This window comes from Erinaceus europaeus, chromosome 2 (genome assembly GCF_950295315.1).
Source record: "Erinaceus europaeus chromosome 2, mEriEur2.1, whole genome shotgun sequence".
Taxonomy (NCBI): Eukaryota; Metazoa; Chordata; class Mammalia; order Eulipotyphla; family Erinaceidae; genus Erinaceus; species Erinaceus europaeus.
In genome coordinates, this window is record NC_080163.1 from 3884570 (window position 1) to 4013224 (window position 128655).

Below are 128655 nucleotides of genomic sequence, written 5' to 3' on the forward strand. Positions count from 1 at the left end.
ATGGACCTACCCTATGACCCTGCAATTCCCCTCCTTGGGATATATCCTAAGGAACCCAACACACCCATCCAAAAAGATCTGTGTACACATATGTTCTTGGCAGCACAATTTCTAATAGCCAAAACCTGGAAGCAACCCAGGTGTCCAACAACAGACGAGTGGCTGAGCAAGTTGTGGCCTATATACACAATGGAATACTACTCAGCTGTAAAAAATGGTGACTTCACCGTTTTCAGCCGATCTTGGATGGACCTTGAAAAAATCATGTTGAGTGAAATAAGTCAGAAACAGAAGGATAAATATGGGATGATCTCACTCTCAGGCAGAAGTTGAAAAACAAGATTTTGAAAAGAAAACACAAGTCGAACCTGAAATGGAATTGGAGTATTACACCAAAGTAAAAGACTCTGGGGTGGGTGGCTGGGTGGGGAGAATACAGGTCCATGAAGGATGATAAATGACATAGTGGGGGTTGTATTGTTAAATGGGAATCTGGGGAATGTTATGCATGTACAAACTATTGTATTTACTGTTGAATGTAAAACATTAATTCCCCAATAAAGAAATAAATTATTAAATAAAAAATAAATAAAAATAAATAAATGGCTGCCAGGAGCAGGGTTCACAGTGCCGGCACAGAATCCTAGTAATAACCCCGGAGGGGAAAAAAAAAAAAGTGGGTCGGGCGGTAGGCAGCGGGTTAAGCCCACATGGCACAAAGTGCAAGGACCGACTGGGGAAATATCACAGTAGTTATGACAAAGACTTTCATGCCTAAGTCTTCTAAATGCCAGGTTCAGTCCCTGTCACCAACAGAAACCAGAGCTGAGCAGTGCACGCTGGAAAAAAAAATACTGCCACCCGATGACCATTGATGGTAGTGCAGCCGCCCCATGACGACGGCTGGCGCCCTCCAGAGGCTGTGCTTCCAGCCGGAGACGGAGGAATCTGCATGGGATCCAGGTGTGGGGTACCGAGCCCCCAGCTCCGCCCCTGCAGGGGAGTCGCTTCACAGGCGGTGAAGCAGGTCTGCAGGTGTCTGTCTTTCTCTCCCCCTCTGTCTTCCCCTCCTCTCTCTATTTCTCTCTGTCCTATCCAAAAACGACATCAATAACAACGATAATAATAACCACAACAATGGTAAACAGTCAGGGCAACAAAAAGGGAAAAAATAGCCTCCAGGAGCAGTGGATTAGTGATGCAGGCACCGAACCCCGGGAAATAAAAAGGGTGGGTCCTTCCAATGCCAAGTACAATGCTAAAACAGCCTTATTAGGACCCAGTAAACACCTTGCAAAGAAGTCAAATCAAACTGGACAATATGTAAAAAGCATAATGCTTTCCCATATATTGAATGGGGAGGAAGTCATCTCAACAGATCGAGAATGAGCGGCTGAAGAAAAACAACACCCAGATCTGACAAGACAGCTTACTGGGGGCCGGAGGAGGCACCTGCTTTGTCATGTGACACTCAAGTTCCACCCCAAGTACAATGTAGGGAATAGGGTGGCACCAGGGAGGGGAAGGGTCAGGGCTATGATGCACAAGGATATGGGTTCAGGCTTCTGGCTCCCCACCTGCAGGGGAGTCGCTTCACAGGCGGTGAAGCAGGTCTACAGGTGTCTGTCTTTCTCTCCCCCTCTCTGTCTTCCCCTCCTCTCTCCATTTCTCTCTGTCCTATCCAACAACAACATCAATGGCAACAATAGGAATAAGGACAACAGCAAGGGCAACAAAAAGGGGGAAAATGGCCTCCAGGAGCCGTGGATTTGTGGTGCAGGCACCGAGCCCCAGCAATAACCCTGGAGAAGAAAAAAAAAAAGTCAGCTCAGAGCAGTAAAGCCTCACCAAAGAAAAACAAATCAACATCCAGTTATGATTATAAAAATACTCTTGGGGCCGGTGGTGGCTCACCAGGTTGAGCGCACATGTTACAGTGCACAAGGACCCAGGTACGAGCCCCCAGTCCCCACCTGCAGGGGGAAGGCTTTGTGAGTGGTGAAGCAGGGCTGCAGGTGTCTCTCTGTCTCTCTCCCTCTCTATCTCCCCCTTCCTCTCAATTTCTGGCTCTCTCTATCCAATAAATAAAGATAATTAATTTTTTTTTAAATACTCTTTTTCCCAGATAGAGACCCAGGTCTGCTTCACCACTTGTGAAGGGACCCCGAGCCCGCCACCCCCCCCCCGGCAGGTGGGGAGCCTGAGGCTGGAACCCAGATCCTTGTGCGGGTCCTTGAGCTGTGTGCGCTTAGCCCTGTGCACTACTGTCCTGCCCCCATATATGTTTTTTTTTTAATTGCCACCAGGGTTATCGCTGGGGCTCAGTGCATGCACTATGAATCCCCTGCTCTGGGAGGCCATTTTTCCCTTTTTTTGTTTTTTAAATATTTATTTATTCCCTTTTGTTGCCCTTGTTGTTTTATTGTTGTAGTTATTATTGATGATGTCGTTGTTGGATAGGACAGAGAGAAATGGAGAGAGGAGGGGAAGACAGAGAGGGGGAGAGAAAGACAGACACCTGCAGACCTGCTTCACCGCCTGTGAAGCGACTCTCCTGCAGGTGGGGGGGGGGCTCGAACCAGGATCCTCACCAGATCCTTACGCTTTGTGCCACATACGCTTAACCCACTGAGCTACTGCCAGACTCTCCCTCACTTATGATTTTTAAGAAGCCTCTCAGTGGGTTCTGGAGACGGTGAACTGGGTGGGTGGAGCACTCACTTTAAAATGGAGAGGACCTAGATTTGAGCCCTGACCCCACAAGGAAGCACGTGAAGAGGAAGATTCACAAACGGTGAAGCAGCTCTGTGGTGTCTCTCGTCTCTGTCTCTCCCTCTGTTTCTTTCTTTTTTTTTTTTCCACCAGGGCGCTTGCTGGGGCTCAGTGCTGACATTCCGAATCCACTGCTCTCAGTGACCCTTTTCCCTTTTCTATTGTATTTGACAGGATAGAGAGAACTTAAGAGGGGACGTGGAGCTAGAGAGGGAGAGAGACAGAGAGACACCTGCAGACCTGTTGGTATGCTTCTAAAAGCCCCTTCTGTTTCATTAGTTTAATACCCCCTGCTTAACACTGCATTCTATTTACATAACCACTGTATTCTATTTACATAACCACTGTATTCTATTTACATAACCACTGCTGCGGTCTATTTACATAAATCACTTTTACATTTACATAAAGCACCACCCTCCCTCCAGGGCATTGGTGGTTCAGTGGTAGAATTCTTGCCTGCTCCGCCCCCTCTCCTTGTCACACCCTGATCTTCACCAGTCACTTTTCTCTCCACCCTCTGTATGTCACATCTTGTTTACACCCTACTTGGAAAGTGTGTAAGGACAACATTGTTTGTTTTAGTTAGTTGGTAGTTGTGGTAGTTTTAGTCTAGCTCGGCTTAGATTGCGCTGCGTCCTGCATGAATAAAAAGATACTGCGTACAGCTCAACCGTGAGTCCCTGGTCGTCTGTCTCCTCTCGCGAAGCCAGCCCGACACAGCCCTGCTTCATCCCGTGTGAAATGCCCCCATCACAGGTGGAGATGGCCAGAGGCTTGAACCTGGGTCTTTGCATGTGTACACTCAACTAGGCGTGCCACCGCCTTTGCAGACCTCACCTCCGATTTCTATTTGTAGTTGAAAGAAAGAAAAAGAGGAAGAGAGAACTAGCGAGTCCATTGGGTGTAGTGGAAGTGGGCAGGTTTCCCTGGAAACACCAGCAGCAAAATGAATAAATGGTTAATTAAAAATTAAAGTGAGATCAGATCAGCCAGAAAGACACGGAAGAATATGGGATGACCTCACTCATAGAAGTTGAAAAATAAGGGAGTCAGGCGGTAGCGCAGCGGGTTAAGTGCATGTGGCGCAAAGCGCAAGGACCGGCTTAAGGATCCCGGCTCCCCTTCTGCAAAGGAGTCGCTTTCACAGGCGGTGAAGCAGGTCTGCAGGTGTCTGTCTTTCTCTCCCCCCTCCCTGTCTGCCCCTCCTCTCTCCATTTCTCTCTGTCCTATCCAACAACGACATCATCAATAACAACAATAATAACTACAACAACAATAAAACAAGGGCAACAAAAAGGAAATAAATAAATATTAAAAAAATAAAGAAGTTGAAAAATAAGAACAGATGGGAAAACACAAAGCAGAACTTGGCCTGGAGTTGGTGTATTGCACAAAGTAAAGGACTCTGGAGTGGGCAAGGAGGATTCAGGTCCTGGGACATGATGGCAGAGGTAGACTTATTGGGGAGTTAGAATCTTATGTGGAAAACTGAGAAATGCTACACGTGTACAAACTATTGTATTTTACTGTTGACTGTAAACCATTAATCTTCCAACAAATAATTTTTTTTAAAGGGGGTTAGGCAGTAGTGAAGTGGGTTAAGCACAAGGACCGGCGTAAGGATCCTGGTTCAAGCCTGCAGGGGAGTTACTTCACAGGCAGTGAAGCAGGTCTGCAGGTGTCTGTTTTTCTCTCGACCTCTGATTTCTCTCTGTCCTATCCTACAACAACAACAGCAATGACAACAATACTAATGACAACAACATGGGCAAGAAAATGGGAAATGGTCTCCAGGAGCAGTGGATTCATAGTGTAGGCACTGAGGCTCAGCAATAACCTTGAAGGCAACAAAAGAAAGAAAAAGAAAAAAAATAAATTTAAAAAAATAATAAAAAACTAAGTCAGGAGCAGGAGTAGCCAGCATAATGGTTATGCAAAGAGACTCTTGTGCCTAGGGCTCTGAAGTCCCAGGTTCAATCCCTGTACCACAATAAGCCAGAGCTTGTTGGATAGTATGCCAGCTCCCCCTGGCTTCTGCTTAACCATATGCCTATATAGGGATAGATTTAATCCCATTCAAAGCTTTGGTCTATTTACATAAATCACTTTTACATTTACATAAAGCACTCCCTCTAGGGCATTGGTGGTTCAGTGATAGGATTCTCGCCTGTTCCACCCCCTCCTTGTGACACTCTGATTTTCGCCAGTCACTTTTCTCTCCACCCTCTCTATGTCACATCCTGTTTCCACCCTACTTGGCAAGTATATATAAAGACAGCATTGTGAGTTTTAGGGTACTTTACCTTGAGTTTAGCTTAGCTCGGCTTAGATTGTGCTGCGTCCTGCATGAATAAAGAGATACTGCCTACAGCTCAACCATGAGTCCCTGGTCGTCTGTTACCCGCCCATGAAGCCAGCCCGGCGAAAACAACATAACCTGCGCAAAACAACAAGAGCTGTGCAGTGCTCTGGTGTTTCTCTGTGTCTTTCTCTCTCTGCATCTCTCTAAAAATTAAATACTTAAAAAAAAAATTAAGTCAGGTAGGTGGGGGGGGGTAGACAGCATAATGGTTATGCAAAGAGACTCTCACGCCTGAGGCTCCGGAAGTCCCAGGTTCAATCCCCTGCACCACCCTAAACCAGAGTTGAGCAGTGCTTTGGTAAAAAGAAAAAAGGGGAAAAAATTAAGTCAGGCTGGAGAGACAGCATAATGGTTATGCAAAAAGACTTTCATACCAAGAGGTTGGGCAGTGGTGCAGTAGGTTAAGTGCACATAGTACAAAGCACAAGGACCTGCTCAAGGTTCCTGGTTCGAGCCCCTGGCTCCCCACCTGCGGGGGGGGGGGAGTCACTTCACAAATGCTGAAGCAGGTCTGCAGGTGTCTGTCTTTCTCTCCTCTCTGTCTTCTCTTCCTCTCTCCATTTCTCTCTGTCCTATCCAACAACAACAATGGAAAACAGATGGCCATCAAGAATAGTGGATTCGTAGCATTGGCATCAAGTGATAACCCTGGAGACAAAAAAAAAAAAAAAAAAGACTTTTATTCCTGAAGCTCCTAGGGTCTCCAATTCAGTCCCCAGCACCACAAAAGCCAGAGCAGTACAATTGTCTGGGGAAAAAAAAAGAAGAACTCAGCAAAAATGTATCTAAAAGGAGTTTCTTGTGGTCCGGGAGATAGTGCAATGGGTAAAACATTGGACTCTCAAGCATGAGGTCTTGAGTTCAAGCCCCAGCAGCACATGTACCAGTGATGTCTGGTTCTTTCTCTTTCCTCCTATATTTCTCATAAATAAGTTTTAAAAATGTAAGGCCCTTCTTTAATGTGCTCAAGACTATCGCCACAGTTAGAGGTGCACCACTAAGACACAGTTTCAGACCCACTGCTAACCTGCGGCAAGGCCTTGGCAGACACTCACACGAACTTTCCAAAGAGCCAAGGAGGAAAGTGCCATTTGCCTTCAGTTTAGAGAAACTGCCCAGCACCACCACAGATGGCTCTCAGTTTGACTGATCCTGCGTCTCCCCCTCTGACCCTCTGGCCACAAGACCTGCCAAACTGGTTCTTTCCCTGGCCCTTACAACAAGCCCTCACCTAAAAGGCAAAATAATGACTATCAATTAACAAGGATTACCACTCAGGCATCCAGGTAAACCAAGCAGCAATTATCTCCATTTCTGGGAGGAAAGCTGAGGCTTGGGCAGGAGAAGCCTTTGTTCTAATCACCCAGCAATGTCTGACTGCTGGAGCTCAGAAGGAGCTCCCCTGATAGATGAACAACACACTCATCTGGCTGAGGGCCTGGCTTCCAGCCCCAGTACCACCTGAGAGCACTACAGATTCTACTAGGCCGAGTCAGGGCTAGCATAGTGGTGCCGTGGTATCTCTCTCCCTAAACAAAAAGAGGGACAAGTTGGGCACAATGCCACTCAGCAGTGCTGTAGGGTTGTGACACCCTGAGTTCATTTTCACGTAAAAGCTATAAAAGAGCAGGCTGGGGGCACTCAGCGCACGTGGTGCAAAGCGCAAGGATCCCGGTTTGAGCCCCGGCTCCCCACCTTCAGGGGAGTCGCTTCACAGGCGGCAAAGCAGGTCTGCAGGTGTCTGTCTTTCTCTCCTCCTCTCTGTCTTCCCCTCCTCTCTCCAATTCTCTGTCCTACCCAACAATGATGATATCAATAACAACAATAATAACTACAGCAACAGTAAAAAAAAAAAAAAAAAAAAAAAACCAAGGGGAAATAAAAGACCAGGCTGGGGAGAAAGCATGATTCCTTTTCTACAAAAGGACTTTCATGCCTGAGGCAACAAAGGCCCAATTCCCAGCACTGTCATAAGCCAGAGCTGAGCAGTGTTCCGGTAAAATAAAGTAAATAAATAAGATTTTCCAAAGATGACTATTAAAAATAAAGAAGAGGACCCTGCCCCACCTCAAGTCATCTGGTCCTCACCCCACACAGGCCCACACACCATAATCCCAACTCCCCCCCATTGGGTCAGCCCTCTCCCTACTCCCCTCTCAGACCCCTCCCCTCTTGCCCCACCACACAAAAAAATCATAAAATAAAATTAAAATAAATAAAAAAGAGGGTCTGGTGGTTTGGGAGGTGGCGCAATGGATGAAGTGTTGGACTCTCAAGCATGAGGTCCTAAATTCTGGCACATGTACCAGAATGAGATCTGGTTCTTTCTCTCTCCTCCTATCCCTCTCATTAATACATAAACTTTAATAAAAAGAGGGTCTGGATAAAAACGCTGGCCTGGTGCCTGGCCCCCAGCAAGCCGGAGGACGCTTTGGTGTTGTGGTGCTTTCTCCCCATCTGTTTCTGTCTCTCTTTTTCTATTTGGAAAAGAAAAAGGCCTGGAGTTGGGAGCTGGGCGGGAGCGCAGCAGGTTAAGCGCACGTGGCGCAAAGCGCAAGGACCGGCATAAGGATCCCTCCCGGTTAGAGGCCCGGCTCCCCACCTGCAGGGGAGTCGCTTCACAGGCGGTGAAGCAGGTCTGCAGGTGTCTGTCTTTCTCTCCCCCTCTCTGTCTGCCCCTCCTCTCCCCATTTCTCTCTGTCCTGTCCAACAACGACGACATCAACAACAACAACAACAATAAAAACAACAAGGGCAACTAAAGGGAAAATAAATAAATATATCTATATATAAAAGAAAAAGGCCTGGAGTAATGAAAGCCCTATCATCAAGAGGGGGGGGGACAGGTCTGACTCCAAGCCCAGTCTTATCACTCTACACTGCCTAGTAATTTCATTTATTTGAAAATGTCCAACCCAGGGGAGGTCACCACCACATGCCATGTGAGACACATGAGGGCTGATTTCTGGAACAGGGAGCATCTGGTTAAGCGCACACATTGCCGTGTGTGAGGGCCAGGGTTCAAATCCCCGTTTCCCACCTGCGGAGAGACCTTAGCAGCAGTGAAGCAAATACATCTCTCCCTCTTTATCTCCCTCCTCTTAATTTTTCTCTGTGCTGTCAAATAAAGAAGAAAAAAAAAAAGGAAAAAAAAAGGTTCTCGAGAGTGGTAGATTTATCCTGCAGGTATGGAGTCCCAGTCATAAGCCTGGTGGCAATAAAGGAAAAAAAAGGGGGGGCCGGGGGTAGATAGCATAATAGTTATGCAAAGAGACTTTCATACCCAAGGCTCCAAAATCCCAGGTTCAATCCCCTGCACCACCATAAACCAGAGTTGAGCAGTGCTCTGGTAAAAATAAAAATATTTTTTTTAAAAAAAGAGTGAAACAGAGGGTTGATGGTGGTCCGGGAGGTGGCGCAGTGGTAAAGCTTTGGACTCTCAAGTATGAGGTCGAGAGTTTGATCCCCAGCAGCACATGTGCTAGAGTGATGTCTGGTTCTTTCTCTCTCCTCCCATCTTTCTCATAAATAAAATCTTTAAAAAAAAAAAAAGAAAGAAACAGAGGGTTGATTGATGGAGAGAAGGCTTCGTAGTATTTTTTTTTTTTTTTTACCAGAGCACTGCTCAACTCTGGCTTTCTAGTATTTCATAAATAAACAGAGAGAGAGAGAGAGACAGAGAGAGAGATAAAGAGAGAGATATGCCAAAGTACTGCTCAGTTCTGGTTTATGGTGATGCTGGGAATTGAACCTGGGACTTTGGAGCCTCAAGCAAGGTAACTATTTTTTTGCATAACCATTAGGCTGTCTCCCCAGCCCTGTAGTATTTCTTTTTGTATTTTATTTTTTATTAATGAGAGGGATAGGAGGAGAGAGAGAAAGAACCAGACATCACTCTGGTACATGTGCTGCTGGGGATTGAACTCAGGACCTCATAGCTTGAGAGTCCAGCACTTTATTTACTGCGCCACCTCCCGGACCACTGTGGTATTTTCTTTGATTTATTTTCCAGATTTGTTTATTAGTAAGAGAAGAACCACAGCAGTGCTTGAGGCCGATGGCCCGCCCGTGATTCCAGTGCTTTATTCTCTGTGCCACACCCCAGGCTACAGCTTTGTAGAATTAAGAGGCTGATGTCCCCTGGCTCCCGAGAAAGGACTCGATAGCTGTTTGAATCATTCTGCTGACTGATGGGGAAATGAAACTCCCAAGGAGCAGTAATCAGAAATAATGCTGGTCCTTTTTATTTTATTTTCCCTTTTGTTGCTCTTGTTTTTTAGTGTCGTCATTATTGTTTTTGATGTCTTCATTGGATAGGACAGAGAGAAATGAAGACAGAGAGGGGGAGAGAAAGACAGACACCTGCAGACCTGCTTCACCACCTGTGAAGCGACTTCTCTGCAGGTGGGGAGCCCGGGGCTCGAACCGGATCCTTTTGCCAGTCCTTGCGCGTCGTTCACTGGCCCTTAACCCGCTGCGCTACCTACCGCCTGACTCCCTATGCTGGTCCTTTTGATAAGGTTATTTGACCAGGAGACCCTCTCTGGCAGCACAAAGTGAGGACAGGAAGACTTTTGGCCACCGGGGTTATTATCGCTGGGTTCCCAGCTGGCACAGCTTCACGGCTCCTCCTCGTGGTTAATTCCTCTCACCGCCCCCTCCCATGTTTCAGTCGCGGGGAGGAGACAGTAAGACAGGAGAGAAGCCAGAAGCACTGACCCACCACTTCTGAAACTTCCCCCTGCAGGTAGAGGCGACTACAGAAGCCAGAACTCCCACCTTATGCACCCCAAAAGACTTTGGAGAAATGTTAGGGGAAGATGACCAGAGGGCTCTGAACTCCAACCGCATCAGGACGCGGAGAGAGAAAAAGGAAAAAGAGAAAGACATTCGGAAGTAGCAGTAGGTGTAGGTGCGACTTAGACAGGAAAAGAAAGAAAGAAAAAGAAAAAGAAAAAAAAAGAACAAATAGGTAGGAAGTTATAGAAATAATAGTCAAGGGTTCAGGCGGTGGTGCACCTGGTAAAGCGCAAACGTTACAGAGCACAAAGTCCCAGGTTCAAGCCTCTGATCCCCGCCTGTAGGGAGAAAGCTTTACAAGTGGTGAAGCAGGGCTGCAGGTGTCTATCTTCCTGTCCATCTCCCCCACTCGTCCCAATTTCTTTCTATCTCTTCTATCCAATAATAAATAAAGATATTTTAAAAAAAGAAGTAATAGTCAAGCCACATCTGTGACCTTGGGAGAACCACTGCAGTTTCCAGTGGAGGATACGGAGACACAGAACTCTGGTGGTTGTAAACGGTGTGGCTTGTACCCGCTATCTGAGAATTTTGTAAGTCAATATCAAATCACTAATTCTTTTTTTAAAAAAGTGTTTAATGGGGAGTCAGGCTGTAGCGCAGTGGCTAAGCACAGGTGGCACAAAGCACAAGGACTGGAGTAAGGATCCCGGTTTGAGCCCCGGCTCCCCACCTGCAGGGGGAGTCGCTTCACAGGTGGTGAAGCAGGTCTGCAGGTGTCTATCTGTCTCTCCTGTGGTAAATAGTGCAAAACGCACTCTGTCTATGCCTTAAAACAAGGACTAAGACATCGAGAGTCATGAGCAAAGCAAAAGTTTTACATATATGTGTGTGTGTGTGTGTGTGTGTGTGTGTGTGTAAACCAGCAAGCACACCAAAGGCAATCTTCAGAGCCTTTTGAAAAATATACTTATTCCCTTTTGTTGCCCTTGTTTTATTGTTGTTATTATTGATGTCGTCGTTGTTGGATAGGACAGAGAGAAATGGAGAGAGGAGGGGAAGACAGAGAGGGGGAGAGAAAGACAGACACCTGCAGACCTGCTTCACCGCCTGTGAAGCGACCCCCCTGCAGGTGGGGAGCCGGGGGCTTGAACCAGGATCCTTACACTGGTCCTTGTGCTTTGTGCCACCTGCGCTTAACCCGCTGTGCTACGGCCCGACTCCCCTTCAGAGCCTTTTTATACATTCCTGGACATGGGAACAACCTGTCCTCTTCCCCTTTGGTGGGAGGGAATTGGCTCGCACTCTAACCACGCTCCGAAAGGGGATGGGAGCGGCTCCTAGGAGGGAGCCCGGGGGTCTACTAAGCGGGACAGGAAGTGCGGGGAAGGGGCTTCTGGCCAGGGCAATGTGGCTACACTGGGAAAGACAGATTGGGGAAGGGGCTTTTGGCCAGGAAGTGTGAGTTTACAATGCGGCTATAATGGGGACGGGAGATTTAGGAAGGGGCTGGGAATTCTAAGCTAATTATGAAGAAAAACAAGGCATGGCTGTCGTCAGGTCGCCATGGGAAAGTCAGGGGTCTGTAGTGAGACTAGTGCACTTCTTCTAGCGTTTGCCCTTCTTCCGTAGCCAGTCAACAGCGTCAGGTTGAAAGCTGTCAGGAGCTGCTTGTTGCTGGCTTTGAAAGTGACTGGGATCCACGTGGATTCAGTCGGCTGGGAAGGATCCTCAGTTTCCCCAATGAATGGGTGCTCACGGGATGCACCACGAGAAGGTCGATCCAATGCGACCCACTAGTGCACTGACACACAGCAATGAAAAGGCTACAACCAACGGGGCTATTTCTCACAGCTCCCCCTCTCAATTTCTCTCTGTCCTGTCCAACAACATCAATGACAACAATAATAATGACAACAAGGGCAACAACAACAACAAAAAAAATGGGAGAAAACGGCCGCCAGGAGCAGTGGATTCATAGTGCAGGCGCTGAGCCCCAGCGATCACCCTGGAGGCAGAAGAAAAAGGAGAAGGAGAAGGAGGAGAGAGAAGAAGGGAAACAGAGACACCTGATGCGCACTGCTGAAGCTTTGCCTGCGGGCGGGGATCGGGGGCTTGAACCCGGGTCCCCGAGCATCGTCCTATGTGCGCTCGACCAGGTGCGTCACCACCTGATTCCTATTTGTCTTATTATTATTATTATTATTTCCTGAATGGAACGCAAACGGTTCGGGAAAGAAACACCCGGGTCCTCCAGCTCCCCCTGCTGGCGGGGCTCCACTGTGACGCAGGGCAGAGGCGGCCGGGCGCGGCGGCTGAGCCCAAGCGGAGTGGAGCGGGAGGGGGATGGACAACGAGCCCTTCTGTCCCGCTGCCCTGTGCTTGGGCCGCAGTGGCCGCAGGCTGAAGCCGCAGAGGAGAGTCCAGCCCTCAGGACGCGGGGACGACCGGCTGCACCCAGCCGCCATCCTGGCTCCAGCCCGCCAGGCCAGTGCGCATGCGCACGCTCGCCCCGGCCGCACGCGCCCCTGCGCAGCCCTACTGTGCGCGCGCGACCTCGTTTCCGCCGCAGGTAGGCGACGACGCCTCCCGCGCGCCAGCTGCCCAGTGCGCCTGCGTCGAGGGGCGGTGCCGACCGGCTGCGCATGCGCACGCGCCCTCCTTCGATCCCGCCCTCGCCATCTTCGCTTTTCTGGCGGGAAAGGCGTCGGTGTGAGTGGTTCCCGGCGCAACTGCCGTTCGGCGGCGGCGGCGGCGGCGGCCCTCGACTTGAGTCCCGAGGCTGGGACGTGACCCAAGATGCGCCCTGGCCGCGGTGAGGTTCCCCAGAGGAGTCCTGGCAGCCCCCTTTCTATCGAAATCCTCGCAGAGCGCCCGCCGCACCCCGAATCGTAGGAGAGACTCCGCAAAGGGTCGGGGCCTGGCCGAACCCCCAGCCCCTCCGGAGCCCGGGGGAGATCCCGCAGGGAGCCCCGACCCGGCAGTCCGCCGCGACCGGTCAGATCCCCGAGTCTGTCAGCCACGAGCCTCCCTCAGACCAGGAGCCCCGAATCCTGCAAGAGCCCCTCAGACCGGGCGGGACCCCAGCGCCCCGAAAATGGCCCCCAAGTCGCGCCCTCCTGCGGGTCCCCAGGGCCCCGAGAACCGGGGGGGTCGCTCCCCTCACCCAGTGAGAACCGGGGGTCTCTCCCCTCACCCAGTGAGAACGGGGGTCTCTCCCCTCACCCAGTGAGAACCGCGGGGGTCTCTCCCCGCACCCAGTGAGAACCGGGGGTCTCTCCCCTCACCCAGTGAGAACCGGTGGTCTCTCCCCTCACCCAGTGAGAACCGGGGGGGTCTCTCCCCTCACCCAGTGAGAACCGGGGGTCTCTCCCCTCACCCAGTGAGAACCGGGGGGGTCTCTCCCCTCACCCAGTGAGAACCGGGGGGTCTCTCCCCTCACCCAGTGAGAACCGGGGGGTCTCTCCCCTCACCCAGTGAGAACCGGGGGGGGTCTCTCCCCTCACCCAGTGAGAACCGGGGGGTCTCTCCCCTCACCCAGTAAGAACCGGGGGGTCTCTCCCCTCACCCAGTGAGAACCGGTGGTCTCTCCCCTCACCCAGTGAGAACCGGGGGGGGGTCTCTCCCCTCACCCAGTGAGAACCGGGGGTCTCTCCCCTCACCCAGTGAGAACCGGGGGGGTCTCTCCCCTCACCCAGTGAGAACCGGTGGTCTCTCCCCTCACCCAGTGAGAACCGGGGGGGGTCTCTCCCCTCACCCAGTGAGAACCGGGGGGGGGTCTCTCCCCTCACCCAGTGAGAACCGGGGGGGTCTCTCCCCGCACCCAGTGAGAACCGGGGGTCTCTCCCCTCACCCAGTGAGAACCGGGGGGTCTCTCCCCTCAGCCAGTGAGAACCGGGGGGGTCTCTCCCCTCAGCCAGTGAGAACCGGGGGGGGTCTCTCCCCTCAGCCAGTGAGAACCGGGGGGGGGTCTCTCCCCTCACCCAGTAAGAACCGGGGGGGGTCTCTCCCCTCACCCAGTAAGAACCAGGGGGGTCTCTCCCCTCACCCAGTGAGAACCGGGGGGTCTCTCCCCTCACCCAGTGAGAACCGGGGGGGTCTCTCCCCTCAGCCAGTGAGAACCGCGGGGGTCTCTCCCCTCAGCCAGTGAGAACCGGGGGGGGGGGTCTCTCCCCTCAGCCAGTGAGAACCGGGGGGGGGGGTCTCTCCCCTCACCCAGTGAGAACCGGGGCGGTCTCTCCCCTCACCCAGTGAGAACCGGGGGGGGGGTCTCTCCCCTCACCCAGTGAGAACCGGGGGGGTCTCTCCCCTCACCCAGTGAGAACCGGGGGGGTCTCTCCCCTCACCCAGTGAGAACCGGGGGGGGGTCTCTCCCCTCACCCAGTGAGAACCGCGGGGGTCTCTCCCCTCACCCAGTGAGAACCACGGGGGTCTCTCCCCTCAGCCAGTGAGAACCGGGGGGGGTCTCTCCCCTCAGCCAGTGAGAACCGGGGGGTCTCTCCCCTCACCCAGTGAGAACCGCGGGGGTCTCTCCTCTCAGCCAGTGAGAACCGCGGGGGTCTCTCCCCTCACCCAGTGAGAACCGGGGGGGGGGGTCTCTCCCCTCAGCCAGTGAGAACCGCGGGGGTCTCTCCCCTCAGCCAGTGAGAACCGGGGGGGGGTCTCTCCCCTCAGCCAGTGAGAACCGGGGGGGGTCTCTCCCCTCACCCAGTGAGAACCGGGGGGGTCTCTCCCCTCACCCAGTGAGAACCGGGGGGGTCTCTCCCCTCACCCAGTGAGAACCGGGGGGGGGTCTCTCCCCTCACCCAGTGAGAACCGCGGGGGTCTCTCCCCTCACCCAGTGAGAACCGCGGGGGTCTCTCCCCTCACCCAGTGAGAACCGCGGGGGTCTCTCCCCTCACCCAGTGAGAACCGCGGGGGTCTCTCCCCTCACCCAGTGAGAACCGCGGGGGTCTCTCCCCTCACCCAGTGAGAACCGGGGGGGTCTCTCCCCTCACCCAGTGAGAACCGGGGGGGTCTCTCCCCTCACCCAGTGAGAACCGGGGGGGTCTCTCCCCTCACCCAGTGAGAACCGCGGGGGTCTCTCCCCTCACCCAGTGAGAACCACGGGGGTCTCTCCCCTCAGCCAGTGAGAACCGCGGGGGTCTCTCCCCTCACCCAGTGAGAACGGGGGGAGGTCTCTCCCCTCACCCAGTGAGAACCGGGGGGGTCTCTCCCCTCACCCAGTAAGAACCGCGGGGGTCTCTCTCCTCACCCAGTAAGAACCGGGGAGGTCCCCCTCTCCTAAGAAACCCCAGTTCCCGCGCGCCCTCGAGTGGAAGCTACCAGGGAGCATGAGGCCCGGGCCGTCTGTCCCCTTGAAAGGCCCAGGGACAGGCCATCACCGCGCACTGAGCACTGAGCACTGCAGGCTGAGCACTGGCTTTGCAGCTGGGTGTGTCCTCCTGCTGGGGCCGGATATTTTGATCGATTCTTTAAATCGTGGTGCTGGGGGGCTTAAACCTGGGACTTCGGAGCCTCAGGCGGGAGAGTCTCTTTGCACAACCCTCATGCTGTCTACCCCGTGGGTATTGTCAGCCCTCCGTTATTTTCAGAGAGTGAGGCACTGCAACCCTGTCTTTCTTTTTTTTACCATTTATTGATTCCCTTTTGTTGCCTTTTTTGTGGTTATTGTTGTTGTTGTTGTCATTGTTGGCTAGGACAGAGAGAAATGGAGAGAGGAGGGGAGACAGAGAGGGGGAGAGAAAAACAGACACCTGCAGACCTGCTTCACCGCCTGTGAAGTGACTCCCCTGCAGGCTGGGAGCCGGGGGCTCGAACCGGGATCCTTATGCTGTTCCTTGTGCTTTGCTTTGCACCATATGCGCTTAACCTGCTGCGCTCCCACGGGACTCCCTGCATCCCAGTCTTGTTGGCTCACCCAACATAGAGCTTCTCCTTGTGACATGGTGCTCCCAAGGTGGTGCTGGGGCTCAGACCTCATGCCCGGTAAGGCGTGCCCTCTACCGAGTGGACGTGTCACCGCGTGATTATTGAGAGAGGCCCTTTTGCGCTGGCAGGGGCGGGAATGGTCCTGGACTTGAGGGGCTCACTCCCTGCGGCCCGGGCGGGGCGGGGTGGGACCCCAGGAGTCTGGTTACGGGGCCCCTTTGATCTGGGGGCTCCCTCCCAGCCCCGCCTCCAGCCGGAACAGGTCTGGGCGGCCCCAGTGGGCCGACAGGTTCTGACCGTCGCCGCCTTGCTGGTCTTCGCAGGGGCTCTGGGGGCGCCCGGGGATGCGCGGAGCCTGCCAGCTGCTGTGCCCGCGGCCACAGAGAGCCAGGGGAGGCCCATGGACCTGCCCAGCAGCCGGCCGGGTGGCTCTGCCACCAAAGGTGAGAGATGCCCACCCCCTCGGTGCCTGCTGTCTGGCGGTCTGTCTGTCTGTCCACGGCGCTTTGCTCTGGTCACTGGACTCGCAGTCCTCGCCTCTCACCCTGACATCTGTCTCTTGCCAGCTCCCTCCCTCTCCCTTCCTCCCTTCTTCCTTCTCCCCTCCCTCCCTCCCTCCCCCTTGTCCCCTCTCCCTTCCTCTCTCCCTTCCTCTCTCTGTACCAGCCTTTCTCCTTCTCCTACCCTTTCTCCCTCTCCCTCTCTCTCTCCCTTCCTCTATCTCTCCCTCTCCCTCATCTCTCAATTTCTATTTTTTTATTTTTTTTTAACTCCAGGGTTATCTGCTCCTGGAGGCTATTTTTTCCCCTTTTATTGCCCTGTCGTTTATCACTGTTATTATTTTGTTATTGCTGTCGTCGTTGTTGGGTAGGACAGAGAGAAATGGAGAGAGGAGGGGAAGACAGAGGGGGAGAGAAAGACAGACACCTGCAGACCTGCTTCACCGCCTGGGAAGCGACTCCCCTGCAGGTGGGGAGCCGGGGGGCTTGAACTGGGATCCTTCTGCTGGTTGCTCTTTGTGCCACGCACACTTAACCCGCTGCGCTACCGCCCAGCTACCTTTTTAAAATTTGTTATGTTTTGTTTATTGTTATGTTTTGTTTATTGAGACAGAGAGAAATTGAGAGGGGAGGAGGAGAGAGAGAGGGAGAGAGACCCTGCAGCCCTGCTTCACCACTCATGAAGCTTTCCCTCTTTGGGTGGGGACCAGGGACTTGAACCTAGGTCCTTGCTCACTGTAACGTGCACTCAGTGAGGTGCGCCACTCTGTGTTTGTCTAATAAAATGGAAGACGTGGCCCCAGGATCAGTGGGTTCCCAGTACTGGCACCAAGCACCGGCGATCATCCTGGAGGCAGAACATTTATTTAGGGGCCAGGAGATGGCTCACCAGCTTTGTCATGCTGAACCAGCTCAAGGGCCTGGGTCCGAGCCCCTGCTCACCTCAGAGGCGCGCCATGCGAGGTGGAAGCATCAAGCGCTGAGCTGTCTCCCCTTGTCTCTGTCTCCCTGCCGCTCACTTTCTCTGGAAGAGGAAACCCACCCAGATCTGCAGAGCCGCTTCGGCGAGGAGCCCGGCCGAGCCCAGGAGCGCGCACACGCGTGTGTTCATGGCAAGAAGCAGCTGGGGCTCCCGCTGTCGTGGGCTCAGGTGCGGGGCTGGCGACCGCAGCTGTCCGCAGGCCATGAGCACCACTGGGCGGGTCACCCTCACTCTGTCTTCCCAGCCACATGTGGAGTCTTACATTTCTTTAAAATTTTTTTTTCCTCCAGGGTTATTGCTAGGCTTGGTGCCTGCACCATGAATCCTCTGCTCCTGGAGGCCATTTTCCCCCCTTTTTGATGTCCTTGTTGTTGTAGCCTCGTTGTGGTTATTATTATTGCCATCGTTGATGTCGTCGTTGTTGGATAGGACAGAGAGAAATGGAGAGAGGAGGGGAAGACAGAGGGGGGAGAGAAAGACAGACACCTGCAGACCTGCTTCACCGCCTGTGAAGCAACTCCCCTGCAGGTGGGAAGCCGGGGGCTCGAACCGGGGTCCTTACGCCGGTCCCTGCGCTTTGCGCCACATGCGCTTAACCCACTGCGCCCCCGCCCGACCCCCACATTTCTTTAAATTTTAAATGTCTTTCTTCATTTATAAAGTGGAAACGCTGATAAGACCGTAGGATAGGAGGGGTACAGTTCCCACCACCGGAACTATGTATCTCATCTCCTCCCTGATAGCTTTCCTATTCTTTTGTTTGGTTGGTTGGTTGGTTTTGCCTCCAGGGTTATCGCTGGGGCTCGGTGCCTGCACCAGGAATCCACTGCTCCTGGAGACTTTTTTCCCCTTTTGTTGCCCTTGTTTTATCGTTGTGGTTATTACTATTGTTGTTATTGATGTCGTTGGCTAGGACAGAGAGAAATCAAGAGAGGAGAGGAAAATAGAGAAGGGTGTCCTGCCCTCCTGCTGGTCTCCCGCCCCCCCAAGAACCAGGGGGTCACCCCTTACCATGTAAGAATCAGGGGTTTCGGGAGTCGGGCTGTAGCGCAGCGGGTTAAGCGCAGGTGGCGCAAAGCGCAAGAACCGGCATAAGGATCCCAGTTCAAACCCCAGCTCCCCACCTGCAGGGGAGTCGCTTCACAGGCGGTGAAGCAGGTCTGCAGGTGTCTGTCTTTCTCTCCCCCTCTGTCTTCCCCTCCTCTCTCTATTTCTCTCTGTCCTATCCAACAATAACAACAACAATAATAACTACAACAATAAAACAACAAGTGCAACAAAAGGGAATAAATAAATAAAATAAATATTAAAAAAAAAAAGAATCAGGGGTTTCCCCCTCACCCTATAAGAACCAGTGCGTCTTACGAGAAAGACAGACACCTGCAGACCTGCTTCACCGCCTGTGAAGTGACCCCCCTGCTGGTGGGGAGCCGGGGGCTCGAACCGGGATCCTTACGCCGGTCCTTGCGCTTTGCACCATGTGCACTTAACCTGCTGCACTACCCACGACCCCCAGCTTTCCTATTCTTTAACCCCATGGGAGTATGGGCCCAAGGTCATTATGGAAGGTCTGGCTTCTGTAACTGCTTCCCCACTGAACATGGGCGTTGGCAGGTCGATCCATACTCCCAGCCTGTCTCTCTTTCTCTAGTGGGGCAGGGATCTGGGGAAGCGGGGTGCCAGGACACATGGTGGGGTCGTCTGTCCAGGGAGGTCTGGTTGGTTGAAAAAGAGCTAACATATAAAGCCACACAAATTGTTGACGAACCATGAATCTAAAGGCTGGAGTATTGCAGATGAAGTTTTGGGGTCTCTGTTTTGGAAATAGCTAGTAGATCTATTTTAAGTATATTCCAAAGGGCCCATGACTTTATTAGTTTTTGCCTGAGCCTGACCTCTGATATGCAGGTGGACCCAGGTTATCGTCTGGGGAGATGATGTCATGGCTGGAAAATGGCTGTTTAAAATGTCTTATCGCTGGGGCTCCGTGCCTGCACTACAAGTCCACTGCTCCTGGAGGCCATTCTTTCCAGTTTGTTGCCTTTGTTATTGTTATTGTTTCTGTTGTTGGATAGGACAGAGAAAAATTGAGAGAGGAGGGGAGACGGGGGGAGGAAGATAGACACCTGCAGACCTGCTTTACCGCCTGTGAAACGACCCCCTTGCAGGTGAGGAGCCGGGGGCTTGAAACAGGATCCTTGCTGGGGTCCTTGCATTTCACACCATGTGCGCTTAACCCACTATGCTACCACCCGGCTCCCGAATTTTAAATTACTTTAATGGTCACATTTGAGAAAGGACAGAGCTAATCAAAGGAACCACAGTGACAGGTTCTGTTTGTCACCTCGTGTGTCTAAAACAGCGCCCCTTGTGTGTGGCGCCTGACTGAGGCGCTGGAGCTGCCACTCCTGTTTGCCGCCTAAACCTTTCCTAGCTGGCCTGCACTTGGCACATCCGCCTCACATTCAGTATTAGGCGCCAAGGTGTGCGGTGGGGGAGACAGCATACTGGGTCTGCAAAATGACTCTCATGCCTGAGGCACCAGAGGGCCCAGGTTCGGTCCCCAGCACCGCCAGGAGCCAGAGCTGAGCAGGGCTCTGCTTGTACACACCCCAGGCGCACCTGAGCACTGTGCTGGCTGGCTGCCTAGCACCACCGGGCAGGCAGTCGGGATGCAGCCTCTGAGCTCCGGGGACTGGGTGCGCGCACACCAGAGCGACACACATCAGCAGTGGGAAAGTCTCGGGCTGTCAAGCGTGCCGTCCGAGCTTGATCCCTGGCACCACACATGTCGGGGTGATGCTCTGGTTCTCTGTCCTTCGCTCTCTCTCATTAATTTATAAATAGGTCTTTTTAAAAAAGTGAGTCTGAGTGAGCGGGCTTCCAGTGCCGGGTGGCTCCCCATCATGCCTCTGCTCAGTGGAGAGAGAGCCCCCCGTGTCAGGGGGCTCCCTCGCTAGGAGGGCCGCAGGCTTCTTTCTGCAGCAGGGCCCTGCCGTCTCTCCAGAGCCCAGGCTGGACCCCGGCAGGAATCCGGGACATCTTAGCTCCCTCAGCACCAGCAGAGGGCGTATGGTCACCGAGAAGACGTGGGCTGGGCGGGAGGGGGGGGGGGCGGGGGGGCTGCTTCCAGATGCTCCTGAAGAAATGAATGGAGGAACCAGGAGACATGAGAATGAGGGGGGAAAGGCGGGGAGACCCCAGGAGACGTGAGAATGAGGGGGGAAAGGCGGGGAGACCCCAGGAGATGTGAGAATGAGGGGGGAAAGGCGGGGAGATCCCAGGAGACGTGAGAATGGGGGGAAAGGCGGGGAGACCCCAGGAGACGTGAGAATGAGGGGGGAAAGGCGGGGAGACCCCAGGAGACATGAGAATGAGGGGGGAAAGGCGGGGAGACCCCAGGGGTGGAAGCAGCTGAGTCATGGGGAGAGAAGCACAGAGGCAGAGGGGTGACGTACTCGGTAGAGGCCACATCACCATGCAAAAGGACCCTGGGCCCCACCTGCAGGGGCAAAATTCAGTGCCACAGGAACCTCTCTCCTCTCTTCCTCCACTCTAGTAACAAGAAAAAACAAGGAAGCAAAGCCACAAACAGCTGAAAAGCAGGGAATCCCTCGGGCCACATGGCCCTGGGCTTGACTGGGCTCTGCCCTCCTGGTCAGAGACCCCCACCCCCACCCCGGGCCTCAGGTGTTTCCTAGGGACCATGGAGAAGACCCTGAAACAGGAAAGGGCACAGGCCTGGCACCTCCCTAACTGTGGGTCCCCACCCCCCCGTGCCAGGAAACTAGGGCACAAACCAGAGGGGCCAGTTTTCAGCTCACTACAGAAAGCCCAGGAAACTTGGAGGGATGAGAGGACAGGACTTGCTCTCGGCAAGTTCCCGGCGGCCAGGCTGCAGACAGGGTGGGTGACAGAGCCCTCAGAAGACGGGCGCCTGGGCGCCTCACCGGGGACCCCTTCTACTACTGAGCTTCTGCACGTGGCAGCACCTGTCCAGATCCCCCCCCTCCCCAGTCCTGCTCTGCCCTGGCCGACGGTGGTGCTGGGGACTGGACCTGTGCTGTCTCCCCAGTCCTCCAGACTACTTTTTAAAAATTACCTTTATTTACCTATTGGATAGAAACAGCCAGAAATTGAGAGGGAAGGGTGATAGAGAAGGAGAGAGAGAGAGACCTGCAGCCCTGCTTCACCACTTGCAAAGCTTCCCCCATGCAGGTGGGAACTGGGGACTCGAACCAGGGTCCTTGTGCACTGTAACGTGCATTTAACTAGCTGCGGCTGTCACCCCCCCCCCAGCTCCTTTTTAAGATTTCAGTTTTCGCTACGTGAGAAAGACCGGAACACCATTGAGTTCTGGCACCTGGTAGTGCCGGAGTTCAAACCTGGGGCCACAGGGGCTCTCGGACTTGTAGTCCTGTCCTCCAATGGACACTGAGCTAGCTGCCTCCCTCTCTTTCTGCTCTCTCTCTCGTCCTCTCTATGAGGGGGGTAATGCCCCTACCCCCATATCTAGAGGAAGGAATGGAGGTGCAGAGTGGCGGGGCACCTGGGGAAGGGGAGCTGCGGCTGGTCACTGCCTGCTCTTTGTGGGCGCTGTGGCCGTGGTGGGTCACAGACAGACAGACAGACAGCCCCTGGGACGTCATACTGTGGGTCTGTGTCCACACACACAGAACTGACCCGGCCTGGTAAAGGGGCTCTCGGTGCCCACCACAGCCATGTCACCGGGCGCCAGGCCTGCCCTTCGCCTGGTGCCAGCCCCTGGTGTGGGCTCCGGTGACGTCAGCCTCCTGTGTAGGGCCGCGGGGAGGAGAGAGGCCCGGAGATGCGGCCAGCGGGATCGATCCAGGCTGCCCACGCTTTATCGGATTGTTCCTGGCTCCCGGGCCCCCTTCACACTCAGCTGCTCCCACAGTCCTCTCTGGTTTGCCCTCCCTGCCCCTCTCCCCCCCCAGCCCAGGAGGCAGCATGAAAGGGAGCAGTCCTTCATTTCTCTGTGGATGGACAAGATTGGGCAGCAGCCATAGGACAGCAGGGAGACCTCCTGGCCCCCGGAGCGAGGCGGGGTGGGGCGGGGCAGCTCCCAGAGTCTGCTGTCACCCACAGCTTGCTGCTGGTCCAGGCTGCTGAGGGAATCCCTGCTCTGCAGCCCCAGAGCGAGGGCCTGGGGTGACCTCCTCTCCTCCCGTGTCTCCTCAGTGTGCCTCTGGGACCAGCCCGAGGAGGGCAGCCTGGGGACGCCGCTCAGCTTGGAGGAGCAGATTCTCAACTCCACATTCGAAGCCTGTGACCCTCAGAGGACAGGTGGGGGTGCGGGAGGGGGCGCGACCAGGGAGCTGCAGGCTGGGCTCAGGTCATTTGGGGACATTCGCAGAAGGCGGTGCTTTGGCGCCTGGTGGGGGGACAGCCAGTGTGAGTGTGGGGTGGGGTTGGGGGACCCAGCTGGTCTTTTTCCCTCTTGAGGTGGGCATGGCCCAGCCCCGTGTCCAGGTGCGAAAGCAGACTGGCACTGACCTAGAGACTGTGCCCTGTCTCTGTCCTGTCCCCATCCACCACCTGACCCAGACCCCCTCACCGCACTGTGTCCCCAGGCACCGTGACTGTATCCCACCTGCTGGCCTACCTGGAGGCTGTGACCGGGCGGGGCCCCCAGGATGCTCGCCTCCAAACGCTGGCCTGCAGCCTGGATCCCAACGGGGAGGGCCCCCGGGCCACTGTGGACTTGGACACCTTCCTGGTGGTCATGCGGGACTGGATCGCGGCCTGTCAGCTGGACGGGTAAGCTCCCCGACCCCCCCCACCTCATCCCTGGTCCAGCCCAGTGCCCACCCCTCCTGCTTTCCCCACCTGGCCCCGGTGCTTCCCATCTGGCCTCCCTCCCTCCCCAGAGCAAGCCCTCACCTGACCCAGCCCCCACCACTGCCACCACTGTCCCCTGCCAGGTTCTGGGCTGGGGGTGGGTGGCTGCAGGGGGCCCTGAGCCTCGGCCCTTTGATACAGGGGATTAGAGCTGGAAGAAGAGGCTGCCTTGCAGGGGAACCTGGCCACCCAGCAGCTGCCATCTGGTGAGATTGCTGTTTATAGAGACAAGCAGGCGGGCCCAGGGTCAGACCAGCGGGGACTGCCCACCGGGGACAGAGCAGGGGCTGGGGGCCTCCCTGGCCTCCCACCTTCTTCATCTCCTCCTGCCAACACCACCTCACCACCCTGTCACTGAGGCCCACCCACCTGCTCTGTCAGGGGCAGAAGGTCTGGGCCTGCTCGTGTCTACCTTGGTGTTTTTTTTTTTTCTTTGTCTCCAGGGTTATCTGGGGCTTGGTAATGAATCCACTGCTCCTGGAGGCTATTTTTCCCCATTTTGTTGCCCTTGTTATCGTTACTGTTATTGTTGCAATTGATGTTGTTATTGAATAGGACAGAGAGGAATCAAGAGAGGAGGGGAGACAGAGAGGGGAAGAGAAAGACAGACACCCACAGATTTACTTCACCGCTTGTGAAGCGTCCCCCCTGCAGGTGGGGAGCCGGGGGTCGAACTGGGATCCTTAGCTGGTCCTTGTGCTTCACGCCATGTGCACTTAACCGCCCATCCCACCGTGGTTTTTTTGTTTTGTTTTTGCCTAATGTTTGAGTCCCTTGCTCTGCAGGGGCCTCTGGCCAGCCCTGGAGTGTCCCTTGCCAAGGGTCCCTGCACTTCTCGCTCCTGTCAGTTACCCACCGGCTCTTTATCTTGGGTTCGCTCCCTGTGGAGCCCTGGACCCTCACGCTGGAGCCGCTCTGAAACAAGTGTTTCTGACCCATTTCTCCAACTGTAGGAAAAACTAAGCCAAAGAAAGACAGCATTGGAGACACTGTCTTAAACCTCCGCCAGCTGTCATGGGGCTATGGGGGGGGGCGGGCAGGCTGGTGAACAAAGACCCCTCTGGGCTAGGGGTGGGGCTCGGTGAAGGCCGGGCAGTGGTGGCCGAGGACTGAGGAGGAGCAGAAGGGCTTGGGCTCTGGTAGGCTGGGGTGGGAGGACGGGGGCAGGAGAGCCCAGTGGCTGGGGCTCGGGAGGAGGAGGAGGAGGAGGAGGACTTGAGGTGAGCTGAGAGGCTGCCCAGTGTGACAAACAAATGTGAGGCTTTGGGAACAGCTCCCCACCCCCCCCCCCGTGGGAGGCCTCCCCACCCAGCTGGAGGCAGAGCCACAGTAGGTGGGTCCCAGCGCCATGTGAGGGGGACCCAGCCTGGAGTCTGGGGACACCTCAGCATCTAAGCAGCCTTGGTCATCTGTCCCCTCCAGGATGCCTGGAAGCTGAGGAGCCAGCCAACCTGGAGAGCTTCGGAGGGGAAGACCCCCGAGCTGAGCTGTACCTATCCTTACCCCCCAGCCCCTAGGCCTCGGGGTCCCTGGGGAAGTGGGTGAGGGAGGGCTCCGCTCACAGCCCAGGGCCCACAGGCAGGCTCTCGTGCTTGGTTTTCTCCAGTAGAGCCTCTCCCCACCACCACCCACCCCAGGGAGGCGGGCTGGCGAGGCGGGTGACCCAGCCCCATCCTGTCCCTTTCTGTCCCAGGCCGGCGGCCGCTGAGCTGCTGAGCAGCCTGGAGGACCTGGAGCTCAGCAACCGGCGGCTGGCGGGGGAGAACGCCAAGCTGCGGCGCAGCGTGGAGAGGGCGGAGGAGGGCTCGGCGTGCCTGGGCGAGGAGATCGCGGCCCTGCGCAAGCAGCTCCGCAGGTGGGCCCCTCTCCTCGACCCCCTGCCCAGGTCCAGGCCGTCCATCCGTCCTCTGCGCGCCTGCTCCCTGTCTGACTGCCCCTGTCCTTCCCTTGCTGCTTTTTGGCTTCCGGTCTTAGTTTCTCAGCCTGTGCAGTTCAGACCCCCCACCCCACACCGCTGCCTGTTCCTTCTCCTCGGCCCTGTCGCATGTCTGTCTTGTCCCCTTCTGCTAGTCTCTCGCTCTTTTTTTTTTAATATTTTATTTATTGATTGATGAGAAAGATAGGAGGAGAGAAAGAATCAGACATGCCTGGTACATGTGCTGCTGGGGATTGAACTCAGGACCTCATACCTGAGAGTCCAACGCTCTATCCACTGTGCCACCTCCCAATCCACGTCTCTCACTCTTTCTAGGTCCGAGTGCCACCGTTCTAGGCTTTTATTTTTTTTAAGTTTTATTCATTTATTTATGCATTTGTTATATATTATTAAAGTACTATAAATATGTTTACATATTTATTCATTTGCTTATGAGGGAGAGAGATTGGAGGGAGAGAGATTGAAGGTGAGAGAGAACCAGACATCACTACTCTGGTACATGTGCTACCAGGGATTGAACTCTGGGCCTCACACTGGAAAGCTTTGTTCACCGCGCCACCTCCTGGACCACACACCCTTGATCTGTGAAGGTAGCAGCTGGGTGGAAGTGGTCTCCCCAACACTGTCTCCTTCCCTCCCTTTTTGTCTAGGCGTTTGTGTTTGTGTACACACACACACACACACACACACACACACACACACGGTGTCTCTCTGGTCTCTGGTTTCTGTCTCTCCAAGTGGCTCTGTCCCTTTAGTCCTGGCCTTCTTCACACAGCCCTTCTGCCCCGCGCCCCTCAGTACCCAGCAGGCCCTGCAGTTTGCCAAGTCGGTGGACGAGGAACTTGAGGACTTGAAGACTCTGGCCAAGAGCCTGGAGGAGCAGAACCGCAGCCTGCTGGCCCAGGCCCGGCAGACGGTGGGTGTGGGCACAGGGCACCTGGACTCCTCTGCCCTCCTCAGCAGAGTCTTGAGCACAGCCTGGGGTGGGGGTCCTCACCTGGCCTCACCTGACCCCAGGGACTGCTCACCCCAGACCTTGGGGTCACATCTGCCTGCGTCCCTTCTGTGACCGAAGGGCCAGCAGGAGCCAGCAGGGCCCCCCAGCCCCACTCCTCAATGACCCAGGCTTGAGGGGTGGTCCCAGGGGCAGCAGGGGGCTGTGTGGGCGTTACGAGGCAGGAAGAAGCCTTCAACCTCTCTGGGCCCCTCAGGAGAAGGAGCAGCAGCATCTGGTGGCTGAAATAGAGACGCTGCAGGAAGAGGTGAGCCGAGGTCTGGGCCCACCATGCCCGCCACGCCTCACGACCCCCAGAACTTTCGACCAAACACCCTTCTGTCTGGTTCCCGTGTATGACTTTCTCTGAAGGTCACAGCATTGGTGGGGGAGCTGCAGTGGCTGGGGGGCCGAGGTAGGCTGCCCACACAGTCGGCCCAGTCCTTCCCCTGCCTCAGTGTCCTCATTTGTAAAGGTGAGCAGAGCAGTTCATCCGGTAGAGTACATGCTCCCCCGTGCACGAGGATCCGGTTAGAGCCCCTGGCGCCACATGGGAGCCCTGTGCATGAGAGGTTCTGTAGAGCCTCTTCCTCTCTGTCAGTCTCACCCCCCCCCTATAAATTTGTATTTTAAGGGTTTTTTTTAAGTTATTAGCATAAGAGAGAGTGAGGGAGTCGCAGGGGGTTTAGTGCAGGTGGTGCAAAGTGCAAGGACCAATGTAATGATCCCGGTTCGAGCTCCCGGCTGTGAAGCAACTCCCCTGCAGGTGTCTGTCTTTCTCTCCCCCTCTCTATCTTCCCCTCCTCTATTTCTCTCTGTCCTATCCAACAACAGCTATGACAACAATAACAATTAACAAGGGCAACAGAAATGGAAAAAATAGCCTCCAGGAGCAGTGGATTCGTAGTGCAGGCACCGAGCCCCCAAAATAACCTTGAAGGAAAAAAAAAAAAAAAGAGAGAGAACCAGAGCATCACTCTGGAACTTGTGACTTTATGCTTGAGAGGTCAGTTCTCTAGCCACCTCCTGAGCCGTGCTAGCTTATACAGAGAGAGAGAGAGGGAGAGTTAGGAAGGAGGGATGAAGCGAAGAAAAGTAACATAGTCGCAGTGAGACCTCACAGGTGTCAAAATGCCAAACAGGTTGGGGGTAATCAGGTCTCCCTGGTGTGTGTGAGAGAAGGAGGAGTAGGGGAAAGAGAGAGATCTAGCCTAGGATGCAGCTGAGACACATCAGTTGGCAGGAGCCACCCCCCCACGCACACGCACACAAGGTGGCATCTGAGTGGCCGGAGAACCACGCCGTGCACCAGGGCTGAGGAGTCGGCAGTCTCGCTCGGTGCTCTTTCTCACTTGGGAGATCGATGTTTGTCATCCCATCTGGTCCTTGGCCTTAGTCGCCACTGTGCGCTGGTGCCTGTGAGGAAGCTGGCACTGCCCTCTGGTCTCTGGAGAGTTGGTCCTCCCTCCACCTGCCGGGGCGGCCCTCCTCTGGACCCCATATCCATCCACTTCGGCATCCTTCTGGGGCATGGAGGAGCTGGGACGCGTCCCTGTGGCTTGGTTCACAGCTGTCTCGCATGTCTGTCACGCGTGTCTGCTGGCATGTCTGCTGGTGCTGAGAGTGGCCGGGAACCGCCGTGAGACTCCAGATGTCCCAGAGCCCGTGGTCCTGCCACTCCCATCCCCCCCACACACACACCGCCGCAGCTCAGCCCAGGGCTCAGCTGGCTCAGCCCAGGCCTCTCTGCTCTTGGACTTCCTGAGTCTTCCCTGGCTCCCGGTCCTCTTCCCATCCAGGCAGTGGCACTCACACTGCCTGTCCCCTCCGCAAACCTCGCCTCTTGCTCTCTAGTCCAGCAGTTTATCAGGTGCTCCATTTCCCAGGCCAGCCCTTCCCCCAATCTCTCGTCCCACACCTGTCCTGGCTTTTGTGTTTAGATCCAAACGTCCTCTGCTCTTGGGGCAGGCTGTGACTCAGCTGGCAGAGCGCACACCTCGGCGTGTACAGCTGATACCACACGGGAGCACTGGGGGAGGCCCCACAGCTGGGGGAGCAGTGCTGTAGGATCCCTTTCTTGACGTCTCTGGTTGACCTCTGGGCTGGTACAACAGGAAAACCACAAAGTGACCTCTGCTGTCTGCGGATTCTTCTGAACATCTCCCCCGGGACCAGGACGGGGGACCTTGCAGCTGGATGACCACCCCACCGTGGTGGGAGGCTGGCAGGGCAGACGGGATGTGGCCACTTCTCCCCGGACATGTCTTTCCCAGCACCAGAAGAGACTCCTTCTGACACCTTGTGTGTGAAGTTAGCATCAGCCAAGCCTCTCGGGGACCTGGGTGACGTCTGCCTCTGGAGAACTGCTAGCCTGAGGCTGAAGTCTCATATGGTGAGCGGGTGGCTCACTGGCTTCTGGCCGTGACCTCGTGCTCTCAGATGGCTGCAAGTTCCCTGACCTCCTCGTGCAAAGCAGAGACAGACAGGGAGCCCCAGAGAACTCTTTCGTGGCTCTTCAGCACAAAGCAAAGCTTTTCTGCCAGTCCCTGCCCCCTGTGCCCACCCCCCTGGCAGGCCTCTGCTCTCAGGCTGGGCCCAGACCTGGACCGAGGCCAGCTCACCTGCCTCGACCTCTGGAGGTGAGGAGCAGTGAGGGGCTCGCTGACCAGCCAGGTCTCACTCCCTGGCCTGACGCCTGGCCCCACCTGCCCCATGGAGAGTGGACCCCCCAAGGAAGACACGAGCCGACCCTGCTTCCACCCAGCTGGAAGGCCTGCTGGCAGGTCCAGTAGCACCACCGGGCACCCCAGGCGCTCCCCCGCTCAATAAGCCAAAGCTATTCTTGGCTGCCAGGCAGCTCCCTCCCCAGACTGCCTACAGAGCATCTCCAGACCCTGCTCTGCTCGGGTTGCAGGATAATGCTGGGGTCCGAGATGCTCAGACACCCCCCTCAGCACCTGCAGAGCACTGGCTCGGGTTACTGCAGAGGCAGGAGAGGCTGTAACCGCCTGCAAACCCCAACCAGGTGGACAGATGTTGACACAGCATTCCCGCCAGCAGGCTGTCCTTCCACCGCCCTTCACCAGGCAGGGCAGACCCGGCCCCACTGAGACAGACTGATGGAGGACTCGGAGCCAAGCCCAGCTGGACCGGAGAGGGCGGCAGAGCTGGTCTTGGCATCCCCCGGGGTTTGAGGCGGGGAAGCTGGATGGTCAGCCTGAAGGCCCCAAAGCGCTCTCACCCCGCGGCCTCCTCAGACGGCAGGCAGCCTGCCAGGTCTTGCTGCCCCTGAACTTTGGGCTACTTTTTTCTCAGGCCCTGTCTCTTGCCCCTTTTGCTTTCCTAGATAACTTCTCACCCGGCAGGCTTCAGACCTAGTGTGGACTCTAGGGAATGCTGACTTTCTCTCGGCTTCCAGTATGTACAACCCCTAGGCTTCACTTCTGGTCCAGGCCGGGGTGGTGAGGCAGCTTTCCTAGTCAGTGTCTGTCTGTCTGTCTGTCTGTCTCTCTCTCTCTGCCAGTCTTACTCCCTGACTCTTCCGGGGGTGAGAAACAGGATGTGACGTCAGATTTGGGTTTGAATCCACTTGCCCTAGTGGGACATTGGCCGGCGTTTGTTCCTTCACCACTCCCCTCTGGTGCTTTGTAAAATAGTCGAGAACGGTACTGCAAACACTGCTAGCTGGGACAGACAAACGTCACAGAGCTGGAAGGCCAGGAGATGACTCCTCTGCAGAGCACATGTCGAGTCAGCAAGGACCCAGGCTCCAGGCCCAGATGCCCGTGGATGGGAGCAACATGCAGCACGGCATGGGCAGCGGGCAGCAGGCAGCGCTGTGTTGTCAGCCCTTGCTTGGGCTTCCCCCTCAGCCCACTCTGCCTTTCTGCCTGAAAATAAAAGGGAAAAATAACCTGGAGACGGTGGAACTACATTCGTGAGGCCCTGGTGTAAAAGCAAAAAGCCAGCATCTCGTGGCAGAGCAGAGCTCCACCCACACTCTGCGAATAAGTAGATGAGATCTCAAAAGAAAGGGACCAGGCAGACATGCCATGCTCATCAAGGACCCCGGTTCAAGCCCCTGGTCCCCACCTATGGGGGAGGCTTCACAGTCGGCGAAGCAGGTCTGCAGGTCTCCATCTGCCCATACCCTCTCGATTTCTGTTCCTATCCAACAAATAAACGAAGTTACTTGAAAAGGAAACAAATGAGTTCACACAGGCAAAGGCCCATGAAACACGAGCAGTTGTCACTGTTAGCTCCCTTAAGCCTCGCAGTACCCCCCAGAAAGCGGGTCCTGGCTTGTCTTTATTTTTGCAGTTGGGGAAACTGAGGCCCAGAGCAAGCCAAACCATCCTGTAGAGTGGTTGGGCTCCAGGCTCGGAGCACCAACCTGGGTGGCCATTTGCAAAAGTGAACATGACCCCCCCCAGTCCCCTCCCGCCAACCCCCTTCCTTCTTCCAGAACGGGAAGCTGCTGGCCGAGCGGGATGGCGTGAAGAGGAGGAGTGAGGAGCTGGCCGTGGAGAAGGATGCCTTGAAGGTGCCACCCCTCCCCAGTCTGCTTTTTCACCCCGGGCGGCCTGGTGGCAGCTGGGTTCCCATCAGCCCAGGCCATCATGCCGCCGGTGCCGCCAGGCGGCTCATGGGACTCCCCCACCTCTCTGTTGCTGACGTCCAGAGGCCTCGCAGGGGGTGAGGGCTGGGAGATAGAAGGTGTGGCACCCCCACTTGGCAGCAAAGGGAAAGAGCTTCAGGAGGGGCTGTGCTGTGGTGTGGCCCCTTCCCTCTCCCCCTCGATCTAAAGCAAAAAGAGAAGTCTGCTGGGAGCAGTGAGGCCCCAGCAAATGCCCGGTGCCCAGAATAAAAGGCCAAGGGCAGGGTGGGGGCAGGCAGGTCGTGGGAGGCCAGACAGACGGACGGGCTCCTTCCTTGGCAGCGGCAGCTCTGTGAGTGTGAACAACTCATTTGCCAGCGAGACGCCATCCTCTCTGAGGTGAGGGGCTGGGGGAGCTTTGCTTTCTCATATGTGCCTGCCCATCCCCTCCCGAATAGCTCTGCCAGTTCCCTACCCCTCAGGCCTCGGTGCCCGTGGGACCCAGCCTGATCTGTCTGCTTTGGGGCTTCCCAGCGCACCCACGATGCGGAGAATCTGGCCAGGACTCTGGAGGAATACAGAGCCACCACCCAGGTAGCCCGGCCCCTGCAGCCCACTCTGGCCACCTCTGGGGTTGGCTGCCTCTGTGTTTCTGCTCACCTTTCTCCTCAGCTGGTTTCTTCCATCTGCTCTGTGGCACTCGTGTCTCCCTCCCTCTGAGGCCGTCTCTCTGCCTTCTGCGTACACCATTCTCTGCGGGTGTCTTCCCTCGGGCTGAGCCCAGGTCATCCAGCCTCTCAGCCTCACCTGTTCTGGGGCTGATCTGTCTCCCCTGGCGGTTCTTCTCTGCCCCTCAGCCAGGAGGGAGTCTGTGTGTCTCCCCCTTGTCTCTCCTGCCCTCTGTCTCTGCCTTCCTTTGCTGGCCTTGCTGATCCTTGGCCTTTGGGCTCCAGCCGCTCACGCTCTTGGGTGCCCGTTTCTGTCGCGGCTTCCTTCCCCTGGGCCCTGGGCAGTGTGCTTGGAAGAACCCCACGAGTCAGGCTGGTGGGGCCGAGTGGAGGAGAGCCAAGCGGGCGAGCGGCGGGGCTGAGACCCAGGGCCTCCCTGGTCCCCCTGCAGGAGCTGAGGCAGGAAATCTCTCACCTGGAAGAGCAGCTGAGTCAGACCCTCGTGGACCCGGAGGAGTGAGTAGACTGGGGCGGGGCGGGGTGGGGGGCGTGCAAGGCACGGGGACCCCGGTTTCAGACCCAGCGTGGGCCGGCTGACAGGTGGCGGGCAGGCCCGGAACCTCCTCCCTTCCTCTGTGTGGCCAGGCTGCCCCAGGGAGCCCAGGCGAGAAGAGTGGACTGGACCACGCTGCCGCCCCAGTCGCTGGGCGTGGAGATCCAGGCCATCCGGCAGGTGGGCCTCGCACCTCCCACACTGCAGGCCACAGAGCAGACGCCCAGTGCCTTCCCACCGCCCTCAGCCCCTGACCCCAACCCTGACCGAGGGTCCCCCAACTCCCACTGCTGGCGTAGGAACCCCTCCTCCCCCAGCCCCCAGCCCGGTCTGATGTCGGCCTCAGACTCCAGCCCCAGCTGTCCCCTGCGCCACCTCCACAGCCTGGGCCTTACCTCTGTTGCCAGAGCCCCCCCCCCACACTCCCCAGCCCAGCCCCGCCCCATACCTGCTTCTTCCCCAACTGTCTGTAGTGGCTCCCTGAGCCCCGCTTCTGCCATAACCTGGCCCTCCCGGATTCTCTCCCAGAGTCAGGACGCAGCCGCCAACCTCAGCAGCCCGCTGTGTGGGGTGTGGCAGTGGGCCGAGGTGGTCAGCGAGGCCGAGGCCGAGGGAGGAGCTGAGCTTCCGTCTGAGGCCCTTGCTGCGGGACAGGTGAGCAGCCGGGAGGCCAGACCCTCAGCAAGCCTTTCCCACCTCCCGGCCGGCTGCCACCCTCATCCACCCTCTCCTGGATGTGACCAGAAAGGGGCGGGAACCTGGAGCTCAGGGTGGCCAGGCCAGGCCAGGCCGATGAGAGGGAGGAGACTCACCCCGAGCCCAGGGGGCTGCCGGAGGCCATGGGGGTGCAGGGCTGCGGCTCAGAGCTGTATGTAGGAGAGTGTCCGGGTGATGGATAGTATCACACGTAAGGATGGGTGTTTGAGAAATGGGTCCTGAAGAGGAGGTGGGGCCCAGACTGAGAACCTGGGAGGAGGAGGAGCCCTTTGGGCCCAGGTGGATGTGTGAGGCCTGTGGGGTCTCCCAGAGGTTCAGGGGAGTCCTGAGTCGAAGGAGAGGCTCCATGGGGTCGCAGACAGGGTGGTTACCAGGTGTCACAGCTAGGGAGAGTGACCCTCTCTGTCTCCCGCAGGGTAGCTTCCGGGGAGACTCAGCCCCTCCTGGATGGGGGTGGAAGGAGCCAGCCATGTGGTGAGGAAGCCCCCCTCCTAGGGACAGAGCAGGGGGGCAGGAAGAGCCCTGGGGTGGCCCCCCTAGACCTGCCCCAGCCGTTTCCAGAAGAGGGAGGCCAAGGCCTGGTGGGGTCCCGGGGAGCCCTCGAGACAGCTCGTCACTCGGCCCTCCCCTGGACGCTCCGCTCAGGCCCCTCCTGAGGGGTGGGCAGGCAGCTGGAAGCCCTCAAACACAGGGGCTGTGGCCTCCATCAGCCCGGCCTCCCAGCCCTGCCGAAGGGCGGGTGTGGGTGGCTGAGGGGAGACAGCACTGCATGCCTGGCCGCCACCTCCTGCCTGGGACTTCTGGATTCCTGTGCAGCCTCCCCCTCCCCACTCACCCCTGCAGGCCCGCAGGCTGGGCAGCTAATGAGGCTGCCTGCCTCAGCCTCTAATTGGACTCGGAGGGGAAGCTGAGAAGGGGCGGGATGGGGGCTCAGAGCTCTGAGCTCTGACACACACTCCCGGAAACCAGGAAACAAGGGAAGGGCTGAGCGAAAGCAGGGAGGGTGCTGCACACGGAGATGGGGGGGGGAGGGCTGGGACTAGTGTGAGTCACAGATCAGGGAGCTGGGACTGAAGGAGGCAGGAGACCCTGTAACCCCAAAGATGGCCTGGAGTGAGGGCGCAGACCTTGAAAGGGTCTGTGAGCCAGCCCCCCGGTGGGTCCCAAGGAGAAGCCCCCTAGAGACCAGACAGCTGGTCCTTCAGGCCAGGGGTCTGCCCAGCGGAGGTGGCAGCTGAGTGTGGGCGTCTGGAGCCTCTGAGGGCTTGTGGGACAGAGCCAGCAGTGGGGCTCGGGGAAGCCTTGGGAGCGGGAGGACACCCCCAGTAGATTGTGGCACGGGGGGGGGGGCAGTCTCACGCAAGTCCTGGGCCGGGAGAAGACAGTCTGGGGTACTTTGAGTTGAGGACAGGAGTCAGTTAAATGAAGAGCCCCCCCCACCCCACCCCTTGTGGAGCTCACAACAAGATGTCTTGAAAACATGGTGAGAATTCTTAAAAAAATGAATAAATCCAGAGGCCAGGCTACAGCCCTTGCTCAAAGGTCTCCAGGGTCGTCTCCCCCCCCCCCCCAGACCCATCTGCGTCCCGTCTTCACACCCCAGCTGTAAAGGCCATCCCACAGGGCCACAAAGCAGCTTGGATGGTGCACCGCTTTGCCCCATGACCCGGGTTCAAGCCCACCCCCTAACGCCTCCATGCTGTGGTCTCTCTATTTTTGCCTCGATCTAGGGGCAGCCCCACAGCCCAGCACCGGGTGGACGGGCCGGGGGGAGAGGGGTGCTTGAGGTGACGATGTCCCCCCAGGTTGCCCAGGAGAGAGGACGAGGCTGAAGCGGAGAGCCAGGTCATGGTAGGCACCCCGGGCCCCGAAGAGGCAGGAGGCAGATGCAGCGGCCCAGCCCACACCCCCACTGCTCCGCAGACGGAAAATCACTCAGCTGAGAGATAACAAGGCCTCGCTGTGGCTAATGAGCCCACAGGGCGGCCAGAGCGCTCCCGGGGGACCCCTGCAGCACGCCGGGCTGCAGCCTCCACGCACGGGCCTCTCAGGTGGCAAAGACGTGCCCACGCTGCCCACACACAGGATTGACTTGGCCCCACGCCTGGCCCTCTGCTCCTCAGCTGGTGCCCACCCCCTCAGACACGTGTCCTTGCGTAAGGACACGAGGAAACTCGGCCAGTGGGGCCAAGGACCGGGAGAGCCCCACTGTATGCCCGGCTCTGTTCCCTCAGGTGGTCTGAGCCCACCGCCTCCCTACCACGGAGACGGGGGCTCTGTCCTCAGGCCTGTGGGGCTGCCACCTTGCCCCGCTGTCGGGGGAGGGGGCTCCGGCCCAGCACAGTGGAGGAAGTCGGGGCTGGGTGGGCGCCCGGTTAAGCTCTGGCTGCTGCTGGTGCCGGGCTGGAACCTGGGGCCTTCGAGCCTCACACATGAGGCATTTACAGAACCACAGTGCTGTCTGCCCAGTCCTGGGCCTTTTTTTTTAGAGAGAGAGAGACAGAAAGGGGAGATAGAGAAGAGACCTGCAGCCCTGCTTCACCACGTGTAAGGCTGCCGGCAGGACAGCCGGGGACCTGAACCCAGGTCCTTGGTCACAGTCCAGTGTGCGCTCAGCCAGGTGTGCACTGTCGCCCCAAACCGTTCTCTCCTCTTAGCCCGGCAAGCCATGCCCTCACAGCGGGGCGGGACACTGGCCGGGCAGGGGGCTGGCGGTGTGGGGGGTCGGCACCCTGGTCTCCAAGCAGCAGCTGCACTGCTCCCCGCAGATCTCTTCACCCCCTTTCCTCTACACGGGGCTGCCGTGGCACTGCTCTCCCTGTGGCCCAGGGCTCAGCCCAGCGAGCCAGCAGCTGGCCCACAGCTGCCGTATCTAGTGCAGGCAAGAGATAGCCCGCGAACTAGAGCCGGCACAGGGGCGGGCTCCCGGGGAGACGGGCACAACCCGTGGGTGCCAGGTGCCCACAGGGTGACAGGCTCTGCTCCGAGCGCCTCCGGCATCCACTCAGGCCCCCACTCAGGCCCCACTCCCACCCCATGAGGTGGGTACTCTGTCCAGCAGAGACAGAAGACAGGGCCTATAGAGAAAGTGGGTGACATGCCAGGGAACACGCTGGCAGAATTGGGAGCCGCACCCCACAGGGTGTTGGGGAGGTCGGCACCCCCTTCTGTGTGGCTGCCATAGCCGGTCAGAACCCCTTGCCTCACGTTCTCTGTCCTTCCAGGCCGATCTCTCAGACCCTCCTATTGGAGACGACCCAGGAAGCCCCCCCGAGAGGTGAGCACCCCCCCAGAGGCTGGGTGGGGGCCTGGGGGCAGAGAAAGCCCGGCTCCAGCTGCCCTGGTCCCCTTTCCACAGTCCCACCCCGCAACGAGCCCTGGTGCCTGTAGAGACGGAGCTGGTTCCTGTTGCCCGGCCGGTCTGGGGCTGCCCCTGCCTCCTGTGCCCTCTGCACCCCCAGCAGCTCAGGTGCACCCCGGGGGGTGTCCGGACAGAGGGTGGCGGTCAGACTGGGGGCCTCACCCGCCACTGGGATGCCGTGGGCTCCCCAGGGCACCCCCTAAGCTCTGCCACACTGTTCACCAGCGTCACTCGGCACCCCCTGATCCCCCGCCCGGCGCTGGGCCTGCTGCTGCTGCTGCTGCTGCTGCTCTGGGCGCTGCTGGGCCAGTCCCCACCCCCCACCTGGCCCCACCTCCAGCTCTACCACCTCCAGCCGCCCCCCGTATGACACCACCCCTGCCCGGTGGGCTCCACACCCTTCAGCTGTTGCTCCCCTTGCTGTCTCCTGGGACCCCCGTGCCAGGACCCCAGAAACGGCCCGGGGGCACACCCTGCTCTGGGTTTTACCTGCAGCCTCTCGGTGTTTTGAAACATGTGCGGCCGATTACTTAGTCGCAGAACATGCTTCCTGACGGACTGAGCACTCACAGGGTCGGGCTTCCACTCAGGAGGAGCGTGGCGAGGGCGGCCGGGGCCGGGGGCTCGTTCTTTCTCCTAGAAGAGGCTAGGCTCTGGCTTCAGGCGCCGAGGAGGAGGAGGAGGAGGAGAGGGGTGCCAGTGTGTCCTGTGTTCCCTCGGGAGGCACTGAGACCTCAGGAGACAAAGCCACACACACACGGCCCTCTGCCGGGCTGAGGCTCTGCCCTCAGAGAGGAGTCGAGACTCACTGCTGGTTTCTGGTTCTTTTTAATTGAATCGTAACTTATGTAATAAACGGACAAACCTCAAGTGCCAGCTGCAAGAGTCTTTGCCTCTAAACACCCTGAAAACCCAAGCTGTGTCCACTCACAGAACGATGGCAGCGTCAGAGAGACCTTTCTGGGAGGCTTGTGCGCCACGGAGGGACAAAGTGACACGTGTTTGAAGACAGATGGGGGCTGGGTGGTGGCACACACTCTCACCGTACACAAAGACCTGGGTTCAAGCCCCCAGTTCCCATCCTTGGGAAAGGCTTCACAGACAGTAGAGGACTGCAGATCTCCATCTGCCTCTCTCTCTCTCTCTCTCTCTCTGCCTCCCCCACCCCTCTCAATTCCTCTGTCTGTATCCAAAATAAATGTGCTGCTGGTGAGTGAACTCATAGCCTGAAGATGGAGAGTCCAATGTGTGATCCCCCTGCACCACTGTTTGTGTATTTTAAATATTTATGTATTATTGTATGGAGACAAATTGAGGGGGGAGGAGAAATTGAGAGGGTAGGGGATGGGAGACACCACCGCCCTGTTTCACCACTCGTGAAGCTTTCCCCCTGCAGGTGTGGACTGGGGCCTCAGTTGTAATATGAGCACTGAACCGGGAGCGCCACTGCCTCCCCCATGCCCTCCAATAAGTATTTTTAAACCGATGAGGAAAGGGCAACATCTGGGTCTGACTGGCCAGTGGCAGTGACAGTGGACACGTTCCCAGGGTGAGGTGAGCGCTGAGGAAGGAATGGCTCACTGGGGGTAGGTGAGGGCCAGGATTCCAGGAGGGGGCTGGAGCCCTGAGCTCTAAATCCAGAGCTGGGTGCTGTTGGTCGTGAGAGATGGAATTGTGAGCCGTTGCCGGAGAGGAGAGGATAGGCTGGGAGGTGAGAACATCTTTGAAAGCTGGACAAGAAGTGTGGACAGGGAAGCAAGCGGGGCAGGGAAGCAAGCGGGGCGGGCAAGCAGCATGGACGGGAAGCAGCTGCGGGGGAGCGGGCGAGGTCCGTCCTGAGGGTGGAGGTGGGTGCTGACACCTTCACCCTACTTGGAGAGAGCAGGAGACCAGTCTGGACTTTTTTTTTTATCAGAGCACTGCCCAGCTCTGGCTTATGGTGGTGCAGGGGATTGAACCTGGGACTTCAGAGCCTCAGGCATGGGAGTCTCTTTGTGTAACCATTATGCTATCTACCCCCACCCCAGTCTGGACTTTTAAAAGTCTCACATTTGGAATTTCATTAATGTTTGTGTCCTTTACTAGCGCTGGCAGCTTGTGGAAAGTTACTTCTTGGGGGCCAGGCAGTAGCACAAGGACCAGGGTTCAAGCCCCAGGTCCCCACCTGCAAGGGGAAAGCTTCACGAGTGGTGAAGCAGGGCTGCAGCAAGTGTCTCTGTCTTTCCCTATATCCTCCTCCCCTTTCAGTTTCTGACCCTATCCAGTAATAAATAAAAGTTTAAAAAAATTACTTCTGAGTCCTGCTTCTTGCTTTGTGACAGTTACTTAGCTCCCCAACAGGAGACAAGCCCAGCCCACAACCAAAGGGCCAATCAGGACGCGGTCCGCCCCGGAAATGCAAATTGTGGCAGCCGCCACGCCCAGCGCCGCCCCTTTCTGCCCTCCTCTCTGAGCCAATCGGGACGCGGTCCGCAGAGCAGCTCCTACACAGAGGTGGCAGCCTGGGAGTCCCGCGGGAGATGGGTTGCCATGGTCACCACTGAGGGGTCGAGCTGGAGGACCTGCCCAGCCTCCAGGGAGAGACGCAGATTCTGATTGGCTGTGTCCTCGCTCGCCGGCGCCCCAGGTGTCTCCCCGCCCCGGCCTGGTCCCCAGCGGAGCCTGATGCCTGGTCCTCTCCCATCGCCCGGGTCTCCCAGGAAGGGCGCAGTCAGAAAGCCCTGGAGAAACTGCTGGAGGCGCTTGCAACACAAACGAAAATCTTTTCCTCTTGCTGCTCATGGTTGTTTTCATGAAGGAGACCCAACACTCTGGCTTTTGGGGTGCGGGGGGATTGGACCTGGAAGCCCTGGAGCCTAATTAGGCAGGCTAATTCAGTGCACCTCCTCTTCCCTATCCATCCGGCAGGAACCCTTTTTTAAAATACATTTTTATTCCCTTTTGTTGCCCTTGTTTTTATTGTTGTAGTTATTACTGATGTCGTTGTTGTTGGATAGGACAGAGAGAAATGGAGAGAGGAGGGGAAGACAGGGAGAGAGAAAGATAGACACCTGCAGACCTGCTTCACCGCTTGTGAAGCGACTCCCCTGCGGGTGGGGAGCCAGGGGCTCGAACCAGGATCCTTACTCCGGTCCTTGCGCTTTGCGCCACCTGCGCTTAACCTGCTGCGCTACCACCCCAGTCCCCAGAAACCCTTTTCTGATAGAAGCTTTTTGTGACGTGGTGGGAGTCAGTACCGTACTGGGTCACGGTGTATCTGTTTAATCCCCAGATGAGGAACAGAAGACCCGGCAGTTGCCAGGCCCGTCCTGGAGGCTGGAGGTCTGGGTAAACCTCTTCGTGAATGGCTGGTGCATCTCACAACTGAGCGTCCCCCCCACACACACACACACACACACACTGTACCGGGGAGAATGCGGGAAGAGAAGACAGGAAGGAAACAGGCACAGAGAAAAACTGAGCTTGATTAATGATGGAAGGAGGAGAGAGGAGACAGGAAACCCCAAGGGAGCCAGAGCATGAAGAAGATGCAGAGAGACGCACATGGGCATCCAGACAGACAAACGGACAGACCCAGAGAAGAGGTCAAGTCAGGAGGAGGACAGAGATGGCCACGGCTTTGGCAAGAGACCATGACACAGAGTGAAAGGGGTGGTGAAGGGGAGCAGAGGTGGGCAGGTAGGTAGGAGAGATGGGGCGATAGGTAGGCATGAAAATGGACTGATGGAAAGGAATATGGACAGAGGATCTTTAAGAGGCCCTGTGGACCTCACTAAGTAGAGCACAACGACCCAGGTTCAAGCCCCTGCTCCCCACCCACAAGGGAGAAGCTTCACAGGCAGTGTAGCAGTGCTGTAGGTGTCTCCTCTGGTTTTCTGCGTGTGTGTGTGTGTGTGTGTGTGTGTGTGTGTGTGTGTGTGTGATTTCTATTGAAAATGAAAGAAAAGGGGGCAGGTGCACACTGTTGCAGTGCATTGTGCAAGGACCCAGGTTCAAACCCCCAGCCCCCACCTGCAGGGGGAAAGCTTCATAAGTGGTGAAGCAGGGTAGCAGGTGTCTCTCTCTCTCTCTCTCTTCCTCTCTACCTTCCTTTCCCTCTGGATTTTGCTCTGTATCTAATACATAAAAGGAGGGGGTCGAGCAGTAGCGCAGCAGGTTAAGTGCAAGTGGTGCAAAGCGCAGGGACCGGCTCAAGGATCCCGGTTCGAGCCCCCGGCTCCCCACCTGCAGGGGAGTCACTTCACAGGCGGTGAAGCAGGTCTGCAGGTGTCTGTCTTTCTCTCCCCCTCTCTGTCTTCCCCTCCTCTCTCCATTTCTCTCTGTCCTATCTAACAATGATGACATCAAATAACAACAATAATAACTACAACAACAATAAAAAAACACAGAGAACAATAGGGAAAATAAATTTTAAAAATATAAATAAATAAAAGAAAATGAAAGAAAAAGTGGTTATTTGCTTTTTAAATTTTTTATATTTATTTATTTTCCCTTTTGTTGCCTTTGTTGTTGTTTTTATTGTTGTAGTTAGTATTTCTGTTGTTATTGATGTTGTTGTTGGATAGGACGGAGAGAAATGGAGAGAGGAGGGGAAGACAGAGAGGGGGAGAGAAAGACAGACACCTGCAGACCTGCTTCACCGCCTGTGAAGCGACTCCCCTGCAGGTGGGGAGCCGGGGGCTCGAACCGGGATCCTTGCGTTTTGCACCACGTGCGCTTAACCCGCTGCGCTACCGCCCGACCCCCGGTTATTTGCTTTTTTAGCTTTTTTGTTGTTTGTTTGTTCGTTATTGCCAGAGCACTGCTCAGTTCTGCCTTACGGTGGTGCCAGGGCTCAAACCCGAGACCTCAGAGCCTCAGACGTGCAAATCTTTTTCTTTTGCAGAACCATTAAGCCGTCTTCCCGCCCCCTAAGGATGGTTTTCGGGGTGGAGCCCCCCAGTAGCCGGCGCAGACCCCGCCCGGTGCCCCAGATACAGACACGCACGAGCACGCGGGCGGGCGGCCAGGTCTTTATTGGGGCGGGGCGGGCCGGGGGCTCAGGGCCCGGGGAGCACCAGCAGCTTCTTCATGTACGAGTTGAGCCAGTGGCGGCGCTCCAGGGCGGCCAGCAGCCGCGCGCGCTCCCGGAAGGCCGCGTCGTCCGCCAGCGCCAGGCTCCGCCGCGGGCCGGGTCTCCCCGCCGGGGCCCCGCCGAGGGCGCGCGGGCTGCGGGCGGGCACGGGGCGCGGTGAGCGGGGCTCTGAGGCCGGCTGGCCCGGAGCGGTCCCCGGAGCCCAGCGGCGACCCGCAGCCCGCCCAGACTCGCCCTCCTGCTTGGCCGCAAAGCCCTCCTGCCTTCCTGGGCGCACTCTTCCTGTTTCCTCTTGCTGACTCTACCCACGCCTCAACTCTGTATTATCTCTGTCTCTCTGTCTCTCTCTCGGGTCTCTGTCCCCCCCCCCCCGGGTCTCTACCCCTTCTCTCTCTGAGTTTCCGGCTCCTCCCTTCCCTGAGTCTCTGTGTCTCCCTGTCTCGCTCTTTGGGTCTCTGTCTCCCCTCCCTTTGGCCTCTATCCCCATCTCTCTCCAGGTCTCTGCCCCCCCCCCGAATCTCTGTCTTCCTCTCTCTCTCCAGGTCTCTGTTCTCGCCACTCTCTCTCTCTGGGTCTCTACCCATCTCTCTCTGAGTCTCTGTCTCAGTCTCATACTCTGAGTCCCTGATACTCCCTTCCCTGAGTCTCTGTCTCCCACCCCTTTCTTCTCTATCCCCATCTCTCCCTGAGTCTCTGTCTCCCTCTCTCTCCAGGTCTCTGTCTCCTCTTTCTCTCTCTTTCTCTGGGTCTCTGCCCCCCAGTGTCTGCTCTCCTCTCTCTCCAGGTCTCTGTCCCATTCTCTCTCTCTCTATCTGAGTCTCTGCCCCCCCCCACGTATCTGTCCCCCTCTCTCTCCAGGTCTCTTTCCCCCTCTCTCTCTTTCTCTGGGCCCCTGTACCTCCCCCCAGTCTCTGTTCTCCTCTCTCTCCAGGTCTCTGTCCCCATCTCTCTCTCTGGGTCTCTGTCCCCCCCAGTCTCTGTCCTCCTCTCTAGGTCTCTGTACCCCCCTCTCTCTCTGGGTCTCTGTCCCCCCAGTCTCTGTCCTCCTCTCTAGGTCTCTGTACCCCCCTCTCTGGGTCTCTGTCCCCCTCAGTCTCTGTCCTCCTCTCTCTAGGTCTCTGTCCCCCCCTCCGGGTCTCTGTCCCCCCAGTCTCTGTCCTCCTCTCTCTAGGTCTCTGTACCCCCCTCTCCGGGTCTCCGTCCCCCCCAGTCTCTGTCCTCCTCTCTCTAGGTCTCTGTACCCCCCTCTCTGGGTCTCTGTCCCCCCCAGTCTCTGTCCTCCTCTCTCTAGGTCTCTGTCCCCCCCTCTCTCCGGGTCTCTGTCCCTCCCCCCCTGTCTCTATTGCCCCCTCTGTCTGAGTCTCTGTCCTCCTCTCTCTAGGTCTCTGTCCCCCCCTCTCTCTGGGTCTCTGTCCCCCCCAGTCTCTGTCCTCCTCTCTCTCCAGGTCTCTGTCCCTCCCCCCCCGTCTCTATTGCCCCCTCTGTCTGAGTCTCTGTCCTCCTCTCTCTAGGTCTCTGTCCCCCCCTCTCTCTGGGTCTCTGTCCCCCCCCAGTCTCTGTCCTCCTCTCTCTCCAGGTCTCTGTCCCCCCCCCCGTCTCTATTGCCCCCTCTGTCTGAGTCTCTGTCCTCCTCTCTGGTCTCCCCGCCTCTGGTGTGACACTAACCTGAAGACCCCCTCGGGGGGCAGGGTGACTCCGGAGGCTGAGCTGATGCCCCAGGGCACAAGCAGCAGCAGCAGCATCAGCAGCAGCGGCACCCGGAGGCTTCTGGGCATCTGGCTGGTCTCCATCACCTGTGGACAGACAGACAGACAGGCAGGCAGAGGTTCAGGGAGACTGGCATCCCGGCCCAGAACCCCAGGCCCCAACCCACCCAGCTCCCAAACCCACTGGCGGGACCCCTACTGCGCTGTGGGCTGGGGCCCGGAGCCTGGCAGCCCCCTTATATGGCCTCCCGGCCCCCGCAGCGGGCATGACGCAGATGGGGGGGCCGGGGGCACAGGGTCAGCCTCCCCCCAGGCTCATTAGGAGCTGTCAGCGGTAATGAGAAACCGGGGGTGGGGGCTCTGCCACTGCCTTGTCGGCCACCAACTAATTGGGACCAAGAGCTGAGACCTGAGCAGGAGAGGGAGGGGAGAGACAGACCGACAGAGAAGTGGACACAGGGGGTGTGTCCAGGGGATAAAAATAGACACGGGGATGGACCATCAGGACAGAAGTCAGAGACACACAGAGAGACACAGGAAAGTCAGAAGGGGAGGAATGGTGGGGAGAGGTGAAGACACAAAGAAGTGAAGTAATCTGGGAGAAGGAAAGACAAAGACAGGGAGCGAGCAAGGGGAAGAAGAGGAAGAAAGGAAAGACAGGGAGGGAGGGAGGGAGGGAGAGGGGAAGCAGCACAGACACAGGGAGACGGAGGAGTGTGGAGAAAGACTCCCGGGAGACAGGGGAGGGACAGACAGACGGCCTGCACAGAGATTCCTGTGGCAAATGTGGATGGGAAGACAATCAGAAAGATAGAGGAGAGATGGCGGGGAGAGGGGTTAAGGGTATTGGTATGAGGGCAGGAGACAGGCAAAAGCAGAGAGCACAGAGGCTGTGCACAGCCCAGAATGACAGGCAAGGACCCTGAGTGACTGTGTAGGTATGTCCAGCCTTTTTCTAGGAGGAGAGAGAGAGAGAGAGACTCTTAGGACCGAGCGAGGAGCTTCTTGGGAGTTGGAGCCCATATTCATATCTCTACACCAAGGCTGGTTCCGTAGCCATCTGTGTCTCTGCTTGACAGATGCAGCAACTGGACTCCTAGTGCCCTAGAGCAGAGGGGACCAAGGTGTGAGCTCCTGGCTTCAGCAAGCAACAGAACAGGGGTCAGAGGAAACCCCCTGGGCGGCTTGCTACTTGGTCATATGCTACTTGGTCAGCTCTGAGCCTGGCCTTCACTGCACTGAAGGAATCTTAGATGCTGAGGGTTCCATGCTCTCAAAAAATAAATGAATGAATACAAATAAAATCAAAACAGCGCAGGACCCCACTAGGGAAAGAGAGAAATAAGCTGGGGGTATGGATCAACCTGCCAGCACCCATGTTCAGCAGAGAAGCAATTACAAAAGCCAGATGTTCCAGCTTCTGCGCCCCATGAAGATCTTTGGTCCAGATTCCCAGAGGGAGTAATGTTAGAGGAAGATGACCAGAGAACTCTGAAGCCCAATCCCATCAGGTGCCAGAGAGAGAAGAGGAAATTTAAAAATGGGGTGGGATGGGGAGGACACTCTGAAGTTGTAGGTGTGACTTAGAAAGGAAGCGGGGGGGGGGGGGGGGGAGTCGGGCTGTAGCGCAGCGGGTTAAGCGCAGGTGGCGCAAAGCACAAGGACCTGCAGAAGGATCCCGGTTCAAACCCCGGCTCCCCACCTGCAGGGGAGTCGCTTCACAGGCGGTGAAGCAGGTCTGCAGGTGTCTATCTTTCTCTCCCCCTCTCTGTCTTCCCCTCCCTCTCTCCATTTCTCTCTGTCCTATCCAACAACAACGACAACAACAATAATAACTACAACAATAAAACAACAAGGGCAACAAAAGGGAATAAATAAATAAATAAAATAAAATAAAATAAATTTAAAAAAAAGAAAAATTTTTTAAAAAAAGAAAGAAAGGAAGCGGGGTGGGGGGAGGGCAGGGATAGGTAGCACAATGGTTAGGCAAAGAGACTCTCATGCCTGAGGCTCCAAAGTCCCAGGTTCAACACCACCACCACCCCTGTTACCACCATAAGCCAGAGCTGAGCAGGGCTCTGATATTAAAAAATATATATATCAGAATAAATAAATATAATATATATATATATATATATATATATATACAAAGGAAGAAGGGGGAGGGTGGGTGGTGACACACCTGGTTAACCACACATGTCACCATGTGCAAGCACCTGGGCTCGAGCCCCCCCCCCCCCCGCTCCCCACCTGTCGGGGGGTCTGCTTCATGAGCAGTGAAACAGGTCTGCAGGTTTATTTCCTTCTCTTTATCCCCCCAGCCTCTCTCAATTTCTCTCTAGCCTATCTGATGAGAATTAGAAAAAAATGGCCACCAGGAGCAGTGGATTCGTAGTGCTGGCACTGAGCCCCAGAAATAACCCTGGTAGCAGTAAAAAAAAAAATAGAAGGAAGGAAGAGAAGGCAGGATTATAGAAAAACGGGCAAATATATAGATATGTAATTATAGAGATAATAGTCAAGCCATATCTGCGGTCTTGGGACAAGTATTGCAGTGTCCAGTGGAGGGGGCACAGAGATAGCTGGTGGTAGATACAGTGTGAATTATACCCGCTACCTTATACTTTTTGTAAATCAATATGAAATCACAAGTATTTTTTTTTTAAGTTTCATCTAAACAGTTAAAGAAAAACACGTATTGCACCAAAGTAAAAGACTCTGGGGGTGGGGGGGGAGAATACAGGTCCAAGAAGGATGACAGAGGACCTAGTGGGGGTGGTATTGTTATATGGAAAACTGGGAAATGTACAAACTATTGTACAAACTATTGTATTTACTATCGAAGAATGTAAAACATTAATTTCCCAATAAATAAATAAATAACAAAGCACAAGATTCTGACTTCTGGGATAAAAGATGCCTGGGGACATGAATTCCTCAATCTGAGAGGACAGGAGAGGGGTGGGCGGGCAGGAGGGCTGCTCCAGGGGCACTGAAGTGGGAAGGTGCCAGGGACCTGGACTCTTGGCTTTGGGGTAGAGGAGGCAGAGGACAGGACCCCCCTGGTTCTAAAGGGAGGCCAGTGTGGTTGGAATGACCCTGCAGCCTGCTTCCCTGTGTCTCTCTGCGCCTTTAAGAGCCCCAGCTGTCGCTAGGCTCCCAGGCCCCTAGGGAGGGGGTCAGGTGCGTCAAATTCACCCTTGGGATCCCAGCCGCTGCCACCCCGCCCCAGCCATTCTGCGACACTCGCCCATCTCCGAGACCAGCTCGGTCCCCCTGCTGTTATCTTGGACCCCAACCGAGCAGGTAAGAGACAACCCCCCCCCCTCCGTGCTCCTGTCCCACCTGCGTTGACCGCCCCACCTCCATGTGACCAGACACCTGGGCCTCTCTGCCCCAGCTGAGCCGCTCGGACCCCCAGCATGTCGGCTCCACCCTCCGTCCACAGCCCCAAGTGCTGCCTCTCGGCTCTCTCCCTGCCTCAGGCGGGGGCTGCCAGACCCCTACACCCCAATCTCTGGAGGTCCCAAGACTCAGAGCTTCTAATCCCCTTCTAACTCAAGACCTACTAATTGAAGCCCCTCCTGCAGCCCCCCCCCAAGCTGTGCACCCTCAAAATTCTAGCAGCTGAGCCTCCAGGTCGCTCCTCTCTCCCAAAACACCAGCAGCTGAGACCCACGGGGCCCTCCACCCGCTGGGGTCCAGGAGTCTGACCCCCCCTCCCCACACACCTCCTTGCAGCCTTCCTGCCCAGGACCCAGTCTCCCTCAAATCCAGGCTCCCTCCCCTGCACCCTGGGGTGGGGTCCCCAGTCTCCAGTGCCCTCTGCGCCCTCTCCAGTGTAAACAGCTGTGGTCAGGGTAGCACGGGCCCCTGCAAGACAGCAAGGCCACCCCATGTCCCGGCAGGTGTCCACTCCCCCAAGTCCAAGAGGAGGTCTGGGAACTTAGGGAGGTGTGATGCTTTCCCAGTTTTTCTGGGCTTCCTTCCCTGGGGAAAACAGATATGAATATTGGCTCCGACTCCCAAGAAGCATCGCGTTCGGTCTCCCCAGGCTACCCGAGTGCCCCGCTGCCCCGGGACCTGCAGGGAAAGGCGGCGGTGGGCGGGGCCTCGGCGGGGCGGGGCCTCTCTGGGCTTGGTCTCCGTTGGGTCCTGGGCTCCCGGGCGCTCAGGGTTTTTGGTTTTGTTTTTGTTTTTTAATTTTATTATTTAATTTTTTTTGATGTCGACGTAGTTGGATAGGACAGAGAGAAATGGAGAGAGGAGAGGAAGGCAGAGAGGGAGAGAAAGACAGACACCTGCAGACCTGCTTCACCGCCTGTGAAGCGACTCCCCTGTAGGTGGGGGGCTCGAACCCGGATCCTTATGCCAATCCTTGCGCTTAACCCGCTGCGCTATGGCCCGACTCCCCCCCTTTTTTGTCATCTATTTTATTTATAAAAAGGAAACACTGACTAAACCATCGGATAAGAGGGGTACAACTCCACACAGTTCCCACCACCCGAACTCCGTATCCCACCCTCTCCCCTGACAGCTTTCCTATTCTTTATCCCTCTGGGAGCATGGACTCAGGGTCATTGTGGGAGGCAGAAGGTGGAAGGTCTGGCTTCTGTAATTGCTTCTCCGCTGAACATGGCAGGTCAATCCATACTCCCAGCCAGTCTCTCTCTTTCCCTAGTGGGGCAGGGATCTGGAGTGGTGGGGCTCCAGGACACATTGGTGAGGTTGTCTGTCCAGGGAAGTCTGGTTGGTATCATGGTAGCATCTGGAACCTGTTGGCTGAAAAGAGAGTTAACATACAAAGCAGAACAAATTATTGACTAATCATGAACCCAAAGGCTGGAATAGTGTAGATGAAGAGTTTGGGGGGGGGTCTCTGTTTTGTAGATAGCTAGTAGGTATATTTTAGTTATATTTAGTTATAGTTTTAACCCTTTGCTTCCCGCTTCCCCGCAGCTGCCTGCCTCTCCCTCCCCAGAGCCATGAAATCCTTAGGCTCCATCCTCTTCCTCCTCACCGTCCTCCTGGCTGGGCCGGGTTCCAAGGCCGCCCCTTCAGCCTCGCCATCTGTGGGCCCCGACTTTCCAGAGACCAGCCAGTCCTCTGCAAGCTCCCCCCAAGCTTCTGAAAACTCGGCTCCACAGACCACGGGGGTTGATGATGGTCCTGAGCCTTCCAGGACACCGCAGGCTGTGTCTCCGGAGTCCGCCCCTCTGGGCCCCACGGACACCCCCAAGCCTGGCCTCCCAGATACCCCATTCCCACAGTCGTCTGAGACCCCCCAGAACACTTCACTCAATGCCTCACTGTCAGAACCCCTGGCGATCACCCAGATCAATCCCTCCAACATGACATACCCAGAACCTTCTGAGCCCCCCAAGCCTGACCCAACTGAGATGCCACAGACAGAGTCCTCTGACACCCCCAAAACTCATCCAGCATTTCCTGAGCCTACCCAAGCTCAACACCAGGAATCCCCAGAGATCCCCAAACTTAACTCCACTGAGACCTCAAATACAGAGCCCCCAGTGACCCCGAGTCCTGGCCCCACCAAGGCCCTTCACCTCCGATCTCCAGCCACACAGAACCCAGACACCTCTGAAGCCCCACACTCTGAGTCCTCCCAGGCCGTTCATACTGGCCCTCCTGAAGCCCCTCCCTCAGAATCCCATGGAAACCTCAGCCCCACCAAAATCCCCCCAAACAAAGTTCCCACAGCCCCCCAGCAGGGTGCCACAGAGATGCCCACCGCCTCCCCGCCAGAGGTCACCTGGACTCCCCACCTGGAAGCATCTGCACCTGCCCAAGACTCAGCCGCCCTGACTGAGTTGTCCCTGAGCCCCCAACCCCAAGCCCCCACCGCCACTCAGCCCAGCTCCCTTGCACTGCCCACCCAGGATTCTCCCGGGACCATTGAGCTAACCGCCCCCCTGAACGCTAGTCCAAAAGGACCCGCTGCCCTTCCTCTCTCCGCCCGGATTGCGGGCCCCCCTGCCCCTCCAGCCTCTGCCAGCCAACCCGCCCCTGCCACTCCGCGGGGCCCCCAGCGGCGCAGCCGAGGTGAGAGAGTCAACACCATCATCGTGGTGGAGCGAGTGGAGGAGAAAGGTGAGGGGCCCGTGGTGTGAGGGAGGGGACCTGATGGGGCTGAATCCCGAGTCTAAAGGAGGGGGGCCTGGGGGACCCCTGGGTCTAATAAAAGAGGGGCTGGGGGACCCCTGCATCTGGGGAGGAGACGCTGGGGGTTTGAACTCAGATCTGAAGGAGCAGGGTTGAGGAAGCCCTGGGTCTCCAGGAGGAAGGGCTTAATCCCTGGGCTCCTTCTTTCAGGCGTGGCCCTGGCGGGGCGCCCCCGAGGCGCAGCAGGAGGGACCCTGTGTCTCTTCCTTGCGGGGACCGGGCTGCTGGTTGCCATCTTCCTGCTGCTGTGGTGTCTCTATCGCCGGGCATCTCGGCATCGTCCCTTCGCCCACCACCGGCTTCCGAGCGACGACGAGCCAGGTGAGGGCCCCCAGCCGAAATGTCCACCCCGTTTGTTAGCCTGCCCCCTTCCAAGGTCAAACAGAAGCTCTGGGACTGGGGAGATAACATAATGGTGAAGTAAAAAAAGAAACTATCATGCCTGAGGCTTCAGAGTCGTAGGCTCAATCCCCCACACAACCATAAGGCAGAGCTCTGGTTAAAAAAAATAAAAACTTTATGCCTGAGTCTCTGAGGTCCCAGGTTCAATCCTCAGCTCCACCATAAACCAGAGTGGGGGGGGGATGACCCTTTCCAGGGCCAGTTCCTGCCTCCCCAGTTCTTGACGGGGTCACAGTTCAGCTCCAGCCCAGCAAGGGGACCCCCAGCTCCCACCAAGATTCCTGGCACCCACAAGCCCCGCCCCTCCATCAGGCCCCGCCCATGCCGCGTGAAGCCACGCCCCTGTCTGTTGAAAATGAAAAGCCGAGCGTGGGGCAGACAGCATTATGATTCTGCAAAAGGAACAAACAAGAATTAACGTTTGTTCCTGAGGCTCTAAAGTCTCAGGTTCAATCTACCATAAACCAGAGCTGAGCAGTGTTCTGGTATAAAGAATAAAAATAAAATAAGATAAGCTAGAATAAAATAAAATAACCTGGAGTCTCAAGCATTCATGAGGCTGTGCTCCACCAACAGTGTCACCTCCGGGGCCATTAAAAGGGGGGGGGGGGTCCGGGAGGTGGCACAGTGAATGAAGCATTGAATTCTCAACCATAAAGTCTGGAGTTCGATCCCCAGCAGCACATGTACCAGAGTGATGTCTGGTTCTTTCTCTCCTCCTATCTTTCTCATGAATAAATAAATAAATTCTATGAGAGAGAGAGAGAGAGAAAGAGAGAGAGGTGGTGGTGCACATGTTATGCAAGGAGTTGGGTTTAAACCTCCAGTCTCCAACTGCAGGGAGGAGGCTTTGCAAGTGATGAAGCAGGGCTGCAGATGCCTCTCTCTCTCTCTCCCCCTCTAACACCCCCTTCCCTTTTGATTTCTGGCTGTCTCTATCTATCCAAAAAAAAAAGAGGTGAGAGGAGAAAGAAAACTCAATTCAAGCACCAGGTGGAACCCCTCCCTCTGGCCTCCTTACTAGCCTGGTGGAGGCAGCAGTGGGGGGCATGACGAAGAAGGGTGGCCTCATGGCTTTGTACCCACAGTGATGCACCTGGACGCCCCGAAGGACCCCTACGACCTCTACTTCTACGCGCCCGACGCCTGGGTGCCCTCGCACATCGCCACCAAGCAGCCACCGTCCACGCCCCCGCTGCCCCCCAAACTGCCCCCACCACCCCGCGGGGGGCGACCCCAGCGCCTGGAGCCGCTTTCCCCTGCCACGCTCCCCAACAACTTCGTGTGACCCTGCTGTCCCCACATGGAGGGGACCCCAGGTCCTGACCAGGCTTCCTGTATAGTAGTCCTTGGGGTAGAGGGGCCCACGCGACACGCTTCCGCTGGGACCCGAGGAGCAGGCCTGGGGTCCTGCCAATAAAATAAAATGTGTGTTCCCTTGCTCAGCACCTCTTCTGGCTTCAGTCCTGAGGAGCAGGGGGCTGGGGTCCCAGGAAAGAAGAGAAAGAAGAGGCTGAGGGACCCCTGGGTCTGAGGGAAGAGGGGCTGTGGGACCCTTGGGTGTAAGGGAGGAGGGTTAGGAGGAGTTGGGGGGCCCCTGGACCTGACGGAGGAGGGTATGAGGGATCCCTGGGAGTGAAGGAGGAGGACGTTTATGAGGAAAGAGGGACTAAATGCTGGTCTTGAGGGAGGAGGGGCTGGGGGACCCCTGGGTGTGAGGGAGGAGGGGCTGGGGGATACCTGGGATTCAGGAATTGGAACTAGGGGACCCCTCTGTATGAGGAAAGAGGGACTAGGATATTGCTGGTCTTTTTCTTTCTTTTTAAAATTTTTAAAAATATTTTATTTATTTTCCCTTTTATTGCCCTGTTTTTTATTGTTGTTGTAGTTATTGATGTCTTCCTTGTTAGATAGGACAAAGAGAAATGGAGAGAGGAGGGGAAGACAGAGAGGGGGAGAGAAAGACACCTGCAGACCTGCTTCACCGCCTGTGAAGCGACTCCCCTGCAGGTGGGGAGCCGGGAGCTCGAACCGGGATCCTTATGCTTTGCGCCACCTGCGCTTAACCCGCTGCTCTACGGGCCCGACTCCCAGAAATTGCTGGTCTTGAGGGAGGGGGTGGGGACCCGCTGTTCTGCAGGAGGACAGTCTGAGTGAGGAGGAACTCACTGTTCTGCAGGAGGACAGTCTGAGGAGGGACTGGGGGACCCTTGGGCCTGAGGGAGGTGGGGCTGGTGACTGGGACTCTGATGATGGGAAGGGACTATGGGACACTGTGGGGGGAGGGGTCCGCTGCGTCCCAATGCAACGAGGGCGATTGTACACAAAGCATTTTATTGGGAGTTGGCGGGGCAGGCTTTACAATCACAGAGACCGAGACACAAAGACACACTCCTGCCCCCCAGGAAGAAACACCCCTTCTCCCCAGCCCCAGTCCCTTTCCCTGGGATTCTGTAACTTCTAGATCTGTTCCCCTAAACTCTTAAGCTGAAAGGGGGACATCCTAGAGAGGCAGGATCCCAAGTTTTGAATCATTTAGCCCCCAGAGGGACACGCACATGGCCACTGAGAAGAAACGCGGGTAGCTGGAAACCACCCAGGAGGAGAAAGTGCAAGGAGCTGGGGCGGGACTCCTGAGGCCACCAGGAGCAGTTCTGAGCAGATCTGAGGCAGCCTCAGATCACTGGGCTGAGAACGTGAGCAGCTGTTGATTAGACCTGAAGACGGTGTCCAAAGAAAGTGCTTGGGGATAGAGGCAGTGTATCACAACTGCCAATTGGTTGTTTTCCTAGAGGGTGTGATAAGCCAGGAAGGTCTGGGGTGGGGGTGGAAGTGGGGGCTCTTGAAACCGCCATTTCCCCTCAGAACCGCTGGTGAGAATCATCCGGAGCATGGCGGGGAAGGGAGGCTGGCTCCAGCCGCCTGGCAGGTGCAGACTAGCGTTGGAAGGGACTGGAAACTCCTAGAATAAGACCTTACTTTTTTTTTTTTCCTGAAAGGAGAAGGGGGGGCACTAAATGGAAGGTGAGGTGTGATCCCCCAAACCACAAGAGCACAAGGTTGAACTGTCCATTTAAAACAGAAGCCCTGAAAGGAGAGGTTTGAAACCAGAGGCAGAACAAGTGGAAGAGACCTTTGGGGGCTGTGAGGGTGGTTGGGTATCCTTGAAACTGCCAGTCTACATAACAGCTTCACCTCCCCCCCTAGAGGTGGCTGAGGAGGGATGAGGTTGTAACAGCACGGGGGGTACAGGGGAGAGTGGGCGCTGCCTAGGCCTGCGGAGGGACAGACAGACAGACAGCACTGGGGCTCCTCGCCGTCGCCCCTCAGGCCCGACAAGTGTGGAATGGAAGTTCTGGAAACTGCCACTCGGTGGGAGGCACAAGGTCAGTAGTCCCGGACTGGGGGCGGGGGCCGCGGGGGCTGAACTGTGCTGCGGGTGGCTCCGTAGGAGGGCGGCGGTGCAGGGGGCGCTCCCGGGGGCTCCGCCTCGTCCTCCATCTCGCTGTCCTCACTGCCAGCCAGCTGGTCGTGGCCCACGAAGCCACACTTCTCCTCGCTCATCTCCTCGGGCTCCGCCCACGGCTGCTTCTCCCCGGAAGCAAAGACCCCGTAGAAGATGACGCCCCCATAGTGAACCAGGGAGGCGATCAGGAACACGTACTGCCACTCCTCCCGGGTCTGGCGGCGAAGATCCCAGGAGTGGAGAGAGAACCCCGGAGGAGAAGGAGAGACCCAGAGGCAGAATCAAGCAATGAAGGTGGTGGCTCAGTGGGCAGAGCCCCAGCATCACATGGGAGCACCGCGGGTGGCACTGAGCAAGCTCCCTGCATGTGGAGTGGTCCTGTGGTGTCTGTCCTCTCACCTTCCACCACCCACCCCCTTGAAAATTAAGCATTTGGGGAGTGGACGGGGAGAAAACAGCCCCGTCACGCATTCAGTGCTGCCGTCAAGAATGCATGACATCCGGGCTCACTCCCAGGAGTCACAGTAAGAGGGGCCAGGTGGTGGTGCACCTGGTTAAGCGCACACACTACAGTGCGCAAGAGCCTGGGCTCAGGCCCCTGGTCCCCGCTTGCAGGGGGAAAACTTCTCATGTGGTGAAGCAGTGTTGCAGGTGTCTCCCTCTCTGTCCTTTAATCCAGGGCGCCCAATCAGGGGTGATGTCATGCATGTTTAAGATTCGGGATTCAGGGAGTCGGGCGGCAGCGCGGCGGGTTAAGTGCACGTGGCACCAAGCCCAAGGACCACCGTAAGGATCCCGGTTCGAACCCCCGGCTCCCCACCTGCAGGGGAGTCACTTCCCAGGCGGTGAAGCAGGTCTGCAGGTGTCTGTCTTTCTCTCCCCCTCTCTGTCTTCCCCTCCTCTCTCCATTTCTCTCTCTCCTATCCAACAACGATGACATCAATAAAACAAGGGCAACAAAAGGAAATAAAAATAATTAATTTTTTTTCCCTCCAGGGTTATTGCTGGGCTCGGTGCCTGCACCATGAATCCACCGCTCCTGGAGGCCATTTTTCCCCCCTTTTGTTGCCCTTGTTGTAGCCTCGTTGTGGTTATTATTATTGCCATTGTTGATGTTGTTCCTTGTTGGATAGGACAGAGAGAAATGGAGAGAGGAGGGGAAGACAGAGAGGGGGAGAGAAAGACAGACACCTGCAGACCTGCTTCACCGCCTGGGAAGCGACTCCCCTGCAGGTGGGGAGCCGGGGGCTCAAACCGGGATCCTTACGCGGGTCCTTGCGCTTTGCGCCACCGCCCGACCCCCTAAGTTAAATATTTTAAGAGAGAGAGAGGGAACGGGGTCCAGGGAGAAGGGCCCATCTGCTAACATGGACGGTCAGTGCCGGTACACAAACCTTGTGCTTGGTCATGGCGCCCACGATGATGGGGCAGACCATGCCTGACAGTGTGCCCACGCCGTTGGAGATGCCCATGAGGATGCTGGCGTAGCGCGGGGCGATGTCCAGGTGGTTCACGTTGAACCCTGGGCGGGATACCCAAGTCGGGTTCCAGCAATTCCCACCTGGCCGTCTCCGGACAGTACCAACCAACATGCCACCACCCACTCCCAGGAGCTCTGCTAAAACCAAGATGCTCCCTCCTTCCTCCCCCACCGGGCTGGCCAGAGACCCCCCCTCCCCAGCTGTGGATCTCACCGGAGATGGCAAAGCCGCTGAAGCCCACAGCCAGGACCAGGAAGGAGATGGCCACGCCCTTGGAGTGCGAGTAGCCGACCACCAGCAGCAGCGTGGCTTCCATGCCGAAGCCTGCGGGAGGCCTTCGCATGTGAGCGACCTTCCCCCCAGGACTCTCCACAGAGGTGCCCAACCCTGACTACTTCTGCGCCCCTGCCGCTTTCTCGGTCCTGTCATTGCCCTCAAGAGCTCTGCCCGCTGGGTCCACCTCACACCAGGTCAAAAGGGGCCCTCCACGGCCACCCCCATAACGGCCCCAGCCCCACCTCTGCACTTCACACCTCCCCTCTATTCCTGCCACGGGACAGCTCGCAGCCCAGACTTGGTCTCTCCCCTCCATCAGCGCCTCTGGGGTGGAGCTAGCTTAGTGCTTCTGTAAAAAAAAAGACTCTCGGGGGTCGGGCGGTGGCGCACGTGGCGCAAAGCACAGGGACCGGCGTAAGGATCCCGGTTCGAGCCCCCGGCTCCCCACCTGCAGGGGAGTCGCTTCACAGGCGGTGAAGCAGGTCTGCAGGTGTCTGTCTTTCTCTCCCCCTCTCTCTCTGTCTTCCCCTCCTCTCTCCATTTCTCTCTGTCCTATCCAACAACAAAGCAACGTCAACAATGGCAATAATAACCGCAACGAGGCTGCAACAACTAGGGCAACAAAAAGGGGGAAAAATGGCCTCCAGGAGCGGTGGATTCATGGTGCAGGCACCGAGCCCAGCAATAACCCTGGAGGAAAAAAAAAAAAAAAAAGACTCTCATGCCTGAAACTCCAAAGTCCCAGGTTCAATCCTTGCAGCACCATAAGTCAGAGCTGAGTGGGGCTCTGTTAAAAATATTTTTAAATAATCTATACATTTAAATACATAAATAAATCCAACATCATGGGGGAGGGGTGGCTGTGGTGAACTCATCTGAGCAATCAGCTACCATGCACACAAAGACCAGGGTTCAAGTCCCAGGTGCCTACTTGCAAGGGGGAAACTTCACGATTGGTGGAGCAGTGTTGCAGATATATATAATTTATAATATATATAATTTATTTTTTATCAGAATATATATAATATATATTATATATAATAACATATTATATATAATATATATATAATTTTTTTTTACCAGAGCATTGCTTAGCTCTGGTTTATGGTGGTATGGGGGATTGAATCTGGGACTTTGAAGCCTCAAGCATGAGAGTTTCTTTGCAGAACCATTATGCTATCTACTATGCCCTTCTTTCTTTTTCTTTTTTTTTTTAATATATACTGTCTTTTATTTATATTTATTTATTCCTTTTTGTTGCCCTTGTTCTTTTATTGTTGTAGTTATTGTTGTTGTTGTCTTTGTTGGATAGGACAGAGGGAAATGGAGAGACGAGGGGAAGACAAAGAGGGGGAGAGAAAGGCAGACACCTGCAGAACTGCTTCACCGCCTGTGAAGCGACTCCCCTGCAGGTGGTGAACCGGGGACTCGAACCGGGATCCTTATGCTGGTCCTTGTGCTTTGCGCCATGTGCGCTTAGCCCGCTGTGCTACCACCCAACTCCCTACCCTCCTTTCTTTTTAAGCATTCAGAATTGTTTCATGGTCTGGGAATTCTTTCTTTCTTCCTTTCTTTTTAATTTTTTGTTAAAGAATTTGTTTATTTATTCATGAGAAAGATAGGAGGAGAGAAAGAACCAGACATCACTCTGGTACATGTGCTGCCGGGGATCGAACTCAGGACCTCATAATTGAGAATCTAATGCTTTCTCCACTGTGCCACCTCCCGGACCACTCTTTTTAATATTTTATTCATTGAATAGAGATAGAAGTTGAGAAGTACTCAGGCAGAAGTTGAAAAACAAGATTAGGAAAAAAAAAAAAAAAAAAAACAAGTAGAACCTGAACTGGAATTGGCGTATGGCAACAAAGTAAAAGACTCTGCGGTGGGTAGGTGGGTAGAATACAGACCTAGGAAGGATGACAGAGGATCTAGTGGGGGTTGTATTGTTATATGAGAAACTGGGGAATATTATGCATGTAGAAACTATTGTATTTACTGTTGAATGTAAAACATTAATTCCCCAATAAAGAAATTTAAAAAAAAAAGAAGTTGAGAAGTAAAGGTTAGATAGAGAAGGAGAAACAAAACAAGAGACACCTGCAGCCCTGCTTCTCTGCTCGTGAAGCTTCCCTCCTGCTGGTGGGGATTAGGGGGCTTGAACCCAGGTCCTTGTGCATTTAGCTCGTGCACTCAACTGGCTTTCTCTTTCCCCTCCCCCCTTTCCCTTCCCTTTTACTGAGCACTGTTCAGCTATGGCTTAACGGTGGTGCCAGGGGACTGAACCTGGGAACTTTGGTGCCATAGGCATGAAAGTATATATACACTGACTCCTCTGCCCTCCTCTTCCCTCTCGATTTCTGTCTCTATCCAAAAATCAATAACATCATTCACCATGGAACCTCTCTGGATATGTTTCCACTAATAAGATCATTCAAGGGAGTCCGGCGGTAGCGCAGCGGGTTAAGCGCAGGTGGCACGAAGCGCAAGGACCGGCACAAGGTTAAGTGCACATGGTGCAAAGTGCAAGGACCAGCGGAAGGATCCGGGTTCGAGCCCGAAGGGTCCAGGTTCGAGCCCCCGGCTCCCCTCCTGCAGGGGAGTCGCTTCACAGGCGGTGAAGCAGGTCTGCAGGTGTCTGTCTTTCTCTCCCCCTCTGTCTTCCCCTCCTCTCTCCATTTCTCTCTGTCCTGTCCAACAATGACATCAATAACAATAATAACTACAACAATGATTTTAAAAAGACAAAAAGGGCAACAAAAGGGAAAAATAAACTTAAAAAAAAACCCATTCAATCCAGCATCCCCCCCACCCGCAGGCCCCGCCCTTCCCTCTTGGACACGCCCCCACCGCGGACACGCCCCGCGCAGGCCCCGCCCCGCCCCGCCCCGCCGCACTCACCCCCGCAGTTCATGAGCTTGCGCACGTTGGTGGTGGACATGATGCGGCGACTGCGCAGGAAGTCGGCGATCTGGCCGCCGATGGGCACGATGATGGTCATGACCAGGTGCGGCAGCGCCGAAACCAGGCCCACCTGCGCCGGGGGGCGGGGCGGGGGCCTCACTGGCTCCGCCCCGCCCCGCCCCGCCCCCTCCACTCACTCCCCGCCTCGGGGTCCCGGGGTCCTGCTGCTCCCTCCCCCTGCACCCCGACCGCGGGACTCCGGCTGCCCCCCTGCCCCGTCCCCACCTTGCTGATCTCAAAGCCAAACACCTCCTCGAAGTAGGCGGGCTGCGAGATGAGCAGCAGGTAGAAGGTCCAGCTGCGGCAGAAGTTGGCCACGATGATGGCGTAGACCGGCATAGACGTGAAGAAGCGCCGCCAGGGGGTGTTGAACTTCTGCGGGCGACAGGGGCGCTCAGACACGCGAGGCGCGGGCCCCCCCACCCACTCAACCTCCGGGCGGGAGGGGGCCGCGCTCTGCTTCGCAAGGACCCAGGTTCAAGCCCCCACTTACCCCACCTGCCAGGGGGAAGTTCAGGAGCAGTGAAGTTGGGCTACAGGTTTCTCTCCCACCCCTCTATCCTTTTCAATTTTAAAAAATATATATATTTATTTATTGTGGTCCGGGAGGTGGCACAGTGATCAAGCTTTGGACTCTCTAGCATGAGGTCCCGACTTTGATCCCCGGCAGCACATGGGCCAGAATGATGTCAGGTTCTTTCTCTCTCCTCCTATCTTTCTCATAAATAAATAAATTTTTTTTAAAAAAACCGTTTATTTATTTACTTATTTATTTTTGGATAGAGAGGAATTGAGAGGGGAAGGGAAGATGAGAGAGACAGAGAGGCACCTTTTTTTTTTTTTTTTTGCTTTTTAAAAGATACATGTTTATTCATTTTCTTATCTTTATTTACTTATTGGATAGAGACTACCAGAAGTTGAACGGGAAGGAGGAGGGAGAGAGATAGAGAAACGCCTGCAGCCCTGCTTCACCACTTGTGACGCTTTCCCCATCTGCCTGCAGGGGACTCTGGGATCTCGAACCCCGGTCCTTGCACACTTTAATATGTGTGCTCAACCGGGTATGCCATCACCCAGCTCCCCTCATTTCTTTCTTTTTTTTTTAGAACAATGTTCTTTTATTGTTCTTTATTTGTTTATTTATTGGATAGAGGCAGCCAGAAATCAAGAGGGTAGGGGGAGGTAGAGAGGCACCTGCAGCCCTGCTTCATCACTTGTAATGCTTTCCCCATGCAGGTGGGAACTGAGGGCTCGAACTCGGGTGTTTGCCCATGTTAACATGTGCCGTCAACCAGGTGTGCCACCACCCTGCCCCCCTCTCAATTTCTTTCTGTCCTATCAAATTAACGTTATAATGAATTTTTTGTTTTGTACACTTATTCCCTTTTGTTGCCTTTGTTGTTTTATTATTGTTGTCGTCGTTGTTGGATAGGACAAAGAGAAATAGAGAGAGGAGGGGAAGACAGAGAGGGGGAGAGAAAGATAGACACCTGCAGACCTGCTTCACCGCCTTTGAAGCGACGCCCCTGCAGGTGGGTTCGAACCGGGATCCTTATGCCGGTCCTTGTGCTTTGCACCACCTGCGCTTAACCCGCTGTGCTACCGCCCAACTCCCATGAATTTTAAAAAATAAGCTATTTCTAGTCTCACCCACGCCAGAGTCTAAATGAAGCCTCACATTCTAAATCCACTTCTGTGGGTTCATACTACTCCCTGTGAATGTCTCATTCTGCGGGCCCCCCAAATGCTCCCTCGCCTTGATGTAACCCGGCCTCAGTTTCGACCCCGCCCTCTAGGTGCTTGGCCACGCCCCCAGGCGCCGGTCCCTCCCCAAATGCTGATCAGGCACCTCGGCGCTGGCCACGCCCCTGTCCCATGGCCACGCCCCCGCGTTCTGGCCACGCCCCTGACGTTCCCTTCTCGTCTCCACTGAGAAGCGGCAGGAGCCCATCACATCCACCCGCCCGCGGTGTGGGTGCCGAGCCCCCCACCTGGCTGTCTGCTGCCCCCTGCCGTACCCCCCCGCCCCCGCAGACTCAGGCCCGGACCGTGACGGGGTTCATGAGTTTGGCACTCTCGCCGATGGCGTCCTCGATGTACTTGCGTTCCTCCTCCGAAATGCTGGGGTGCAGCGCCGGGGACTCGTAGGACACGAGCAGCCAGAACAGGTACCAGAAGATCCCGAAGCTGCCTGAGGGGTCGGAGGGGGAAGGAAGCCAGTGACCACCGGCCCCGCCCGCCCCTCGCCACCCGGACCCCGGCGCCGGGCCCTCACCGTAGACGTAGAACACCGAGCTCCATCCCGAGTACTGCACCAGGACCCCGGCCAGGGGCATCGCGACCACCGCCCCAGCATAGGAACCTGCGGGGAGGGGGGGAGAGGCCCCAGTAACCTCGGACCCAGGAGACCCCAGGGGACCCTCAGTCCCTCCTCCCCCAGACCCATGGATTCCCCCGGCCCCTCCTTGGACCCAGGTGTCCCCTTTTCCCACTTCCCCCAGATGCAGGAGTCCAGATGACCAGCTCCTCCTTCCTCAGACCCAAGGATTCCCCCAGTCGCCCCGCTGTCAGACCCAGGGGTCCCCCAACCCCTCCTCCCTCACACCCAGGGGTGCAGCGTCCCCAGACTTGAGGACCCGAATCCCAGTCCCCTCACCGCAAAATGCTGTCGTCGCCAGGCGGCTCCGCTCTAAGGGTGGGGCCCACTTGCTCCAGATCCCGTGGCAGGCGGGGTACGTGACCCCCTAGGGAGGAGAAACCCCCCGGGTCAGGAGGGGCGGGGCCTTTGGGGCGTGGCATGTAGGCGTGGTCGTATTCTGGGCGGGGCCGACGCCGTGTGGGCGGGGCTTTACCTCTACCAACCCCTGCAGGATCCTCACGAAGATGACGCAGCCGTAGTGGACCCGGGCAGCGGAGGGGATCAGCATGTTGAGAGTGGATGTTGCCACAATTGCAAAACCGAAAACCCTGATGGGAAGAATCGGAGGTTCCAAAAAAAAAAAAAAAAAAAATCCATCTACCCTGCAGTCCTAGGATTCTGCTCTTTGCGCCCTAGAATCCCGGACTCCACTTCCTGTGAGCCCCGCTTTTCCTAAGACATCTTGGTCCAGGAACTCAGGCTCCCCATACTCCTCCCTGAATCACAGCCCCCCAAAATGCAAGGCCACACCCTTAAACGACAGCTCCCATCCCGCTACATTGAGACCCCCACCCCCATACCTGTTAGCTGCGAATTTTTGGCAGATAAATCCCCCGGGAATTTGGGTGACAATGTAACCCCAGAAAAAGGAGCCGTGGATGAGGCCGACAGTCTCTGGATCCCAGTTGAACTGAGCTTTCTGTGGACCAAAAGCATATTAAAACAGCCGCCGCGTCCCACTTTGCGATTCCACCAATCAGCATCCACAGAAAGTCCTTCGACCAATCAGCCGCAAGCACCCCCTCTCGCCGCCTAGACACCTGCCAATCAGAGCTCAAACCATTCCCTCCGCGTCTGCGTTGCTAAGGCCGCTCTTACCCTAGCAACGAAGCCTCCAGCTGCCGGGAAACCTTGCTTTCCTTGTTTGTCTACTCCTGCACGGAGAGGCTAAGCGCCCTGAGATGAGGGAGGGGGCTTCTCCAATTTTGAAAAGCACTTTATTTATTTATTTTTTAATGGAGGCAGAGAGAAAATGAGAGGGGTGGCGACAATAAAGGAAGAGAGACATGACACCTGCCGCCCTACTTCACCGCTCCTGAAGCTTCCTCCCTGCAGGTGGGGGTCGGGGACTTGAACCTGGGGACATGAACCCGGGTCCTTGTGTGTTGAGACATGTGTGCTCTACAGGGTGTGCCACCGCCCGGCCCCTTCTTTCTCCACTTTTAATCCATATTTGAACTGTATGGAAGAGGGAATCTAGACACAGACAAGAAATAAGGAAAGAGGCAGTTCTGGTTGGAAGGTTACAATGAATGAGCAGGTCACAGCCCAAATCCAGATAGTTTTTCTGCATCCTGGAAGGTGGTATAGTAGGTAAAGGGTTAGACTCTCACGCTCTCTCTTGAGTTTGGTCCCCTCCACCTCACATGCCAGAATGATGCTCTGGTTATCTCTCTCATCCTCCTTCACTAACAAATAAAAATTATTTATTTTTGCCTCCAGGGTTATCACGGGCTCTGTGCCTGCACTATGAATCCACTGCTCCTGGAGGCCTTTTTTTTTTTTCCATTTTATTGGATAGAACAGAGAGAAATGGAGAAAGGAGGGGAAGACAGAGGGGGAGAGAAAGATAGACACCTGCAGTCCTGCTTCACTGTGTGTTCAGTGACCTCCCTGCAAGTGGGGAGCTGGGAACTCAAACCCGGATCCTTGTGTGGGTCCTTGCACTTCATACTATGTGCACTTAACTGGGTGTGCCACCGCCCAGCCCCCATAAATAAAAAACTTAAAAGGTTGCTTTATCAAGGAAGGACAAGGTCATATAACATAAACAAAATAGGGAGGGGGGCCAGGCAGTGGTGAACCTGGTTTAGCATATGCTTTACAGTGCACAAGGACCCAGGTTCAAGCCCCTGGTCCCCACCTGCAGGGAGAAAGCTTCACGAGTAGCAAAGCTGGGCTGCAGGTGTCTCTCTGTCTCTTTCCCTCTCTCTCCTCACCTTCTCAATTTCTCTCTCTACCCAATAAAAATATTAATATAAATATAAATAAATAAATAAATAAATAAAAAAATAGGGAGAACGGTACACCTGATCCAGCTGATGCAGAGAATAGACTTCTGGACATGCAAACATGAGATCCTGAGTTCTATCACATTCTATCAGGCACCTCACTGCTAGAGTGTTTTCTCTCTCTATCTCTCTCTAGTAGATAAAATGAAGGAAAGCAAAATTAGATAAGGAAAATACCTTCAGTGAGTTGGGGCTTTGAGTAGTGGACAGCACAGATGGAAAGGGATTTAGAGGAGACAGAACTTCAGAGCAAGCAGGATCCAAAGGGGTTCTTCCTGAGACTGGTGAGGTGGGGGCCCACTGGTAGAGGGCACTGTAATCCCAAAGCCCTGAGTTTAATTTCCCCTGAGCTGCACATGAGCAGAGAGGTGCTCAGCCCCCCCCCCATCTTCCTTCTCATTAAATAAACAATTTTAGTGACAGGGTCAGGAAATAGCTTACCCAATGGGGTGAACGCCTTACTACTCACTAAGAACCGGGCTCCAGCCCCCAAACCGCATGGGAGCTGCACTGAGTAAGGGGAAGCAGCACAGGTAGCCTGGCAGGACTGTGATGTGTATATTTATAGCCCCTCTCTCAGAAATGTAAAAGATGAAAAGTCAGCCTGGAGGGGGTAGAATCCTAAAGCCCCCAGGGATCCACAAAAAAACTAAGGCAAGGGGGAGCCTACATTAGGCACAGACATGGAATGGAACACAGGCAAAACAGATCTCGATAGCGCAAAGGGAACTTCACGCTAGGGTAGCGTCTGCATTCAGACCTCAAAGACCTGGGTGGGGAGACAGCATAATAGCGATGCAAACAAACAAAACAGATTTTCCTGCCTGACGCTCTATGTTCAGTCCTCCATACCACCACAAGCCAACGCTAAGCAGTGCTCTGGTAAACAGAAAATAATGTCTAAAAAAAATAAGTAAGAGGCCAGGTGGTGCCACACCTGGTTGAGCGCACACATTACGATGCACAAGGACCGAGGTTCAAGCCCCTGGTCCCCACCTGCAGGGGGAAAGCTTCACGAGTGGCGAAGCAGGGCTGCAGGTGTCTCTCTGTCTCCCTCCCTCTGTATCTACCTCTCCCTCTCAATTTCTCTGCCTCTATCCAATAATAAATAAATGAAAGTTTAAAAAAAAAAAGTAAATGAGTGGTCAGGGAGATGGCCCAGTGGATGAAGCGCTGGATTCTCAACCATGAGGACCCGAGTTCAATCCCTGGCAGGACATGTACCAGAGTGATATCTGGTTCTTTCTCTCTCCTCCTATCTTTTTCATGAATAAAGGGAGTTGGGCGGTAGCAGCAGGTTAAGTGCACGTGGTGTGAAGCGCAAGGACCAGTGGAAGGATCCCGGTTCGAGCCCCCAGTTCCCCACCTGCAGGGGCGTCACCTCACAGGCGGTGAAGCAGGTCTGCAGGTGTCTTTCTCTCCCCCTCTCTGTCTTTCTCTCCTCTCTCCATTTCTCTCTGTCCTATCCAACAACGACGACATCAAAAACAATAATAATAAAAACTACAACAACAATAAAAAAACAAGGGCAACAAAAGGGAAAATAAATACTTTTTTAAATTTTAAAAAATTCACAAGGCTTTTTCATGAATAAATAAATAATTTAAAAAGAAAAAAAGGAATGAAATGAAAAAATAAAATCTAAGCGCTTAGGGGGGCCTCATCTCCATAGGGGCGGGGCTTAGTCGTGTTGGGGCGGGGCTTAAGATGGGGCAGAACCTGGAGGTGAGGATGGTTGGGGATGGGGGGCGCAGGTGGGGGTTTACTCAAGCTGTGGTCTGGCGGGACAGGGACAGAGCTGCCGCCAGGTGGCCGGGGAGGGGCTGGGCCGGCCCGCGGCTACCTGCACCACCACGTGGCCCCCGCGGTGGGTGGTGCTGTTGTTGACCATGGACACGATGGCTACGCCTAAGTTGCAGCGGATGCCGAAGCTGATGCAGAATCCCAGGCCGCTCATGATGGCGATGATGTAACGGCGAGGGAGGCCGAAGCAGGTGCAGTCCACCACCGGCGGGTCCCGAGTCTGGGTGGTCACCGGGCGCCCGTCCGCACTCAACTCCAGAGTCTCTGCACCTTCCTGTCGCTTCTCCAGAAGGCTAGGTTGGGTGGGTGGGTAGGTGGGGGGAGGCAGCGAGCATCAGGCTGGGACCTCCAGACCCCCGTCCCCTCCTCCCCAGGACAGAAGTCCAGAGCAAAACCCAACGTTTGCAAAAGACCAAAAAAGAAAAATGTTTTTCCCCTAGAGCACTGCTCACCTCTGATTTATGGCGGTGTGCAGGACTGAACCTAGGATTGAAGAGCCTCAGGCATGCGAGTCTCTGTATCACCATGATATCATCACTATGTATCCATCTCCCCCTGACTTTTTTTTTTTTCCTCTCTCTAGAGCACTGCTCAACTCTGGTTTCTGGTGGTGTGCGGGATTGAATTTTGGACTTTGGAGTCCCAGACATGAGAAGCTCTTTGCATAACCATTATACTATCTCCCCCACCCCTATGACCAAGGTTTCCATTAGGTTCAACTTCCTTCCTGTCCAGCCCCCCCCAACTCCCCTCTTTCTCCAGAATCCAGACATCTGGACCCTCAATTTACATCTTCCCGAAACCAGGAATTCCATGCACCCTGCTACACACACACACACACACACACACACACACACACACACGGAGTCAGCATTTCTCAGATTCAGCCCCCTCCCATTATCACATCCAAATACTGAAGTTTAAATCCCCAGACTACCCATAATGATCTGGAAGCCTTCACCCCAAGCTCCAGGGTCCCTGCACCCCCCGCCTCTCCCAGAGAGTCTATTTGAGGAAGCAAAGGGCGCTAAGGAGACGCTTCGGCAAAGGTGTCAAAAGAACAGATGCTTCTCAGCCACGTCTGCTATATATACCACCCCCTCCCATCCCCCCGCCAGCCTGCCTGCTTCCAGACCCCAGGTGCGGGGCTGACTGGATCCAGCTGATTCCCCTTAACCACCAGAAACCCTGGGGGGGGGGGAGGATGGTGGCGCTCTCCAAGGTGCTGAAGCCCAGCGGCCTGGCCAGTCACCCCTGGGGAATCTGGAGTTCAGACTATCAGCCTTGGGAGTGGGGGAGTGGTGTGTGGTGGTGTCCTGGCAAGGGACAGATGGCCCTGGTAGGGGTATTGGCTCCGTTCCCCGGCGTGACTCTCGCCCCCGCCCGTTCTGGATCCTGGACTGAGTCTGCAATGACGGATAGGGTGCTTGGAGGGCCATCTCAAACTAGAGAGAGAGGGAGAGAGTGAGAGAGAGGCTGCTGGAAGACAAGGTTCCCTGAGAGAGGCGTTGAAAGACCCCCTCCCCTAAAAGAGAGCAAAAGGGATGGGGCAGGGGACATAAATTGAAAGGAAGCAGAAAAATAAGCACAGAAGGAGGGAGGGAGATGGGGTAAACAGAAGAAATACAGAAACCCAGAGGTCCCCAAGAGATGGGGATGGGGGAAGAACAGTGAAGGAGAAAGGGACAGCTGGGGTGGGGTGGAGGCAGGGATCCAAAGAGGGAGGGGGACAGAGGCCCAGAGAAGAAAATGCCAATGCAGAGGCCCAGAGCTTAGCAGGAAGACAGAAAGACTAAGAAGCTGAGGGGAGGGAGAGAGAGAGAGGAATGAGGGGTGTGATTTGTGAGGTGCGTCTCCTGTCTGAGACAGGGAGGCAGCCAGGGGCCCGGGCTTCATCCCAGGAAGGGGCTAGAACAGATGGAGGCGAGGGAGACTGGGACGGGGGAGGAAAGACAGCCAGACGGTTTGGGGAGGGAGGCAGGGGGAGGACAAAAGAACACAGCCACCCTCCCCATTCTAGAACTTAAAGAGGTGGGGGGGGGTTTAAAAATAATAATGAGGAGAGGTGGGGAGAACAAGGCTGAGTGAGGGAAGGGAAGGAGGAATGAGACACTAAGAGCCAGGGACCTGGTGGGAAGGGGGCCGTAGACGACCCCCCCATGAACAGCACAAAGTGACAAAGGTGTCCCCTCCCATCAATGGGCCAACCAAGGAGCGCAGATGTCGCCACAGCTAGCTAGCTGACGCTACCCGACCCTGAAATTCAAGCCCTGATTGCAGCCCCTGAAATGTGATACTTTGTTGTTAAAATCCCAGTCCTCAGATCTCTCTGATCAGGACTTGCTCTGCAAGGGGGAGGGGACCCAGAACCCCACACCTTATGAATTGGCTGCAAAAGCAGAGTGCAAGGTTGCAAAGAGGCAAGTTCACATTGTTAGAATTGTGAGGAAGGAGTGGGTTAAGCTTAGCACATATGGTGCAAAGTACAAGGACCCCCAACAAGGACGGACTCCCCACCTGCAGGGGGGTCGCCTCACAGGCGGTGAAGCAGGTCTGCAGGTGTCTGTCTTTCTCTCCCCCTCTCTGTCTTCCCCTCTCTCCATTTCTCTCTGTCCTATCTAACAACAACGGCATCAATAGCAGCAATAATAATAAATAAACCACAACGATAAAACAACAAGGGCAACAAAAGGGGGAAAAATGGCCTCCAGGAGCAGTGGATCCGTGATGCAAGCACCGAGCACCAATAATAACCCTGGAGGCAAAAAAAAAAATTGTGAGGGAGGAGGGGAGAGCTACCCCTTCCTCTTGAGCGAGTGGACCAATCAAATAAATATCAGACACATCATAAGTGGAGAAAAACCAATCAAACAAAACAAACAAAACAAAAGCAATGGCCTGGGAGGTGGCTCAGGGGACTGAGCCCCTAAAGCACAAGGTCCTGAGTTTGATCCATGGCACCACAAGAGCCAGAGTGGTGCTCTGGTTCTGCTTCTCTCTCTCCCTCTCTCTAATTTCATTTACTTATTTATTCACTACTGGATAGAGACAGACAGAAACTGAGATAGAAGGAGGACATAGAGAGGGAGAGAGGTGGCCTAGAAGGTGGCGCAGGATAAAGTGTTGGACTCTCAAGCATGAGGTCTTGAGTTCAAGCCCCAGCAGCACATGTACCAGAGTGATATCTGGTTCCTTCTCTCTCTCCTCTTATCCCTCTCATAAATAAATAAATAAATAAATACTAAAAGAGAGAGAGGGGGCAGAGAGATAGACACCTACAGCCCTGCTTCACCACTCATGAAGCTTTCCCTCCGCAGGTGGGGACTAGGGGCTTGAACCTGCATCCTTGTGCACTGTAGTGTGTGTGCTTAACTAGATACACCACCACCTGCCCCCCCATCTCTCTCTGAGATATAAAACATATTTTATTTATTTGGATAGATGGAAGTTGAGTGGATAGAGGAGATAAAGAGGGAGAAAGAGAAATGCTGGGCTGGGAGACAGCACATTGAGAATGCAAAATACTTTCATGTCTGAGGCTCTAAAGTCTCAGGTTCAATTCCCAGCACCACCAGAAGCAGGAACTGAGCAGGGTTCTGGTAACTGTCTCTGTGTATCTTTCTCCATATCTCTCTGTCATCATAAATAAATAAAACAGTTTTTAAGAAGGAAACTGCCAAACTCTTATAAAGAGAGAGGGAGAGAAATACTTACAGTACTGCTTCACTGCTTGTGAAGATTCTCCTCTGCAGGTGGGGGGTTGAACCCGGGACTTTAAGCACTGCAGTGTGTGCACTCAACCACCTGCACCACTACTCGGCCCCCTGGTTCTCTCTCTCTCATTTTATTATTTTTTTATCTTTAATTGTTTATTGGATAGAGACAGCCAGAAATTGAAAGGCAAAGGGGAGATAGAGAGGGAGAGAGACAGAGAGACACCTGTAGCCCTGCTTCACCACTCGCAAAGCTTTCCCCCTGCAGGTGGGGTCTAGGGGGTTCAAACCCTGGTCCTTGCACATTGTAACATGTACTCAACCAGGTGCGCCACCACCCGGCCCCTTGGTTCTCTCTTATTTATTTAATTTTGTTTAGTTATTACTGGATAGAAATAGAGAAATTGAGAGAAGAGAGGAAGATAGAGAGGGAGAGAGACAGAGACAGCTATAACTCTGTTTCACCACATGAAGCCTCCCCCCTGCAGGTGGGGACCAGGGGCTTGAATCAGGGGGCTTGCACACTGTAATGTGTGCACCTAACCAGGTGTGCCACCACCCAGTCCCCTGATTATCTTCCCCCACCTCTCTCACAAACATTTTTATGAGATGGATGGGAAATATACATAAGCATGATCATTTTCTTTCTTTCTTTTCTCTTCTTTTTTTTTTTTTTTTTTTTTTTTTACCAGAGCACTGCTCAGCTCTGGCATATAGTGGTGCTGTGGTGCTGGGGATTGAACCTGGGAGATTAGAGCCTCAGGTATGAAAGTCTTTTTGCAGAACCATTATTCTGTCTGTCTCCCCAGCCCAGGCATGAAGATTCTAAGGAAAGACAAATGATGTCTATATACATCCTGAGCTAAGGAACCAGGGGGTCTGCTGGGGCACCAAAGAGAGAGAGAAGAGGGGCCACATGGTGACAGGCACGTGCTCTGCAGTGGGGTGAGGCCCTGCCAGATGGCTAGGTTATTTCTGGTAATGACCCCCATTCTGATGGGAGAACCCCCCAGTTTCCATTCTCCCAGGGGAGGGGTGAAAGTTCCTTGCAATCTTGTGGAGTCTTGAATGGCCTCAGCTCAGAATAATCCACATGCCAAACCCATGTCTTGGGGAGACCAGTTATTGAATCCCTTTGCTATCCTTTCAGGTAAGGAGAACTAGGGGTGTAGAGATGAAAGTGACCCCAATACTCTGTAGAGGACAAGACCAGAGACAGGGCACTGTGAGTGGAGAATCTCCTCTCTCTACTTGGTGCCTGGCTCAGAAAGCCAGCTGACCACAGGGCGAGTGGAGTCTTAGCCGGCCCCCACCTGGGGTCTCCGTCTCTGCTTCTCTGTCCAGGGCACTGTCCCCGTGGGTACCTTTCATTCCCCTTTCTCTTCACATTGCACATCCAAGGAAAATGAGGCTCAGAAAGCAGAAGTGGGGCTGAGCAGATGGCATGATGGTTCTGCAAAAAACTCTCCTGCCTGAGGCTCTGAGGTCCCTGGTTCCGTCCCCCACACCACCATAAACTAGAGCTGAGCAGGGCTCAAGGGGGAAAAGAAAAGTGGCTTATCCAAGGTCATACACAAGGGCATCTGGGTCCATGCTCGGCATCCAGCTGAGCCTTGTCTGGAGCCTCAGAAGGAGATGAGAAGGCTGTGTTCTTCCTGCCTCCACTGTCCCCCACTTTCCTCGCCCCAAGTCCCCTTAGTTACCATCTGTTCATGACCAGTTCTCCACCCACTCACACATCACTCGAGGAAAATCTGCGGCCTCCCCACCAGATTCAGGGGGGTGGCTGACCTGGGTTCGAGCTGAGGCACTCACAGCCATGCGGGGCTTTTCCCACCTCTTCCAGTGGAGCCTCCAAGTCCCCAGCTCTGTCCAGAGCGCACATGGAGTGGGGGGGCTGTGTCCCATACATAGCACCCTCCTATGTCTCCCTCCCTCCAGGTGAACCCCGGGATTCAGACGCAAGTGCTCTTCTCTGTGGCCCTCCTGGAGTTTGAACCCTGGGGTCTCTAAGGGCCAGGACGCAGCTCACAGAGGTGAGGGCCAGATGGAGAAAAACCCAGCAGCAGACGGGAAGCTGAGGAACAGAGACTGAGGGAGCCCCCCCACACACCAGGAAGACAGCCCTCCTGCTGCCGACCCCCTCCCAGCCCCCTCCACCAGCGTGTCTCTCCCTCTCCTGACTTCGCACCGATGTATTTTGAGAAACTCGTGAAAGGAGGCGAGAAAAAAAGGGTGGGGTAGGGGCTGGGAGATGGGGAGGAGGAGGGGTGAGGTTATCTGGGCTCCCCTCCTCCTCCCCATCACTGTGCCATCCACCTGCCCCCCCCCCTTCTGCCCAGCCTTATCCTCATCTGTGGAGTTCCCAGAGGGAGGGGACAGAATGGAGCTGGGATGAGCTAGGACTAGCCTGGGCGAAGTGGTGGCCAGGCTGAGGGCCGAGAGGCAGGGTCCCGAAGGGGCGGCAGGGGCCTGCAGGGAGACTCTGCTCCCTGCACTGTGGCCGGGTATTTTTAGTCCGCTCCGCAGCTGAGTAATTCCTCTGACGTGCAGCCAGGGCTGGGGCTGGGGGGTGAGAGCCTGGAGGGAGGTGTCCACAGTGCCCTGGGGATGCCCAGGTCGTCAGGGTCATCTCCCTGACTGGAAGGGAGACCCTCCCACCCCCACTCCCCAGCTCTAGCTCGTATCCCTTGGGAAATTTGTCCTGCCCTGGAAGTGTACTTTTCTTGACCTGCAACCCCCTTCTGGCCCAGGGACCCAAGAGGGCTTGGTCCCCCCCACCCCCCAGCTTAACTCCCCTCAAGGACAAGGACTCATGGGCCCCAATCCGCTTTAGCCTCAGATTAAATGCTGAGAGACGGCAACTGTCAGACCCAGAGGTGTGGGGACAGAAACCTGGAGGGAGAGGACGGAGACCCAAAAGGAAAAAGGGAAGAGATCTGGGGGGGACGGGGGAGGACAGAAGTGGGAGAGGGGCAGAGACTCAGAGAAATGGAGGGGGACAGAGAGTTGGGCTGGGGGGGGGCAGAGACACAAACAGAGATCCAGAGAGACAGAGACCCAGAGACAGAGGGGGAGAGAGACCCAGAGAGAGAGGAAGACAGAGACCCAGAGAGGGAAGGAGACAGAGACCCAGAGACAGAGGGGGGACGGAGACCCAGAGGGGGAATCAGAAGCCCAGCGACAGAGGGGAGACAGAGACCCAGAGACAGAAGGGGAACAGAGACCTGGGGGGAGGTCAGAGGCCCAGAGACAGAGAGCACAGAGAGACCCAGAGGGAGGGGGACACAGAGAGAGAGAGAGAGAGAGAGAGAGAGGATGAGGGAGAGAGACTCAGAGAGATAAGGGGAGACCCAGAAGAGCGACTGTATGGGACAGAGGTCTGGGGAAAGGAGACAGACAGAAGCTGGGGGAACAGAGATCCAGGTTGGGGGGGTAGGAGACCCCAGATGAGGGGGCTGCACAGCCCCAGCAGAGCCTGGGGCAGGGTGGGGTGCAGGAGATGAAGGCGATGGTGGATGCGGCAGACTGGGCAGATGGGGGACTCCCACCCCCTCCGCTTCCAGGTATCGCCCGTCCAGGTGGGAGCCGCCATCCGCCCTGCCCCGCCTGGGACCCCCACCCCCACCCCCACCCCCACCCCCACCCCCACCCCCAGCTCACCGGTGCAGCCGCCCCAGGGCGCGCCCCGCCAGCTTCCGAAACTCCTCTTGGCGGAACTCCATGGTGGCGGCCCCTGGTGCCGCTCCCCCCGCCCGCGGGCCCGGGCGGCCGTGTCGGGGTCCCCGGGGTCCGCCCCGGCCCGGCCGGCCCCGCAGCTCCGCTCGGGGGGATGGAGGCTGAGTGCCGGCTGCCCGCGGGCTGGACCTGGACTCAGCGCCGGAGGCGGGGCGGGAGGCCACGCCCACCCTCGTGGCCACGCCCATGCTCCCCGAGGCCACGCCCCTGGGGTCGCAACTCCAGGCTCCCAGAAGCCTGCTCCCCCTCCCCAATTCCGTCCCTTCCCCCAGATATAACCCGACCCGCATTCCGTTTCCCACAGTTCCTTTTTCTTTCTTCTTCTTTTTTAAATTTTCCCTTTTGTTGCCCTTGTTGTTTAACATTGTTGTGGTTATGGATGTCGTTGTTGTTGGATAGGACAGAGAGAAATGGAGAGAGGAGGGGAAGACAGAGAGGGGGAGAGAAAGATAGACACCCGCAGACCTGCTTCACCGCCTGTGAAGCGACTCCCCTGCAGGTGGGGAGTCGGGGGCTTGAACCGGGATCCTGACACCGGTCCTTGCGCTTTGTGCCACGTGCGCTTAACCCGCTGGACTCCCTCTTCTTCCTTTATAATGAGAGAGACCAGAGCACTGCTCAGCTCTGGCGTACGGTAGTCCTAGGGACTGAACAGGGAATTCAGAACCTCAGGTATCAAAGTCTTTTGCAGAACCACCATGCTGTTTCCTCAGTCCCATACAACTCGGAACTTTTTTTTTTTTTTACCGGAGCACTGTTCACCTCTGGCTTATGGTGGTGCGGGGGCTTGAACCTGGTACTTTGAAGTCTCAGACATGAAAGTCTGTTTGCAAAACCATTATGCTATCTACCCTTTGCCCATTTGTTTTTTACTCCCATCCAGTTCTCTTCCCTAAGATTGGCAAAAACAGCCCCCCCATCAGTCAATCCCCCACTCTGCTTTTTGTTTTTGTTTGTTTTGCCAGAGCACTACTCAATTCTGACTTACGTAGGTGCTGGGGATTGAACCTGTGGCCGATTATGCATCAGGCATGAAAGGAAGTCACCCCAGTACCCACCTGCATACCCATTATATTAGCTCCCCAGTACCTTTCTATTTAGTATTATTACTTTTATTTTTATGAAAGAGATAGTGAGAGACTAGACCACTGCTCCGCTCTGGCTTATGGTGGTGCTGCGGATGAACCTGGCACATTGGAGCCTCAGGCATGAGAGTCTGCTGCAGAACCATTCTGCTGTTTCCACAGCCCACTGTGGTGTTATGTTTTAGTTTTACCATAACACTACTCAGTCCTGGTTAATGATGGTCCTGGGGATTGAACCTGAGACTCAGACACAAATGTCAGTTTATATAACCATTATGCTGTCTCCTAGTCCTCCAGCTCTATTGTTTCCTTATTTTATTTTAATGAGAGGGAGAGAAAGACCAGAGTACTGCTCAGCTCTGACTTATGAAGATGATGGGGATTGAACCTGGGGCCATGGAGTCTCAGGCATAAATTCTTTTTTGCATAAATATTATGCTGTCTTCCCAGCTCCCCTCAACTCGATTTTTAAAAAATATTTTATTTATGGGGGCTGGGGGGTAGCACACCGGGTTAAGCGCACATGGGGCAAAGTGTAAGGAACCCGGTTCCAGTCCCCGGCTCCCCACTCTGGGATCTCTCCAGCTGTTGGTGCTCAGAGACAATCGATGAGCTTGCTCCCACTGCCTGCGCTCTATCCCCGCCCCTTAGAGCTGTCTCCACCCCCTGAGCTCAGTCCCCGCCCCCTAGAGCTGGCTCCACCCCCTGAGCTCAGTCCCCGCCCCCTAGAGCTCCGTCACCACACCCTGAACTCAGTCCCCGCCCCCTAGAGCTCTGTCTCCACCCCCTGAATTCAGTCCCCGCCCCCCTAGAGCTGTCTCCACCCCCTGAACTCAGTCCCCGCCCCCTAGAGCTCCATCTCCACCCCCTGAGCTCAGTCCCCGCCCCCTAGAGCTCCGTCTCCACCCCCTGAACTCAGTCCCCGCCCCCTAGAGCTCTGTCTCCCCCTTTGGGTTCTGTCCCCACTCCCAGAGCTCAGTCCAGGCCTGCTTTCAGTCTCCGCCCCCTAGAACTCTATCCCCGCCCCCTGTCAACAGTCCCCGCCCCTTGAGCTCTGTCCCCAGCCCTAAGAGCTGTGTTTTTGCACATACGCCCAGATTATCTCCTAGGTCTGTCCCGCTCCACTGGACTCGCCCCGCCCCGTGTCCCCTCCCCTGACACCACGCGAGTCCAGGCCCCGCCCCCGATGAGCCCTGACCCCACCCGAGTCTAGGCCCCGCCCCCGATCAGCCCTGACCCCACGCGAGTCCAGGCCCCGCCCCCGATCAGCCCTGACCCCACCCGAGTCTAGGCCCCGCCCCCGATCAGCCCTAACCCCACCCGAGTCCAGGCCCCGCCCCCGATCAGCCCTGACCCCACGCGAGTCCAGGCCCCGCCCCCGATCAGCCCTGACCCCACGCGAGTCTAGGCCCCGCCCCCGATCAGCCCTGACCCCACCCGAGTCTAGGCCCCGCCCCCGATCAGCCCTGACCCCACGCGAGTCTAGGCCCCGCCCCGGGTAGTCCTGACCCTCGCAGAGTCTGCCTTGCAATTCAGACTCTGGGCAGGGGCCAGGGGGCGGGGAGCGCCTCTCCTCGCCGCTTCCCTGCTTCAGCCGCAAATGCATTTGGGATTAAATTTTCATGATGTGGTGCAGGCCCGTGAGGACCGGGAGGGGCAGCCGGCGCGGCGGCCAGCGCCATGAAGGGGTGGCCGGGCCCCGACTGCCCGCTGCGGCCGCCTGCCGCCAACTTTGTGGTCCTGGGTCCCTGGGCCGTGCGACCTGCCTAAAAGAGGGAAAACCTGGGTCCCAGGGGGAGAGGCTTCCGGACCACACTCCTGGGTCTGAAGGAGGAGGGGGCCTCCTGGGTGTGATGGAGGAGCTGGGAGACCCCAGGATGTGAGGATGGGGAGGATGGGGGACCCTGGGTCTAGGGGCATAAGGGTCTCCGAGACCCCAGGATGTGAGGAACGGCAGGACGGGGGACCCTGGGTCTGGGGAACCTCTAGGTCTGAGAAAGGAGGGGCTGGGCCTGGGAGGGGTAACTGGGGGACCCTTGAGGTTTTCGTTTTCTGCGGCTGAGAGAACCCTGGATCTGAAGGAGGGGCTGGGAAACCGGGGCTCTAGATGGTTGGAGGTGCGGAGCCGTCCACACCGCCACCCGGTGGCGGCCGCCTCCCCGCCCGGCCCGCGGGTGGAGGCGGCGGCCGCGGCTCTGGGCCAGGTGTGAAGGTGGAGCAGATGGTGAAGAGGAGGGAGCGGGAAGGGAGCCCCTGCGGCTGCCAAATCCCAGCCCTGCGCCGGAACCATCACCATGGAGACCGAGCACAGTGGAAGGGACCCAGCCCCATACTCTTTACGCTTTCTTGGACCTAGTTCATCGGCTTCCCACGGAGGATCCAGTGGAACTACAAGTCCCGGCGAGCGCTGCGCCTCGGCCTCCGCTTCAGAAGCCCGGCGCGCGCAGGGGCCGCTGGGTGTTGTAGTTCTCCGCGACCACTGGCGGCGACGGCGCGCCCTCTGGTGGCCACCGCGCCCCGCTCGTTTCCTCAAAGCCATCGCCCACCCTGGCACCTTCCTCCATTTTCACCTTCTCACCCTCTTCTTCCCCCGACTCACACCCGTCCAGCCACAGCTACCGCACTGTTTTTCCAACCTGTCCCTACCATGGAGGTTGCTCCATCATCCGCCTTTCTAGAATTCACTGTGGAGGGAGAAGGCAACTATTCATTTAGAAATCTCTCCATGCGGTCCGGGAGGTGGCGAGATGGACACAACGCTTGACTCTCACACGTGGGGTCCTGAATTCAAGCCCAGGCAGCATATGTACCAGCGTGATGTCTGGTTCTTTCTCTCTCTCCTCCTACCTTTCTCATCAATAAATAAAATCTTTTTTAAAAAAGAAATCTCTCCTGAAGCTTGTTACATATTGTCAACACACATCACTCTGGGTACCAGCCATCAACAGAGGATCCTGACTCAGTGAGGGAAGATCAGAGAAAGCTTAAAGTTTGTCAAGACTTCCAGGAGAGGGCTGGGGGATGGACAGCACAGTGGTTCTGCAAAAGATTTCCATGCTTCAAGTTCTGAGATCCAGGTTCAATCCACAGCAAAAAAAAAAAAAAAAAAAGTGGGGACCAGGCTGTAGGGCTGTGTTAAGCGCACATGGTGCTAAAATTAAGTTCAAGGACCAAGGTAAGGAGCCCACGGCTCCCCACCTGCATGACAGTCCCTTCACAAGTGGTGAAGCAGGTCTGCAGGTATCTGTCTGCCTCTCCCTGTCTTCCCATCTCTCTTGATTTCTCTGTCCTATCCAACAACAGCAGTAACAACAAAAATGGGAAAAATGGCCTCCCGGAGCAGTAGATTCAGAGTGCAGGCACTGAGCCCCAGCAATAACCCTGGAGGCAAAAACACAAAAAGGTACTAGTTCCAGGGTGCTGAGTGGTGGCACACTCGGTAGAGTGTAGCCATCACCAAGCATGAGAATCCAGTCCCCAGCTGCAGGGGGAAAGCTTCAGAAGCACTGAGCACCAGCACTGAGATACTGTCGTGGCTCAAGACGAGGTAGACAGTTAGCAACACTCTGGCTTGTTCCTCAGCTACCAGTGGGAGCACCGTGCAAACTGGTTTGGAGAGCGGTGGTGTGCTGCTGTGGTGTGCGAGGGACTCTCCCATTCGTCCTTTTTTCATTTTTGTACATATGGTTTGCTATTTTCTGTATTTTATTAGTGATTTCCAAGATCACAAGATAACAAGGGTAGCGTTCCACACCACTCCACCCCCCGAAGCTTATACCACCAAGGTTCTCCCCACCTTGCACATTGATTGCCTGTCTTTTTTCTTCTTCAAGTTCATGTGCCTCAGTTCTCTCTTCTTCAAACATGAGTGTGATCACCCAGCAGTTAGCCTTCATCCCGTTCGCTCTCCATGCATTCCTTTATCCCACTGTCAACCCTAACCTCTAGGCAGTTAAAAATAAAAATAAAGAAATGCAGTGGTCTGGGAGGTGGCACAGTGGATAAGGCATTGGATTCTCAAGCATGAGGTCCTGAGTTCAATCCCTGGCAGCACATGTACCAGAGTGATGTCTGGTTCTTTCTCTCTCTCCTTCCATCCCTCTCATTAATAGAGGAGTCGGGCGGTAGCGCAGCAGGTGAAGTGTAGGTGGCACCAAGTGCAAGAACCGGTGTGAGGATCCTGGTTTGAGCCCCCAGCTCCCCACCTGCAGGGGAGTCGCTTCACAAGTGGTGAAGCAGGTCTGCAGGTGTCTGTCTTTCTCTCTCCTGTCTTCCCTCCTCTCTCCATTTCTCTTTCCTATCCAACAACAATGACATCAATAATAACAATAAGAAAACAACAAGGGCAATACAAGGGAATAAATATTAAATAAATAAATAAAATTTTAAAAATAAAAGGGGCCAGGTGGTGGCAAAATTGATTGAGCGCACACATTACAGCATGCAAGGGCTCGGGTTCGAGCTCTTGGTCCCCACGTGCAGGGGGAAAGCTTTGCAAGTGGTGAAGCAGGGTTGCAGGTGTCTCTCTTCTATCACCCCATTCCCTCTTGATTTCTGGCTGTCTCTATCCAATAAATAAATATAACTAAAATCTTTAAGTTTTAAAAAATTAAGAAATAAAAGAAATGTAAAAAAATCAAATATTAAAAAAGAGAAAAACAAGTCCAGGGAGTCGGGCGGTAGCGCAGCGGGTTCAGCGCACGTGGCGCAAAGACCCGAGTAAGGATCCCGGTTCGAGCCCCCGGCTCCCCACCTGCAGGGGGTCACTTTGCAAGCGGTGAAGCAGGTCTGCAGGTGTCTGTCTTTCTCTCCCCCTCTGTCTTCGCCTCCTCTCTCCATTTCTCTCTGTCCTATCCAACAACAACAGCTAGGACAACAACAACTACAACAATGGCAACAAAATGGGGAAAAAATGATCTCCATAAGTGGATTCATAGTGCAGGCACCGAGCACCGAGCCACAGAGATAAGCCTGGAGGCAAAAAAGAGAGAGAGAGAGAGAGAGAAACAAGTCCACTGGGAACAATGGAATCACAGATATTAAGAACCAGGGAGCCAATGAGAGAGAAAGAGAAAGATTGAGGCAGGGAGGGTGGGAGGGAGGAAGGTACAAAGGGATGGACAAAACTCAAATTCTTAGAGAAAGTGGGGTCAGGACACTCTTTCACTTGAGATTAAGACATGCTTGGTCCGAGAGGTAACACAGTGGAGAAACCAAGAGGTCTCGAGTTCCATCCCTGACACGGCATATGCCAGTATGATGCCCTGGCTCTCTAGTAAAGAAGCCTTAAAAATACATAAAAGGTGGCCCCGGAGGTGGGGCCGTGGGTTAAGCATGGGGCTCCAAAGCATGAGGTCCCAAGTTCAACCCCCAGCAGCATCTCTCTCCCTCCACCTACCATTGTCCATGAACGAATAAATAAAACTAACGGGGTGTGGAGCAGACAGCGCGATGGACGTGCAAGCTGACTCTCACGCCGAGGCCCTGCGGCCCCAATCCGGACCCCCCCACCGCGGGCAGCGGGGGCAGCACCTGTCAGGAGAGCTCGCGACAAGGGCCTCGGATGGCGGGGCGCTCGCACCCTCTCCCGGACCCTCTCCCAGACCCCCGGGCCCTCTCCCAGACGCTCGCATCCTCTCCCTGACGCTCGCACCCTCTCCCAGACCCTCTCCTGGCGGCGGGACGATGCGGAGGCTGCAGGGCGCAGACAGAATCTGTTTATTTCCACTCGCAGGGGCTCTGGCCTCGGCTCCCTACTTGGAAGCAGCGGTGACCCCGGGTCAGGAGGGTGCGGACAGAAGGGGCATAGACACCAGTAATTGCTGGGGACAGACGGGGGAGGCGCCGTCAGGAGGCAGAAGAGCAGGAGCCCAGGGCCCAGCCTCCCCCCTCAGACCCGAGGGTCCCCCAGCCCCTCCTCCCTCACACCCAGGGGCCCCCCAGCCCCTCCTCCCTCACACCCAGGTATCCCCCGGCCCCTCCTCCCTCACACCCAGGGGTCCCCCGGCCCCTCCTCCCTCACACCCAGGTATCCCCCGGCCCCTCCTCCCTCACACCGGGGTCCCCAGCCCCTCCCCCTCACACCGGGGCCCCCCCACCTTTCTCCTCCGATGGAAGGCTGCCTTGCACCGGTGGCAGTTGATCCGCAGAGGGAGGTGGGCGTCGAGCCGGTACCGTGGCTGGGGTCCCCCCAGCAGCAGGCGGTCCTCCCCGATCTCCAGCGACAGCCCCTGAGCTCCGTCCTGGAAACGGCGAGGCTGCTGAGCCCCTCACCCGTCACCCAGGACCGAGCCTGCACCCGGGGTCCCCAGAGACCCTCCTCCAGCCCATGCCCAGCAGCGAGCACTCACCAGCTTGGGGAGCTCGACCTCCGCCAGGAGCAGGTCGGGGGCTTCCAGCCAGAGGTGCAGGCGAGGCGTCTCGGGGCTGCCAAGGGGGGAAAGTCCGGGCTGCAGCGGGCAGCGGCCCCTCGCCACCTCCTCCTGCCAGCCTTTCCCAGAGCCTCCACACACCCCTGCGTGGGGGGCTCGAGGGAGCGGCTCCGGCGGGGCTGAGGGCTCAGGCCCACCCTTGCTCCGCGCTCGGGCCGTCGGGCGCCGACAGGCTCCCCAGCTCCTGGATCCGAGGGCGCCGCTGGGAGCGGATGTTCTGCTGCGAGATGGAGCCCAGGAACGGCCGGTTCTTCAGCAGGCGCCACTCTGCGGGGTGGCAGCGGCTCAGGCCTCTCTCGGGTCCGCCTGGGCGGCCCGGGAGCCCCACCACAGCCCCAGGTGACGTCAGGGCCGTGCTAGCCAATAGTCTGCCTGCCGGCTAGAAATCTGCATGGCCCCGCCCCTAGGCGGCCGAGGCCCCGCCCCCAGACAGCCCGGGTCTAACCAGCCCCCCTCCCCCACCAAGGCTCCCAGGGGCCTTTCTCCCAAAAGGCCACCCCAGGGTGTTCCCGGGCCCCACCCTCACCTGGATTCAGCTGCAGGCCGTATTTGTCTTCAAGGCCTTCCCTGGCGATGGTGATCACCAGCTCCCGCAAGAAATCACTGTTCTAGGGAGGGGAGAGGACGCAGCCCCGAGAGGTTGGCGTGGGGCGGCGGAGGGAGAGGCCCCCTGCCCCGGACTCACCGGCCAGGCTCCCAACCTGCATCCTGCGGTAGAAGTCGCTGTTGACAGCAACGTCGTAGGCGGTGCAGCCCTGGCCTTCTGCGGGGAGACAGAGTGGGTGAGACCCTGCCACTCCCTGACCCACCGGGGCTCTGTGGGACCCCTCCCACCAGGACAGAGACCTCGGCTCCCCAGAGAATCTGGGTCAGAGATGATGACCAAGTCGGGTGGAAGACATGCAGCTGCCAGCCTGGGCCTCTACAGCCTGCCACGTGGTCTGTCCTCACATGCCAGAGTTTACCGGGCGGACCCTGAGCAGACCTTGAGGCCAGCCCCTCACAACTGGTCGAGCTCCGTTCACTAGAGGCCGGTTCCCTCCCTCCCTCCCTTCCTTTCTTTTCTTTTTCATTCCTTCTAAATTTCAAATAGTAGATGGGAGAGACACCACCACCACAGAGCTTCCCCTTCGGCACTGCTCTGTGGTGCCAGGACTCCATCCTGGGCCCTGTCACATTACCAGCTGAGCTCTCTCTCAGATCATCCTCCAGTTTCTCTCAGTCGCTCTCCAGCACTGACCAGACCAACTCCGTCATCTTCTGTGACCTGTGGACTTCCTGTCTCAGCTGTCTAGATACTTCTCCACTGTGTTGGTCTCCTGTTCCTACCAAGCTTCCATTGGACACCACCTCCAGGCAGCCTTCCCTGAGACCTCCTTATGAGTAAAGAGCCCCCTCCAGCATTAGTTTCAAAATAATCCGAATTACATCTGACTTCTTCGCCCTCACCCAGAACCGGCGGTTGGGCCAGGACGCCCAGTGGGCTTGATAAGGCCCCACTCTCCAGGGACCTCACAGAAGTGTGATGCTAGGAGACTTCACAGGCCAAATGGATGAGAATGCAAAGACAAGACAGAGGTGAGACGGGCAGAGCGCTAGCCAGGAAAGAGCAGCTGTCCCAAGCGCCGAGCCAAGGCGCATTCTGGAGTGGGGCAGGGGCGGGGGCCAGCTGGCCGGAAGCAGGACTGTCTCGGCAGCAGGTGCTGGGGGCCCAGACCAGGGGTAGGGATACGGGGTTTGGGGGTTGGGCCGGGCAACTTCCAGGTCCTGGACTCGTCCCTAGAGAAGCACCAGGGGCCCACCCCATCAAGAGCACTGACTGGCATCCAGTTCGGCGTGAGGCTCCCCCAGGCTCATGGGGATGCGGAAGCCAGCTTGGTCCTCCTCCAGCATCTGAAGCAGCTCGTCCTCGGTCAGGTCGGCCGGGGGTGGGATGGAGGGCGAGTGGCAAATGTTGATAAAAACCTTCCCTTCTGATGAGTTGGTCTTAACGCAGAAACCTGACAGAAAGGGACATTTGTCTCTGCGCGGGTGTGATTCCATCCACTGCCACCACCTCCCCCAGCCCCCGCCCCCCCAAGTACACTTTCTTCCTTCGTTTTTGATTTGATAGGACAGAGAGAAATTGAGAGGGGAAGGGAAGACAATAAACGGAGAGAAAGAGATGCACCTGCAGACCTGCTTCACCGCTCATGAAGCTTCCCTCCTGCAGGTGGGGACTGGGGGCTCGAACTTGGGTCCACGTATATGGCAATGTGTGTGTGCTCCACCAGTCTTTTGATCTGTTCCCCTTCTTTGAATTTGTTTAATTTATTTATTCTCTGGATAGAGACAGAGAGAAACTGATATGGAAGAGGAAGCTAAAGAAGGGGAGAGAGACACACACCGGCAGCCCTGCTTCAATTCTTGTACAGCTTCCCCCCTGCAGGAAGGGATCAGGGGCTTAAACTTGGGTCCTTACACATTGTCAGATGTATGCGCTACCAAATGCATCACTGCCCACTCTCCCCACACACTTTTTTTTTTTAAAGATTTATTAATTTATTGATGAGTGAGAGTGGAAAAGAGGGCCAGAACATTACTCTGGCACATGCGATGCTGGATCAAACTCAGAACCTCATGTTTCTAAGCCGGGTACTCCACCCACACCCAGTGTATCATTTTCCGCCCCCCCCCCCCACCTTTTTGAAGGTTTTAGACCTAGCAGGCATAGTGGTTCTAGCGATCATGCGAAAGGAAGCACTTTCTTCCGGGCAGGGATAGCTAGCATAATGGTTCTGCAAAGAGACTGTCATGCCGGAGGCTTTGAAGTCCCAGGTTCAATCCCTGCAGGAACTAAACCAGAGCTGAGCAGTGCTCTGGTAAAAAAGGAAAAACAGAAAAAAACAATTTCTTCCCTGAGGCTCCCCAAGTTTCAGGTTCAGTGCCTGGCATCACCTGAAGTCAGATATGAGCTGCGGTCTGGAGAATCGAAGATTTGCTGCTGGTTCCCCAGACTCACTTTTTTTCTCTCTGGAATCTCTCTCCATCTTGCTATTTTCCCTCTTTGGGTTTCCCTCTGGGTCTCTATTCACCTCACCCCAAGGCTGCTATACTCATCACTCTGTCTCTCTCTTCTCCCTCTCTCTGTGGCCCCTGTCCCCAGACTCTGTCCACCTCTCCCAGAGACCCATTCCCTTTCTCTTTGGGTTTCTGTCTTTCTCACCAGGCTGGGGCTGGATCTGTGTGGAATCTGGTCGGCCTGTCTGGGCTTGCTGGAGCTCTTTGGAGGCCTGTGTGAAGAAAAATCCCCCAGGTTTGGTGCCTGTGTTATCATATACTTTCTCTGTCACCCTTTTTTTGAAGGGGGGGGAGGTAGGCAGAAGTGTTGCAACCTGGTTGAGCCCACACACCACAGAGAACAAGGACCCAGGTTCAAGCCCCTGCTCCCCACCTGCAGGGGCAAAGCTTCACGAGTGGTGAAGCAGGGCTGCAGGTGTCTCTCTGTCTCTTTCCCTCTCAATTTCTCTGTCTCTACCCAGTAATAAATTGAAAAATAGTGGTCCAGGAGGTAGCACAGTGGATAAAGCATTGGATGCTCAACCATGAAGTCCCGAGTTCCATCCCCGGCAGCATATGTACCGGAGTGATGCCTGGTTCTTTCTCATGAATAAATTCGTAAATAGTGATGACTCTTTAAAAAAATAATAATAAATCTAAAACTAAAATAATAAAGTTAAAAATAGGGAGAGAGACACACCTGCAGCCCTGCTTCACCACTCGCGAAGCTTCCCCCCTGCAGGCGGGGACCAGGGGCTTGAACCCGGGTCCTGGAGCACTGAGCACTGCAACGTGTGCGCTCTTCCAGGTGCCCCCCCCAACTCCCCCCCCCACACACACGTTTATTGAGCAAGTTTCCCGACTACGACAGGGGTGAGGAGTAAGGCATCCGCCACCCTGGGTGCTCCTCCCCGACCGCGCTGCCATTCCCGCAGCTGCCCCGCTGCCGCCCGGTGCATTCTGGGAGGCGCACCCAGCACCCAGCACCCAGCACCCAGCACCCGGGGGTCGCTCCGCCCGCACCTGCAGCAGCAGTTCCTCGAAAGCCGCCGTCTCGGCGCCCAGCAGCGACGGATCCGCCATGGCGGGGGGGGGGGGGGACCTCGGCGTCCCCAGCAACCCGGCCGGGGGCCCCTGCAGAGATGTGGAGGCGGCCCCCGGGACCTCGACTCCCTCCAGACACTCCCGACTCCGTCTGAAAGCCTAAGAGTCTTTCCAAGAACTACACTTGCACTCGGACCGGACACTGCGCCCGATCCCGGCCGCAGCCAGACTCTGCGGGTGCGCTCACTCCACCATGCAGCCACACTTCCGGGCTCTTTCTGACCCAGTTCCGGTCTCTTTCTGACCCACTTCCGGGCTCTTTCTGACCCACTTCCGGTTCTCATAGCTACACTTCGGTCTATTGGACGGAGCTGAGTGTCCATCCCGTATCGGCGTCTCGCCGATGGCCAATCATATTTAAGACTCGGAGGCACGCCTCTCATCTCAACCAATCAACGCTCGACCACCCGTTGGGCCCCTAAAGCGCCACACTTCCGCCCCTTTCCAACACCCGCACTTGGTCACTAATTCGGCCGGCAAGGCTGGTACATTGTCTCTGTCCTTGACTTCTTCCTTCCTTTTTTCTTATTCATTCATTTATTATTTTTTTTCAACCAGAGAAGTGCTCAGCTCTGGCTTTTGGTGGTGCGAGGAACTGAGCCTCAGCCATGAGACTTGTTTGATGCGATCTCCGCTGTCCTCTCCTGTCTTTTTTTTCTTTTTTTTTAAATTTTTTATTTAAGAAAGGATTAATGAACAAAAACATAAAGTAGGAGGGGTACAACTCCACACAATTCCCACCACCCAATCTCCATATCCCACCCCCTCCCCTGATAGCTTTCCCATTCTCCATCCCTCTGGGAGCATGGACCCAGGGTCACTGTGGGTTGCAGAAGGTGGAAGGTCTGGCTTCTGGAATTGCTTCCCCGCTGAACATGGGTGTTGACTGGTCGGTCCATACCCCCAGTCTGCCTCTCTCTTTCCCTAGTAGGGTGGGTCTCTGGGGAAGCTGAGCTCCAGGACATATTGGTGGGGTCTTCAATCCAGGGAATCCTGTCTTTCTTAAAGGTTTGTTTTAATGTGAAGCAGAGAGAGGGACCAGACACTGCTCACTTCTGGAGCTCTGGCCTACGTTGATACTAAGGTTTGAGGCGAGGACCCCAGAGGCTCAGACATTTGAAGTCTAGTGTTTAGAAATGGACCTGGCAGCTCAGAGCCTTAAGCACGAAAGCCGGGTGTGCGTCCAGCGGACTCAAACCCAGGTCCTTACATGCTGTAAACTGTGTGCTCTACCGGGTGAACTCTCTCCCTCAGCACCTCTTCTTGCTATTTTTCATTTTTTTAAAAAAAAGTTAACAATCTCTTTTAACATCTTTTACTTATTATTGGGTAAAAAGAGAAATTGAGAGTGGAGGGGGAGAGAGGGAGAACGGCAGAGAGACACCTGCAGCCCTGCTTCACCACCCTTGAGGCTTTCCCCCTGCAGGATGGGACCAGGGACATGAACTGGGACCTTGCACACTGTCATTGAAGGCTTCAACCAGGTGCATCAGTGCCTGGCCCCTTAATTTTTTTTTCTTTCCTCCAGGGTTATCACTGAGGCTTAGTGCCAACAGTACAAATCCACTGCTCCTGGAAGCCATTTTTTCCTCTTGTTTAACGTTGTTGGGTCGGACAGAAAGAAATGGAGAGAGGAAGGAAAGACAGAGAAGTGAAGAGTCAGACACCTGCAGACCTGCTGTACTGTTTCTGAAGCAACCCCCCTGCTGGTGGGGAGCCGGGGGCTCGAACCGGGATCTTTGAACCAGTCCATGCGCTTTGCATCTTGTGCACTTAACCCGCTGCGCTACTGCCCAGCCCCCTCGACCTTGAATTTTTTTTACAATTTAAAAAATATTTATTTATTTATTGGACAGAGAGCGCCAGAAATCGAGCGGGAAGGGGGGTGATAAGAGAGGGAGAGAGACAAGAGAGACGCCTGCATCCTTGCTTCACCACTTGGGAAGCTTTCCCCCTGCAGGTGGGGACCGGGGACTCGACCCAGGTCCTTGTGCACTGTAACATGTGCATTCAACCAGGTGCGCCACCACCCAGCCCCAGCCCCAGCCCCAGCCCCAGCCCCAGCCCCAGCCCCAGCCCCAGCCCCAGCCCCAGCCCCAGCCCCAGCCCCAGCCCCAGCCGTTAATTGTTAATCTCGGCAATAACTTGCTGCTGTGGCTGTTCTTACATAGAAGTCCTTTCCCACTGCCTGGTCTTGACACCCTGCCTGCTTTCTCTCTCTCTCTCTCTCTGTCATTTGCCTCTAGGGTTATCACTGGAGCATGGTGCCTCCACCATGAATCCACTGCTCCTGGAGGCTATTTTTTCCCCTTTTGTTGCCCTTGCTATTATTGTTGTTAGTATTGTTATTATTGTTGTTGGATAGAACAGAGAGAAATGGAGAGAAGAGGGGGAGAGAAAGACAGACACCTGCAGACCTGCTTCACCACCTGTGAAGCGACTCCCCTTCAGGTGGGGAACCGGGGGCTCAAATCAGGATCCTTATGCTGATTCTTGCACTTGGCACCATGTGCACTTAAACCACTGCATTACTTCCAACCCCGTAAAACAATTAAAAAAAAAATTATTTTTTCTTTTTCTCTTTTATTAAACATTTATTTCCTTTTTGTTACCCTTTTTTTTTTCCCCTCCAGGGTTATTGCTGGGCTTGGTGCCTGCACCATGAATCCACCGCTCCTGGAGGCCATTTTCCCCCCCTTTTTGTTGCCCTAGTTGTTGCAGCCTCGTTGCGGTTATTATTGCCATTGTTGACGTTGCTTTGTTGTTGGATAGGACAGAGAGAAATGGAGAGAGGAGGGGAAGACAGAGAGAGAGGGGGAGAGAAAGATAGACACCTGCAGACCTGCTTCACTGCCTGTGAAGCGACTCCCCTGCAGGTGGGGAGCCGGGGGCTCAAACCGGGATCCTTATGCTGGTCCCTGCGCTTTGCGCCACGGGCGCTTAACCCTCTGCGCCACCGCCCGACCCTCAATGTTACCCTTGTTTTTATTGTTGTTGTTATTGAGGTCGTCATTGTTGGATAGAACAGAGAGAAGTGGAGAGAGGAGGGGAAGACAGAGGGGGAGAGAAAGACAGACACCTGCAGACCTGCTGTATCTATCTGATAAATAAAGATAATTTAAATAAATAAAAAGTGAAGTTACAAGATTTCTCTATTAGGTGAAGGAAAGGCCACAGCATAGTTCAGCTCCAACACGAGGTCATACTAGAGAACGAGCTTGTTGACTCTGAAACTTCACGAATGCAACTGGCAGAGCTATTTCCCCAATTCCTCAAAGTCTGAATTTCAATGTGAATCCTAATATATTCCCTTGTACTCTTGGAGCTCTGTCTTCTCTTAATGAAATTTTTATTATCGTTATTTGGTAGAGATAGCCGTTATCGAGAGGGGAGAAATACAGAGGACAAGAGACAGAAAAACGTCTGAAGACCTGCTTTACCACTCGTGCAGCTTCCCCCCTGCAGGTGGGGACTGGGGACTTGAACCCGGGCCCTTGCGCACTGTAATATATGTGCTCGACCAGGTGCACCACAGGATGCATAGCGAACCAGCGTTGTAGTATGATGACATGTACGTTCTTCACGTGAGAAGCCTTGGGTTCGATCTCAGACACCCAAAATAATAAAATAGGTATGCGGGGTCCGTGAGATCGCTCCACGCAAAGTCTCCTGCATTGCCCTGTACACATCATGGGAGCACTCCAGCACTGGGCAAAAGCTTTAGTGCAGCCTGTCTCTCTCTTTCCATCTGACAAAGTCAGACAGGAGGGGTGAAACCCTGATGGTAACAAAAATAAAAAAGGATAGGAGCCAGGTGGGAGCGTACCTGGTTAAACGCACGCGCTACAGTGCGCAAGGACCCGGGTTCCAGCTCCTGGTCCCCCACCTGCAGGGAGAAAGCTTCGCAAGTGGTGAAGCAGGGCTGCAGGTGTCCCTCTGTCACTGTTCCTCTCTAATCCCCTTTCTCTGTCTCTATCCAATAATAAATTTTTAAAAAGAGCATAGTTTTTAGGGGGTCGGGCGGTAGGTAGCGCGGCGGGTTAAGCGCACATGGCGCGAAGCTAAGGTTCGAGCCCCGGCTCCCCACCCCAGGGGAGTCGCTTCACAGGCGGTGAGGCAGCTCTGCAGGTGTCTGTCTGTCTCTCCCCGTCTCTGTCTGCCCTCCTCTCTCCATTTCTGTCCTATCCAACAATGACGACATCAATAACAACTGATAAAAACAACAAGGGCAACAAAATGGAAAAAAGCAGCCTCCAGGACCAGTGGATTCGAGCCCCAGCAATAACTCTGCAGGCAAAAAAAAAAAAATTTTAACGTGGCCAAGCAGTGGCACACCTGGCTAAGCGCACATGTTACCTGGTGCAAGGACCTGGGTTCGAGCCCCAAGTCCCCACCTGCAGGGGGAAAGTCTCATGAGTGGTGAAGCAGAACTGCAGGTGTCTCTCTGTCTTATCAAATTTTTTTATTATTATTATTATTATTATATTTTTGAATAGCATGATGTGTTTCGGGCCTGGGGCTGCCTTTCCCCCGCAGCCTCTCATTAGCAAGAGCTGCGGGCAGACAGCCGGGCGGCGGCGAGGACTGCGCATGCTCCGAGGGCACGGCGGGCGGCCGCGGTTTACGCCCAACTCCGGCGGCCCCGCCCTCGGCGCTGGAGAGGGCGGGGCCGCCCTTTGACCCTCGAGGCCCTGGGCCCCCGCAGTCCTTCGTGGAAAGCCGCCCGGACAGGGGATGGCTGCGACGCGGACGAGCTCCCGCGCCCGAGACATCTTCGCCACGCTGGAGTACGGCCCGGCCCCGGAGAGCCACGCATGCGCACTGGTGAGACCGGGCGGCCGCGCGACCCGCCCGCTCCCTCCGCCCGGCCCGGCCCGGCTCGGCTCGGCCCAGCGGGCGCGCGGTCTCCCGTCAGCCCCCGCGACAGCCGGGCAGCCCCGCCCCCTGGCTTCCAGGGATTCCCGCCGCCGGAGTGGGGCTTTTCAATTCTCGCGAGAGTTGCCGTCTGGCTCTCTCGCCCGGTCGGGTGTGGAGCGTGCGGACCTGGCTTCGTGCCGCGCTCACCCCGCGGTTTGTTTTCGCCGATGTCCTTGCGGCCCCCGCCCGGGGCCGGGCATTCTCATTCTTGCCCCCGGATCGTTCGTCTGTCGCTCCGGGAGGGGAGGGCGCTGTGCCTGCGTGCGTGAGGTCCCGAGTTGGAGCCCGGGACGGCGCACGGCGCACGGCAGAGGGGCGGTCTGCTCCCCTTTCGCACTAGCGGGGTTTATTTACGAGTGGCAGAGGGGCTTGGGCGGGCAGGGCGACCGCATAGTGGCTTGGCGCACAGACTCTCACGCCTGAGGCTCCAAGCCCCCGGTTCAGTCCCCAGCACCACCGCAAGCCCTGGGTTCGAGCCCCAGCTTTCCACCTGCAGAGAGGATGCTTCACGAGCGGTGGCTTCCTCTCTGTCTGCCCCTCTCTTCTCAGATTCCCTCTGTGCTGTCAAATAAATAAGAAGGAAAAGGAGGGAGTCTGGGCGGTGGCGCAGCCGGTTAAGCGCACGTGGCGCAAAGCGCAGGGACCGAAGGATCCCGGTTCGAGCCCCCGGCTCCGCACCTGCAGGGGAGTCGCTTCCCAGGAGGTGAGGCAGGTCTGCAGGTGTCTGTCTTTCTCTCCCCCTCTCTGTCTTCCTTCCCCTCCTCTCTCCATTTCTCTCTGTCCTATCCAACAACAATGACATCAGTGGTGACTACGTAACAATAAAACAGCAAGGGCAACAAAAGGGAATAAATAAATAATAAAAAATAAAAAAAGGAAAAAAAAGTTTAAAAAAAAGAATGAAAAGGAAAAGAAACAAATGGCCTGGGGGAGCGCTGGATTCATAGTAGAAGAACAGAGCCCCAGTGGTAACCCTGGTGACAATGAAAACAAACAAAAAAGCTGGAGGTGGGGGTCGGGCGGTGGCGCAGCGGGTTAAGTTTCGAGACCTCCTTTGAATCTGGAGAGGTGGCAGTCATTGACTATGTGGGTCATAGTCTGTCCGGAGCCGCAGGGGCAGTTCGGGTCGTCTCTGGCTCCCCAGCGATGGAACATAGCGGCGCACCGGCCATGGCCTGTTGGATAGCGAATGAGGAGGGCCCAGTCATAACGTGCTAGGTCAAAGCCGGGTTGACGCTTGCAGGGGTCTGTGATGAGGTGTTTGTTCTTTACCTCGGCTGACTGCCAACTCTGTTTCCAAGAGTCTGGAACAGAGAAGTTCAGTGTAGGCGTAGGGGACCAGATTGGGTGAGGAGACGTCAAGCGTTGGACAGGGTGGGCGAAGATATCCGCGTATATTGGCAGGTCCGGTCGAGCGTAGACGTGGGAAATGAACTTAGATGATGCCGCATCCCGACGAATATCTGGCGAATAACAACGATAATAATAACCATAACAATGGTAAAACAACCAGGGTAACAAAAGGGAACAAATGGTCTCCAGGAGCAGTGGATTCGTGGTGCAGGCACCCAGCCCTGGCAATAACTCTGGAGGCAAAAAAAAGCTGGAGGGATAAAGCAGAGGCATTAGAGGAACAGGGTCTGGCCGTTGAGAGGACAAGGACTGGAGTGCGACCCTGTGACTGGGTGTTGGGTGTTGCCTGTCTCTCCCCACCCATCCCAACCCAGGAGGGAGAACAGTTCAGTCATCACTTGGGGACCGTGGAGGACCTGGGCACAGCCAGGGGCCCCACACAGTGGCCAAGGTTCTACCCAGGTTGGAGACGGGGGCTTGGGAGTCCTCAAGATAAATCGCTGAACTTTGGGAATGACTAATGTTTTCTGGTGTCAACTCAGCTAAGAGACTCGGGACAAAGTACAGAGAATACCCACACGCGGACGTTTGTGAGAGGTGGAGTATTCAGAAATGGGGTGGTAACAGCTGGTCCTTGTCTGGGTACCTTTGTCTTTGACTTTCTTTGCCTGTGCCCACCTCTGCTCCAGTGTGATCTCATGCAGAGCAGAACACAGACTGTCTGGTGAGTGCTCTCCTGCCGCCCCTGTTGTGATTAATAGTCTTCTTCTTCTATCGTTCGCCCTTCTTCCGTAGCCAGTCAACAGCGTCAGGTTGAAAGCTGTCGGGAGCCGCTTGTTGCTGGCTTTGAAAGTGACTGGGATCCATGTGGATTCAGTCGGCTAGGAAGGATCGTCCGTTTCCCCAATGAATGGGTCCTCACGGGATGCACCACGAGAAGGTCGATCCAATGCATCCCTGATTAATAGTGTTGTACAAGATCTCAGGGAAGAGTCCCACGTCACACACAAAGCTCTGTGCCCCACCGTACCAGAGATGGCCGCCATCGTCCGCACACACTTAGAGACGGCTTGCTTGCTTGCTTGCTTCTGTGTTGGTTGGTTTTTTCCAAGTTCAAGGGTTTCGTTCTCTGCATACCACACGTGAGTGAAACCACCAGTAACTGTCTTGCGTTCATTTCTATTTATTTTGTTGATCACCTCCATTTTGTTCCAAAGGACATCATTTAAAAATTTTTTATCTATTTTTTATTTTAATTTTTTCCCTTTTGTCGCCCTTGTTGTTTACCGTTGTTGTTAAGTTTTGCTTCTGGGGGCCGGGTGGTGGAACACCTGTTGAGCGCACATGTTACAACGTGCAAGGACCCGGGTTCGAGCCCCCAGACCCCACCTGCAGGGGGAAAGCTTCACAAGTGGTGAAGCAGGGCTGCAAGTGTCTCTGTCTCTCACCCTCTCTGTCCCTCCCCTTCCCTCTTGACTTCTGACGGTCTCTATCTAATCAATAAGTAAAGATAAAAAAAAAAGTTTTGCTTCTGACCGTACCCATTACAAACTGAGGCCAGCACCGGAAATAGAGGAAGATGAAGTATTTATTTACAGAAGCACATACAATAGTCATTATAACAACTTACACATGTAGAGACACAGGAACTGACACATACACAGGGACCTCAGGAGAGCTGAGGGGTCACCTGCCCCCCCCCCCATCAGGAGTGCCCAAAGTGGCCCCATCGCCTGGGAGAGAGAGACAGAATCTTCAACCTCATGTCTTTCTTTTTTCTTTTTTCCAATTTTATTTCTTTATTTTCCTTTTGTTGCCCTTGTGTTTTTACTGTCGCTGTAGTTATTATTGATGTTGTTCATTGTTGGATAGGACAGAGAGAAATGGAGAGAGGGGGAGAGAAAGACAGACACCTGCAGACCTGCTTCACCGCCTGTGAAGTGACTCCCCTGCAGGAGGGGAGCCGGGGGCTCGAACCTGGACCCTTCGGGCTCGAACCTGGATCCTTCCGCTGGTCCTTGCACTTTGCACCATGTGCACTTAACCTACTGTGCTACCGCCCGACTCCCTTTTTTTGAGTTCTGTAATCTCAGTCTTTGTAAACAGTTGTCCTTGGGGGGTCAGCAGGAGGGAGTCTCTTAACATCTGAAGAGCCAGTTGGCCTTGGATGCTCAGCTAGCGGGAGTTTCCCAATGTCTGAGGAGCCAGGTGGCCTCTGTCTGGCCACTGGAGAAAATGGAAAACTTTTAAAATGAGAGAGCTCTGAGAAAAGCCTCTGGGTAAACTTGCTTCCTCACAGTTGTTATTGCTGTCGTCGTTGTTGGATAGGACAGAGAGAAATGGAGAGAGGAGGGGAAGACAAAGGGGGAGAGAAAGACAGACACCTGCAGACCTGCTTCACTCCCCTGTGAAGCGACTCCCCTGCAGGTGGGGAGCCTGGGGCTCGAACTGGGATCCTTTTGCCGGTCCTTGAGCTTTGTGCCACGTGCGCTTAACCCGCGCGCACTTCTCTTCTCAGCTCTGGCTTATGGTGGTTCGGATGATTGAAGCTGGGACTTTAGAGTTTCAGGCATGAGAGTCTCTTTGCATAACTATTAATGTTATCTACCCCCCCACCCCACTTTAAAAAAATTTTTTTTTTCAAAGAATTTGTTTATTCCTGAGAAAGATAGGAGAAAGAACCAGATAGCACTCTGGTACATGTGCTGCCGGGGACTGAACTCAGGACCTCATGCTTGAGAGCTGGGCCACCTCCCAGACCACACTTATTCCTTTCTTCTATCAGACAGAACAGAGAGAAATTGAGAGGGGAAGGGAAGATAGAGAGGGAGAGAGAAAAACACCTGCAGACCTGCTTCACCGCTTATGAAGCGACTTCCCTGCAAGGTGGGGAGCCGGGGGCTCGAACTAGGATCCTTGCGTGGGTCCTTGCGCTTCGTACTGTGTGCGCTTCACCCAGTGACCTTTTTTTCCATGTTGTTGTTTGTTGGAGAAGATGGAGACGAATTGAGAGGGGAGGGGAAGACAGAAAGACACCTGCAGACCTGCTTCACTGCTTGCAAAGCAACCCCCGCTACAGGTGGGGACCAGGGGCTTGAACCAGGATCCTCGTGCCTAACCCTACTCTTTGCGCTATGTGTGCTTAACCTGGTGCACTACTGCCCTCACCCCCTTTTTTTCTGTAATTTTTATTAAATAGAACAGAGAGACATCAAAAACCACAGCAAGGGCAGCAAAAGGGAAAATAAATAAATAAATATTAAAATAAATAAATAAATGAAATCATTTGAAAAGGGGGGGAGAGAGGCAGGGAGACACTTGCATCACTGCTTCATTGCTCATGAAGCTTCCTCCCTGTAGGTGGGGACCAGGGGCTTGAACCTGGCTCCTTATGCATGGTAATGTGTGCACTCAGCCAGGTGCATAACTACCCAGCCCCTCCAGCCCAGTTTCTATTCAGTATTTTGAGAGGAAAGAGAGTGACGTCAGCCCAGCCCTCCATGCTCCGTGCTGCTGCCTTGTGGTGCCAGGGATTGAACCCAGGGCCTCCATCACAGAGGGCACGCGCCTCACCCGCAGAGCCACCTCCCAGCCCCATTGCCATCACGTCAGTGACAGCGCAGGGCAGCCTGGAGAGGCAGGTCATAAGAGATGAAACATACTCGAACTCGAGCCAGGGGATTCCAGAGCCCATAACCCCGCAAGTAGAGGTCTCAACCTTCCAGTTTATGGGCCAGGCTCAACCAACAAAGATGTTTTCCTTGGCCGGGACTTTATATTTGAAAAATGCACATGGATGAACAACTGTTCCCTGTAAACATCCGGGATTCCAGCTTGTCTCGATATGAAAACCCCGACATGTGGCAACCCTTGGCGCCCAGCCCCGACAGAAATCATCTGGATCGAATCGCCCTGGTGGTTTATGGGCTCAGGCCTCTGACTTCCCCATCTGCACCAGGACCTCTTCATGGCCTGCTGGGACCCCATGAGCATTCTTGTTTGGATTCTGTTTTTCTCTGGGGGTGGTGATGAAGGTTGTGCAAGCTTCCACAGGGCACTTCCCACCGTCGCTCAGCTCCAGAGGCCATCGGCTTTGACCCCAGCTCTGGGCCTCTTTACCCCCTCGCCCGCTCCTGTCCTGTTAGCATTGCTTTCTTTACTCAGATGCTGCAAATGCCAGTTGTCACGTTATTTCCCCATACATATTTGAATCCTTCTTTCTTTTTTTCATTTTTTTAAATTCTTTTTTGTTGCCCTTGCTGTTTTATCACTGTTGTAGTTATTATTGTCGTCGTTGTTGGATAGGACAGAGAGAACTGGAGAGAGGAGGGGCAGACAGAGAGGGGGAGAGAAAGACAGACACCTGCAGACCTGCTTCACCGCCTGTGAAGCGACTCCCCTGCAGGTGGGAAGCCGGGGCTCGAACCGGGATCCTTCCCCGGTCCTTGCACTTTGCGCCACGTGAGCTTAACCCACTGCGCTACCGCCCGACTCCCTGAATCCTTATTTCTTTTTTTTTATTATTATTTTTTATTGGGGAATTAATGTTTTACATTCAACAGTAAAGACAATAGTTTGTACATGTATAACATTCCCCAGTTTCCCATATAACAGTACAACCCCCACTAGGTCCTCTGTCATCCTTCTTGGACCTGTATTCTCCCCACACACCCACCCCAGAGTCTTTTACTTTGGTGCAATACGCCAATTCCAGTTCAGGTTCTACTTGTGTTTGCTCTTCTGATCTTGTTTTTCAACTTCTGCCTGAGAGTGAGATCATCCCATATTCATCCTTCTCTGAATCCTTATTTCTTACAGATACAGACGTGTATAACACAACCAGCTTTCCATTTTTACACTTTCCAGCCTTACTAAAGACCACTATTTCTTCCTCCCCCTTTTTTAAAGTTATGTAATATATATTTAAATTATCTTTATTTTTTTATTTTTAAAATATTTAATTTATTTATTAATAAGAAAGGAGATGAGAGAGAAAGAACCAGCCATCACTCTGGTACATGTGCTGCCAGGGATCAAACTCCGGGACCTCGTGCTCGAGAGTTCAGTGCTGTTTTATCCATGTGCCACCTCCCGGACCACTAACTATCTTTATTTATTGGATAGAAACAGTAAGAAATCAAGAGGGTAATGGGAGATAGAGACGGAGAGAGACAGAGAGACACCTGCTGCCTTGTTTCACAGCTCACGAAGCTTTCCCCTGCAGATGGCGACCAGGGACTTGAACCTGGGTCCTTGTGCACTGTAACGTGCGCTCAACCAGGTGTGCCACCACCTGGCCCCTTTCCCAGCCCATTTCTCCCTCCCTTCCTCCCTTCCTCCCTTCCTTCCATTCTTCCTTCCTTCCTTTTTCTCCCTTCCTCAGTTTATTTTTCTTTATTTATTTGATAGGGACAGAGGGAATACAGAGAGAGAGAGAGAGACTCGCAGCCCTGCTTCACCACTTGTGAAGCTTTCCCCGTGCAGGTTGGGACCAGGGGCTTGAACCCGGGTCCTTGCGCATGGTGATGTGAGCTCAACCAGGTGTGCCACACAGCTTGCTGTCCTTTTCCATCTCCTTCCTTCCTTCCTTTCTTCCTTCCTTCCTTCCTTCCTTCCTTCCTTCCTTCCTTCGCAGAGAATAAGAGAGTGAACAGACCCAGCGCCAAAGCTTCCTCCAGAGTGGTGGGGGTCAGGCGCACGTGGCTACGGCAACGCTTCCTTTTCTCACTGCCGAAGGCTCGCTATTCCAGGCTGAGCTTTTCAGAGTGGGTGGACTGACATCTGGACGGCCCCGGTGGTGAAGCAGGCGCCCTGTCCACGCGAGCTGTTGCGGGGCCTATTCTGCTCCGAGTTTCCTGGGAGAGGAAGCTCGCCAAAGGCCACCTGCCCACAGAAGAGCAAGGTGTTTATCGAGCCTTTGTTTGCATTCTTCATGATTAAAGGCTTATTTATTAAAGATAATTTTACTGATAAGTTCTTTTATTGTTTTATTGTTATGAGTTTGTTATTATGTTATTTTAATCAATGAGAGGTTATTTATTAATAACACATTCAGTGCCAGGATTGAAGTAAAAACCCTATCCTTTTTTCCCATAAAAATATTTATTATTGGGAGTCGGGCAGTAGCGCAGCGGGTTAAGTGCACGTGGCGCAAAGTCAAGGACTGGCATAAGGATCTCGGTTTGAGCCCCCGGCTCCATACCTGCAGGGGAGTCGCTTCACAGGCGGTGAAGCAGGTCTGAGGTGTCTGTCTTTCTCTCCCCCTCTCTGTCTTCTCCTCCTCTCTCCATTTCTCTCTGTCCTATCCAACAACAAGGACATCATTTATAACTATAACAACAAAATGGAATAAATAAATATAAAAATATTTGCCTTGTTATTATTATTATTTTACCTCCAGGGTTATTGCTGGGGCTCGGTGCCTGCACTACAAATCCACTGCTCCTGGAGGCCATTTTTTTCCATTTTGTTGCCCTTGTTGTTATTATTGTAATTGCTGTTATCATGGTTGTTGTTGCTATTGTTGTTGTTGGACAGGACAGAGAAATAGAGAGATAGGAGGGGAAGAAAGAGAGGGGGAGAGAAAGACAGACACCTGCAGACCTGCTTCACCACCTGTGAAGCGACTCCCCTGCAGGTGGGGAGCCGGGGGCTCAAACCGGGATCCTTTCTTGGGTCCTTATGCTTTTATACTATGTGCACTTAACTCAGTGCGCCATCGCCTGACCCTCTCAATTTAAATTTATTTATTTATTCCCTATTTTGTTGTCCTTGTTTTATTGTTGTAGTTATTTTTGATCTTGATGTCATTGTTGTCGGATAGGACAGAGAGAAATGGAGAGAGGAGGGGACGACAGAGGGGGAGAGAAAGAGAGACACCTCAGACCTGCTTCACCGCCTGTGAAGCGACTCCCCTGCAGGTGGGGAGCTGGGGGCTCGAAGGAGGATCCTTGCGCTTTGTGCCACATGCGTTTAACCTGCTGAGCTACCGTCCTACTCCCAATTTTTTTCTTATGTAAAAAAGGAGACATTAACTAAACCATAGGACAAGAGGGATACAACTCCACACAGTTCCCACCACCAGATCTCTGTATCCCATCCCCTCCCCTGATAGCTTTCCTATTCTTTAACCCTCTGGGAGTATGGACCCAGGGTCATTGTGGGTTGCAGAATGTGGAAGGTCTGGCTTCTGTAATTGCTTCCCCGCTGAACATGGGTGTTGACTGGTCGATCCACACTCCCTGTCTGCCTGTCTTATTTCCCTAGTAGGGTGGGTCTCTGGGGAAGCGGAGCTCCAGGACTCATTGGTGAGGTCGTCTGTCCAGGGAAGTCTGGTCGGCATCATGTTAGCTTCTGGAACCTGGTGGCTGAAAAGAGAGTTAACATACAAAGCCAAACAAATTGTTGAACAATCATGGACCTAAAGGCTGGAAAAGTGCAGATGAAGTGTTGGGGGGGGGGGGATACTCACTGCAGACTATTGTGTACTTTTGCTTTCAGGTCTATATTTTGCCCTAGTTTATGGATACGTGTGAACATATTCTCTATCTCAGGGGACCTGGTCTATATCTAGGTTTTGGGACTTTGTTAGGAAGTGAACCGCCTGGAATGGAATTAGAGAATACTATGAAAGGAAAGGTCTCACCTGAGTGATGAAGCTGAAGGGTTGTCATTCCACACCTGAAGTCTCTGGACACAGTCTGAAGTGAAGCATGCTGGGGTGGCACTTGTTGCGTTGATTAGGTTGGGATCGGTGGATGCAATATTATTTGGTATAAATTAAGAGAAGCATGCAGGAAAGTGGGCCCCACCCTAAGGTTCCAGGACTGGGGGAAATATAGGCTCTATAGTGGAAATGTGAGGTTCCTGCTGTCTTAGGGTTCAAGAAGAAAACAGATAACCATTGTTATAATCACATTGTTTGATAATTGGATTAACTTTGAAAAATCCCTTTGTTAGGATTTGCTGTATAATACCCAACATCACCCTAATTTATGTCCTTTGGCATTATTTGTATGTAGCTATGCCACCAGTTGCTTCTGTTCTCCCTGGTCTAGGCTTTTGAGAGTCAACATATCAAAGACTCAGCCTATGTATTAAAAAGACTCAGTCTGTGCTTTAAAAAGTTTGCGACATACAGTCAGTTGTTTCCTGTCATATTAATTAAATGATGATTTATATGACTACAGATTGATAGGAGTGTACATAAACACCATTCCCACCACCAAAAGACTGTCCCATCCCACCCACCCCCCAGCCCCCGCTGCCCTCACCCTCACCCCAGGGTTTTTACTTTGGTTTTTACTCCAGACCCCCTCAGTTTTGTTTTTTAAAATATTTATTTATTTTCCCTTTTGTTGCCCTTGATATTTTTCATCATTGTTGTAGTTATTATTGTTGTTGTTATTGATATCGTGGTTGGATAGGACAGAGAGAAGTGGAGAGAGGAGGGGAAGACAGAGAGGGGGAGAGAAAGACAGACACCTGCAGACCTGCTTCACCGCCTGTGAAGCGACTCCCCTGCAGGCGGGGAGCCGGGGGCTCGAACCAGGATCATTAGGCTGGTCCTTGCGCTTTGCGCCACGTGTGCTTATCCCACTGCGCTACTGCCCGACTCCCACCCCCTCATTTTTTAAGGTGTATTTATTTTGAGGACTTGGGAGATGGCATAGCCATTAGAATGTTAACCTCTCAAGCATAAGGTCCTGAGCTCACCCTCTTGCATGTCATGTACTGGAGTGATGATCTGGTTCTCTCCCTCCTTGCCATCATAAACACATCACTATATAAAGATTTAAAATTCTTTTTTTTTTTTTTTTACTAAGACCCCTGTAGGAAAGAAGCCTCATGAGTGGTGAGGCAGGTCTCCAGGGTTCTGTGCTTTTCTCTCCCTCTCTCCCTCCCCTTCACTCTCACTTTCTCTCTATCCTATCAAAGAAAATAAAAGAATTATAGGGGCAGGATGGTGGCGCACCCAGATTAAGTGCACATAGTAAGTATTAAACGCAAGGACCTGCGCAAGGATCAGGGTTCGAGCCCCCAGCTCCCCACCTGCAGGAGGGACGCTTCATAAGCAGCGAAGTTGGTCTGCAGGTATCTGTCTTTCTCTCTCCCTATATGGATATATATTTAAGATTTTATTTATTTATTTATTTATTTATTAGTGAGGAAGCTAGGAGGAGAGAGAACCAGACATCACTCTGGTACATGTGCTACTGGGGATGGAACTTTGGGACTCAAGCTTGAGAGTCCAGTGTCTTTCCACTGCGCCATCTCCCAGATCACGTCTCTCCCTCTCTGTCTCCCCCTCCTCTATTCATTTCTCTCTATCCTGTCAAATAAAAAAAAAATTAAGGGCAGGGGTAGATAGCATAAGGGTTGTGCAAAGAGACTCTCATGCTTGAGGCTCCAAATTCCCAGGTTCAGTCCCCTGCACACCCATAAACCAGAGCTGAGCAGTGCTCTGGTAAAATCAGAAAACAAACAAACCACCAGAAGAGGTGGACTGTGCTGCTGGCACTGAGCCCCAGCAATATCCCTGGTGGCAAAAATAAACATTATAGTAGAGGGGTGAGCTGGTAGAAGTCACACCAGGCACAAGGACCTGAAGACCCAGATTCAAGGCAGTCGAGCAGGCAGTCGAGCAGGGCTCTAGTGGGCTCATCTCTGTCTCTGACCCTCTATCAAAAGAAAAAGGGAAAGCGAGATAACTGTGGGGAGTTATGGACATGGTCTGCAGACACCAAGTCCCAGGGGTGACAAAATTAATTAATTCAGGGGGTCGGGCGGTAGCACAACGAGTTAAGCGCACGTGGCGCCAAGTGCAAGGACCACTGTAAGGATCCCGGTTCGAGCCCCCGGCTCCCCACCTGCAGGGGCGTCGCTTCACGGGCGGTGAAGCAGGTCTGCAGGTGTCTTCCCCTCCTCTCTCCGTTTCTCTCTGTCCTATCCAACAACGAACAACATCAACGATGGTAATAATAATAACCACAACGAGGCTACAACAACAAGGGCAACAAAAGGGGGGAAAATGGCCTCCTGGAGCAGTGGATTCATGGTGCAGGCACTGAGCCCCAGCAGTAACCCTGGAGGCAAAAAAATAAATTCTTTTTGTATGTGTCATCACTTAATTACTTAATTACTTAATTTTTTTTTTGCCTCCAGGGTTATTGCTGGGGCTCAGTGCCTGCACCAGGAAACCACTGCTCCTGGAGGCTATATTTTCCCCCTTTTTCTTCCTTTTGTTGTTTCCTGTCGTTGTTATGGTTATTATTGTTGTTATTGATGTTGTTGTTGTCAGGACAGAGAGAAATGGAGAGAGGAGGGGAAGACAGAGGGGCTCAAATCGGGATCCTTAAGCCAGTCCTTGTGCTTTGTGCCATGTGCGCTTAACCCGCTGCGCTACCTCCCTGCCCCCATACATTCTTTAAAGCTTTTTTTTTTATTATTTATTTTCCCTTTTGTTGCCTTTGTTGTTTAACATTGCTGTGGTTATTGATGTTGTTTTTGGATAGGACAGAGAGAAATGGACAGAGGAGGGGAAGACAGAGAGGGGAGAGAAAGACAGACACCTGCAGACCTGCTTCACCGCCTGGGAAGCGACTCCCCTGCAGGTGGGGAGCCTGGGGCTCAAACCGGGATCCTTGCGCTTTGAGCCACGTGCACTTAACCCTCTACGCTACCGCCCAACTCCCAACTTTTTTTTTTTTTTTTACTCAGAACCTCATGCTTGTAAGTCCAATTTGCTCTAGTCATGGTATAACCTCTCAAACTGTCATTTATTTATTTGTATTTAATTATCTTATCAGAATGCTGCTCAGTTTTAATTTTTTTTTAACCATTGTGTAATCTATCATTTCTTTTTTTTTTTATTTAAGAAAGGATTAATTAACAAAACCATAGGGTAGGAGGGGTACAACTCCACACAATTCCCACCACCCAATCTCCATATCCCACCCCCTCCCCAGTAGCTTTCCCATTCTCCATCCCTCTGGGAGCATGGACCCAGGGTCATTGAGGGTTGCAGAAGGTGGAAGGTTTGGCTTCTGTAATTGCTTCCCCGCTTAACATGGGTGTTGACTGGTCGGTCCATACTCCCAGTCTGCCTCTCTCTTTCCCTAGTAGGGTGGGTCTCTGGGGAAGCAGAGCTCCAGGACACATTGGTGGGGTCTTCAGTCCAGGGAAGCCTGGCCGGCATCCTGATGACACCTGGAACCTGGTGTCAGTTTTAATTTTGTTCATTTATTTACTGGATAGGGACAGAAGAGAAATTGAGAGGGGTGAGGGAGGTAGGGGGAGAGAAACAGAGACGCACCTGAAGTCCTGCTTCTCTGCTTGCTAAGCTTTTCCCCTGCAGGTGGGCACTGGGGGTCTTGAACCCCTGTCCTTGCGTGTGGTACCCTGCGTATCAGCCAGGGGCATTGCTGGCCAGCCCTCTGCTCTCAGTTCTGGCTTAGGGTGGTGCTGGGGATCAAAGGAAGCTCTGAGGGAGGCCACAGCCTGCGTGACCCATGAGAACAAACATCCCCAGTGAGAGAAGCCAAGGCAAAGTCACACGAGGTCAAATTCCATCCTATGAAATGTCCAGAAGGCATAACTCAGGGAGATCCCCGGCTGCACGCTGGGTCATGACAGTGGTCTGGGACCAGGAAGACATGGTGACGGCGCGTTGCTGCCAATGTGCCCAGTGCCACTGACTTTGCAGGCGGAGGAAACGGTGAACTCAGGCCTGATGGGTTTACCACACACAGGCAGAAAGCAATAGAAAGGAAAGAACTCAGCCGGTGGGGATAGGTGTCCCGCTGCTGTGGGGCTCTGGGTGAGGACTGAGTCCCGCCAGCTGCTTCTCTGACTCTGTTCCTGTGTCGCGTCCCCCTCTCCCTCCCCAGGCCTGGCTGGACACCCAGGACCGGTGTCTGGGTCCCTATGTCTCTGGGAAGTGGTTAAAACCTGATGACAGGAGTTCGGTGCCTTGCCAGGATCCCATCACAGGTATGATGACCTCCCCCATCCCCAAGTCACCAGGTGGTAGAAAGACATTGACTGGTCTGGTGTTCAGCCCTGTGCACCAGAGACCCCCATTCTCTCTTTTTAATGTTTTGTTTATTTGGGTAGAGACAGAGAGAAATTGAGAGGGGACGGAGAGAGAGAGAGAGAGAGAGAGAGAGAGAGAGAGAGACCTGCAGCACTGCTTCAATGCTTGTGAAGTGTCCCTCCTGCAGGCAGGGACCTGGGGCTTCAACCTGGGTCCTTGTATATGGTAACATGTGCGCTCAACGAGGTGCGCCACCACCCGGCCCCCTGCCATTCGGCTCAGGCTTAGCGTGGTGCCGGGGGCTGGATGAGATTCCGACACCCTCACCCTGTAACTCTTGCTCAGGGCCCCAAGGGCAGGGAGCAACAATGAGAGGAGAAGACTGGGATTTCTGGTTTCTTTTACCGAGTCATGATCTCAGGCGCCCTGGCTCGAACCCGGGGGCTCGAACCGGGATCCTTACGCCGGCCCTTGAACTTTGCGCCACTTGTGCTTAACCTGCAGCGCTACCGCCCGACTCCCTAAAAATTATTTTTAAAGTGTAGATTTTTAAAAAATCAGACGGGGATAGATAGCATAATGGTTATACAAACAGACTCTCATGCCTGAGGCTCCGTCAAGTCCCAGGTTCAATCCCCCACTCCACCATAAGCCAGAGCTGAGCAGTGCTCTGGTTAAAAATAAAATAAAATGGGGGTCGGGCGGTAGCGCAGCGGGTTAAGCGCAGGTGGCGCAAAGCGCAAGGACCGGCATAAGGATCCCGGTTCGAACCCCGGCTCCCCACCTGCAGGGGAGTCGCTTCCCAGGCGGTGAAGCAGGTCTGCAGGTGTCTATCTTTCTCTCCCCCTCTCTGTCTTCCCCTCCTCTCTCCATCCTATCCAGCAACGACAAGAATAGCTGCAACAATAAAACAACAAGAAAAAGAAAAGGGAATAAATAAAAATTTTAAAAAATAAGATAAAATAGATTTTTAAAAATCTAATTAATATATTAAAAACAAAACAAAGCCAAAGCTGAGGCCCAGGCCAGATCTGGGGGCCTATTTTACTGTGTTGGGGTGCCCCTAACTCCAGAAGCCTCAGCGCCTCCTCCTGTCCTAGGTTCTTCCTCCCATGCCCTCCCCTGCTATCCCCCCCTGTCTCCCCAGGAGAGAGTGTGGCCCGCTGCCTGCAGGCCCAGCCTGAGGATGTGGCCGAGGCCGTGGAGGCAGCCAGGGCGGAGCTGGAGGACTGGAGCCGACTCCCCGGAGCCAGGCGTGCCCAGCACCTCACCAGGTGAGACACCTGACCTGTGAGCCCCGGGGGAGGAGCGCCAACCCCAAAGCCTCTGGTGATCAGGGAACAAAGACTGTTTCCTGTGTTGCCAAGGGCCCACTTCTGTAAGGTGAGAAGTGGACAGAACAGAAGAGCTTATGGGAGAGGAAAGGCCCATTCACCTTTGCCCCGAGAGGCCTAGGCCGAGCTCATGTCTGGGATGGGAAACCCCTTTCCAGAGTAACAGACCAAATGATTGATTTGGATGAACTAATTATTGATTTATAAGAGAGCAGATGGGGGATAGTGAACCAGAGTCTCTCTCTAGAGCATGTGATGTCAGGAACTGAACTCAGAACCTTGTGCTTGAGAGTCTAATGCTTTATCCACTTTCCAGGGTATAACTATATCACCTTATTTAAAAAAAAAATTGGGTCCAGGCAGTGGCACATCTGTTTAAGTGCACACACTATAGTACACAAGGACCCAGGTTCAAGGCCCTGGTCCCCACCTGTAGGAGGAAAGCTTCACAAGTGGAGGAGTAATGCTGTAAATGTCTCTCTCCCTCTCTGTCTCCCCTTTCCTCTCAATTTCTGGCTGTCTCTATCCAATAAATAATAGTGGTAGTAAATTCAAAAAATATAAAGGCCGGGTGGTACCACATCTGGTTGAGCACACGTTACAAGTTATAATGTGCAAGGACCCATGTTCAAGACCCCAGTCCCCACCTGCAAGGGGAAGGCTTTGCGAGTGGTGAAGCAGTGTTGCAGGTGTCTCTTTGTCTCTCTACCTCTTCCTTCCCTCTCGATTTCTGGCTGTCTCCAATAAATAAAGATAATAAAAACTTGATTTGGGGGCTTCAGGTGGTAGCGCAGCAGGTTAAGCGCATGTGGTGCAAAGCACAAGGACGGGCATTAAGGATCCCGGTTTGAGCCATTGGCTCCCCACCTGCAGGGGAGTCGCTTCACAGGCGGTGAAGCAGGTCTGCAGGTGTCTGTCTTTCTCTCCCCCTCTCTGTCTTCCCTCTTCTCTTGATTTCTCTCTGTCCTATCCAACAACGAACGACATCAATAACAACAACAATAATAACTACAACAATAAAATAACAAGGGCAACAAAAGGGAATAAATAAATATTTTTTAAAAATTTTAAAACTTTATTTTATTTTTTTAATCTTTATTTATTGGATAGAGACAGCCAGAAGTCGAGAGAGAGAGACAGAGAGACACCTGCAGTCCTGCTTCACCGCCTGTGAAGCGACCCCCTGCAGGTGGGGAGCCGAGGGCTCAAACCGGGATCCTTATGCAGATCCTTGCGCTTCACACCACTTGCACTTTACCCGCTGAGCTACCACCCAACCCCCGATAAAAACTTTTTTAAAGAAATTCAAACACACACATAAACACATTTAAGGGCTGGGGAGATAGCAGAGAGACTATGCAAAGAGACTTTCACGTCTGGGGCAGCAAAGGTCCCAGGTTCAATCCCCAGTAACACCATAAACCAGAACCAAGACAGAGTAAAATAAAACCATGGAGATTAAGACAAAGCCTGAAATTCCCAGCATGCTTTGCAGGAGGCCAAGTTCTTGACAGGGCTGCCTCAGGGGCTGAATGTTTCCCGGACTACATCTCCCATGAGTCACTGGTGCCGGCCACCCCTGGTAGATGGTCGGGAGGCTCATGGGGATTGTAGTCCAGGCTCATCAGGCTTGTTGCAGGACTCTCTTCTCAGTCATGGTGCTCGGGGCAAGGACCATCATCACCTGCCCTCTCTTCCCAGACTGGCCAAGTCGATCCAGAAGCACCAGCGGCTGCTGTGGACCCTGGAGTCGCTGGTTACTGGACGGGCGGTTCGAGAAGTTCGAGACAGGGAAGTCCCGCTGGCCCAGCAGCTGCTCCAATATTCTGCAGTCCAGGCGCACAACCAGGAGGAGGCGCTGGCAGGCTGGGAGCCCATGGGTGAGTCTGCCGTCCCGCCCTTGCTCCCTCTCAGCCCCAGTTCCTTCCCTTTTAAGATGAATTAGTTGTATATGAGGGAGACAGAACCGGAGCATCACTCGGGCATAGGCGGTGCTGGGACTCGAACTCAGAGCCTCACTCCTGTGTGTATCACTTCACAGCTGCACCCTCATTTCTTTGCAGGAGTAATTGGTCTCATCTTACCACCCACGTTCTCTTTCCTTGAGATGATGTGGAGGGTTTGTCCTGCACTGGCTGTGGGTAACTGATGGCCCTGGAGTAAGGGAGGAGGGGCTGGGGGACCCCTGGGTGTGAGGGAGGAGGGGCTGGGGGACCCCTGGGTGTGAGGGAGGAGGGGTTGGGGGACCCCTTGGTGTGAGGGAGGAGGGGCTGGGGGACCCCTGGGTGTGAGGGAGGAGGGACCGGGGGACCCCTGGGTGTGAGGGAGGAGGGACTGGGGGACCCTGGGTGTGAGGGAGGAGGGGCTGGGGGACCCCTGGGTGTGAGGGAGGAGATGCTGGGGGACCCCTGGGTGTGAGGGAGGAGGGGCCGGGGGACCCCTGGGTGTGAGGGAGGAGGGGCCGGGGGACCCTGGGTGTGAGGGAGGAGGGGCTGGGGGTCGGGATGCTTTCGTCGGGGGAGGAGCCTCCCCCCAGGTCCTCAGTCGTGCTGCCCACCTCCAGGCTGCACAGTGGTGGTGCTGGCGCCCCCCGCCTCGCCGACGCCTCTCTTGCTGGCCCAGCTGGCCGGGGAGCTTGGCACCTTCCCGGGGCTCCTGCACGTGCTCTGCGGCCCCGCCTCGCTGTGGTCTGTCCTGGCCTCCCAGCCCGGAGTCCAGAAGGTGGCCTTCTGCGGAGCCGTCGAGGTGTGTCCAGGGCCAGGAGGGGGACGGGGCACACCTGGGGCCTCCCCCTACTCGCTGAGCTCTGTGTGGGGCCCCTGCAGGAAGGACGCACGCTGCGGCGGACGCTGGCCGGTGGTGGAGCCGAGCTGGGCCTGGCGCTGGGGGCCGAGTCGCTGCTGCTGCTGACGGAGGCGGCTGACCTGGACTCGGCCGTGGAGGGTGTGGTGGACGCAGCCTGGTCCGACCGCAGCCTGGTGAGGCCTGGGGGGGGGGGTGTCCAGCGGCTTCAAACTTACAGATCTTGTGGCTACGTCTCGAATTCGTTTCTCTGAGTGTCCTGGCCTCACCAGCCTCTCTCTTCATTCATTGAGTTATTTATTTATGTAATCTTTTTTCCAGAGCAATGCTCAGCATATGGTGATGTGGGGGAATGAACCTGAGACTTGGGGAGCCTCAAGCATGAGAATTTGTTTGCATAACCACTATGCTGTCTCTCCTGCCCTCACTCCTTGAGTTGTGAATAACTTCCTTCCTGCCTGCCTTTCTTTTTACCAGAGCACTGCTCAGCTCAGGCTTATAGTAGTGTGGGGGATTGAACTTGGAACCTCAGAGCCTCAGACATGAGAGTCTGTTTGCATAACCATTATGCCATCTCCCCTGCCCAAGTTATGAACTTTCTAGAAGCCCAACTCCCACATGGGCCAACCTCCCCCTCTCCCCCAGGGCTCTGGAGAACCCTCATCCGTGTCGCCCTTACGCCCCTCAGACCTGTGCCCATGTGTCTCTGAGGCTTGGCCATGTGTGGCCATCCTTTGACACCCCCCCTTTTCCTGACAGGGGGGCCTCAGGCTCCTCATCCAGGAATCTGTATGGGATGATGCCATGAGGCGGCTTCAGGCCCGGATGGGGCAGCTTCGGGTCGGCCCGGGGCTGGATGGGGCTGTGGACATGGGGGCCCGAGGGGCTGCAGCGTGGGACCTGGCGCAGCGATACGTGCGTGAGGCCCAGAGCCAGGGTGCACAGGTGAGGGCCTGAGGGAGGAGGGGCTGGGGGGCTGAATCAGAGAGAGAATGGGCAAGGGACCCCAGGTCTGAGAGAGGAGGGACTGGGGGGGGCTGAATCAGAGAGAGGAGGGGAAGGGGACCCCAGGTATGAGGGAGGAGGGGCTGGGGGGGCTGAATCAGAGAGAGGAGGGGCAGGGGACCCCAGGTATGAAGGAGGAGGGACTGGGGGGGCTGAATCAGAGAGAGGAGGGGCAGGGGACCCCAGGTCTGAGGGAGGAAGGGCTGGGGGGGCTGAATCAGAGAGAGAATGGGCAGGGGACCCCAGGTCTGAAGGAGGAGGGGCTGGGGGCCCTCTGGGTCTCATGGAGGAAGGGCTGGGCGTGGAGGAACTCTCTCTCTCTCCCCAGGTGTTCCAGGCTGAAACTGTGCGCTCCACCAGCCCCTTCTTCCCCCCAACCCTGGTGTCTGACCTGCCTCCAGCCTCCCCAGTCTCCCAGGCAGAGGTGGGTCCCTCAGCCCTTCAGGTGCCCGAGGTCTTAGCCCTTGCAGCCGTCCGAGGGTCCAGCACCACAGCCGCAGAGCCTCTGCCCCAGGTGGTCCATCCGAGCAGGGTCCAGGGGCTGCCGACCCCGGAGGTTGGAGCTCTGGTGGGAGAAGGCGACAGAGGGAGGAGGCGGTCAGGCTACCTGAGCTCCCGGTCTCCCCACGCAGGTGCCGTGGCCCCTCGTGGTGGCCTCCCCCTTCCGCACGGCCAAGGAGGCCCTGGCTGTAGCCAACGGGACGCCCCGCGGAGGCAGTGCCAGCGTGTGGAGTGAACGTCTGGGGCATGCCCTGGAGCTGGGCCACGGGTCAGTGGGCACCGCCTGGGGGCATGGCGCCAAGCACTCCTCTCTCTCCTTTGGGTTTTAAGATTCATTTATTTGTTCAGTGAGGGAGATTCTGCAAACGACATTTGTGCCTGAGCCTCTGGATTCCCAGGCTCAGTCTCCAGCACCCCCATCAGCCAGAAATGAGCAGTACTTTGCTACTGAGAAGAAAAAAAAAAAAAAGATAGCTCGGTATAATTCTAATTCTGGGATTGTGAGCAGGAGGTCCTGCATTCAGTCCTTGGGGCTGCATGTGCCAGAGTGCCGCTCTGGTCTCTCTCTTCCTACAGCTCATGAAATAAATAGTTTAAGAACAATTATATACAGCGACCTGCCAATGTCCACGTTCAGCCGGGAAGCAATTACAGAAGCCAGACCTTCCACCTTCTGCATCCCATAATGACCCTGGGTCTATACTCCCAGACGGATAAAGAATAGGAAAGCTGGGAGTCGGGCGGTAGCGCAGTGGGTTAAGCACACGTGGCACAAAGCGCAAGGACCGGCAGTAAGGATCCTGGTTCGAGTACCTGGCTCCCCACCTGCAGGGGAGTCGCTTCACAGGTGGTGAAGCAGGTCTGCAGGTGTCTGTCTTTCTCTCCCCCTCTCTGTCTTCCCCTCCTCTCTCCATTTCTCTCTGTCCTATCCAACCACGATATCAATAACAACAATAATAACTATAACCAATAAAAAGACAAAGGCAACAAAAGGGAAAATAAATATATAAAATTAAAAAATAAAATAGGGAAGCTATTTGGGGAGGGGAGGGGATGGGATATGGAATTCTGGTGGTGGGAATTGTGTGGAGTTGTACCCCTCTTATCCTGTAGTCTTGTCAGTATTTCCATTTTATATACAAAATTTTTTTTAATGATGTGGCATCAGCAGGGGAGATACCATAATGTTATGCAAAGAGGCTCTTATGCCTGAGACTCCACAGTCCAGGCTCTGTCCCTCTGTACCACCTTAAACTAGAACTGAACAGAGCTGTGTTAAAAACTAAAAGAAAGGGGCTGGGTGGTAGCGCAGCGGGTTAAGCACACCTGGCACAAAACGCAAGGACCGGCGTAAGGATCCCAGTTCGAGCCCCCGGCTCCCCACCTGCAGGGTGTTGCTTCACAGGCGGTGAAGCAGGTCTGCAGGTGTCCGTCTTTCTCTCCCCCTCTCTGTCTTCCCCATCCCTCTTGATTTCTCTCTGCCCTATCCAACAACAACAACATCAATAACAACAACAATAATAACCACAACAACGATAAAAAATGTTTAAAAAAAACAACAAATAAATGAGGGGCCAGTAGGTGGCGGCACGTCTAGTTCAGCGCACACATTTCTGTGCACAGTGACTGGGGTTCAAGCCCCAGTCCCCACCTACAGGGAGGGCACTTCATGAACAGGAAAGCAGTGCTGCAGGTATCTGGCTCGGTCTCTTCCTGCCTATGTACCCCTTTCCTCTCAGTTTCTCTCTGTCTCTATCAAAAATAAATACTGTTTGATGAAGAGGGATTAGGAGAAGTGGTGATGGTGATGGTGGAGGAGGAGGAGGCCAAAACCAGGGAGCACCACTCGGGCACATGCCTGCCTGCCTTGGGCGAGAACTCGAGACCTCACTTGGAGATGAGAAGGAGAGACAGCAGGAGAGGGAGGAGAGACAGCAAACCCCCCATCCACTGTCCGTGGGGCTCCCCCTGGTGCTGTCCGTGGTGCTGTGCAAGAGGTCTCGGCGCAGACCCCAGGGCCTCAGGCACAGAAAGGCCTGTGCTCTACCCACGTACGTAGCCCCTCTGCTGGCTTCTGTGCGGGTGTGTCTCTCGGGGTCTCTGGCCCCACCCTGGCCGTTCTCCCTGAGCTTCCTGTGTCCTGTCCGCCCGCAGCCTCCGGGTGGGCACCGTCTGGATCAATGCCCACGGCCTCCGAGACCCCGCCGTGCCAGCTGGTGGCTGCAAGGAGAGTGGCTCTTCCTGGATCGGGGGGCCCGACGTGAGTGCCCCCCACAGCCGCCACCACCACCCCCCTGCACCCCGGGCCCAGCCTGAGGCCTGTCTGACACCCCTCCTGTGGCAGGGCCTGTGGGAGTTTCTGCGCCCCTCGGGGAGCCCTGCCCGGCAGCCCTGCCTCTGCGGGAATCTCAGCTATGAAGCCTTCGGCCTCGCTGCGTCCCCGGCCATCCCAGCTGGGCCAGAGGCGGGGCCCAGGTGAGCTCTGCACCCCCGTTGCACTCAGGGTCCCCCTGGGCCAGAAAGGGGACATCATTAGAGCCAGCGAGGAGACCCTAAGACCTGCTGAGAATTGCATTCCGGGCCATATGACCTCACCCCAACCCTGAGCCCCGGGCTGAGGAGAGTGGTCATTCTGCGAAGGGAAGGACTGGCCGCTCCCAGAGGTTTATGGGACTGGGAACTTGGGGGTCCTCCAGAGGCCCGTGAGATCAGGAATTTGGGTTCCCCTGAAACTCACAGGACTAAGCATTGGGATCTCTCTGAGGCTCTTGGGGCCGGAAATTTGGGGACTCCAGAGGTTCCTGGGACATCATGTGGCTCAGAGTAGGCCCTGGCCCGGGCCCCACCTTCACACCTTCACACCTTGCCCTGCTCCAGCGCCCCCTATGGGCTCTTGGTGGGGGGCCGTTTCCAGGCCCCCGGGTCCCGGAGCTCCAGGCCGGTCCACGACTCCAGCGGTGGCCTCCAGGGCTATGTGGCTGAGGGTGGAGCCAAGGACATCCGGGGTGCCGTGGAGGCCGCCCAGCAGGCTGCTCCTGGGTAAGAGGGGTTTCAGGGAGTCGGGGTGGTCTGGGGCTGCCCAGGGATGATGGGCTGTGGGGCCTGGCCCCCGAAGGCAGCCGGGGTCAGAGCGGCCCCTTCCCTGGGTCCAAGGCCGGCACACCCAGGGGCACAGGGTGGGGGAGCAGTGGCACCCCCAGAAAGCTGAGCCAACGCTCACCCTCCCGGCAGCTGGGCCCGGCAGGTGCCGGGGGCCCGGGCAGCCCTGTTGTGGGCCCTGGCGGCCGCGCTGGAGCGCCGGGAGTCGGTGCTGGTCTCGGGGCTGGAGAGGCATGGAGTGAACCCCGCCACCGCCAAGGCAGAGCTGCAGCTGAGTGCCAGGCGGCTCCGGTTGTGGGGGGCCCGAGTCCAGGCCCAGGGCCACTCCCTGCAGGTAAGGGGGTCCGTGGGCCTGCGGTCTGGAGTGGGTTGGGGGTTGGAACGCTGCAGTGAGTTCGGGGAGCCGGCTCAGCCTGGCAGAATATCAAGTCGAATACACAGGCTGCAGGTTCTGTCCCTGACGCCTCCTTATGCCGGAGCTGAGCAGTGCTGTGGTTTCTTTCTTCTTTTTTTTTTTTTCCTCCAGGGTTATTGCTGGGCTCGGTGCCTGCACCATGAATCCACCGCTCCTGGAGGCCATTTTTTTTTCCCCCTTTTGTTGCCCTTGTTGTAGCTTCATTGCGGTATTATTGCCATTGTTGACGTTGCTTTGTTGTTGGATAGGACAGAGAGAAATGGAGAGAGGAGGGGAAGACAGAGAGGGGGGAGAGAAAGATAGACACCTGCAGACCTGCTTCACCGCCTGTGAAGCGACTCCCCTGCAGGTGGGGAGCCGGGGGCTCGAACCAGGATCCTTACACCGGTCCCTGCGCTTTGCGCCACGTGCGCTTAACCCACTGCGCCACCGCCCGACTCCCTTCTTCTTTTTTTTATAAGCTATTTTAAAAATTTATTCTCTTTTGTTGCCCTTGTTATTTTATTGTTGTAGTTATTGTTGTTGTTGTTATTGATGTCTTTGTTGTTGGATAGGACAGAGAAATGGAGAGAGGAGGGGAAGACAGAGAGGGGGAGAGAAAGACAGACACCTCAGACCTGCTTCACCGCCTGTGAAGCGACTCCCCTGCAGGTGGGGAGCCAATGGCTCAAACCGGGATCCTTAATGCCCGTCCTTGAGCTTTCCACAATGTGCGCTTAACCTGCTGCGCTACCGCCCGACTCCCAGTGCTGTGGTTTCTGTCTGATTCCATCATCACTTGTTCTCTCTCTGATATTAATAATTCACATACATATATATTACAGTAAATTGGAGTGGTCCAGGAAGTGGTACAGTGGATAAAATGTTGGATTCTCAACCATGAGGTTTGGAATTCTATCCCTAATGTCACATGTGTCCGAGTGATGCTGTTTCTCTTTTTAGTTCATGCTGGTGTGGGGGGAATTGAACCTGGGTCTTTGGAGCCTCAGGCTTAAAAAGCCTGGGGGGCTGGGGAGATTGTATAATGGTTCTGCAAAAGACTCTCGCCTCAGGCTCCCAGGTCCCTGGTTCAGTCCCCACCACCGTAAACAAGAGCTGAGCAGTGTTCTGGCCTTTCTCTTTCTCATTAAAAGAAAAGAAGGCAAGTAAACAGAGGAGTCTGGGCTGGCAAAATAAGCCCATGAACAGTGTGCTGCTTCACGCTGCGCGCAACCCCAGTCTGAGCCTGTCCCTCGCTGCACTGAAGGAAGCTTCAGCGCGGGGCCTCTTTCACTGTCTTTGCCTCTGTGTCTCTGCCTTTAAATGCAAATATTTAAAACACGGGGTCGGGCGGGAGCGCAGCGGGTTAAGCATATGGCACAAAGCTCAAGGATCCCGGTTTGAGCCCCCAGCTCCTCACATGCAGGGGGGGTCGCTTCACAGGCGGTGAAGCAGGTCTGCAGGTGTCTGTCTCTCCCCCCCCCCGTCTCCCCTCCTCTCTCCATTTCTCTCTGTCCTATCCAATAACAAATGACATCAACAACAGTGATAACCACAACAAGGCTACAACAACAAGGGCAACAAAAGAAGGGTGGGGGGGGATGGCCTCCAGGAGCAGTGGATTCATGGTGCAGGCACCGAGCCCCAGCAATAACCCTGCAGGCAAAAAAAAAAAATGTTTAAACACAAGGTAAGAAAAGAGAGAGAGCTAGAACATCGCTCCATTGCTCTGGTGTGTAGAATGTTGAGGACCAACCTCAGAGCCCCATGTTTCCAAGTGCCGTACTCATTGCTACACTTCCTGGGCCATAAATAAATCATTTTGCATGTAAGTAGATAAATAAGTACATGACGCAGAGGCCCAGAGAGGCTAACTGGCCCAAGGCCACACAGCTGGGGAGCAGAAGCAGGAACTGAGCCCGGCGCCCAAGTCCTGAGCTTGGCGCTTTCGGAAGAGTGAGCAATGGGCCAGGGAGGAGGGCTGGGTGGCAGTCGGGCTCCGGGCCCAGGCCTCGATCTCCTGCTCGTCCCTGCAGGTGGCAGAGATGAGGGGCCCGGTGCTCAGGCTGCGGGAGCCGTTGGGTGTGCTGGCCATCGTGTGCCCGGATGGGTGGCCCCTGCTGGCCTTTGTGTCTCTGCTCGCCCCCGCCCTGGCCCATGGCAACACCGTGGTCCTGGTGCCGAGTGGAGCCTGTCCCATCCCGGCCTTGGAGGTCTGCCAGGTAGGCACCCCCACACACCCCCCCCCCCGCTGCTGCTCCTGGCAGCCCCCAGATAGCAGGTGCGCAAAGGTCTCTCACCCAGCCGCTTGGGACCACAGCAGCCCCAGCCCCCACTGGGCACTCCTTACCCCTCCTTTCCCGGGGGGTCACATCTGACCACCCTCAGATGCTCCCTCCTCACCCGGCCACCGTGCTTAGGATCTCAGGTTCCCTTCCTCCCAGCCTTGCCTGACACTGGCCTGTCCCCTAGGATATGGCCTCCCTGTTGCCAGCCGGTGTGGTGAACGTGGTGACGGGGGACCGGGACCACCTGACCCGCTGCCTGGCCCTGCACCAGGACATCCAGGCCCTGTGGTATTTTGGATCTGCCCAGGTACCCTTTCTGCCCCACCCTCAGCATCATGGGGACATGGTCTACCCCCTCGGCATCACGGGAGCGTAGCCCCACACTTCATCATCTTGAGAACTTGACCCCGCCCCCTCAGTGTCATGTCAGCAAGGCTCCAACCCCCAGCATTAGAAAAACTTGGCCCAGCCCTCCAGCATCATGGGGACATGCCTCTGCCACTGTAGGCTTCTTTTCTTTAAAAAAAAATTTTTTTTTAATTTATTGCTTAGAAACAGATACTGAGAGGAAGGGTCAGACAGAGAAACACACGCACACCCGCAGCCCAGCCCCGCTTCACCACTTGCAGAGCTTCCCGCACAGGTGGCGACCAAGGGCTTGAACCTGAATCTTTGAGCAGGGTAACCAGACCCCATCAAGTGCACCGCCGCCTTCCCCTCCCCCCTCAGGCTCCTGTTGGAGCCCTCCTTGGCAACCAGGGGGGAGTAGAGAATCTCCATAGCAACAAGGGCCTGGGCCCCACAATAGTTCGCACATGAGTAACATTTCCCGGTTTTCCACATAACAATTGAACCCCAGTAGGCCCTCCTCTGCCGTCATGTCCCAGGACCTGAACCCTCCCCCACCTCAGAGTCTCTAACTTTGGAACAATAGACCAATTATTCCTTTTTTTTAAGATCGTAAGATCATTCATTTCTTTATTAGGAAGGTCGGAGGAGAGTGGTAGCACACCTGGTTGAAGGCGTATATTGCAGTGTTCAAGCCCCCAAGTCCCCAACTGCAGGGGGAGCTTTGTGACTGGCAGAGCAGGGCTGCAGGTGTCTCTGTCTCTCTCCCTCTCTCTCTCCCCTTTCCTTTCAATTTATGGCTGTCTATCCAATAAATAGATAATTTTTTTAAAAAAGAAAAGAAAAATAAAGATGGAGAGAGAGAGAGAACCAGACATCACACTGGTGCGTGTGCTGCCAGGGCTCCAACTCAGGACCTCATGCTTGAGAGTCTAACGCTTTATCCACTTGGCTGCCTCCCAGACCACAGATTTTACTTACTTCTTGAGAGAGGAAAAAAAGCAGACGTCACTCTGCGACATGTGTTTGCAGAGGGTCGAACTCCAGGCTTCATGCTGGAGGGTCCAAAGCTTCACCCACTGCGCCACTTCCCAGGTCACTGTTTACTCATCTTGAAAGTTGTATTCTGGTAGTCGGGCAGTAGCACAGCGGGTCAAGCGCACATGAAGTGAAGTGCAAGGACCGGCGTAAGGATCCCGGTTCAAGCCCCCGGCTCCCCACCTGCAGGGGAGTCGCTTCACAGGCGGTGAAGCAGGTCTGCAGGTGTCTGTCTTTCTCTCCTCCTCTCTGTGTTCCCCTCCTCTCTCCATTTCTCTCTGTCCTATCCAACAGCGAATGACATCAGTAACAACAATAATAATAACCACAACAGTGATAAAAACAACAAGGGCAACAAAAGGGGGAAAAAATGGCCTCCAGGAGGAGTGGATTCATGGTGCAGGCACTGAGCCTCAGCAATAACCCTGGAGGCAAAAAAAAAGTATATATATTTTATAATTTTTTTAAAGTATTTATTTTCATGAGAAAGATAGGCAGAGAGAGAAAGAACCAGACATCACTCTGGTACATGTGCTGCCAGGGATTGAACTCAGGACCTCATGGTTGAGAATCTAATGCTTTATCCACTGCGCCACTTCCCAGATCACACTATTTATCATTTTTTTATTGCCACCAGAGTTATTGCTGGGCTTGGTGCCAACACGATGAATCCACTGCTCTTGGCACTTTTTTTTTTTAATTTGATAGGACAGAGGAAAGGGAGATAGGGAGGGAGAGAGAGGGGCTGCGCTGGGGAGAGAGCATAATGGTCCTGCAAAAGACCTTCCTGCCTGAGGCTGTGTCAGCTTCCAGGATCAATCCTCAGCACCACCATCAGCCAGAACTGAGTAATGCTCTGGTCTCTTCTGTCTCTCTCTCTCTCTGTCTCTGCCCCCCCCAGTACATAAAAATAACTTTAAAAACGGGGAGGGAGAGAGATAGATACCTGCAAACCTGCTTTACGATTTGTGAAACATCCCCTGTGCAGGTGGGGAGCAAGGACTCAAACCTGGTTCCTTGTGCATGTTTGTGTGTGTGTGTGTGTGTTTGTGTGTATTTGTTTTGTGTGTGTGTGTGTGATTGTGTGTGTATGTGTGTGTGTTTGTGTGTGAGTGTGTATGTGTGTGTGTGCATGGTTGTGTGTATGTATGTGTTTGTGTGTGTATATGTGTGTGTGAGTGTGTTTGTGTGTGTGTGAGTGTGTGTGTGTGTGCATGGTTGTGTGTGTGTGTGTGTGAGTGTGTGTGTATGTGTTTGTGAGTGTGTGTGTATGTGTGAGTGTGTGTGTATGTGTGTGTGTGTGTATGTGTGAGTGTGTGTGTATGTATGTGTGTGTGTTTGTGTGTGAGTGTGTATGTGTGTGTGTGCATGGTTGTGTGTATGTATGTGTTTGTGTGTGTGTATATGTGTGTGTGTGTGCATGGTTGTGTGTGTGTGTGTGTGTGAGTGTGTGTGTGTATGTGTGTGAGTGTGTGTGAGTGTGTGTGTGTATGTGTGTTTGTGTGTGTGAGTGTGTGTGTATGTGTGTGTGTGTGTTGAACCTGGTATGCCACCGCCACCTGGCCCCCAAGACATATTTTTTTTGTTTTTGTTTCTTTAAAGCAGCACTGGAGGTTGAACCAAAGACCTCACACATGTGTGGCCTCCCCAGCTCCATTCTTTTTCTTTTTTTTTTTGCCCTTTTTTTTATTGTTGTAGTTATTGTTGTTATTAATGTCATCATTGTTGGATAAGACAGAGAGAAATGGAGAGAGGAGGGGAAGACAGAGGGGGAGAGAAAGACACCCGCAGACCTGCTTCACCACTTGTGAAGCGACTCCCCTGCAGATGGGGAGCCGGGGGCTCGAACCAGGATCCTTATGCGGGTCCTTGCGCTTCGAGCCACGTGCACTAAACCCGCTGCGCTACCACCCAACTCCCCCCTTCTCCATTTCTAAGTGTCTCTATCCAATAAATAAATAAAGATAATAAAGTAAAAAAAAAGAAAAAGAAAGAAAGAAAGAAAGAAAGAAAGAAAGAAAGAAAGAAAGAAAGAAAGGAAGGAAGAAAGGAAGGAAGGGTAGGAAAATGGGAGAGGAGAACAGAGAACCCCCACAGCCCTGCTTCACGTGAACACCCCTGCAGCTTGCTTTTGGTGCTGTCCTTGGTGCTGCCGTGTGTTGCCTGGTCAGGAACCCAGGGCCTCAGCACAGTAAGGTGTGGGCTCTACCCACTAGGCCATCTCAGGACCTCATCAAGGTTTCTGTTTGCCAAGGAAGCAGTTGCCGGGCCTGGTGCCCTGACCCCTCGCCTTACCCGTCCCCTCTCCCCAGGGCTCCCAGTTCGTGGAGTGGGCCTCAGCGGGAAACCTGAAGCCTGTGTGGGTGAACAGGGGCCACCAGCGGGCCTGGGACCAGGAGGCCGAGGGGGCTGGCCCAGAGCTGGGGCTGTGGGCAGCTCGCACCAAGGCCCTGTGGCTGCCCATGGGGGACTGAGCCTGAGAACCCCCTCCCTCCTGCTCCTGGACAGAGGAGGGACGGCCCCCAGACCGCCTGGAATATTCCTCCGACTGCGTGCCTTGTGCCTTCCAATAAATTCTGGACAACCCTGGCTGTGCTTCTCTGGGGACGGAGGCGGGAGAGTGTGAGGGCGCGGTGACTTGTGGTCTAAAGCCATTTTAGTCCGGAGACCGAGCTGCCCTGTGGGCGGGCCAGTCAGCCCAGCGTTGGTGAGACAGATCAGGGGGGCTGTGCAGGGCCCCGGGGTGCCCTCTGACTCCCACTCTGCCTGTCCCTGACTTCAGCACCCACAGTGTCATGGCTCACTGACATAAAATCAGGCTGGGCAGGACTCTCATGCCTAAGGTCTCAGGTTCAGTCCCCAGCACCACCATAAGCCGGAGCTGAGCAGTGTTCTAGCTTCTCTGACCTCTCCCGACATCCCTTTCGTTAAAATGAATAAAGTATTGCGGTAAATAAAACATGGCAGCCAGCAAGAGCGTTCACCTGGGCAGTGTGATGCTTTGCCATGCGCACAGCCCGGCCTTGGGCCCGGCCCCCAGGGCACTGGAGGGAGCTTTCGTGTACCGATATTTCCTCTTTCCCCCCTGCCTCTTTGTCTTTTATTTATGTATTTTATGGTTTTTACTTACTTCTAGATCATCATTATTATTCCTGTTATTATAGACGTCAAGGCTGTCACTGGGGCTTGGCGTCTACACAGCTACACTATGCTTGGCGGTCTTTCTTTTTTCTTTGTTTTTAATGTTTATTTATTTTTCCCTTTTGTTGCCCTTGGTTTTTTAATTGTTGTTGTAATTATTATTGTTGTCGTCATTCCTTGTTGGATAGGACAGAGAGAAATGGAGAGAGGAGGGGAAGACAGAGAGGGGGAGAGAAAGACAGACACCTGCAGACCTGCTTCACCGCCTGTGAAGCGACTCCCCTGCAGGTGGGGAGCTGGGGGCTCGAACCGGGATCCTTAAGCTGGTCCTTGCGCTCTGCGTCATGTGCACTTAACCCGCTGCGCTACCACCCAACTCCTGGCCTTTTCTTTTTTCTTCCACTTTTGTAGAGGGTGAGAGCTAGAGAGAGAAGGAGAGACATCTGCGGCACAACCTCACTGCTCATGAAGCCTCCCCCCGCAGGTGGGGGGACCAGAGGCTTGAACCCCAATCCCTGTACATGAACATCTGTGCTCTGCTGGGGGAGCCACCAACGGGCGCCTCTGTTTTTCTCTCTCTGGAAAAGTGAAGCCCCAGTGAGGAGATAATGTAAAAAACTTGAAAAAATAAATCTTTGGTGGTCCGGGAGGTGGCGCAGTGGTAAAGCTTTGGACTTTCAAGCATAAGGGCCCGAGTTCGATCCCCGGCAGCACATGTGCCAGAGTGATGTCTGGTTCTTTCTCCTCCTATCTTTCTCATAAATAAATAAAACCTTTAAAAATAACTAAATAAATAATAAAATTATAAAATAAAATCTTTGGCTCACGAAGTGGTGTGGTGGATAAAGCACTGGGCTCACAAGTGGTAGTGCAGCTCTGGTTCTGCCCACTTCCTCTTTCCTTTTTTAATAATTAATAGGGATAAGTGAATCTTTTATGAAGAGCCACACAAGTGCTCAGGGAAGTATATGGCAGGTCACGAGACTTGTGCGCCTGAGGTTCCTGGTTCAGGCCCCAAGCACGTGAACAGACCGTGGCTGTTCTCTCTCTTCCTCTTTGTCTCATTGAGACTCTGTTCCTGATGTGAAATAAATAAAATAAGTGATTAAGAATAAAATAGGGGGAGTCGGGCTGTAGTGCAGCAGGTTAAGCGCAGGTGGCGCAAAGCACAAGGACTGGCAGAAGGATCCCGGTTCGAACCCCGGCTCCCCACCTGCAGGGGAGTCGCTTCCCAGGTGGTGAAGCAGGTCTGCAGGTGTCTATCTTTCTCTCCTCCTCTCTGTCTTCCCCTCCCTCTCTCCATTTCTCTCTGTCCTATCCAACAACGACAACAACAATAATAACTACAACAATAAAAAAAAACAACAAGGGCAACAAAAGGGAATAAATAAATAAAATACATTAAAAAAAAGAATAAAATAGGGCAGAGGGTAGATAGCATAATGGTTATGCAAACAGCCTCTCATGCCTGAGGCTCTAAAGTCCCAGGTTCAATCCCCTGCACCACCATAAACCAGAGCTGAGCAGTGCTCTGGTGTTTCTGCATCTCTCTCAAAAATAAAATAAAGAAATAAAATATTAAATAAAGAATAAAATAGGGGGTCCGGGTGGTGGTGCTCCTAGTTGAGCGCACATGTTATAACGCTCAAGGAGCCGGGTTCAAGCCCCTGGTCCCCATCTGCAAGGGGAAAGCTTTGTGAGTGGTGAAGCAGGGCTGCAGGTGTCTCTGTCTCTCTCCCTCTCTATCACCCCCTTCCCTCTTGTTTTCTGGCTGTCTCCTGCCAATAAATAAAGATAATAGCAAAAAAAAATTATATTAAAAAGTTAGAATAAAATAGGCAAGGCTGGGCAGGTAGCATAGTGCTTATGCCAGAAATCTCTGCCTGGTGATCAGGAAGGTGGCACTCTGGATTAAGTGTTGGATTCTCAAGCATGATGTCCCAAGTTCAATCCCCAGCAGCACATGTACCAGATTTATGTCTGGTTCTTTATTTCCTCCTACCCCTCTCATTAAATAAATAAATAAAATAGTGTTTTCCTTAAAAAAAAAAAATATATATATATATATATATATATATATATATATATATTTGCCTGAGGCACCAAAAGTCCCAAGTTCAAGCCCCAGCACCATCATAAGCCAGAGCTAAGCAGTGCTCTGGTAAAAAAAATATATATGTGTGTGTGTGCTCTGGTAAAAATACATATGTGTGTGCGTGCGCGCCCGCAGAGGGCCATGGAGCTAGCACAGCAGTTTACACAACAGCCTTTATCTTTCTGATTTATGAGAAGGAGAGCAAGTGAGAGAGCATAGCAGAGCACAGGCTATACTGGGAGTTGCATTCTGGACCTCGTACTTGACTGTCCAGTTTTTATCCACCGCCGCCTCTGAGGCCACCTCAATGGACTGTCATGCCTGAGTCTCTGAGGTCTTCAGTTCAAGTCCCAAAGCCACATGGGAGGTGTTTGGGCTTGAGAGATGCTCTCTCTCTTCCCTCTCTGATAGAATTTTTATTTATTTATATTTCCCAGAGGCCTGCAGGGGAGTCGGGGCTTGAACCAGGATCCTTGTGCCAGTCTTTGTGCTTCGTTCCATATGCGTTTAGCCCGCTGTGCTACCACCCAACCCCCTAATGTCTTTCTGAATAACCATTTTTCTGTCTCCCTCATTCATTTTTTTTTAATGAAATAGTTCTTGAAAATTAAAAAAAAAATGACTAGGAAATCACAGGTGGCAGATAACTACTTTGATCATTTCTCTCTCTCTCTCTCTCTCTTTCTCTCTCTCTCTCTCTCTCTCTCTCTCACTGAAGGAAGGATAAAGGAAGGAAGTTGAGGCTTAGAGAGGGCCAGGGGTTGGCCGGGCTCCCACAGTGACACATCCAAGACTGGAAATGACACTTGAGGGTGTGATGCTGCTGACAGGTGCTTTCAGTCTTCCTGTGTGACCCGCCCTGGCAGGGCCGACTCCAAAGAGACCGCACACCCAGCACCGGGGGGGGGCCGGGATCTGAGTACTCACGCAGGGGGTTTGGGGACACTTAAGGGTGGGAAGAAGTGGGGTCTCTACCCCTGGCTGAAATTGGAACTAAAGATTGAAGTTTTGTTTATTTACCAGAGCACTGCTTATCTCTGGTTTGTGGTAGTGGGGGGGGGGGGATTGAACCTGGGACTTCAGAGCCTCAGGCACAAGAGTCTCTTTGCATCACCATTATGCTGGACAGTGGCACAGCTACTAGAGTGCATCTGTTACTCCAAACCCCACCTGCAGGGGGAAGCTTCATGAACATTAGAGCAGGACTGTAGGTGTCTCCCCCTCCCCTCTCAGCTTCTCTCTGTCTCATCAAAAATAAATAAATGAAGCACAAAGAGGGAGTCGGGCTGTAGCGCAGCGGGTTAAGCGCAGGTGGTGCAAAGCACAAGGACCGGCATAAGGATCCCGGTTCAAACCCCGGCTCCCCACCTGCAGGGGAGTCGCTTCCCAGGTGGTGAAGCAGGTCTGCAGGTGTCTGTCTTTCTCTCCCCCTCTCTGTCTTCCCCTCCTTTCTCAACTTCTCTGTCCTGTCCAACAACAAGAAAAAAGATGCCTCCAGGAGCAGTGGCTTCGTAGTACAGACACTGAGCTCTAGCAATAACCCCGGAGGCAAAAATAAAGTTTAATTCCTTTTGACAGAGGGTGAGAGAGAAGAGACACCTGCAGCGCTGCTCCGCTGTTTGTGAAGTCTCCCCTCCACGCGGAGATGGGGCTTGAACCTCGGTCGCCCTGTGTGGTAAAAGGTTTGCTCTTAGATCAGCTACTAGCATCCCAGAGCATAATGGTTATACAGAAAGACTTTTTTTTTTATGTTTTACATTCAACAGTAAATACAATAGTTTGTACATGCATAACATTCCCCAGTTTCCCATTTAACAGTACAACCCCCACTATGTCATTTATCATCCTTCATGGACCTGTATTCTCAACTTTTTTTTTTAAACTTATTTATTCCCTTTTGTTGCCCTTGCTGTAGTTATTATTGTTGTTGTTATTGGTGTCATTGTTGTTGATATCGTTGTTGTTGGATAGGACAGAGAGAAATGGAGAGAGGAGGGGAAGACAGAGAGGGGGAGAGAAAGACAGACACCTGCAGACCTGCTTCACCGCCTGTGAAGCGACTCCCCTGCAGGTAGGGAGCCGGGGGCTCGAACCGGGATCCTTAAGCCGGTCCTTGCGCTTTGTGCCACCTGCGCTTAACCCGCTGTGCTATCGCCCAACTCCCACAGAAAGACTTTTATGTCTGAGGCACCAAAGATCTCAAGTTCAGTCCCTAGCACCACTATAAGCCAGAGCTGAGCAGTGCTCTGGTAAAAGGAAAAAGAAAGTTATTCTGCAGTTCAGTGAGTAGTGTTGTTCTCTCCAATCTTCCAATTAAAATAAAAAATAAATTCACTATTTTAAGGCTGGGGAGAGAGCCAGTTGTTATGCAAAAAGTCTTTCCCGCCCACCCCAGGCTCTGAGGTCCCAGGTCTGATACCCAGCAAGCTAAGTCCCAGAGTGATGTTCTGGTTCTCTCTCTCTCTTTCTATTTCTATCTCTCTTTCTTTCTCAATAAATGAATCTGTTCGACATACTTACTGTGGCTGGGAGAGAACTGGTAGAAAATCATGTCGGAATGTCTGAGGCGCCTTGGTTGACGCTCTGTGTCTCGTGAAGCAGCAGCGTGTGCTGGTCTCTCTCTCTCTGCTGTTCGTGTGAAACTCTAGCTCTCATCTATAATAAATAAGCAGTTAAGGGAGCCGGGCAGTAGCACAGCGAGTTAAGCGCAGGGACCAGCGGAAAGATCCCGGTTTGAGCCCCCGGCTCCCCACCTGCAGGGGAGTCGCTTCCCAGGCAGTGAAGCAGATCTGCAGGTGTCTGTCTTTCTCTCCCCCTGTCTTCCCCTCCTCTCTCCATTTCTCTCTGTCCTATCCAACAAGGACGACCTAAAGAACAACAATAATAACCACAACAATAATGAAACAACAAGGGCAACAAAAGGGAAAATAAATATTAAAAATTTAAAAATAAATAAAATTTTATTTATTTTTTAATAGAGACAGAGATTGAGAGGGGCTTTGGTGGTGGGCATGGTGTGTAACTATACAATGGAATCATACAACCGCACCTTACTGTTAATCACAATTTTTTTAAATGATAGAGAGGGAAGCGAGAGAACAAGAGACACTGCAAACCTGCTTCACCACTCAGGTGAAGGACCTGCAGGTGGGGACCAGGGATTTGAACCCAGGTCCCTGCATGTGGTAACCTGTGCGCTCAACCAGGCTCACCACTGTTACTGAATGTTATTTATACTACGTGCGTTTAACCGGGTGTGCCACAGCCCGGTCCCTTACTTTATTGTGACTTAATATCCATTTACAAAGTTGTAAGACGGGGCCGGGTGGTGGCGCACCTGGTTAAGCACGCACATTACACTCACTGCACAAGGACCTGGGTTCAAGCCCCTGGTCCCCACCTGCAGGGAGAAAGCTTTGCAAGTAGTGAAGCAGGGATGCAGGGGTCTCTCTGCCTCTCTATCTCCCTCACTCCTCTCAATTTCTCTGTCTCTATCCAATGATAAATAAATAAAAATATTTTAAAAATAAATAAAGTCTTTACAAAAAAGACTCAGGACCTCATGCTTGTAAATCCTGTACTCTGCCAGCTTCAACACCAACTGGGCTGGGCTGTTGGCTTTAAAATCTTAGGAGTTATGGGAGTCGGGCAGTAGTGCAGCGGTTTAAGCGTAGGTGGCATGAAGTGCAAGGACCAGTGTAAGGATCCCGGTTCGAGCCCCGGCTCCCCACCTGCAGGGGAGACGCTTTACAGGCGGTGAAGCAGGTCTGCAGGTGTCTGTCTTTCTCTCCCCCTCTCTGTCTTCCCCTCCTCTCTCCATTTCTCTCTGTCCTATCCAACAACGACATCAATAACAATAATAACTACAACAATAAAATAAATTTTAGGAGGAGTTGGATGATAGTGCAGCAGGTTAAGCGCAGGTGGCACAAAGCGCAAGGACCGGTGTAAGGATCCCGGTTCGAGCCCCAGCTCCCCACCTGCAGGGGAGTCGCTTCACAAGCAGTGAAGCAGGTCTGCAGGTGTCTTTCTCTCCCCCTCTCTGTCTTCCCCTTCTCTCTCCATTTCTCTCTGCCCTATCCAACAACAACAACAAGAATAACTACAACAGTAAAACAACAAAGGCAACAAAAATAAATAAATAAAGCATTTAAAAAAATCTTAGGATTTAGTACAGCAAGTAAAGGACTCTGGGGCAGTGGGGTGCGGGGAGTGTGCAGGACTTGGAACATGGAGGCAGAGGAGGGCAGAATGAGGGCTGAGAGCGTTCTGTGGAGAACTGAGAAGTGCGCATGGACCCACTACTGGGTTTTACTGTTGACTGAACCATTTAATCCCTCTTAAATGAAAAAAATAATCTTAGGAATTTGATGTTGGAGTGGATGAGAATCCAGCTGGTGATGGGTGGGGCCTACAAATAGTGGGCAGAGAATCTGGGAAAATGTCCCAGGACATCAGGGAGCCACCAAAGTGCCGACAGCAGGACAGATCCGAAGTGCCGACAGCAGGACAGATCCACTCAGCTGTGCTTGAAAGGCATGGCAGAGCTAATTTTTTTTTCCTTTTAAATATGTTTACACTTAGATAAGAGGATTTGCAGGCAGTGTAAAATAAACCAAGAGGCTCCATTGTTTTCATTTTCACATTTATATATTGGGCTTCTGTTTCCTTTTTGTAATTTTGTATTATATTTATTTATTGGATAGAGACAGCCAGAAATCAAGAGGGAAGGGGGTGAAAGAGAGGGAGAGAGACACCTGCAGCCCTGCTTCACCACTCATAAAGCTTTCCCCCTGCAGTTGGGTGCGGGGGCTCGAACCCAGGTCCTTGAGCCCTGTAATGCATGCGCTTAACCAGGTGTGTCACCACCCGCCCCCTTTTTTAAATACCTCGGGGGTTCTCGCGGGGGCTTGGTGCCTACACTATGAATCCACTGCTCCTGGTGGCCTTTTTTTTTTTTTTCTTCATTTTATTGGATAGGACAGAGAGAAATGGAGAGAGGAGGGGAAGACAGAGAGGGGGGGAGAAAGACAGACACCTGCAGACCTGCTTCACCGCCTGGGAAGCGACTCCCCTGCGGGTGGGGAGCCGGGGCTCGAACTGGATCCTTATGCTGGTCCTTGCGCTTTGCACCAGGTGCACTTAACCCGCTGCGCTACCACCCAACTCCTTTTTTTTTAAAAAAAAATATTTTATTTACTTTTGAGAAACAAAGGAGGAGAAAGAAAGAGCCAGACATCACTCTGATACATGTGCTGCCGGGGATTGAACTCAAGACCTCATGCTTGAGAGTCCGATGCTTTATCCACTGCACCACCACCGGACCCTGTTCTGTTTCCTTTTTGCCTGCACAGAAAAACTTCCTCTTCCTGGGGAGTCGGGCTGTAGCTCAGCGGGTTAAGCGCAGGTGGCGCAAAGCACAAGGACCGGCATAAGGATCCCGGTTCGAGCCCCCGGCTCCCCACCTGCAGGGGAGTCACTTCACAGGCGGTGAAGCAGGTCTGCAGGTGTCTGTCTCTCTCTCTCCTCTCTGTCTTCCCCTCCTCTCTCCATTTCTCTCTGTCCTATCCAACAATGACGACGACAACAACAATAATAACTACAACAATAAGACAACAAAGGCAACAAAAGGGAATAAATAAAATTAAAAATTAAAAATTTAAAAAAAAAAAAAAAAAAAAACTTCCTCTTCCTGGGCGTGGGGAGGGAGTGTGTGTGGACTGTCTCCTAATTAGTGTCTCCTTAACCCTCTGATGACTTTTGCTTTTGATAGAGACAGGGAGAAATGTAAGGTGGGGGAGAGAGACACTGGCATCATTGTTCCACCATTCATAAGCTTCTTCTCTTGCAGAAGAACTTTGCCCCTCATTAAAATAAAAGGCAAAGGGAGTCGGGCGGTAGTGCAGCGGGTTAAGTGTATGTGGTGCAAAGCACAAGGACCAGCATAAGGATCCCGGTTCGAGCCCCCGGCTCCCCACCTGCAAGGGAGTCGCTTCAGAGGCGGTGAAGCAGGTCTGCAGGTGTCTATCTTTCTCTCCCCCTCTCTGTCTTCCCCTCCTCTCTCCACTTCTCTCTGTCCTATCCAACGACGATGACATCAACAACAATAATAATAACCACAACAAGGCTACAAACAAGGGCAACAAAAGAGGCGGGGGGAGGCCTGGGAGTCAGGCAGTAGCGCAACGGGTTAAGTGCAGGTGGCGCAAAGCACAGGGACCCGCTTAAAGATCCTGGTTCGAGCCCCCGGCTCCCCACCTGCAGGGGAGTCGCTTCACAAGCAGTGAAGCAGGTCTGCAGGTGTCTGTCTTTCTCTCCCCCTCTCTGTCTTCCCCTCCTCTCTCCATTTCTCTCTGTCCTAGCCAACAACGACAACATCAATAACCAAAACAATGTTAACAAGGGCAACAAAAGGGAAAATAAATAAATAAATATAAAAAATAAATAAAGCCTCCAGGAGCAGAGGATTCATGGTGCTGGCACTAAGCCCTAGAAATAACCCTGGAGGCAAAATAAATAAGTAAATAAAGCAAGTGAAAAAATAAATCCGGAAGGCTTGGTGGTGGTGCACCTGATTAAGTGTGCGTGTTACCTTGCACAGAGACCCAGGTTCAAGCCCCAGTTCCACCTGCGGGAGAGAAGCTTCACAAATGGTGAGGCAGTGCTGAAAGTGCTTCTCTTTCTCCCCCTAACTCCTCTTCCCTTCTCAATTTCTCTCTGTCCTGTCAAATAAATTAATTAACAGGCCTATTTGTTTATTCATGGTAGCTAGAGAGACAAGAGAGAGAGATCAAGAACATCACTGTGGCACACACTATGCCGGAGGTTGAACTTGGGACCTCGTGCTTATAAATCCAGCGCTTTGGGGCCAGGTGGTGGTGCACCTGGCTGTGCCAGGACCCAGGTTCGAGCCCCCAGTCCCCACCTGCAGGGGGAAAGCCTTACAAGTGGTGAAAGCAGGGCTGCAGGTGTCTCTCTGTCTCTCTCCCTCTTAATCTCCCCTTCCCTCTCAATTTCTGGCTATATCTATCTGTAAATAAAGTTAATAAAAATTATATAAAAAAATAAATAGGGCACTTTAGCCACTGTGCTGCCCTTTGAGCCACCATCATCTTCCTCCTCCTCCTCCTCTTGATGGAGGCAGAGAGAGAGTGCAAGAGACCGTGGCACCAGCATTTCCCTGCAGTGCAAGGCGGTAGGGGCCTGCTTGGAGCCTAGGTGGCACACAGAGCAAAGCAGTGCACTACCCAAGTGAGTGAGCGTGAGCGTGAGCGGCCATCCCGTTCATGTTCATTCGCCTTGTGCTGTGAAGTCTGTTTGAATAGCAGACGCGGCTCTGGGCACCCTGCGGGCAGAGAAAACACTTTAGTTGGCCTGTGGCCCATGGTGGAGTTTCCTTCTTCCTCGAGATCAGATAACGTGCATTGTGTGCAGACCACATCCTTGCGTCCACTCATCTGTGCACAGGCTCTGCAAGGGTGCCCTTCCGCCATCGCCAGGAGCACAGGGAACCTGGGTGTGAGCTCTGGCCTCTTAGGGGGTGGTCTCCTCTTAGCGGGTGGGCTCACTGCCATTCATCCACCAGGTGGGGAAGTGGAGTTGCTAGGTAGCTGCCTCCTCCTCCTCCTCCTCCTCCGTTTTCATTTATTTTATTTTAATGAGAGAGATACACCATAGCATTACCCTCCAGGGTTATCGGGGGCTCGGTGCCAGCACTACAAATCCACTGCTCCTGGAGGCCATTTTTCCCACTTTATTGGATAAGACAGAGAAATGGACAGAGGAGGGGGAGGGAGAGAGGGAGAGAGAAAGACAGACACCTGCAGACCTGCTTCACCGCCTGGGAAGCACCCCTCCCCCGCAGGTGGGGGGCCGGGGGTTTGAACCAGGATCCTTGCGCTTAGTACTAAGTACTGTTTTTTAAAATTGACTTATGGGAGTCAGGCGGTAGCGCAGCGGGTTAAGCGCATGTGGCACAAAGCACAAGAACAGGCGAAAGGATCCGGTTCGAGCCCCCGGCTCCCCACCTGCAGGGGAGTCGCTTCACAGGCAGTGAAGCAGGTCTGCAGGTGTCTATCTTTCTCACCCCCTCTCTGTCTTCCCCTCCTCTCTCCATTTCTCTCTGTCCTAGCCAACCAACAACGATGACATCAAGAACAACAATAATAACTTCAACAATAGAACAACAAGGGCAACAAAAGGGAAAATAAATAAATATTTTAAAAAACTTAAAAAAATAAAAATAAAATTGACTTACTCCCTTTTGTTGCCCTTGTTTTACTGTTGTAGTTATTGTTGTTGATGATGTCATCTTGTTGGATAGGACAGAAATGGAGAGAGGAGGGGAAGACAGGGGGAGAGAAAGACAGACGCCTGCAGACCTGCTTCACCGCCTGTGAATTGACTCCCCTGCAGGTGGGGAGCCGGGCCTTGAACTGGGATCCTTACACCACGCCTTGCGCTTTGCACCACCTGCGCTTAACCCGCTGTGCTGCTGCCGGACTCCCTGTACTAAGTACTCTTACCTGGGTGCACTACTGCCTGACCCCCCAGCACTGCTCAGCTCTGGTTTTTGGTGACGCTGAGGTGTTGAACCTGGGATTTCAGAACCTCAGGGATGAGAGGCTTCTGCATAACCATTATGCTGCTGAGACTGGAAGGACAGTGGAGCTCAGACTAGTCAGGAAGCTGTCCCAGACGGAGACACATGTCCGACACGTCCAGGAGTTTGCTGGTGCAACTGTACTGGGCTGGTTGAAGGCCACTAATTTAAGTCCATGGTGCCCCTTTCAGTCATAAATGAAACCATACTTGGGGATGAAGATAGTGTTTGCAGAGGTGATCTGGTTGAGTTAGGATTTGAGGGGAGGTCATTCTGGGCCGTCTGGGCGAACTCTAGGAGTTTGGCAAATGTCCTTAGAACAGGCAGAAGGGGCTTGGGGAAATAACACCACTCTCAGGAATCTTTTTGCTTGTTTGGTTGTTTGTTTGTTTTGTTTTGTTTTTCTGTTTTGGTTTTGTCTTTTCTTTCTTTTTGAATTTTTATTTATAAAATTGAAATTTTGACAAGACCATAGCATAAGAGGGGTGTATTTCCACACAGTTCCCACCACCAGAACTCTGTGTCCCATCCCCTCCCCTGAAAGCTTTCTT

At 54.4% G+C, this 128655-nt stretch overlaps 6 protein-coding genes across 8 annotated transcripts; 3 read left to right on the top strand and 3 right to left on the bottom strand.

Moving 5' to 3' along the window:
• The first annotated feature begins 12661 nt into the window (after positions 1-12661).
• KASH5 (KASH domain containing 5) lies at positions 12662-36511 on the top strand. 2 transcript variants are annotated; one of them, XM_060174161.1, is made up of 20 exons: positions 12662-12692; positions 16132-16251; positions 22493-22597; positions 22885-23071; positions 23294-23358; positions 24575-24641; positions 24846-25007; positions 25887-26004; positions 26300-26350; positions 30548-30625; positions 31022-31078; positions 31214-31273; positions 31799-31863; positions 31993-32080; positions 32429-32554; positions 33033-33091; positions 34423-34468; positions 35842-35894; positions 35976-36086; positions 36204-36511. In XM_060174161.1, exons 1-20 carry the CDS (start codon positions 12677-12679, stop codon positions 36346-36348), a joined length of 1779 nt encoding a protein of 592 aa, XP_060030144.1. In that variant the 5' UTR covers positions 12662-12676; the 3' UTR covers positions 36349-36511. The 2 variants fall into 2 exon arrangements, 1 of the variants encoding a protein (XP_060030144.1); XR_009545238.1 differs by lacking the exon at positions 31993-32080 and having other exon boundaries at positions 36204-36343.
• Positions 36512-41017: 4506 nt separating this feature from the next.
• On the bottom strand, positions 41018-42842 carry PTH2 (parathyroid hormone 2). The gene is made up of 2 exons (XM_060186374.1): positions 42712-42842; positions 41018-41186 (listed from the first exon to the last, which is right to left on the bottom strand). Exons 1-2 carry the CDS (start codon positions 42840-42842, stop codon positions 41018-41020), a joined length of 300 nt encoding a protein of 99 aa, XP_060042357.1.
• Positions 42843-45981: 3139 nt separating this feature from the next.
• On the top strand, positions 45982-50788 carry GFY (golgi associated olfactory signaling regulator). The gene is made up of 4 exons (XM_007531351.2): positions 45982-46064; positions 47718-48869; positions 49092-49262; positions 50432-50788. The coding sequence occupies exons 2-4, from the start codon at positions 47744-47746 to the stop codon at positions 50629-50631; spliced, it is 1497 nt and encodes a 498-aa protein (XP_007531413.2). The 5' UTR covers positions 45982-46064; positions 47718-47743; the 3' UTR covers positions 50632-50788.
• Positions 50789-52021: 1233 nt separating this feature from the next.
• SLC17A7 (solute carrier family 17 member 7) lies at positions 52022-71599 on the bottom strand. Its single transcript, XM_060174486.1, has 12 exons — positions 71420-71599; positions 64084-64336; positions 60750-60868; positions 60383-60497; positions 60187-60274; positions 59806-59892; positions 59579-59721; positions 57756-57905; positions 57468-57600; positions 54504-54614; positions 54204-54331; positions 52022-53024 (listed from the first exon to the last, which is right to left on the bottom strand). Exons 1-12 carry the CDS (start codon positions 71479-71481, stop codon positions 52731-52733), a joined length of 1683 nt encoding a protein of 560 aa, XP_060030469.1. The 5' UTR covers positions 71482-71599; the 3' UTR covers positions 52022-52730.
• A 6675-nt stretch (positions 71600-78274) lies between these two features.
• Positions 78275-83333, bottom strand: PIH1D1 (PIH1 domain containing 1). Its single transcript, XM_007531349.3, has 9 exons — positions 83073-83333; positions 82216-82282; positions 80831-81010; positions 79712-79773; positions 79537-79618; positions 79148-79277; positions 78930-79005; positions 78678-78821; positions 78275-78401 (listed from the first exon to the last, which is right to left on the bottom strand). The coding sequence occupies exons 1-9, from the start codon at positions 83130-83132 to the stop codon at positions 78360-78362; spliced, it is 843 nt and encodes a 280-aa protein (XP_007531411.1). The 5' UTR covers positions 83133-83333; the 3' UTR covers positions 78275-78359.
• A 4485-nt stretch (positions 83334-87818) lies between these two features.
• ALDH16A1 (aldehyde dehydrogenase 16 family member A1) lies at positions 87819-116855 on the top strand. 2 transcript variants are annotated; one of them, XM_007531312.3, is made up of 17 exons: positions 87819-87977; positions 101312-101414; positions 102605-102731; positions 104493-104671; positions 104855-104932; positions 105355-105536; positions 105617-105769; positions 106353-106538; positions 106927-107022; positions 107231-107367; positions 109254-109359; positions 109444-109574; positions 109977-110138; positions 110331-110532; positions 112629-112814; positions 113065-113187; positions 116579-116855. In XM_007531312.3, the coding sequence occupies exons 1-17, from the start codon at positions 87888-87890 to the stop codon at positions 116738-116740; spliced, it is 2403 nt and encodes an 800-aa protein (XP_007531374.1). In that variant the 5' UTR covers positions 87819-87887; the 3' UTR covers positions 116741-116855. The 2 variants fall into 2 exon arrangements, with proteins under 2 accessions (XP_007531374.1, XP_060030404.1); XM_060174421.1 differs by lacking the exons at positions 87819-87977; positions 102605-102731 and having other exon boundaries at positions 101316-101414.
• Positions 116856-128655: the final 11800 nt, after the last annotated feature.

Bases quoted from the DNA above. Each gene is read 5' to 3' on its own strand.
- KASH5 (XM_060174161.1), top strand. The intron at 23,359-24,574 runs GTGAGATTGCTG...TGTCCCCTCCAG, and splicing joins CACCCAGCAGCTGCCATCTG to GATGCCTGGAAGCTGAGGAG. The intron at 25,008-25,886 runs GTGGGCCCCTCT...CGCGCCCCTCAG, and splicing joins CTGCGCAAGCAGCTCCGCAG to TACCCAGCAGGCCCTGCAGT.
- PTH2 (XM_060186374.1), bottom strand. From the start codon at position 42,842: ATGGAGACCAGCCAGATGCCCAGAAGCCTCCGGGTGCCGCTGCTGCTG. The intron at 41,187-42,711 runs GTCACACCAGAG...GCCCGCCCGCAG, and splicing joins GAGGGGGTCTTCAGGTTAGT to CCCGCGCGCCCTCGGCGGGG.
- GFY (XM_007531351.2), top strand. From the start codon at position 47,744: ATGAAATCCTTAGGCTCCATCCTCTTCCTCCTCACCGTCCTCCTGGCT. The intron at 48,870-49,091 runs GTGAGGGGCCCG...TCCTTCTTTCAG, and splicing joins GGAGCGAGTGGAGGAGAAAG to GCGTGGCCCTGGCGGGGCGC. The intron at 49,263-50,431 runs GTGAGGGCCCCC...TTGTACCCACAG, and splicing joins TCCGAGCGACGACGAGCCAG to TGATGCACCTGGACGCCCCG.
- SLC17A7 (XM_060174486.1), bottom strand. From the start codon at position 71,481: ATGGAGTTCCGCCAAGAGGAGTTTCGGAAGCTGGCGGGGCGCGCCCTG. The intron at 60,869-64,083 runs GTAGCCGCGGGC...TTTGGTCCACAG, and splicing joins GGGGCCACGTGGTGGTGCAG to AAAGCTCAGTTCAACTGGGA. The intron at 57,906-59,578 runs GTCCGGGCCTGA...TGTCGCCCGCAG, and splicing joins AACTCATGAACCCCGTCACG to AAGTTCAACACCCCCTGGCG.
- PIH1D1 (XM_007531349.3), bottom strand. From the start codon at position 83,132: ATGGCGGATCCGTCGCTGCTGGGCGCCGAGACGGCGGCTTTCGAGGAA. The intron at 79,619-79,711 runs GTTGGGAGCCTG...TCCCCTCCCTAG, and splicing joins ACTTCTACCGCAGGATGCAG to AACAGTGATTTCTTGCGGGA. The intron at 78,822-78,929 runs GTGAGTGCTCGC...CGCCGTTTCCAG, and splicing joins AGGTCGAGCTCCCCAAGCTG to GACGGAGCTCAGGGGCTGTC.
- ALDH16A1 (XM_007531312.3), top strand. From the start codon at position 87,888: ATGGCTGCGACGCGGACGAGCTCCCGCGCCCGAGACATCTTCGCCACG. The intron at 87,978-101,311 runs GTGAGACCGGGC...CTCCCTCCCCAG, and splicing joins AGAGCCACGCATGCGCACTG to GCCTGGCTGGACACCCAGGA. The intron at 105,537-105,616 runs GTGTGTCCAGGG...GGGCCCCTGCAG, and splicing joins CCTTCTGCGGAGCCGTCGAG to GAAGGACGCACGCTGCGGCG.